General features: G+C 45.3%; 12 protein-coding genes, 6 long non-coding RNA genes, 4 other non-coding genes and 1 pseudogene across 39 annotated transcripts; 14 read left to right on the forward strand and 9 right to left on the reverse strand.

The window, feature by feature from the left end:
* Nucleotides 1-4,940: 4,940 nt before the first annotated feature.
* Nucleotides 4,941-6,786, reverse strand: LOC4332091 (uncharacterized). The gene is made up of 2 exons (XR_001544175.3): nucleotides 6,256-6,786; nucleotides 4,941-6,149 (listed from the first exon to the last, which is right to left on the reverse strand). It is a non-coding gene; the product is annotated as an uncharacterized lncRNA (long non-coding RNA).
* Nucleotides 6,787-10,146: 3,360 nt separating this feature from the next.
* LOC4332093 (uncharacterized) lies at nucleotides 10,147-11,306 on the forward strand. Of its 2 annotated transcripts, none has more exons than XR_001544588.3 (3): nucleotides 10,147-10,518; nucleotides 10,620-11,061; nucleotides 11,179-11,306. It is a non-coding gene; the product is annotated as an uncharacterized protein (transcript). The 2 variants fall into 2 exon arrangements; XR_010740450.1 differs by having other exon boundaries at nucleotides 10,624-11,061.
* Nucleotides 11,307-14,952: 3,646 nt separating this feature from the next.
* LOC136355894 (uncharacterized) lies at nucleotides 14,953-16,791 on the forward strand. Its single transcript, XR_010740451.1, has 2 exons — nucleotides 14,953-15,503; nucleotides 16,306-16,791. It is a non-coding gene; the product is annotated as an uncharacterized lncRNA (long non-coding RNA).
* Nucleotides 16,792-19,778: 2,987 nt separating this feature from the next.
* LOC107276814 (uncharacterized) lies at nucleotides 19,779-36,330 on the forward strand. 7 transcript variants are annotated; one of them, XM_026024215.2, is made up of 17 exons: nucleotides 19,779-20,520; nucleotides 20,623-20,732; nucleotides 21,254-21,327; nucleotides 22,424-22,578; nucleotides 25,978-26,164; nucleotides 27,619-27,894; nucleotides 28,288-28,431; nucleotides 28,554-28,708; nucleotides 28,936-29,211; nucleotides 29,297-29,421; nucleotides 29,574-29,691; nucleotides 29,783-29,875; nucleotides 30,003-30,080; nucleotides 34,312-34,399; nucleotides 34,581-34,637; nucleotides 35,171-35,542; nucleotides 35,793-36,330. In XM_026024215.2, exons 6-12 carry the CDS (start codon nucleotides 27,858-27,860, stop codon nucleotides 29,849-29,851), a joined length of 924 nt encoding a protein of 307 aa, XP_025880000.2. In that variant the 5' UTR covers nucleotides 19,779-20,520; nucleotides 20,623-20,732; nucleotides 21,254-21,327; nucleotides 22,424-22,578; nucleotides 25,978-26,164; nucleotides 27,619-27,857; the 3' UTR covers nucleotides 29,852-29,875; nucleotides 30,003-30,080; nucleotides 34,312-34,399; nucleotides 34,581-34,637; nucleotides 35,171-35,542; nucleotides 35,793-36,330. The 7 variants fall into 7 exon arrangements, with proteins under 7 accessions (XP_025880000.2, XP_066165194.1, XP_066165191.1 ...); XM_066309097.1 differs by lacking the exon at nucleotides 22,424-22,578; XM_066309094.1 differs by lacking the exons at nucleotides 19,779-20,520; nucleotides 20,623-20,732; nucleotides 21,254-21,327; nucleotides 22,424-22,578 and adding exons at nucleotides 25,152-25,456; nucleotides 31,665-31,765.
* Nucleotides 22,720-23,285, reverse strand: LOC136355895 (uncharacterized). Its single transcript, XR_010740452.1, has 2 exons — nucleotides 23,150-23,285; nucleotides 22,720-22,919 (listed from the first exon to the last, which is right to left on the reverse strand). It is a non-coding gene; the product is annotated as an uncharacterized lncRNA (long non-coding RNA).
* A 1,362-nt stretch (nucleotides 36,331-37,692) lies between the features above and the next one.
* Nucleotides 37,693-40,628, forward strand: LOC4332095 (homocysteine S-methyltransferase 1). The gene is made up of 7 exons (XM_015776595.3): nucleotides 37,693-37,994; nucleotides 38,880-38,936; nucleotides 39,042-39,247; nucleotides 39,368-39,497; nucleotides 39,625-39,828; nucleotides 39,939-40,010; nucleotides 40,184-40,628. The coding sequence occupies exons 1-7, from the start codon at nucleotides 37,839-37,841 to the stop codon at nucleotides 40,346-40,348; spliced, it is 990 nt and encodes a 329-aa protein (XP_015632081.1). The 5' UTR covers nucleotides 37,693-37,838; the 3' UTR covers nucleotides 40,349-40,628.
* Nucleotides 40,629-40,915: 287 nt separating this feature from the next.
* LOC4332096 (uncharacterized) lies at nucleotides 40,916-48,568 on the reverse strand. Its single transcript, XM_015776593.3, has 17 exons — nucleotides 48,296-48,568; nucleotides 48,155-48,212; nucleotides 47,424-47,601; nucleotides 47,003-47,334; nucleotides 46,210-46,300; nucleotides 45,859-46,132; nucleotides 45,484-45,532; nucleotides 45,099-45,204; nucleotides 44,768-44,983; nucleotides 44,277-44,616; nucleotides 44,099-44,194; nucleotides 43,975-44,023; nucleotides 43,746-43,868; nucleotides 42,773-42,874; nucleotides 42,585-42,676; nucleotides 42,336-42,489; nucleotides 40,916-41,513 (listed from the first exon to the last, which is right to left on the reverse strand). Exons 1-17 carry the CDS (start codon nucleotides 48,427-48,429, stop codon nucleotides 41,247-41,249), a joined length of 2,661 nt encoding a protein of 886 aa, XP_015632079.1. The 5' UTR covers nucleotides 48,430-48,568; the 3' UTR covers nucleotides 40,916-41,246.
* A 3,881-nt stretch (nucleotides 48,569-52,449) lies between these two features.
* LOC4332097 (glucan endo-1,3-beta-glucosidase 3) lies at nucleotides 52,450-56,531 on the forward strand. 3 transcript variants are annotated; one of them, XM_015773172.3, is made up of 4 exons: nucleotides 52,450-52,618; nucleotides 54,601-55,857; nucleotides 55,939-55,966; nucleotides 56,075-56,531. In XM_015773172.3, exons 1-4 carry the CDS (start codon nucleotides 52,552-52,554, stop codon nucleotides 56,235-56,237), a joined length of 1,515 nt encoding a protein of 504 aa, XP_015628658.1. In that variant the 5' UTR covers nucleotides 52,450-52,551; the 3' UTR covers nucleotides 56,238-56,531. The 3 variants fall into 3 exon arrangements, with proteins under 3 accessions (XP_015628658.1, XP_015628659.1, XP_066164373.1); XM_015773173.3 differs by lacking the exon at nucleotides 52,450-52,618 and adding an exon at nucleotides 54,173-54,389; XM_066308276.1 differs by lacking the exon at nucleotides 52,450-52,618 and adding an exon at nucleotides 54,333-54,527.
* Nucleotides 56,532-60,291: 3,760 nt separating this feature from the next.
* On the forward strand, nucleotides 60,292-63,009 carry LOC4332099 (G-type lectin S-receptor-like serine/threonine-protein kinase At2g19130). The gene has a single exon (XM_015775926.3). It carries the CDS (start codon nucleotides 60,292-60,294, stop codon nucleotides 62,821-62,823), a length of 2,532 nt encoding a protein of 843 aa, XP_015631412.1. The 3' UTR covers nucleotides 62,824-63,009.
* Nucleotides 63,010-63,111: 102 nt separating this feature from the next.
* Nucleotides 63,112-71,657, reverse strand: LOC4332100 (uncharacterized). 3 transcript variants are annotated; one of them, XR_010739848.1, is made up of 11 exons: nucleotides 70,894-71,657; nucleotides 69,349-69,606; nucleotides 69,004-69,246; nucleotides 68,731-68,880; nucleotides 66,524-67,971; nucleotides 65,397-65,470; nucleotides 65,149-65,230; nucleotides 64,948-65,073; nucleotides 64,551-64,815; nucleotides 64,164-64,318; nucleotides 63,112-63,565 (listed from the first exon to the last, which is right to left on the reverse strand). XR_010739848.1 is itself a non-coding variant. In XM_015775924.3 (11 exons), the coding sequence occupies exons 1-11, from the start codon at nucleotides 71,353-71,355 to the stop codon at nucleotides 63,320-63,322; spliced, it is 3,351 nt and encodes a 1,116-aa protein (XP_015631410.1). In that variant the 5' UTR covers nucleotides 71,356-71,657; the 3' UTR covers nucleotides 63,112-63,319. The 3 variants fall into 3 exon arrangements, 2 of the variants coding, with proteins under 2 accessions (XP_015631410.1, XP_015631411.1); XM_015775924.3 differs by having other exon boundaries at nucleotides 64,709-64,815; XM_015775925.3 differs by having other exon boundaries at nucleotides 64,709-64,815; nucleotides 70,820-71,502.
* A 4,091-nt stretch (nucleotides 71,658-75,748) lies between these two features.
* On the reverse strand, nucleotides 75,749-78,459 carry LOC4332101 (MA3 DOMAIN-CONTAINING TRANSLATION REGULATORY FACTOR 2). Its single transcript, XM_015773829.3, has 2 exons — nucleotides 77,939-78,459; nucleotides 75,749-77,857 (listed from the first exon to the last, which is right to left on the reverse strand). Exons 1-2 carry the CDS (start codon nucleotides 78,017-78,019, stop codon nucleotides 76,022-76,024), a joined length of 1,917 nt encoding a protein of 638 aa, XP_015629315.1. The 5' UTR covers nucleotides 78,020-78,459; the 3' UTR covers nucleotides 75,749-76,021.
* Nucleotides 78,460-78,798: 339 nt separating this feature from the next.
* On the forward strand, nucleotides 78,799-80,106 carry LOC136355604 (F-box/LRR-repeat protein At3g03360-like). Its single transcript, XM_066308399.1, has 3 exons — nucleotides 78,799-79,274; nucleotides 79,360-79,657; nucleotides 79,792-80,106. Exons 1-3 carry the CDS (start codon nucleotides 78,799-78,801, stop codon nucleotides 80,104-80,106), a joined length of 1,089 nt encoding a protein of 362 aa, XP_066164496.1.
* A 1,299-nt stretch (nucleotides 80,107-81,405) lies between these two features.
* LOC136355867 (putative F-box/FBD/LRR-repeat protein At5g56810) lies at nucleotides 81,406-84,279 on the forward strand. The gene is made up of 3 exons (XM_066309040.1): nucleotides 81,406-82,632; nucleotides 82,869-83,093; nucleotides 83,762-84,279. Exons 1-3 carry the CDS (start codon nucleotides 81,406-81,408, stop codon nucleotides 84,137-84,139), a joined length of 1,830 nt encoding a protein of 609 aa, XP_066165137.1. The 3' UTR covers nucleotides 84,140-84,279.
* A 431-nt stretch (nucleotides 84,280-84,710) lies between these two features.
* Nucleotides 84,711-85,367, forward strand: LOC136355879 (uncharacterized). Its single transcript, XR_010740419.1, has 2 exons — nucleotides 84,711-84,844; nucleotides 84,950-85,367. It is a non-coding gene; the product is annotated as an uncharacterized lncRNA (long non-coding RNA).
* A 524-nt stretch (nucleotides 85,368-85,891) lies between these two features.
* LOC136355880 (uncharacterized) lies at nucleotides 85,892-87,833 on the forward strand. Its single transcript, XR_010740420.1, has 2 exons — nucleotides 85,892-86,731; nucleotides 86,856-87,833. It is a non-coding gene; the product is annotated as an uncharacterized lncRNA (long non-coding RNA).
* Nucleotides 86,658-94,331, reverse strand: LOC112938370 (uncharacterized). The gene is made up of 2 exons (XR_010740418.1): nucleotides 94,114-94,331; nucleotides 86,658-87,186 (listed from the first exon to the last, which is right to left on the reverse strand). It is a non-coding gene; the product is annotated as an uncharacterized lncRNA (long non-coding RNA).
* Nucleotides 86,671-86,764, reverse strand: LOC112938482 (small nucleolar RNA Z223). Its single transcript, XR_003241681.1, has one exon. It is a non-coding gene; the product is annotated as a small nucleolar RNA Z223 (small nucleolar RNA).
* On the reverse strand, nucleotides 86,831-86,980 carry LOC112938448 (small nucleolar RNA snoR134). Its single transcript, XR_003241648.1, has one exon. It is a non-coding gene; the product is annotated as a small nucleolar RNA snoR134 (small nucleolar RNA).
* On the reverse strand, nucleotides 87,065-87,193 carry LOC112938428 (small nucleolar RNA snoR111). The gene has a single exon (XR_003241628.1). It is a non-coding gene; the product is annotated as a small nucleolar RNA snoR111 (small nucleolar RNA).
* Nucleotides 88,022-89,112, forward strand: LOC136355860 (uncharacterized; annotated as a pseudogene).
* A 6,403-nt stretch (nucleotides 94,332-100,734) lies between the features above and the next one.
* LOC4332103 (peroxygenase) lies at nucleotides 100,735-103,417 on the forward strand. Of its 2 annotated transcripts, XM_015773566.3 has the most exons (7): nucleotides 100,735-100,886; nucleotides 101,051-101,205; nucleotides 101,745-101,894; nucleotides 102,192-102,277; nucleotides 102,675-102,769; nucleotides 102,876-103,001; nucleotides 103,096-103,417. In XM_015773566.3, the coding sequence occupies exons 1-7, from the start codon at nucleotides 100,822-100,824 to the stop codon at nucleotides 103,232-103,234; spliced, it is 816 nt and encodes a 271-aa protein (XP_015629052.1). In that variant the 5' UTR covers nucleotides 100,735-100,821; the 3' UTR covers nucleotides 103,235-103,417. The 2 variants fall into 2 exon arrangements, with proteins under 2 accessions (XP_015629052.1, XP_066165132.1); XM_066309035.1 differs by lacking the exon at nucleotides 101,745-101,894.
* Nucleotides 103,418-104,567: 1,150 nt separating this feature from the next.
* LOC9272246 (uncharacterized) lies at nucleotides 104,568-109,756 on the forward strand. 5 transcript variants are annotated; one of them, XM_026023668.2, is made up of 11 exons: nucleotides 104,568-104,949; nucleotides 105,334-105,826; nucleotides 106,002-106,097; nucleotides 106,460-106,584; nucleotides 106,671-106,866; nucleotides 107,731-107,906; nucleotides 108,203-108,332; nucleotides 108,462-108,622; nucleotides 108,803-108,876; nucleotides 108,949-109,042; nucleotides 109,209-109,756. In XM_026023668.2, the coding sequence occupies exons 2-11, from the start codon at nucleotides 105,770-105,772 to the stop codon at nucleotides 109,426-109,428; spliced, it is 1,329 nt and encodes a 442-aa protein (XP_025879453.1). In that variant the 5' UTR covers nucleotides 104,568-104,949; nucleotides 105,334-105,769; the 3' UTR covers nucleotides 109,429-109,756. The 5 variants fall into 5 exon arrangements, with proteins under 5 accessions (XP_025879453.1, XP_015631178.1, XP_025879451.1 ...); XM_015775692.3 differs by having other exon boundaries at nucleotides 105,758-105,826; XM_026023666.2 differs by having other exon boundaries at nucleotides 105,758-105,826; nucleotides 108,803-108,870.
* A 1,305-nt stretch (nucleotides 109,757-111,061) lies between these two features.
* LOC107280448 (uncharacterized) lies at nucleotides 111,062-114,502 on the forward strand. 2 transcript variants are annotated; one of them, XR_010740414.1, is made up of 6 exons: nucleotides 111,062-111,327; nucleotides 111,412-111,461; nucleotides 111,574-111,679; nucleotides 111,788-111,846; nucleotides 113,165-113,282; nucleotides 113,604-114,502. XR_010740414.1 is itself a non-coding variant. In XM_015775696.3 (5 exons), the coding sequence occupies exons 1-5, from the start codon at nucleotides 111,190-111,192 to the stop codon at nucleotides 113,217-113,219; spliced, it is 408 nt and encodes a 135-aa protein (XP_015631182.1). In that variant the 5' UTR covers nucleotides 111,062-111,189; the 3' UTR covers nucleotides 113,220-113,372. The 2 variants fall into 2 exon arrangements, 1 of the variants encoding a protein (XP_015631182.1); XM_015775696.3 differs by lacking the exon at nucleotides 113,604-114,502 and having other exon boundaries at nucleotides 113,165-113,372.
* Nucleotides 114,503-116,201: the final 1,699 nt, after the last annotated feature.

The raw sequence follows: 116,201 nt of genomic DNA on the forward strand, positions 1-116,201 counted from the left end.
TAAATCTTTTCGACAAGATGTCATATGACTATATTCTACTTAAAGAAAAATATATCTTTCAACAGTTAAAATTTAATGTTGCATGCGTGATAATGTGGCTACTCCCTCTCTCTCATATTACATGCATGTAGTAATTTTTAAAATAAATTTTCTTCTAAACTATTTATCCAATCTACGGTATGATCGCACCATTATGTTTGTTGTAATTAAATCTTTACAACAATATATAACATGATTATATTTTGATGAAAGTAATACATATGTTTTAACATATGTTTTCATTTCATAAACTTTTTAAATAATTCATTTGCTATTTTTTTCAGCATGTATAACTTAATGTTTCACCCATGATCCATTAAAAATTTAATCAACCATTTATTTCAAGGACAACTGTGTTATTGCCCCTATTTTATGTTGCAATTATGATTTTACCCTTCTTTTTTAGATTGGTGTTTTTACCTTTACTTTTTGCTAAGAAAGCTTCAGTTTGCCCCAATTCTAAATGGTTGTTAGGTGGCCCAGATTTGTGAGATAAAATAAAAGAGAAAAATATTAACGAAGTGCAAAAGGACTATTGTACCCCCAACACAGTATTCGTTCAGCCGTTCCCATTCAAATATTCCTATCCAAGTCCTGTGTAGAACTCGAGCAGTTAGCGGCTGAGGCTGGGGGTAGGCGGGTAGCTGGCGGCGGCTCTGGCACAGCGCCACGGGAAGACAACAGCGGGCTACGGCGAGCCAGCAACAGCTACGGCGCAACACACGGGAAGGCGGCAGATCTTGCGCATCACCACGGGAAGGCTGCGGCGAGCGGCCGGCGGCAGCGCTCCGGCGCAGCATTACAGGCAGTTGAGCAGTGAGCAGCATGGCGTGGCACGACGGCAACAACGACACATATACGGCGGGCAGTTCGTCCACAAAGACGAACGATGCCGTTGCTGCTTGATTTTCCTTTTGTTTTTTCCCATCTCATAGTATTTGTGACTTGCGAGGAATTTATGTAAATATTAGTGCTGAAGTTTCGCAACCATTCGAATTATGTGAAAATGCTATCAAAATTCTATGAAATTTTGGGATACAAATTCTAAAATACATGTCTTTTTACAGTTGAATTCACACACCGGGCAAATTGAATTTTCGTTTGAAAAAAGTAGGGATGAAAACACAAATCCTAAAAAAAAAGGTAAAATCATAATTGAAATACAGAATAAAGGTAAGAACCCGTTTGTTTCAGAATTCATGCAACCTGCTGTAAACTTGTGTGTCGGGGGCCTTGCAGGCTTGCAGCTACGGTAGATGGAATGATGAGTTCGGTCAATATTTTTTTCTTTCACAAAGCTAACATGTCAGGGTAATCAGATGTTACCGTGTAACACGTCTAATTAATAATCTAAAAAAGAATATAGATAATACACCTGATCGTGAGTGATGTTCACCCTTGCGGCCTTACCTAGTTACCTTCATTAATGCCTAAAATGATTCCGAAACAAGTTATTCTCCATGCCATCCGTAGGCTACAGGTTCCCTTTATAGTCGACTAGATTCATTGCAGAACGAACATATAAATTCCTTCCATTGTATATATGTTGTACATCTAAAATAAACTCACGGCTTTTATGTACATATTTGAGGGCACAATTTCATGTGCTGGTAGCCTGGTAACGTGGTAGCATAGTACGTACCATGTGAAATTGAGTACGAGGACGTGAAATTGAGCAAGTTCACTTTAGGTACCTCAATTTATCTCTCAGTCTGAAATTCATCCCTAAACTAAAATGACAGGTATAGCAGGTCTTTCAATTTACAAAACCGGATCAACCGAGATCCTAGGTAGTATTATCACCAATTTTAACTGATTGACAAGCTGGGCTCACATGTCAGTGGATAACATTTCCCGGCGCCATCCTCCGTGTTCATCGTCGCGTCGATCTCGTCGGCCAGATGACGACGCACGCAGCAGCTGTGGCTCTGTGGTCGGTCACCGTTAGGGAAGGAGGAGGTGGTGGTCACGGCAGCGGCCATGCCGGAGCCGGCCACGGCCACGGCGGCGGACATGGCAGCAGCCACGGCAGGCCGGACCCATCAGAGCACCACCCGGGCAAGCGCAGCGCGGCGCCCGGTGTCGGGCAGCCTCCTGCGCCGCTGTCGCTCTGCTTCCCCTCTGAATGAATCCTGACCCGAACCGCACCGCACCCAATTTCAAATCTTGAATTTAAATCGATTGATCTTGTTGTGTACATAGAATGAAATGAATCCAAAGGAATTTTTTGCGAACGCAGAATCCAAAGGAATCATAGAGAATCCGCCCGATTCGGGATTTCCGGTGAGATTTTCCCGCATCTTCAATCTGCAATCTATGTGTTCTTTCCAAGAAATCAAGGTTTTTTCTTGGATACGTTCATAGAATCGAATAATGCATTGCTAAACCTAAAAGGGTTCAAAAAAAACGTAGTCAGCTTTCAAGTCGCATTTAAATACGTAGCTACGGCCAACCTGCGAAACCGAGACAAATTCAAGAGAAAATTCCTGTGTACCCTTAAAAATTCACCTAATCCCTTATACGTCCTTGAATTTTACTTATTTTCTTATATACCCATGAATTTTAGTTTGGATCTCTTCCATGCCTTTTTCCGCTAGTTGACTATTAGTTAACCGTTAAATTTTTAATGAAAAAAACCCATTTTACCCTCTGCTATGAAAAAACATATAAAATAATAGAGTAGAAATTTGTTAGATGGGACTATTATATTTATGAGTTAGTTATGCACCATATTATTTGCGATAAATATACTTTTAGATATAACATAAAAAATAGTACTTACTTATTAGTTATTAAAAGTTTTCTATGTAGCACATTAGTATATTTTTCTTATACGACAAATTTGTTGTATTACTGTCAAAACACATATGCTACATAAAAAAAAGTTTTAATAACTAATAAATAAGTACTACTCCGTTTCACAATGTAAGTCATAAAACTTACATTGTGAAACGGAGGGAGTATTAATTTTTTATATGATATCTAAAAGTAAATTTGTCATAAATAATATTGTGCATAACAAACTCATAAATATAATAGTTTCATCAAATAAATTTCTACACTCCAACAATCTACTCCATTAGTTTATTATGTTTCTTAATAGTAAAGGATAAAATAGATATTTTCATAAGAATTTAATGATCAACTAGGAAAAATGGCATAAAAAGGATCCATGTAAGTAAATGAGCAAAGAATGGATTAGGTGAACTTTTATGGATACATAGGGAGTTTTCTCCAAATTCAATGATCACGAAACCATGGCTCCTGCTCCTCATCTTCTTCCTCCTAGCCGTGTTCTTGCAACGGGTGATTCTTCTATTAACGGGCAAGCGATTCATTTCATCCTCTCCGTTGACTCTCTCTGCTCGTGATTAGATTGATCTGATCTTAGTGGTGTTCTTATCCTCTCTTCCTACAAAGTTATAATCCATTAATTACTAAAGCTTAACATGTAAAGATGACACATCATCGTTCACTAACAATCATTAAATTTAAACATCATGCAAACATGCTATATTAACTATAATTTTATAATTTATTAAATTTTAGATCTTTTAAAATGCAAGCATGTTAAATTATTATCCCACATAATTCACATAATATTTTTATATATATCTTGATTGTTTTTTTATATTATACTATGTACATATATAGTTCATCATCACTTAGTTCTCTCTTCTCTCATTAAGTCATATCACATCAATTGTTTTTAGTGCTTAAATAAAATCTATGGTCCAAATTAGATTCGTCTCATGAATTAGTCCAAGATTATGTATGGGTTTTATTAATAGTCTACGTTTAATATTTATAATTAGAACATCCGATGTGATAGAGACTTAAAAGTAAGTTTCAGTCCCATCTAAACAGGGTCAACCAGCCCGGCACCACCCTTCTTGTGACCCCTCTGTCACGAATCTCCAAGCAGTCAGACGGTAAGGATGGTGGGTACTTATGTACCCGAGCTCAAATCTATGTTATATATATATATATATATATATATATAGATTAATCATCTAAAGGCTAAAAATTATCGAGATGATATGGATTAATAAGAGAAGAAAAAGAGAGATAATTTGGACCATAGATTTTATTTAAGCACTAAAAACAATTGATGTGATATGACTTAATGAGAGAAGAGAGAACTAAGTGATGATGAACTATATATGTACATAGTATAATATAAAAAAACAATCAAGATATATATAAAAATATTATGTGAATTATGTGGGATAATAATTTAACATGCTTGCATTTTAAAAGATCTAAAATTTAATAAATTATAAAATTATAGTTAATATAGCATGTTTGCATGATGTTTAAATTTAATGATTGTTAGTGAACGACTATTGAGCCTAATTAATCCATGATTAGCCTATGTGATGCTACAGTAAACATTATCTAATTATGGATTAATTAGGCTTAAAAATATGTCTCGCAAATTAGTTTTTATTTATGTAATTAGTTTTATAAGTATAGTATTCTGGCAGGGAGGGTTAAATGTAGAGCATGGAGTAACCCGTACTATTGCTACACAGGGACCGAGAGCAAGAATCCCGGATTTGGCCTTTTGCTGTGTGAGGAAGCGTCTTACTTATTAAAACCACTCTTGGCGCAGGCTCTTCTCATTCACCAAATTAAAATGACATTTACAAAATAAAATATCGATCTATTATATATACACACGCTGAATTTTTTTTTTGTTGAAATGATATATCTCTATTCACCAAAAATGATATTTACAAAATGAAGTATCAATCTATTATATATTTTGACTTTGTTTTTACAGGCATGATGAGAACAGATGGGTGGATGGCAACCCAAATTTAAAGGGCAAAACTAGATAATAAGGATTTCAGTAAAAGTACTAATTGATCCATGGCAAAAGATTACAAGAACTCGTGTGAAATCAAAATAACCGGAAGATATATTATAGAACGGAACATAAGGAAGGCAATAACCTTCTCGAGAAACATGAGAAGAAGGTAGCAGTAGCACCCAGCAACAGGCCAACAGCTAGCCTTCGAGAACTGGAACTGGAAAGAAAAAAAACAGTAAATTGCATCTTGGGCTATTTTTTCTTACCTGTACTGTAACTTAGACCAGTGAAAAAGTAAACTTTTCACTTTGAACCGGGTATGTTTACACAATGTTTCAATTTAGACTCTCTTCTTCTTCCTCCAACTCCCTTTCTTCCTCTCTTTTCTCCGTACAGCTCAAGGTCTCTTTCTCGATCAGGTGCAGTGCATGAAAAGGCAAGAAGCAAAACCTTTCACAGGGTAGCCACCCGCCGAAGTTGATTTCGAGCTCAAATGCAGGCGGCACTACGAAGGCGGAGCTTGAGCGCTGCAAAACTTGTTGAAGCTCGAGCGACACATGTGGAAATTTAGCGCAGGCGTGCAGCATAACATGTAGCACTAGCTGAGGTCGAGCATGAGCTTGAGAGCGTGGCTATCTGCTACTTGACTTAGTTCTTATCGTCAGTTCAGAAAGTAGCAGCAACTGTCTGCCATTGCCGGCCAGCTTCTTCGTATGCTAGTTGCTACCAGTAGGAATACTTGTTGTGCACCTTCCGCTGTCCTTGAAATTAAGCCACAAGCACTAGGTAGTCGAGATTGAAAATGCAAACTACCCTTTGAATTCTTTGGAAGATTTTACAGATTGAAGGGGAGATTGGGGGAAGAGAGTTGGAGGAAGAAGAAGGGAGTCCAAATTGAAACATCATGTAAAGATACTTTGCCCAAATTGAAAAATTTAGCTTTAGCCTAGTCCAAATTGTAACAATGGTAATCAAAGGTGGCTCAAAGTTCAATTCACTAAAAAAAATGCAGCAAGCGAAATACAAAGAGCATGCACATGAACTGGGATTTTTTTTTCTCAAGATCAACCAAATAATTTTTCACATCAAGGCAGGACCTTCCATGACTGTTTCCTCGCCAGAGAGAGGGGAGAGAGAGATCGGGAGGAACATGCAGTGGCGAAGGATGAGGTAGCTGCAGAAATCCTCCATGTCGGCCTACTCTCATGGGGGATGCGATTCCGAAATTATGTGCGCACCGCTGGTTCCGCAACAGCTTTATCTGCCGGATGCCCAGATCATCAGCTTCAGCGCTCTTCGCACACATCATAAAAAAACAAATCAAATAATGGAAATAAAATTAAGGAAAAAACCAAATCGACCAAGAACACCCGATTCCCAAAAATCCAAAGAAAACTCACTACTTGGGGGCAGCGGAAGCAGCCACCGCCGGGCTGCGCTGTCCTCGGTCCTCGTCAACCCAGTGCCTCCTCCCTACCTCGCTGAGACATGGATCGAGACTAGCAGCTACGCTGCGCTGGCGACATCACATCGCCATGGACATCCACACGAATTATCCAGCGCTAGGAGGAACAGGGCCGTCCGATCTATCGCCTAGGAGGCGGAGGGCTGCCGGATTTGGTGGCCGTGGACCCTTCCCGCGCTGACCCACGCACCATGTCGCTGCTCACCTTCCTACTCCCACTCCTCTCACTCCTTCTCGACGCCGACGCGCGCCATAGCTTCAAGATCCGGCGCGGGGTGGACCAAGGAGTCTCGAGCCAGTCCTTGTGGTGGAGTCAAGCTCGAGTGGTCAGGCGGAAGCTTGCCGCCCCTCACCGGACAAGCTCGCCGCCGGTCCATCGTCCACGAGCGAGGGCACAGCCCGAGTAGTACTAGAAGGGCATTTCGGGTAAAACTACAGTACCATTGTGTACCCACCGTCCAATCCCACCAGCTCCTATTAGGTGAAAGAGCTACTTTTGATAGAGCAGATACACTTCACTAGGGGTAAATGTACCATGCTTTAAGATTCGTGTGCACACGTGTAGGGTGCAGATCGTGGGTGCATATGAACCCAGGTGCAGATTATCCAACTCCTATAAATAATTACTGCCTCATGTTATAAGTTAAATTTTAACTGCATGCTATGTACCTGGTGGGGAGCAAGGTGAGTGGGTTAGAGGCTGTATCAGGTGTTATTTAATACGTAGCACCTTATAACTTATAAGATGAGGCAGTAATTATTTTACTCAGCCTTCACTAGGAGTGGTGTACAGGCAAATTAGAGGAGAGATGATCCAGTGATTTTTTTACTTGCCGTACAATTTTTTTACTCATTAAGCGTTCACATCACCAGACGAGTAACTTTTTAACTCGGGACAAATGGGATGGGAAAAGCCTTTGCAGGCGGTGGTAGTAGTAAAAGCGGTCCATGAGGATGCGGCACATGAGAAAGGCGAGAAATCCGAAGTTGGACCCAGAAAAAACTAAAAGCCAGGAAGGCGAGCGCTGAGAGGCGCGCTACTTCCTTCGTAGCGCCACCATGTGCGCGCGCATATATATATATATATATATATATATATATATATATATATATATATATATATATATATATATATATATATATATATATATATATATATATATATATATATATATATATATATATATATATATATATATATATATATATATATATATATATATAAAATATTTACAAATAGGGAGAGAAATAGAATTTACAAAGTTATTACATCACCGTGTATATCCATGATTTCCAAATAAGTCTTTCTACTTTCAAATAGGCCCAAACTATCTCAATATTTTTCTTCTTTCATAAAATCATATCACCTTACTTTTACATTTAATCATCATTCTATATACTATTAAAATTAAATTATCATAAACCACGTTAACTTACGTAATCTTATGTTATGTACCTATGTTACACATTGTTTTTACTTATTGTTATCATACTAAGCTCCCGCAACAATGCGCGGAGTTTCATCTAGTTGTCTTGATGCGTATGTACCAGCAGGAGCTAAGGAGACGACGACGAAAACGTTGGTTGGCGGGCAGCCGACGTCCAGAACGATTGGGAAGAGGGAGAAGGGGAGAGAGAGAGGAGAATGAAAGTGCTACCCACTGACATGTGGGGCCCACGTGGGTCCCATGCTAAGTCAGCTTGTCACGTCAGTTAAAACCTTACACAATACTACCTAGATCTCAGGTGATCCAGTTTTATAAATTGAGAGATCGGTTATATCTGATAATTTGGTTTAGCAATGAATTTCTGACTCGGTGACAAATTAAGGGATCTAATGTGAACCGACTCCATTTTAAATCGAGTGACCAATCGTAGAGTCCCTCCGTTCCGTTGTTTCGTGAGGCGTGCACTCGTACTCGGTGCCGAAAGCGTCCGCTCGGCCACATTTAACCCACCACAGCACCACGGCCTAAAGAAACTATTTTGACTTCCGTCGGCCCAGCACTCAAGTTAATTAACGATTTACCGCTCGCTGCGCGGAAAGGAATAAAGTCCATCAGAGGTCCCTCAACTTGTCAATGAATCTGATTTTCATCCCTCAAACGGAAAACCAGACACAACGAGTCCCTCAACTATCAAAACCGGCGCAGATTAGGTCCCTTAGCGGTTTTAAGGGTGGTTTTGGCAGACGTGGCGTCTACGTGGCCAATTGGACTCGGTCTTCGTCTGACGTGGCATTGACGTGGCGCTTACGTGACAATTCGATCGGAAAAAATAATAAAACCCGTGGGACCCACATGTCAGTTTCACATTAAAAAAAGGTGGGACCCATGTGGGGCCCACATGTCATACTCACAGCCTTCCTCTTCTTCCTCCTCTCTCCATCTCTCTCCCCTCTCCTCCCTCCTCTCGCAGTCTCGCCAGCCGGCGGAGATAACGACGGCCTGGAGAGGCGTGACCTCCTCCGCTTCCGCCCCCTCGAGCCTATCGCCGGCGGCCGCTGGGAAATAAGCAGCACACGAGCGTCAGCCGGAGGGAGGAGAGGAGCGGTGCGCAGGCGCGGGCGTGGGCACCGGCCGGAGGAAGGAGAGGAGCGGCGCGTGTGCTCGGCCGGCGGAAGTATAGGAGCCACGGGCGGAGGCCAAGGGGAGCGGGAGAAATCCGCGACGCGCTCCGCGTCCACATGCTCTGTCACGGCGCCCCGCGCCCCCACCGATTCACCACCTACCTCGTCACGCGCGTCAACCACTGCCTCCCCCACTCGCCACCAACGCCTCCTCATCCTCGAGGGCGATGGCGGGCTCGAGAGGCTCCTCGACCTCCTCGACGCGGCTGACGCCGGCGTCGATGCGCGGGCGGCGCTTGAGCGCGACGACGGCCCGGTCTTCGAGGCCGTAGAGACGGACGCGGAGCACGGCGGTGGCGGCGCAGAGGGGGGGCGCGGCGGTGGTGCGGCGGAGGCGGGGCGCGAGGAAGGAGGAGAGGCGGCGGTGCGCGGTGGAGGCGGGGCACGAGGAATGAGGAGAGGCGACGGTGCGCAGCGGCGTCGGGGAGACGGAGCTTGATCTCGACCTCCATCACGGGAGGCATGGAGGAGAGGGAAGGCTAGGGTTTGGGGTTGCGATTGGGATTGGTAGGGAGGCTGATGCGGTTGGACTTGGAGGGCGCGGCGCCGGGCAGCGGGTGGAGGAGGAGGTTGGAGTTGGAGGACGGCGGGGTCGTGGTCGGAGTGGATGAGGCAGTGGGTGTGCTGGCTGCCGCGGCGGCGGCGGCAACGTAGAGGTGGTCTTCGAGCTCGTCGCAGTTGGAGGTGGTCTTCGCGCGCCGCCGCTCCGGCCGCCGTCGCCCCACTTCGCCCGCTGCCCTAGTGCACATCGTCAAGAAGAGAGAGAGGATAACGGGAAGAAGATGAGGGGTAGGAGGATGACATGTGGGGCCCACGTGGGTCCCACCATTTTTATTATTTTGTATGTGAAACAGACATGTGGGTCCCACATGGTTTATTATTTTTTCGGATCAAATTGCCACGTAAGCGCCACGTCAGATGAAGACCAAGTCGAATTTGCGACGTAGGCGCCACGTCAGCCAAAACCACCATCTAAACCGTCGAGAGATCTTATCTACATCAGTTTTAATAGTTGAGGGACCTGTTGCATCTGGTTTTTTTGGTTGAAGGACCGCGCGGAAACGTCGCCGGTAGAGGCGTAGAGCCGGTAGATTTGTGACGACGTCTTCCGCGCCGCCAGATCGGCCCACTTCTCATCTTCTTTATTGTGAGGCCGGCTCCATATATATCATATTTATGGCCGGCTATTACATCTTCGATTCCTCCTCCCCAAACGCAAGGCACTTTCCTTCTCCTCTCTCTCTCTCGACGCATCCTCCAACTTGTGCACGTCTTCCTCCTCGATCTCCATGGCCGAGTTCCTTCGCCGGCCGGAGTTTTGTCTGCCCATGCACATATACACATCACGCGGATCGAAGATGGGATGAACGTACGTGGAGCGGTGGAGGTGCAACCGGCAGGCACGGTGGCATCTCGATCGATCTATCGATCGATGAGGAGGCCACGGTGGCGTCTCGATCGATTCGCGACATGTTCGCCGAGATCTATCGATGAAGAGGCCGGATCCCGACCGTGATGCGCGTGCGGGCGTGCGGCGTCCTCGGCGGCGCCGATATGCTTTGTGGTCGGGTATGGATGTTCCGTCTCAACGTCAACATATCGAGCTAATTAGTATTTCTTTGGACAATAATGGCGATGGAGATCTGTGCTGAAGCTTTCCCTCTCTCAAGGTAGGTTATCAAGTTTGTTTGCATATCTCGGAGCTGATCCCTATCAACGGAATGGATTTTTGTGTACAACGACGAGGGAGAAGAGAATCAGATATCCAGTTCCGGTGGCGTTCATGGCCGCGAGATCCGGATCCGGACTCCCCATTCCACAGTAGCCCTAACTAGTTGTTCAATACTCTAGATCTGAATCTTATTATCACCCTTAGCATGTTTCCATTAAATTTTAGCATCTCCATGAGTCCATGACCATGCCGGTACGTGCATGCAGTAGAGTGCCGCCGCCGGTGTACTGCATGCGCAGTCGTGTTCCCAATTTGCTCCACATGTGCCTTGCTGCCATTGATGACCTCGACCACCACTGTGAGCTAGTAATTCAAAAGGCATCAGCAGTGCCGTGGTGGTGGGTGGTGTGAGCTTGAAAAGGCAAATCTCTTCGTTAGAGGTGGGCAGCATGCGTGGTGGGGGATGGGACAGGGGTTCAGCAATCTTTGTCCTCTTCATTTAATTTCTTACTCCTAGCTGTTAGTAGAAATTTTCTTTACCAAATTTGTTTTTGCAGATTCCCAACGCTGGAGAAATCTTACTGCGCAGACTCGAGAGACACCGAACGCTCGCACAACACTAATTGGATCACTGAAGTGCATTTTTCAAACCGAGGAAGCAATAAACTTTGGATCTCTGAAGTGGCAAAAATTAAAAAAAGAATTCGTTCTCTCAATCTCAGAAAGAGTCTTGGGCAAGCAAGGTTCTCTAGCTCAACCGGATGTATACATGAACAACTACTCAAGGTTAGAAACCTACTTTTTTTTCCTCGAAAACACATTAGAGAATTGTTCCTCATTTAATTAAGAAGAAAGATAAAGAAAACAAATACAAAAGAGAGAATATAAACTGTCCTCCCCATAAATCACAACCACCCATCCATACACCAACTAAAAGGCGCGACGCACAAGACCAGCTCTAGCTGTCCAGATTAAGCGACCTACATATAGAAGCTTATGGAGGACTTGGGCTCCAGCTAAGCACCACAAATTACTCTCATTTTTTACTGCTCTAATGCTTGTGCTAATTTTGGTGCTAACTGCTACAGTTTTATTCGCTCAACTATATCCATGCTGGACTTTCTGCAGAATCAGTTAAGTTTCCTTTAGTTTTTCTTCTGTATGTATGTACTCCTTAAGATTTTCAGAAAAGGCTACATTAGTTAGACCTGTTGTCAATTAACCGTGTGCTTTTTGATTCTTCATGTAGTTGCCGTTCCCATGTTTGTTGAAGAAACTATCGGGACTATGTTTCGCCATACTCCTATACACACGTTTTGCTGGATATATAAGAAAAGGGACATGTCAGTTATCACTTTGCAAAGGATTCAGATGGTCTTCGGCCTAGGAAGGTACGTTCTACGGCCTTTTTCTATATATTTATTCTATTTTTTTTTCAATTACAAAGGCTAGAACTCCCAAACCCAATGACGAACCTTGCCTGCCTGCCCTTCAGAGGGAAGCATAAGTTCAGAAAATGCCACTCTCAAAGACATGATCTTTGGGATAAGACAGTTGACCTCCCATGAAACACTGAACTGTGCAAAGCGAAAAAAACGACTTAATGAAACATTATTGTTGACTCAGAGTACAACTTTTTTTTATATCAAGGGACTTGAAACACAGCCAAATTCTAATTGAAGCATTTTTATATCAGACGTGAAACATATAGCTCTAACTATTGAAACATTACAAAAAGTATTTGTTGAATACATCCAGAAAATATGTTGTGCAACATTTGATTTAACTGAAAATTACCACCTCCACTAACCTCTTCCTCAAACACCGCCCGCGGCTATGCCATCATCACCAATTCTCCTTCAGGCTTTGTTCCGTTTAGAGGGGATTGAGGGGGAATAATTTCACACCACAATAGGTGTGGAATAAATCCCCTCCAATCCCTTTCTTATGGGGGTTAACCGAACAAGGCCTCATAGAGCATGGCCCCTTACATCACCCCACACCCCCTTTTTCCTAGCTCGGATCTATGCCATTATGGCACTGAGCTCCCTGTCCCCTAGGCCACCATCGTCAGTTGCTTCCCCTTGGTTCCTCCCTTCGCCTAGGTCGCTGTCACATACTATACCCTGAGCCCTCCCCCCCTCTCCCGTTCTGCCTATGCCTATCTTGAGCTTCCGCACTCCGGTAGTGAGCAACGGTGTATCAAGGAGGATCATCATGATGAGATGTTGTTGCATTCCTATGTTTGAGGAGGGAGCAAGAAAGGAATGGTGAGATCTGGAGGTAGCAAGGAAGGAGATAGAGTAAAGCTGAGAGTGGGGGGGTGTGAGGGTGCCCAGTCTGAGTGGTTATCGGTGTGCTCAGTGGCGAACCCAGAACAAAAGTTACCGGGGGTCCAATACATACTAATTATCTAATTATTGACTAATATATTAATTAATATAGTGTAATTTATATAGGATTTGAATAATCTACCCGGTATCTTGTGACACCGGATAGTATAACCTAGGCACGCCCCTGGGTGTGCTACGGGAAACATTTTCTGAATCTTTGAAATGCCCACTAGCTCTCTCTGTGACATGCATGCTTGGACCCATATTCAACGAGACTTGGATCATTGTTTCGCTTGGACCCATATACTTGTCTAGTAAATGCTATAAAATAAACAACGATGAAAAACCAAAAAATCAACTTCAAAATTAAATTTTAGCTATAAAATAATCCACGATGAAAAAACACAAAAACATATTTAAAATTAAATTTTAGCTTATAAGCATAAGTATAAATGAAACGAAATAGTGGGGATTGCCTACAGTGTTGCTGGTACAGTAGCAGACATTGATATTCAACAGTATTGTAGAGGATCTACATCCGAGTGCAAATCTCTTTACTTGTGGCATTTCCTTTCATCTCCCCTCCATGTGCCTTGCAGCCGTGCTTCAGCTCCAAAGTAGCGAGATTACTAAGTAGTGCATGTGCGCTAGAAACATATCTCGCGCGCACGTGGAAACGCGGAGACTGGGGTGGAGACGACGTCCTTACCGTACGGGATGTGTACGTTGTACGTTGATCATTTTCCTTAAAAAATGTAATTTTTCTTTCTTTTTTTTTCAAAAAGAGTGTCAACTCCTTTTTTTTAAAAAAAATGACAACATTCTATTGAAATATTTACAACTTTATTTAAATTGAAAAGTAAAAATAAAATTAATTAAATTATAAAAACTTTCGACTCAAATTTCAAAAACTTTTGACTTAAATTTTGAAAACTGTCAACTTAAGATTTTAAAGTTTTTTTACTCATATTTGAAAACTTTCAACTTAGGATTTTAAAGTTTTTTACTCACTTATTGATTTGATGAAACTAATTTAGTATTATAAATATTACTATATTTGTTTATAAACTTAGTCAAACTTAAAACTGTTTGACTTTAACCAAAATAAAAACGTCTTATGACCTGAAACAGAGATGTCACACTAGCACGACTTGGCAATAGGCAATAGAAGCACGAGGGTGGCGACAAGCAAGGACGACTTGTCTCAACCAAAGGCTGGACCAACAGCACACATCGGTCTCAATCATCCACTTGTGCGTGATGCTCTAAAATGATGCAACTAAAAACAACTTCACACCAGGCCACCAGGGGCAGAATATTATTAGAAAAAATGGCTTTGCCACGTATTAGAATAATCGATTTTGCAACTCAAGGAGGACCTACAGTTTTTTTTTTCAGTCGAACACCCTACTAGTAGTATGCTACATAACTCCTTTTCGAGGTAAAATCCCCTAGCACTGCTGATCGTATGATGCGACAGCTTGTGTAGTTTCCTTTAGGAGGATCAATTTTGCAACAAGTGAATGGCATTTATTCTTTCGCCACGTATATGCGCATGACATGTGGTCCCTGGACCTGATTGTCATGTACTCGGGCCGTGGCCACAAATAAGCAAATGCGACTCAACTATATAAAGGGTACAAGAGCACATTTCCTTTTCGAAAATGGCACGATACGTAATGTAGAATGATTTCCTGAAACCAAAGGAAGGTATTTGTGCCAACACTCAATTGCCCTGAGTATTTAGGGCAGTCCTAGTGGTGGTGGAGCTAGAAAATTTTTCATGGTTATTTATGTAGATTTGGATGGATTTATATGAAAATTTAAGAGTCTAAGGATGAATGCGAAAAGGCTATGGAGTCAGCTCACACATGGCAGCGCCACCAATACATATATTACTAATCAAATGTGCTAATTTAATATCACATCTCTTACATCATGTTTTCGATACTCCAGGTCTCATGCCAAACATAATTCCATCATTTTTTTCTCATTTAGTATGGAGCCTTCGATGTGCATACTCCATGTAGTTGGGTTCCCAAACGGGGAAAAATTCTCCACGCGTGCATCACTTCTCTTTGCCATGGTGCTCACTTGTCATATTGTGTTTTGTGACACGCTGAGGTGCTGATAAACCTTCTTTTGTGACGCTGAATTATCATACACCCAACCATTCATTTCATTTTACGCGATGCGAGAGTTGGTTTTCGGCCGCCGGGATGCCGGCCCGTCCCACAGTGTGCAGCCTGGCCTGAGTTGGATGAGAGGCCTGGAGGGCAAATTCCCGGTGCACATCAGACTACCCATCGTCTCGTCCTCTTGCTGTCTAGCATAAATAAACCACCAACCACCAGAGCCCTAGCCCGTAGGCGCCGTCACACGAGAACCCTCGGAGCCTCAGCCGCCTCTGCGAAGTCGAGCCAAGGAGCTGCGCCGGCACCGCCTCCACGCCCTTCCACCGCCGGCTCCGTCTCGTTGGTGCCCTTTCGTCCTCCGGCTCTTGTGCAGGTCGCTGCCGCCTCCTCTCCACGCAGATCGAGATTTGGCTGGTAATATACTGCTCACGCGAATCTTGCCCTTCCGTGTTTAGATTAGATTGAAGAGTGGGAGACCATACAATTCAATTCTTAGACGTAGGATTTCCTACGGAATCAAACCTAGCTAGGAACTAGGACCAATACATAAATGGAACATATTATTTTAGCCTGCAATATCTCATAAGCTTTGTCAATCGTCTTGGTCTCCTGACTCTCCATGTTTCGGGTTGGAAGTTGCCTTGCAGTCACCTTGCAGCGCAACAGGGTATTTACCTCCACCCGTAATTGATTGATGAAATTGTTCTTCGTATGGACCTGTCCAATAACAAAGAAAAACATATGCATGGTTGTCTACAAGTGCCCATGTTGTTGCAGCTACCCTTGAGTATAAATTGCACTCCCATCGGGTAGACACTTCTTTCCAATACTGTGAATACATTAGTGGGTCTGTCAGTTGGCACAGAATAACCACCCACTATGTGCGCCCAGTCTTTTTGTAACAGATCAATAAAAAAAAAAGATGTGGACCTGATTCAGCTTAGTCACAAAAATAGCATGTGGAATCTTTCTGACATTTCCTTCTAATCACAGTCTTTATTCCTTTTAATGATGTCTTTAGTTAATGATAAATGATAAATTGCCAACTGTAAATTTTCATTGGTCACATGCTCTCCAATATGCTGTGCTGGAATTGCTTCTACCTAGTCAGACTTGTAACTGTAAATTTCAATGCGCCACATGGCTGAATTGCTTATGTTCATAGTTCTCTGGTTTGTCTGATTAAGGTTTAATTATCTGTATACTATTTCAATAGATGGCACCACCAGACAATTTCTCCAATGCATTAGAGAGATGGGTATACCGCAACTGTGTCAGCTCTATCGTTTGTGTGGAGCTCCGACCAGAACCTAATCTTCTTTTAGACTGGCAGAATCATTTGTTTCCTATTCCTGATGATCCAGAAGCGGATGATCAGCTTGCTCAGAGGGTGGCGGACTGCCTAGTCCCCGTGCATTGCCCTGGTTTCGTGATAGAACCATTACTACAGGATCCCTTGCATATTCATGTGTTGACATGTGCACATGCACTAGGCCCAGTGTTCAATGCCGAGCAGCCAATAGATGTAGACGATATTAATATTCTGTATCAACCTCATATTATCTGTGACCATATGTAGCAAGCGTACCTGAATGAGCTCCAGCATAACAATCAGATTGCGAGGGAGTATGTAATAGGAACAGTGCTTGCCATTGACTGTGCTAGCGATTTACTTCTTATTCAGAGCACAAGAGTCCACTTTATGTTGCGCTGTGGGATGCCTCACCCCCCATTACCTATTGCTTCTCAGTTTCCCAAACCTCTCAGTAAGGTTGTCATGGTCTCTTGGCCACATCCTACGAGGAATCGGACTGCAGTCACTGGAGAGATCTCACACCCGGGTCGACAGTTTGATGAGTTAAGCCCAGTGAATCCTTTGGGTTTTACAACGATGCTGTCTGAGGTTCAAATTCGATCAGAACAAGGAAGCTCCGGGGGGCCTTTGCTGAATGGTCAGGTTCAAGTTACGGGCCTCTTGCATGGTGGCAATGGCAGTTTTTCATTCTTCATTTCTCTTCCGAATGGGGTAAGGCACAAGAACGACCTACCTTCTAATGTTCACATATGTTTCCTAATTTAAATTAATGCCTATTATATAAGTTTCTAATTTCGATTGTTTGTATTTGTAGGATTCCTTGTATGATTTGCTGGCCCTGATTCAACATTGCTCCGCCCCCTTTACCTCTTTCTGGATGCTGTGTGTATGGGTGAACATGCTGCGACTTTTTTGAGATAGTTGCAACTTGCTCTACGTTTGCGATGATCTATGAATTTTTGGTAGAACCTACTTTACCTGTCTGTTCCTGGTAAAGATGAGAATTTTGTACCTAAGATATTTTCCTTAAGCTCAAAGATTCCTGGTCCTGTTTGAAAATGATCGGATACGGTTATATCTTAAAGATGAGAATTTTGTATCTAAGATATTTTCCTTAAGCTCAAAGATTCCTTTTCCTGTTTGAAAATGAAGATACGGTTATATTTGCCAAGTCCAATAATGGACTTCGTTATGAAGTTGTGCACGTGTATGTGAGGCTGGATGTCAGCATGTGTGGTTAGTCGTTGAATTTCCCTTGCAACTTCCTCTGCGTTTTATCCGATGTTCTTGATTTCTTATTCCTCTGCATTTTATCCGATGTTCTTGATTTCTTATTAATATTTTCACTTTGCAAAATGACAAAAACCATTCTAGCAATAACTGAACAAAAAGAAACATGAATCTGCATAAGATTGATTGGTTCCACAGCTGTGGGAAAAGTAGAAGCCGGTTTGGTTAGAGCAGCTGTGAAACTGTAGATGTAGAAGAAATACATGTTATGAAGAAATTTTAAGCATAAATAATTTTAAGCATTCGTGATAGTACTTGACAAACTGAAATTGTTCACTATTTGGCAACTTAGAAGTATAAAGCATAAACATGTATAAGAGCAATCAGATTGTGACCTCACCAAAGCTGCTATATGTTGTCAGAAACCAAAGATATATAGAAAATAGTACTGATTGATAAAGCATAACTTTAGCACCATAGGTTTCAATTTTATGCACAGTAGAATTAAAGTTTGAATGTAAAAAAAAATGTATTGCACTCTATATTTCTATATAAATTATAGAAAATCATAGAACTGCTTGGCGTTGGCCCGGCAGTATTATCAATTGATTGATTCTGATTATCTAGAAACTGTAATATAGTGAGTGTAAATTTCATAGTAATTGATATAGTCTAATATTTTATCAGAAGTTGAAGCAGCCTAAGTATCAGTCTACAAAACAATGCAATCTATTTTTGTGTTTTTCAACAGTCATAAGCCGAAATTAAAAAAAAACAGCTGCATTGAAAATGAACTTGTCATATATATCTATAGTCATAAGCTACTCTAAGGCTCAGTTCGTTTGTGATGGTTCCCAACCTCTCATTCTCGATTTCCGCGCGCACGTTTTTCAAACTACTATTTTGATGTGTTTTTTGTAAAAAAGTTTTTATACGAAAGTTGTTTAAAAAAAATCATATTGTTTCATTTTTGAAAAAAAAAATTAGCTAATACTTAATTAATCACGCGCTAATGGATCGTTCCGTTTTTCGTGCCAGAGCCAAACATTCCCAACCTGCTCTTTCGAACAGAGCCTAAGTTATTACAAAACATCCTAAGTATCAGTCTACAGAACATTGCATTCCAGCCTATGTTTTCCAATTCTCAAAGAAACACATGAGGTGCTTCAGGCTGAATGTTTTGGTTCAAGATCACAAAACACATGAGGTGCTTCAGTCTGAATGTTTTGGTTCAAGATACCTTTCGGCGGCGGAGGAACGACGGCGTGGCTCCATATCGGCAGCGGTTGAGGCGGAGGCCGAGGAGGAGGTCGCCGAAGCAGTTTGTCGGAGGAGACCGGCGATGCGTGACGATTTTGGTAGCGGAGGGACAGCGGCGGCGGCAGTGATGCCGGTTGAGATGGAGTCCGAGGAGACTTCAGCGGCCGAGGGACAGCAACGGGAGACCGGATCGGCGATGTTGGTTGAGGCGGCGGTGGCAGGTAGTCGTCGGAGAGGCGGCGAAGAAAAAAATTCCAGATCTAGAAGAGAAGCTATGGTTAACGCAAGAAAATTCAAGAAAAAATGGGTGGGAGATAGAGGGATGATGGTCATTTCATATTAGCTTGTACATTCAAACTAATTTTATTCTGTTCACTTATAAAATCATATCAAGAGATTTTTATGAAATGACCATCAGACTTCATAATTGTAACGCCCCGATTTTCGTTCGGAATTAAAAATTATTAAATAATGCATTTTCTAGAAATTAAATAAAAGTTAAATCAATTTAATCAAGTGAAATAATGGGAGTATTTGAAATTTCCTTTAAAAATCATTGGCCGAGAATATTTTGTAATATTTTTTGTGCCCTAATATACTCTCCGGAATTTTCCGTAAATTTTCGGAGCTCAAGAAGTAATTTTAATAGCACAAAGTTCATTTAACCAATTTAATAAAAAAAACAATTAAATCTCCCCTCCTTCACTTTGGGCCACTTCCGGCCCAAGAATCCTTCCCCTCCCCCGTGGCCCGCGCGCCCCTCCCCCTCTCGGGCCTCTCTCTCTCTCCCCCTCGGCCTGCTCGCCCTTGAAGTCTAAATAACCCCCTGCTCCCTCTCTCCCTCAGGCCGACAAGTGGGACCGCGGGATCCACTTGTCAGGTCCATCCCCAACCTTCCTCCATCCCGGCCAGCAACCGCCCGAAGCCGCCATGCCGCCCGTTGCCGCCCACGTCGCCGCCGATTCCGGGTCCTCCCGCTCACGCCCTCGCGCCCAAACCAAGTAAAATCGGTTCCCCACCACCTCCTCCACCTTTTCCCCTACTTTTCCCCAATTTTTGGCGCCAAATTGAGCTCCACTTCGCCCACGTCGGCGTCCCACGTCGCCGGCCGGTTGCCGCCCGATCCCGCCTCTCCCGGCCACGATCTCCATCCCCGAGCCCTATATAAAGCACCCCCGTGCTCCCCTCTTCCGTTTCCCCTCCTCGCCCGAGCTCCCCGTGCCCTTTCCCGCTCTCCCCGCGTCGCTACCTCTCTCCACTGTCGCCGGCGAGCTCCAGCCGCCTCTAGCCGCCGCTCCCGCCGTCCCCGCGCCGCGCCGCTTGTGCCGCCGGCATCGCCGCTCCACACCGCACCCCGGCCCCCACCTTTCTTCCCCTAACCGTCGCCGAAACCCCACCGCCACCGCCGACCCGAGCTACATCACCGCCAGCCACCTCCAGCCGCACGCCGTCGCCGCCTGAGCCGCTCCAGCACCGTGCCACCACCGCAGCCAGTTGCGCCGCCGCGAGAGCAGGCCTGTCCGCCACTCTTCTCCACCAAAACGGCTCCGCAAGGACGAGGATGTCCTCGGCCGCCGCCCCTCTTCACCGGAAATCCGCCGGAGTTCCCCTTCCCTTCGCGCGCCGGTGAGCTCCCCTAATTCCTTCGCCTTCGGCCGGTTTTTCCCGCTGCTTCACGCCTTCTCCCATCCTCCTAACCATACCACTGCATTCCCCATGTCCTTGCAGCCGCCGTCCGCCGGTTCCCGCTCGCGGAACGCCGCCGGACCGCCGTCACCGTTGTCTCCCCGAGGAGCGCCGCCGCCTTCCCGTCCTCACCTTGTCGTCCTGTTCGCTCGGTGAGCATCCCTCCCTCTCCCTCTATCTCCCCTTCGCCGGTCGCCCGCGTTGCGCCGCCGCCGCCGGTGGCCATCCGGCTAGGCCGTCGTCGCCGCCGTTCGCCGCCGCTCGGCCGGCCGGTCTCGGCCGCGCCCGCCCTTCCCTGTGGCCGTCCGTGGACCGGCGTGGTCCTGGTCCACGGCGCACCCGAGGTCGCGGTGGACCGTGTCCACCGTGGGCCGCCCCCTTGAGCCGCTGATGCCTGGGGCCCACCTGTCGGCGCTGGTTCCCCTTTGATGACGTCAGCAGCAGGCCTTTCCTTTGAGAAATTATTTAATAATTGCGTCATAAATCAATAATAATTCTAGAAATTCATATAAATGGCTCAAAACTTCTAAAATTCATATCTAATTCATTCGAACTCCAAATTGCGCCATTCAACTTGCAAAATTCATCTAAAATTGAGTTCTACATGTAAGTTTACTTTTTATGTAATGTTTCCTTGGTTTTTATTAGAGTTTTTCCTCATTTTGCGTGCCAGCGTGTAGAATCCGTCGTTTTGGAAGTCCGCGGTCGTGAGGAAAAGAGTTCGGAAGATCGAAGTGAAGAAGCAAGGCAAGTCACACATTCCCCTTGAGCATTTTGATCCTAATTTATAAACGTTTTACCGTTTGTAAATAAACATGCATGTCTTGCTAATTACATGGGATCCGGGTATTACCTATCTGCTTGCTTATGCCATGTTTACTTGATATCTGTCCCTTGTCAATATTGGGTAATAAATCGACTAGCTCATGTTACTTATGTGACCTAGCTAGAACTATATGCTTAGCCATGCTTAATTACAACTAGCTCAGTTGATATGATAATTACAGTATTAGACCTTTTTAGTATCAGAATGAGCTGCGTGCTCGAGACATCTGGCCATGCTTCATGGTCGTAATTATCCAACTAAAATGCGACTGTATGGTGGGCTGTGGGTGCATGGCTTTGCTAATCACACCCATGGCAGTTAAGGACCGGTTCGCGGGAAACCCTGGAAGAATTCAGCGTACTTACCCCAAGTCAGCGTGGGCAACGGCTGGGCTTGTAGTGTAGCTTTCCTCTAGCTAACGCATCCAGGCAAGGGTAGGCGTGATGGAGTTTGGATGGGCCCTGCGACGGCCTATGCAGCTTCCGGATTCACCTAGGCACGAGAGGGGACTGCCCGCTGCCTTGCGAGGAGTGGGGTTGAAACCTAAGGTGTGGTGTGCTTGGTTAGAGGGGGTTATGCGAAAGGTCCTGTCATGGCCTCTTTCCGGTATGTCGTGGTGGCATGTCAGCGCACGGTAACATGTCGTGGGGCTGTGTCTTGTGGGCAGTTGTACACCTCTGATCAGAGTAAAACTATTCGAATAGCCGTGCCCGCGGTTATGGGCGGTCGACCAGATTCACCGTGATTAGTCCCACCTTAATAAATCGACTCAATGCACTGTAGTTCAGGTGTTTTGGTTGGGCCTGTTCAACGTGGTGTAGCGTTGATCAGTGGAGATTTAATGCTACTTTAATTACTCAACAGTGTTACTGTTTTGCTCAATAAAACGTTTTACAACCGCCTTTTATGCAAATAGCCTCAAACCATCCTTGTATTCCCCTTGCACGTCTGCATCGTTGGTGTGGCTTGCTGAGTACGGTGGTTGTACTCAGCCTTGCTATTATTCCCCCTTTTCAGAAGTGTAGTGCTTCTGAGCTGAAGACGGAGTTAGAAGACCAAGGCTCAGACCCCAGTTGAGTTTTGCCTGTGGAGTGGAGCTGAAGCCCCGCTAGGATCGCCTTTTTTCCACTGTTGCTGCTTTTGTTTCGGTGTGAGGACTAAGTGCCTCTTCTGTAAGTATTTTACGCTTTATTTATGTTTGGAACTGTTTATTACTTGTCGTTTTGTGTACCCTAGCTGATCCTGTACAGGGATTTAATGCACAAAATAGTCTGAAAATTTGGGCTAAATTTTTGGGCGTGACAATAATGCTGGATCATATAATTATGATGGTGTTTCCCATTCAACAGGTTTCTGACAAACAATGCACATATACATTACAAGAGAATTGTCTGTGACGTCGCAGATCAAAATGGGGACATGTGATCAACCTAACAAACTGGGTATTTCTTAAATGAACCCACCCCAACAGAAGAAAAGAAAGAAAAACAACAACTGTCCGGTATTCCTCTGTCTGCAATGTAGGGAAAAATCATTACCAACGGAAATCATTTGTATAATCACCCCCCCCCCCCCCAATGCATCAGCTATCAATGTAGACCAAAAGATTCAGCAATATGAAAGTTGAATTAGGGAAACCATTATTAATCTACCTATAACAGGAAAAGATAATCTTTAGCATATCATTTTGTACCCACAGCTTTTTCACATAAGCATTTTAACAAACACAAATTGTGCACACACCTGATGAAGACAAGGAAGCAGCAGTCCTCCACACTCACACTGCCACAGGAGTAGGCGTCAACGGCGGTGGCGTTGTCGGCGGGGGATTCAGTGTCGGCGTCGGCGAGGAGGAGTCACTGCCTGGGGTGGCGGCGTCGGTGGCAGGTGGGCGGAAGGAGGAAAGGCGGGGGGGGGGGGGGACAACGTCGGCGCTAGTCGTCGGCGGTGGGGAGGAGGAGGAGAGGCGGGGGAGGGGGGATCCTGAGCGGCAGGGGTTAGGGTTGGGAGGGCGCACGGCGGCGAGGGGGCGCAGTGGAGAGCGATGGGCGGCAGTGACGATGGTGGGCGCCGGCGCGGCGATGTTGGGGAGGTGCGACGATGGAGGGGAGGCGCGCGGCGCGATGGTGGTGCGGACTGCGGAGGAGGAGCGCCTCGATTCTATGAAAAATCCGCCGCATGGCGGCGAGGGGGCGAGAGAGTGCGAGGAGAAGATGCGGGAGAGAGAGGAGGGATGAGGGTGGATGCGGGGCGTGAGGAGATGGGTGCGGGAGGGGAGGAGGGGGGACGTGGGGGATTATCTGAGGTGTTGGTAGAGGTGGCCAAACGGGCCGGGCCAAAACGGGCGGCCTGAGGCACGGCGGAACCTGTAGCCGGCACGGCCCGGCACGGCCTGCTACAGTAACGGGCCGTGCCGGCACGGCACGAGTAGCCGTGCCGTGCTTGGGCCGCCGGCCGAGCCCGCGGGCCGGCACGGCACGGCACGGCTACTGTAGTAAGTCCGCATCTCATCCTTCCGCAAGTCCGTATCTCATCCCTCCCAACTGACGGCCCAGCCCGCTAGCCGCCTCCGCAAGTCCGTTGAGCACCCCTCCTAGCTGATGGCCCAGCCCGCCAGCCACCTCCGCAAGTCCGCATCGCATCCTTCCGCGCCATTTCGGTTCCTGGGCCAACCGTGCCCCGTCCACGGCCCATTTTTCATTCACGGGCCCGTACTGACACGGCGGGCCACACGCATGCCGTGCCGGCACGGGCACGGCCCGGCCATCCACGGGCCGTGCTTGGGCCGGCGGCTCGGCACGTGGGTCGGGACGGCACGGCCCGTTTCATGAGCCGTGCCTAACGGGCCGTGCCGAAACGGGCCGTGCCGGACCCGTGCCCGTGCCGTGCCGGGCCGGGCCGCCCGTTTGGCCACCTCTAGGTGTTGGATTGGATGATTTTGAACCATTAGAACAAGGTCAATAGTGCCGCCCGCTAAGGGCTGCAAAAATGACCACATCAGCCTCTTAGAGATATTGCTAAGAGCTAATGTATACAATAAGCATGTTCACATCGACTATTATCTATTTGTTTAGGCCCTCTTTGTTTAGGCTTATAAGCCAACTTATAAGTTGAAAAGTCCAAGCCAAAACAAACAAGCAGCTTTTTCATTTGGCTTTTTTGAAGCCATAAGTCACTCTAACACTATTAAGCCAAAAGCTAGGTTAGAGAAGTTTTTTTTGGCTTATATGAAATAGATGTATGACTCCACCACTAAACTTGGGACATTAAATCCACTGGCTTATAAATCATATAAGCCAATAAGCTGACTTAAAAGTCTAGACCAATAAGCCTGAGCCTAAACAAAGAGCCCTCTTTAGCTAGCTTCCCCATCCAATTTTTTAATCTTGTTGCTGTTGTTTCATCCTGCATCGAGTCAGCTCACGTGGGCCCACAATCGCTTGTCCCAATCAAAGCTAGCCTGGTGCTGCTGCACTTGCGTTGGGTTGTGTGTGTAGCCAGCGACAATTTAGTCGCCCACTCGTCCTCTCTCTCTTGTGCAACTCATGGACAAATCTGATATGACAGTTTTATCGCCGGCTAAACTAGTTTATTGTACCTGCTCTTAGATGTGTAATAAAAGCATTTGTTGAGCTGTATGGTTGATTTACATCCTACCGATCTAGTGGCTCGGATTCATCTATCCTATAATCCAACGGTGTTACTGTGCGCACACCCCCCTGCCCCCTCCCTCCCCCTCCGCTTCGGCCCCCACCTCCGCAACCGCGGCGCACACTCCCTCCGTATCGTATCGCCCCCCACAGTCCCACATCACCGTCGCCGCAGCGCCGCCGGTTCTCCCCTCCGCTCGCCACCCCGGCCCACTCCCCGCTGCATGCGGCCAGTACGCCGCGACCTGCGCTCCCACACCCCCGCCGCCGACACGTCCCTTCCCCTCGCCGCCCCCGATCTCCACCTCGAACTCCGTCGCCGGAATATCGTCCCGCCGTTGCGCCCGCCTCGTCGGTTTTCTCCGCGCCCCTGATCTCGGTCTCCTCCGCGCGCCCACCGGTAAGTTTATGCCTAATGTTAACGCTGTGAGCCTGTGACTGAGATCTGAAGGGTTGTGGTTTCCATTATACAAGAGCCATTAATAGGTCTTGGTTTTTTGGGGATAACTGGTGGGAAACGAACAATCTTTCTGTACAGAAACTATCTTGATTTATACCGTTTCCACAATTCCAATTGCTGTGTCGTTTGTTCAGTACATACAATGTTTCCACGAAGATCAGGTTGTGGAATGGGGTGAACTAATACATTTGGATTGGTGAGATCAAGGTGAATGGTTTTTTTTTTCAGTTTTTTTCCTATGATAAATTTGGGATGTTTCTCATTTAGGTGAGATGGTTATGTTGAACTATATTGTAGGCAACACTGACCCTTTTATCCTTCTCAAAATAAATATTATGGAAGCTAGGTTGTATCATTGATTTATTCTGGTGTGTACCATTGCTGCTGTGGGCAGCAGTTTGCTGGTTACTGGCAGAAGAAACCTCATAACCTTGTTTGCCTATGTGCTCAATGATGTATAGTTGACACCATCCTCCCTGCCGTCTCCACGCGTCCCACCGCGCCGCCCCCAGTCTCCGCATAGCCAACTGCTTCCTCTCCTCTGCGCGTCATCAATTGCCTCCACTCCACCTCGTCAACAGCCTCCGCACGCCCACTGGTCCCGGCCTCTTCAACAACGTCTCCTGCATCAACCTGATTCACCGGAAGGTACAAATATCATCCTCCTTCCCCCTCCCCCCCTCTCTCTCTCTTTATTCCCATCTGAAAGAATCAACCAAAATAAAACAACGAGATGCATCATTCATGTATTTGATCATTTTACGTTTTCATTTTTAAGTGCGACTATCCACCCTTTTTGTTTCTAAAGATAAGCGAGGGCATCTATGCACACTTTTTATTTTACAAAATAAAAAAAACAATGACAAATATCATAGTACATTGAGTTGTACTTCACTGGTTCTTTGACGAATAAGTGTATGATATGCTTCTCCATAAGAATGGTGCTGGTCTGCACTATACTTCTTATTAAAGTCGATTGCCCATGCAACAAAGTTGCCTGTATGGGTTATCTAACTCTTAAATCAGACAACACCTATTAGCTTGTTGCACATGTCAGTTGTTCATGGTTATTTAATTCAAGGTTACTTAAATCTTCTCCTATGGCCTTTAGTACTGTCATCCATATTCTGCTGCAGCTTAACTTTTTTTCTTAATATACATGTATTATTTACAATATATTTAGAAATTTAGTGCCATGGGACTGACTGCACTGTAGAACGTGTTCCTTCGTGCCTGGTAGTGCTACTTTATTTCTCTTAACTCTCTACTTTGTGTGAATGAAAATTGTGGTGGAATATTCTTTTTTTAGATGAATGGAAAGCTATGTATATATATTTGCTTGTACAACGACTGTCGTATGAAATGATATTTATGTTGTTGGAGGTAGAGGTAAAATGTGTAATAATTGCTGCGTATTTTGTTGTTTATTATGTACTCTGAAAGAGTGGATAATGCAATTCGGGAGATGAATTGAGAAATGAATTTCCAAATTTGATTGCATGACGTATCCAATTTGGGAAATGAATTGAGATATTACTCCTTTGTTCTTATGTCTGAAACCATATTTGTACATGTCGGTGAAAATAGTTAGTGTCATGCATATATCATCAGTTTCCATGGGTCAGTTTAGGTTTTCTAAGTAATCATCAATTACATCATCCACATTGATTTGGTTTTTAATGAATTTTGCTACCATTTATGTTGATGTGATCATATCCTTCTTACACTTAGATATTTGGTCTTTGAAGTTCTGAACATAAAGGTTCTAAAACAAACATGTTGCTGCTTGAATAAGTGGACAGGAACAATTAGCTCTTTTAATGCATAGAAATACCCTTGAACATGTGAACCTTATTGATGATATGGAAATTGGTTATTCCCTTATTGATGTACACATTATTGTAATATGATACACAATATCATATTATTGTACTTGGCGTGAAATACATCTTATGTACGACATGAATTGAGTTAAAGCTCAATTGTTTAGATCATAGAAAAATATTTTTTCTATCATGAAAATTTAATAGTTATTAAAGATAATAGAATTACACCGTAGTGTTTAGCATGTGCATATTACTAGTCTCCTTTGACAACTGCAGGATATGGCACCGACGACCATGGAGAAGGTTGGAGAGGTGTCGGGATCCCGGTCAAGGGCGTAGCGGCGGCGGCGGCAACGACAACGACAACGGCAACGGCGACGGCACAGCCCGACCAACCGGGCAGGGGTAGCTCAATCGGAAGCTATGGCATCATCGCAACAAGGCGAGAGGAAAATTCCTCTGGAGAGAGGCACGAGCGAGCCGGTGGAGGCGGCGGCGGCGACTTCACTTGGTGCATGGCATGCCTCCTCCTCCACGGAGGCCTCGTCTGTGGTCAGCTCTCCCATGCGTTGGCCCTCTGTCCCAGTTATCACCAAAAGACCGCGAGACGAATAAAAAAAACTAATTTCATAACTCGCCTGGAAACCGCAAGACGAATCTTTTGAGCCTAATTAATCCGTCATAAGCACATGTGGGATACTGTAGCACTTTATGGCTAATCATGGCCTAATTAGGCTCAAAAGATTCATCTCGCGATTTACATGCAAACTGTGCAATTAGTTTTTCTTTTTATTTATATTTAATGCTTCATATATGTGTCCAAAGATTCGATGTGATGTTTTTGGGAAAAGTTTTTGGGGAACTAAACATGGCCATAGTTTTATCGTGTTTTTATTTTTGGAACTTGTCTCACCGTGCACTTTTGTAACTTGTCTCACTGTGCAGAACGTCAATTGAAGCTTGTAACACTTGACCCTCATGTTCCTCGCTCGTGTATGGGAAATCAAAATCTTCTTCCTGTTCGTGATTCTTCGACCAAAACAATTCTAGAAGGAGCTAAAGTTGTTATTAGCCTTTCATCTTATGTTGGTATGTAATACACTGCCTTTATTTTGTGTATATTCTGTTATTTATTTTTGCTAACTAATCATTGCTTTTATTGCGTGTTTATTTTATGATTTATTTTTCCTAACCAATCATTGCATCTACAGATGGCACATTAATGGCACGGTCATCTGGTTTTTTCATCAATTGGGATGAGGAGAGTAAAGTGTGCACTGTCCTTACATCTGCACGTCTAATCTGCTCAAAGTACTCATCGATGGACCAGTGGTTAGGTTCAGATGAGTATTCACCTGATGCTACGGTGAGTTCACATACAAACTTAACTGTAGTCTCTTTGTTAGTTGACATACAAAGTAATAATGGTCTTTTGAGCTTAGGTTTTTGCCACACACAAATAAATACATGTCTAGCACACACATAGAGCACAACACTTTAATTAGAAAGTAAAGGAAATAATACACTTTTGTTAAATAATGTGATTTATTCTTAAAATAATGTAACACATGTCTTTTGCATTTGTATTTTTAGGTTTACGCTCACTTGCTAGATAAAGATGAGACAACTGTACCAGCAGCCTTGCTACATTATGACAGGCACTTTAACATTGCTCTGTTTAAGGTTGATGTAGACTCATGTGCTAAGATTCCTAGTTTCAGCAGTGAAGTGACTTGTGGTCAGGACATATTTGCCCTTGGTAGAGATGATGATTTAAATTTGACTATCAATCATGGGCGTGTCCAATTTAAGGGTCCAAGTATGTTTGAGCGCCACTACTATATGTATACTGGTTTCACGACTGGTCAGGTATAAATATCACTACGATTATCTTATAAATTAGTATTAACTTTTGTTGCTTTTGGTTCTGATATCGATAATTTAAATATTTTAGTCTGGCATTGGAGGGCCAATTATTAACTTCAATGGGCAAGTTTTGGGGATGACTAATGTTCTAGGAATGGGATTTATTCCTTCATCTGTTATACTTCATTGCTTGGATATGTGGAAAAAGTTTGGGTAAGTTTCTTTTGCTGCATTATATAATACTACCTTCGTCCCAAAAAGAGTTTAATTTGTCTATCTCACTCATACTAATAATATAGAACAACCTTTACCTTTTCAAACTCAAATGCATTTCACACATACTAATAAATGATAATTATGTGTAGTTATATCCCTCGCTTGCATATTGGGATGAAACTTTCAGCCATGAAGTTTCTAGATCCAATTCATGTGGAGAAGATCTCTCGCAAATGTAATATTGATTCGGGTCTAATAGTTAAAGAGGTATATATTGACTGTTGTTTCTTACTTTCTTAAACAATCCTTACCTCTTTTATCACATATTGTTGGCTGTACATGACAAATTGCACTATAGGTGTCCTATGGATCAAATGCTGAGAATAGAGGAGTTAGAGCTGGTGATATCATTCAATCCATGAATTGAAAGTGTATTGCAACAACAGTGGAGGTATTTATTATTAACAGTAATAGCAGTAAAGGTGATTTATTATTTTGTGAGTGAAGTGGATAGAAAAATTACACTTTATGATCTCCTCATTAACTCACACATTTATTACTCTTGTTGCTGCTGTCAGTTGGAGATTGAACTTATGCAAATATGCGAGGATCATCTTGACAAAGGAAGAGGCATTGGTTCCAGCGTAGACATACAAGTAAGTTTACTTTATATCTGCTATAAATGTCATTATGTTGGTCCATAGTTACAAGACATTTTTAGCGGGCAGACCACTAAGAGAGGCAAAAAATATAATTATAAGATAGCATTTATTTACTACATATAAAAGACAGGAGCTTTTGTGACTTCTATTTTTTGTTTTGATGAGTGTTTAGTGTTGCTATTTTTGAATCTAAGATGTCCATATTTCCATTATAGATGAATGGGAAATGAAATATTATATCAATAGCAGATGAAAATATAGTTCAGAAGCCAGATAGAATGTAAGGCAAGCGGAATCTACTAACTACAGTACCAAAGGCTAGTCTAGAAGAGATACCTGAACAAACCGGAGAGAAGAGATACCTGGACACCAAAAGCACATCCTTTTCGCCACAATTCTCTGTCTTCCAGGCATATCGCATCCTGTAGCTGTCCCTTGTAGGCATATCATTAGGAGCATGAAGTACATTAGCAGAAACATGTTGACTAGCAGTCTTGTAGGCATATCATTGGGAGCATGAAGTACATTAGCAGAGACATGTTGACTAGCAGTATCACATCCCATCATACTACATGCCAACATGCCTTCCGATTATTGTAGGAGTTCTTATTTGCTCACCCTGTTCAGCAGCTCTACTTTATGGCAATACAATCATGGAGAATTATGAGATTGAATTGTCTTTCCAAAGCAGCCTCTATTTCCTGCCTTCCATTTTGCCCAACACAACTGCCTAGCCCAGTGACATGTCTCTCTTAACCTTTGGGTAAGAATTTCTCAACCCATGAGGAAAAACTTGTAGCTGATCTGGGAATAGCATCAGCATGAATGAACATAGCAATTTCTCTTCAAACAACAGGTGTAGCACATTCAAATAAGAAATGTTGGACAGTTTCAGGATGATTACAGTTAAAGTATTTGGGATCACCCAGCCATTTCTTTTCAATATTTTACCTTTGTTTAACAGCATACCTTTTTGTAACAACCACAAAAATGTTTGAACTTTGACAGGTATTTAGCTTTCCATACGTGTGTAAAAGAACTATCACCATAATTTCTCATCATCTATATGAATTTCACTAAAAAACCTGCCTTCGTTCCCCCAAGATCCTGTGGTAACATGAGGAGCAACAGACAGACTAACATGTTGCGCTTGTGACAGTACATATCTCATTTATCTTTTGGGAAACCTGTTAACCATCTCCTAAAACTTTGCTGCCATTGGTATAGCACTGACTCACTAATTTATCCTTGTCACAGATATCATAAATAGCAGATATTATTGAGCAAGGTTTATCACCAATCTATTTAGCCTCTCATTATCTGCTATTATCACCATTACAATTTACAAATGATGACTTTCCTGCCTTTCAAATGAATGTTTTGATGAACCTTAAGTAGGTCAGCGCAACAAGATGAGTCATCTACCTTCCTCTTTTTCTAGTTTCCACCAACATTTATTAAGGACACTTACATTCATTGCCTCAGATTTTTAATACCAAGACCCCCTTTCTTTTTTTGAGTGACAAAATATTATCCTGTTTGACCTGTTGATACTATCTTTGTCCACCACTTTGCCAGACAGTGTTCAGGAATAAGGACATGGACATACAGTAAAGTAGGGATGTTGGATAACTGGCATTAATCAAAGTGGCCCTGTCATCAATTTACAGATCTCCCTGGTAGATATCAAGCCTTTTTATTATTTTTCTCATCTACTTTATCCTAGTCACATGTGTTCTAGATGCACTAACAGATGCACTCCAGGTATGATTGGAAAGTTTCCTAATCAACAATTGAACATGTTTGCATAAGATCTTCCCCCCATAACACCTCACCTTTAGCTAAATTTATTTTGAAACCTGTACTCATATATACAACAGAATCACCATTTTCTGGAATCTATATTTTTCCCAAGTTATTTTTAAGACTGAGAATTGTCCTTGGTATATTGCAACATTGCTATGTCATCATCAAATAATGAGGAATCAACCCATTATTTTACATTTCCTGTACCATCTTATCTATACGATCAGCACTGCTTTGCACCTTTCTAACTCTGGACATGTGTGCCTATCTGGTTTGTTATTTGGCACTAAGTGTCGCATTACACATGCCGTTTCAACCACCCCTGCCTATTTGGGCTAAAACATCATTTTTCCAAACACTAGATTACTAGACAGGGAATGTTCATTTGCTTTCTTCTTTTGGTTTCATGTAGAGTCTCATGTTGGGGCATGGTCTCATCTGTTTTATTCCTGTTAATAGAGGCATTTTAGGTTTGTCTTATCAATTTCATGTAACTATGTAAGGCTCTAATCTCAATGTCAATTACAAGTTCATACAAATAATTTAGCAGATGGGTCCGCCTTGTTGCATTCAGCTATTTGCTCAACATGACCAACTTTTGGAAGAAGTCTAGAAGGGTAACTATCCCATAATCTAGGCCACTAACATCAAATTTATTGTCGTAAAACTCTTTGGAGCGTTTTTTTTTTTGTTTATTTCTTCTTCACTAAAAGGCTTACCCAATTCAACATTGTGAATGTTTGATAGTCTCTGCCCTGCTAAATATATTGGGATCAAATTGCCTGCGCTAGCCTTAACAATCCTTACAGAAGTCATTAGTCAGTAGCATTTCTATCTGAGTTTCTGCCCCAGTAATAATTTCTCCCCATTTTTAGATTTGGTATTGTTTTCCTTTCTACTACCATTAACTATCCTACAAAAATACTCTGTGTAGTTATCGCCTTTCCTCAACAGCCAAGTCAAATGTGTTCTTTTTGATCAGATTTATAGCTAAAGGTAGCCATATTTTGGGACAGAGGGAGTAGTGCTTATTTTTGCAGCTAAAACCTCAACCCAATCTTTGAAAGCATTCTTTCTTTTTCCTCTTATATTCGTATTTTGTCAATAATATCTTAACCTGATTGGTTTGTGCCAAGTTCTATTAATTAGTCTTGAAAATCAGGGTGTTGGAGCCAATACAGCTCAGATTTGAGTTTGAGTGAGCTGTTATAACTGAGATCTGCTGTTCCTTTTTTTACATGCATGCTTACAATCCCATAAAGAACCTGTCAATTTACAATTTCATTTTTCTATTTTTATTTTTACTCTTTACGCTGTAATTTAGGGGGTATTAGAATTTAAAAGGCCCTGAATCCTCTTCCTAACTTTCTGCAACTTTAAAATTAGATTTATTTTCCTAGAGCACTATTTTTGTGAACTCACAGGAATAAACTTCTCTGCACCAGAGCTCGAGTGTTTTAAAAAACTTCAATAACTTGATGAAATCTCACCAGAGTTCTCTCTTATCTGCTAACCCATACATCTAGCTTTTCTCATGCATGTATCTCTATCTGATATAGTTTGAAAGGAATTTGAGGAATGTTTAGGAGTACGTTCCAAATTTCTCCTCCTTATCAGTCTTTCAGCTTTATCTTGTCCTTTGACTGGGAAGGCCCCCTGGCTCTAGGTCCTCCTAGGTTGCCCAAACATTGACTTGTTTTTTCTTTCCTTTTGTATTCCACAACCTTGTATACATCATTTAAAGCTCCAGCATTTACTTCAGGCTTACCTCAGGCTTCTTAAGATCACCTTTCTATGTTATGACCATACCTTCTTCATTCAACTTCTTGTCTTGCATATTGTCTGCATATGGGTTCACATTTTTGCTTGACTCAGCAGTTCCAATCATCACCAACTTCATTCTTTTCATCATATATCTTGGTTTGAATGTAATCAACAAAATCAAACAATTTTTTTCTACAGTGGCAGAATAATGTTTATATTTTTTATATCTGATCAATCATACTTGTTTACTTCTAGATGAAGAGGCTTCATTCCTTCTTTGAGAAAGGATCCGTTTAGCATATCGCCCATGCCATCTTGACCATATGAATCGTTAGGAATTTGTCCAACTTTCTTGGTTTTGTCCCTGTTGTTTGCTTCATCTATCACACACCTTTTTGACCTGATGATGCGCATAACTCTTCTGGGCATTTGTAATGAACTTTTTCACAATTGTGGCTACCAGAATTGTTATGATCAACAAGATATGTCTCCCACTCTGACCTTAGCAGGAGCTGATTTGAATTTGGTCAGAGTAGGTTTTGGGTTATAGCAAGTCTTTTCACCACGTATAAATTTTTTAGGCTTTCTTCTCTTGTTCGATATTTTTCTCCCTTTTAACCACCATCTTTATCATTTGAATTGTTTCAATTTACAGGTTGGTATATTCCGCATGTGCAAAGGTTCCACGTGCACTATAAGTCTGAGATTAAATATATCAAATGATGTAGAGGTGTTTGCAAGAGGTATGCATAAATCCTTTCAACTACTACAAAGCTTTTATATTATAGTAAATGCATATGGATATGGGCCTTGGTTCTGATACTGTTATATGATTTTTTTTATGTCTGGATATTTACATGTGTATTTCCCTCTGTTCGTTTCTATATGAGGGACATAACTTGACAATGACATTATGCTGTCCAGGCAAATACATTTTCTCTGCAAGAGATTGTACCTGGGTGTTTGATGATGTGGGCACAGGTATTTTTAACTTTGTTTTCTCTTTAGTTGCTAAATATTAATTTATGAAACAAAGATTGATACAATAATCTGCTATTCTTCTTTTTTGTTGCACTTTTAGGTCTTTAATTTAGATGATGAATTTAGGCCCTAATATTGCAAGATGTGCAAATAACTTCATTTGATAATGTATTAGTACATTTTATATATTTTGTGAAGATGACTATCCCTTTAGGAAGTATTAAGTTGAGTTGTCATTCCCATGTTTCTAAAAATTTTGACTTTTTTGTTTCTGGAATTTCTCTTATTGGCCAGAATGATCTTTAATCTTGTGGGGTAGAAAAGGCAGGAGAGTACAACATTTCACTCTCAGCCACATATTCCTTATGGCTTTCTCAATCTAGCTAGTTGATTGTTGCATTTAACTGGAAAAAGGAATCAATCTTGTACATGATCATTTGATAAAGAAATTATAAAACAGTGCTTGCTTAGTTTACCAAAGGACACTTGATCTAGATTGCTTGTTGTCATTCTCAGCCGTTTGTAATTTGCAGATCTTCAATCTTGAAGGAAAGTGATGTGACCATGGCTACCACGGATGCAACCATTGCTCACATCATGGATGAACAAGAAGATATCAAGGTCAAGGCATCCAAGTGCTGGAATCCGATTCGGCCACCTGCTACACTGCTGATTTCAAACGGCCGCCAAATCTCCATACAAGCTCCGTTTTCGGCCCGTGAGTACTTGATGGAAAGCTCTCGGAGTCCTCTTTCCAACGGATCCAACCTCATCACCAAATTCCATCCCAGTCAACCGCAGATGAAGAAACAAGGTGCAACATCACCTGTCATGGGCCTTTGGGCTTGTAACTTCGTTTGGGACCCCGGCCCAAGTGGGGCCCATGTGAGGTGCGCCCCAACCAGGTGGAGCACAACCCTAGGACCCTCTTGGTCGTTCTCCCACCCTTATAAGTAGCTAGGTACCCTTTCAGGGTTTCTCGGGTTTTGATAGATTAAAGTTTAGCCATTGCTACTTACTTGCAGCGCGCGTGTCGGCTAGACCGTCCGTCTTCTTGTTCTTCAGAACCCCAACTTATTATTTGTATTAAATTCCTATTTGCAATATCAGATTGCTTTTATGTTGTTCTTACTTGTTTCTTCGATTTGCTTGCAGGAATAGGGTTGATCTGCACCGGCAAGATCAACAACCCACGGAGAGGTGTATCGATCGCTAAGGCGCAACACAACGTCTCGTACAGTTGTAGTCGGATCGTCAACGTTTCTCCCAAATCGTAGTTATCACAACTCACCGAAAGATCGAGCCAACAACAGCCTTGAGTGTCGAGAGGAACTCAGGGTTCATCAGAAAGCAACAAAGTGATGGAGTCCTCGTACGCAAGACTACTGATAGTTCCTAGGTAGTTTATATATGTACTACGGAGACCAGGGTACTGCTATTACACTGGCTGTGGCCTGGGCTAGTGGTTTCAGGGCTGTTGGTCGAAGTTAATTTATGTAAACTTTGTTTTGGCTGACCCATTTGCTGCTGATATGGGCACTCGATGAAGGTTTCAGAGGCTGTTGCTTAGGTAATTAAGGTAAGCTTATTTTGGATGAACTGGTAGTTGCTGACATGAACAGTTGAACATTTCCGCCGGGCATGCTTTATTGAATTATTGACGGTCAAAATAGCTGTTGCTAGTCCGTTTGTCTTTCCCTTGGTCAAAATTTGATTGTCCAGATTTGCTGTATTTTTTAAATTGCTGGCAAAGATGCTTATATTGATAAGTGTCCATCTTGTGGGTGGAATTAAACATGGTGGTATTACTTAGTATAAACACGAGTTAGCAAATACTCCCTCCATCTCGATTTGTATGATGCCACAAGCCAATGGAGTGAACAATCTAAAATGAGTCAAAATGTATGATGCCACATGGAGTGAACAATGTTCCACCATCTTTCCCTTCTCCTTAAACCATGGCCTGATGGCGTGATGCGGAGCCGTTTGCATTTGCATGTCGCTGCCGTGATTCCTGAGGCCACCTCGAACCGCCTTATGCTCATGGCTCCTCGCCACCGTGGTGGCAGTGGTTGACGGCCTCATTGGTATCATGTGATGTAGCCGCCGTCCTCGTTGTACACGATAGAGTTAAGCTGGTGCTATGTTTGAGAGAGGCCATGCTACTGTTGCACTTGCATCGCTTGTGCCGCCGTCGAGAAAAAATCGTGCGCGTTGGCGGCGGCTCCCCAATGTTGTGTTGGGACTTGGGACAGTGGGCTTTTGAAGGGAAAAAAAGTACGAGGATCGTGACAATTAGGATAGTTTATACTCCCTCCGTCCCACAATATAAGGGATTTTCAGTTTTTGCTTGCAACGTTTGACCACTCGTCTTATTCAAATTTTTTTTGTAAATATAAAAAATAAAAAGTTGTGCTTAAAATACTGTAGATAATAAAATAAGTCACAAATAAAATAATTAATAATTTCAAAAATTTTTGAATAAGACGAATGGTCAAATATTACAAGCAAAAACTCAAAATCCCTTATATTATGGGACGGAGGGAGTACAATTTTGAATGTACTCCAATTACTATATTAAAAGTTGAGGAATCAAGCCAAGCAGAAGTGTCCATATTGAGTCATTTGTCCATTTGCCCAGGCAGCCCAGCCAAGGCAAACCAACCAGCTGCCGCTGCTGTAAATACTCCTGCAACAGTATTTGTTGCATCACGTACGGATAAATCAAACGTCTTTTTTTTTTCATATCTCTCTCTGCTTACCCATGCGTACTCATGCCGTTGTCTTCTCGCAGTTGCGCTGGTCCAACCGTGGAAACGAACACAGTGAATTCGAATTCACGGTTCGTTCCGTCCTCCTCCCTGGACGCCAACCCGGTTTGCGACCGCACCTACCCCAGGAACAAGTCCGCGTACGTCCGCACCCGCCCGCTGCATGCCACCTATGTCTGCGTTATTGCTTCTCCGCCAAATTTAAGTCTTCCTTTACCTACCTTCTCCTTGCTCCAATCGATCTCGCCGGTATATATACTGCTCCATCTCGTCGCTCGTCTCTCGCGTTAACCCCTCGTGGCCTCAGCTCGTCGATCGATCGATCTCTTAGTCCGATCTACTTGCGCGCGGCTAGCTGCTGCTGCTGCTGCGTGTTGGGGGTGGTGGTGCGAGGAGTGATTGGTTGGTTGATAGATTGATCGATCGAGCGATGGCCGTGGCGGTGGAGGAGATCGTCAGGAGGGCCGGCGGGTGCGCCGTGATCGACGGCGGATTCGCCACGCAGCTGGAGGCGCTCGGCGCCGACATCAACGACCCGCTCTGGAGCGCCGCCTGCCTCATCACCAAGCCGCACCTCATCAAGGAGGTAACTAATCTTCTTTTCTTCTCTCCCCGTAGTTCACCGACCGGGCCGTCGCGCGTGTGCCTGCATGCGTAGTGCTCGTCAGCTCATGCCACGCTTGCGCCACATGCTGCATGATGCATCTTGCTGTCTCGTCGTTGTCATGGCGCCATGGATTGCTCACGTTGTTGCACCGCCGCGATGGAATGTGTATGTGCCAGCTGAGCTGCGTCTCTGTTTGTTGTTCGGTTGACCATGTGAAAAGCTATATATTAGCTGTTGCCGTGTTGGTGTTGCGTTAGAGATCGATGCGATTATTCCACAGGTGTATGTGTGTTCTTCGTCCCTTTGGTCTTGGAATACAACGTTCGGTTGGTAACTGTGTTATCAGTCAACTCTCGTTTCCTTTTCCTCCACAAAAAAAAAAAGTAAACAAATCTTAAGATGTGATACAAACTGTAAGTCTTGCTGTCTTGGTCTTGACCTGGACAAGAACACTGTACCTTTTCCCTTTCTCACCTATGGACCTACTACCGACCAACCAAGTTTTTTTTCAGATGTGTCTAGATTGCTTTTTGGAAAAAAAAAAGAAACAATAAAAGATTACCTACTCTGTTGAGTGCGAGAGGAAAAGGTAGGTAAGCACCTCTGAATTCTCTGAATGTCGAACATTCTCAGAGCATTCAGTTTCATCCATCCTTTTCCCTGAAGTAATGCCATCGTTTGACTCAATTTAATCCATTGTCAGGATGACTATTCTAGTGTGTACTGTGTACACTTGAATTGTGTTTGTTGCACCAACTTCTGATAGGCAGGACCATTCAATTGTGTCAAATTTACTTCGGACGTGAATATCACGATTCTTTTCGAAAGATCAAATGTCACAATTGTTTCAACTTCTTTATGCAGGTTCACATGCAATATCTTGAAGCAGGTGCCGATGTCATCATTTCCTCATCATACCAGGTATCATCGGTCTGGCGATCTTCATTCCCCAGCTGACATAAAGAGTAATCTTTCAGTTTCAGCATCAGAGAAATTGATGCCTTCCTTTCTTGTATCTCTCTGAAGGCAACTATCCCAGGATTCTTAGCCAGAGGAATGCTTCTTGAGGAGGCAGAAGGGTTACTGCGAAGGAGCATTGAATTGGCACTGGAAGCACGAGATGAATTCTGGAAGTCGACGCTGAGGAAGTCCAAGCCTGTTTACAACCGTGCTCTGGTCGCCGCATCCATTGGGAGCTATGGAGCTTACCTTGCCGATGGCTCAGAGTACAGGTAACTTCTAAGATTCAGCACTGCAAAGCCATGGATTAGCCATGGATCGGCACGCATTGTAACCTTAACCTCGTATATAATATTTTGCTTGTGTCATTGATGCAACATTGTATCTGACAGTGGATCGTATGGAGAAGACATCACGGCAGAGAAACTGAAGGACTTCCACAGGCGCCGGCTGCAGGTTCTTGCGAGCGCTGGCCCTGACTTGATCGCGTTTGAGGCCATCCCGAACAAAATGGAGGCACAGGTGAGGCTAGTGAATCTGAATCTCTGAAAGAAAAACACAGATTGTGCAATGTGTTCCAGACATTCAATAGCACTGAAATGCTGCCACCTTTGATGTTTCTTGCTGAAATTGGTGATCATGCATGCAGGCTTTAGTTGAGCTTCTGGAGGAAGAGAACATCCAGGTCCCCTCCTGGATCTGCTTCAGCTCAGTGGACGGCAAGAACCTGTGCTCAGGAGAGAGCTTTGCAGAGTGCCTCCAATTCCTCAACGCCAGCGACAAGGTGACCATCGTGGGTGTCAACTGCACGCCGCCTCAGTTCATCGAGGGCATCATACGCGAGCTCAAGAAGGTTTGCACCAACTTCCTTCAGCACCATCGACTCCATCTTGCACACACCCCAACATTTTCTTTCTGCACCGGTTCTGCAATCGTCTGAAACTCTGAATGTGTTTCTGACAGCAAACCAAGAAGGCGATCGCGGTGTACCCGAACAGCGGCGAGATTTGGGACGGCAGAGCGAAGAGATGGCTGGTGAGCACGACCTGTTACACTTAATCTGTTCTCATCACTGGCACGCCAAGAAAGATTAGCACAGATCTGTTCTCATCACTGGCACGCCAAGAAAGATTAGCACATTTCCGTGCGAATTCTTGGTCGTCTTGATCATCAAACTGACTGGTTTTTTTGATGCGTCGCATGCACAGCCGGCACAGTGCTTTGGGCACAAGAGCTTCGACGCGCTCGCGAAGAGGTGGCAGGAGGCCGGCGCGAGCTTAGTCGGCGGATGCTGCCGGACGACGCCGTCGACGATCCGGGCCGTCTCCAAGGTCCTCAAGGGCAAGACGTCCTATTCAGCAACTCAGATTTGAGACCGACTACTTGGTAGTGCAACTTTTAATTAATAGCGAGAATTATACCGATTCAGTATTAGTTTATGCTAAATTTTGCAGCGGAAATTACCGTCTAACGATTTGTAATGCTGATGTGCAACCATCGAATTTTATACGAGCATTAGCATGGAGAGTGTTGCAGAGGCCTGGGGATGTGATTTATCTTCTTTATCCTTGTAATATAAGGAAAGTAGCAGCCATGTATCGAATTTATGAGTTATCTATATATCCAAATTGCACTGATAATGCAAAAGAACAAGTTGCGTGTCCTATTGTTTTTGTGAATAGTTGTTGTATTGGCAATACTTAATTCCAAAATCCAGAACATCTACAGTCTAGAGAGAAGACATGTAGTATGAAACTACAATATGCCAACAATTTCAATACCTAATGCGGACCATGAACCAAGTCAGCCTAGTGCTAGTAGATGCGCTCTGACTTGCCAACTTTCCAAGTGAACAGAACCTGAATTGATGACACCTTCAAAATGACTGCTTTATCTGATGTTAGATCTGCAGTGATCCGGCCAACAATCAAGCATTTGGATGACTCAACTGGTGAATCCATATATGAATACCCACCATTTGCCAGATGATCTAATGTTTATCAACAGCTAGCAAAAAAAAATGCTAGTTCACCTGTCTATCCATCCACAACACTTATTACAGTGTTACCCCACCATGATTTCCTACGTACAGGTGCAGATAGGCTACACATGGCACCCCTGTGTTCATTCTTTGTAAGCCTTCTGAATTATAATGATGACTACAACAACTCTACAAGCCCACATGAAGAAGGGGGGTGGCATTAGCCATTTTACTGCTAAAGGTTATAACTTTGCAGGATTACCAAGCGCATATACAAGACAGGGGATAACTCAGAGAGGATCCTCCTGTTTGATTTCGGTGTCATCTTCTATTTTCCCAACTTTAGTTGGAAAGTGAGATAGGACCAAATGCCCCTCGGAATACCCATTCATCAGGAGCTTTCCTATCTTTGTCTTCCAATCTGTGCCAGATCTCTCGTTCCACCTGTCATGAACTACCCGGTCACGGTAATTGAGCATTGTGCCAAGCCCAGAATTTGGTACCCAACCATATTCTTCCAAAACCCGCGCCTCTCCTTCCGTCAAATCTTCACCAATCTGTAAAAAATAGATTAGTTCAATGTCCTACAAACTCCTTTTACTCATGAAAGAACTCATGAGTAAAAGGTACTGAGGTAGCACAAAATTATAAACTCCTTTCACTACGGAAGGTACATATGAGATTGGACCGTTGAAGCTAATGTCCTATGTGAACATATATCTGGTGCTAAAATTTTCTAAAACGAGAAATATATTCTTCGGAGGTATATTATGAACGATATCACAAACTTAGTTACATCAGAAAGAAATATAGAAAAAGAGTCGAGTGCATGAATGTATGATTGTATCCAGCTTCAAAACTAGTAACTGCGTATTCTGATAGAGGATCCTAGAAACAATTGTCAACTGGAAAAGAAACTAAGAAAGGCTATAACACAGTTTATTAATGGTTAATGGGTAGTTGTGTACTTGTGTTCATAAGCAAGGATAGAAGACATTATGAAAAGCTATGCTGGTAACAGGTAAACTGACCAGTTACTGTAATGTTTCAAGTCTATTCCAGTTTACCTTTTAAAAAAAAAATCTTACAATATATTTTTCCTCAAATGTAACCTTTTACAATCACCAGCTTCAAGATTACATACAACACATCAAACTTCGTATAATTTTACCCTTGTACTGGCTTTATCATATCTATTGGTCACAGACGATATACCAGTAACCAGCATCAATAGAGCTGATTTTTTTTCCTCCTCTGATCATAAGTCGATAATAGGGCCTTTTACTTTGACCACATTTCTACGTACGTTGACAGTCAAAAAGTGCAGCACAACACTGGGAAAATGCAGGGGAAAAAAATACCAAAGCAAGAAATCTTACCAATAATGGCCTATTTTCAATCAGAGCTGTCCTGCCACAACCACTAAGCTTCATTGCAGTAACCATCCTTTGGATCTGCCATTGTATTGGCAGTGATTTCACAATCTCAAAGAAGTATGTCGCATACCCATATTCCGGTCGCTCAAGAACAATCCTGTGAAACAAAAAAAGGAAGGCATAAAGGAAAGAAGCATATCAACCATTTTAACCGGCAGTACCTGAATAATAGTATTGGCTAAGAAAGATTACCTGTTATGGCTTTTAAAAATAAAAATAAATGATTGCAGGTCTCTACACCATCCCCATTCAACAGGACAATCACGAAACTGAAGATAGCGGGACTACAAGAGATAAAGGTGTATAAAACACTAAAATTGAAAGCCTCGTACAAGTGAGAAAATAAAAATAGCAAATGTTGTCTAGATGTGGATAAATACCTGCTCGATGAGAGAAATTAAACAGGTCAAGCAGTATATAGCCTTTTCCCCCTTCTCATGCCTAAGTGCAGATTTCAACAGGGATGTTCTTTGCGGAAACAACTGTGTATTGAACAAATAAAACATGTCAGTAAACTATAACATACATAACCACCCCATGCCATTTGCTCTTCACAATTAGCCCATAATACTAAAGATGCAGATGTAGTCCCTCAACCTTGGGGAAATTAGGCCAATAACCTCTAAGTCATCTGTATTTACAGACATAACACAATTCACACTGAACTTCCTGGTGACATGACCAACAAATGAAATCATGTAAACCAAATCATAGCTGCTGTATTGCTGGGGGGGAGGGTGATTATATTTTTCAGTTGGGAAGGGGAAGGAAAACGCAAGGTAACTAACAAACATGCAAATGTTTCCTCTTCTGTTGTTGCTGAGTATGGAAAATTCAACATTCTAACTACTCGGAGAGTTAGGAACAGTAACAAGGAGAAGCAAGAACGAGTCCACTAATACAACATGGTCCCAGTGGCAGTGGAATGCTTCTGAAAAGATGATACATTATCCTTTTCCTTTTCTTCGGCGTTGCTTGTCACATATGAAGCTGGAGCACTTAAGGTGTCTTTGTGAAAGTTTTGCAGTGGTGTTCGCTACATCATGACAATGGGGAACCACCCGTAGGGGTTTACTGCACAAGGATCACAAGGGCCCTGCAGAGGAAAGGCTTGACCCAGGCTAGTAGAATAACCTCTACCCGCTAAAAATAGCGGGAGTGGTATGATACCATCCGAAAAAGGTAAGCAAGTGAGGCATATCAGATGTTATGCAGATTCTCAACAAACCATTTTCAACATGTCAAGTGGTGGGGTTGTTGAGATATTTCAATGATATACTGTACAATGTATTTTCTTTCTCAAAGACAAAAATACCCATTCTTATAAGACTAAGTACCATTTTAAAATCTTACTTTTGTAATAACATTTTCAAGATCTTGAAAGTCACTTTCTGTGCAGTCTGGGACCATATCATCTTCTTCTTCAACACCGTAGAGTTTAATCTCTTTAACCAGTATTCCTTTGTCCAGAAGAATCTGCAGGCACGAAAGATACGGAAACACAGAATCAGAAGTTGGAATGAATGCTTACTGAATACCGTTATTGAATTAAAATAGAACTATGAACACGACAAATGGGTACCTGCAGTAGTCCTGGGGCATCTTCTTCAAGTGCCGTTTCAATTGAATCCCTGCGTACATCACGTTTGTTATCAGATTCTCAAAAATAGTTGTCAACATTGACAGAAGTTACTCATGTAGCATACGTTGCTGTTTTTCTCCTTCGCCTTTGACGAGAAAAGTAAGCAGTACCCTCATCATTTCTGAGGGAATCTTCTTCAAGCGTCTTTTCACTTGGATCCCTGCATACATGATTTTTATAAGCATAATCTAGCCAAAAAGAGAATCAGTGTGAACATTAAAAATGTTGCCTGTGCAGCATACCTCAGAGTCTTCCTCCTTTTCCTTTTTCGAGAACAGTAAGCAAGGACCCCGTCATGGTTTAGAGTATTGGTTTTTTTGGCAGTGAGCTCTGCGATACTGATAGAAGTGAGACCACACACAACTAGAGGTAACTCACTCCCGGTAACTTCGCTTTTTATTCGTGATGATGGCAGTAGGCCTTCAACATGAGAATTCTCTGGGTTAGATCTTGCTGCTTCTGATATTCTTTTGGAGATCGCTGAAGAAACAGAGTTTATAGACCCAACTAGATTAGAGCCCTCAGTGCCATGATTTGGATCTGTTCTCTGTACAGAAGATGTAATTTTCTCTGTGAAATCCCCTGTGACATGCAAGAGTTCAAAATCAATATTGATGTCTTTTGGGTTTTGACAAACATATGCTGGTGCTAAATCAATCTTCCAGACCACTGTTGTTTAAGGAATAGTGGTGAGATTTTGCTCAAACAAAATTCAGATGGTAAATATCATAACCTTCCAATGCAGGTTCCAATTTTATGTCAACCAAAAGGGTCCTATCATCTGTCCCTTCCAACTGAATGTTTTTATCCCCAAAAGTTGGTGTTGAACTTGAAGAAGGGTCGCGACTATAAATAAGAGTCTTGCCGTTTACCAATAGATCATGAGAGCACACAACTTGACATTGTGGTGGAGCAGCAGAAGATGATGTACTCAAGAAACCTGATTCACCTGCAGTAAGTTGTTTATCATCACTTGTTTCAGAGTATAGTAATCAATGCTTTCTTCACCATTGACATGTGGAAGTAAGGACTCGAATTAAAAAAGAAAAGGAGAAGAGATTTACATCCAGCCTCATGACTTTGCTGGTTGTTTGAAAGACCTTCAGTTAGCAACCTCCTGTTGTTATCATTGTCGATACTACCTATAATGGCCGGTGCAGAAGAAATTTCCTGCATATAATTGCAAACAATTGAACAGACCCGTTTCTCGTTTCCCTCCCTCCCACAGACAATGTGCAACCTTGAATCACTAAATTCAGTTGGCACAATGAAAAATAAATTTATATGTTCTTGATAGAAAAGCTATTGTTATGCGCATGCTTATTGACCAAGAATGGAAGTTGTGATAAGTCCTAATGAGGCATCAGGGATAACAAAGGACATTTCAAACATGATATTAGAACATAAATTTAATGCATAACCAAAACAGTTGAGAAAGTGTGCTTGTACCTGCAACATGCTATACATACCATCCCTGAAGGCAGTCCCTTCATGAATTCTACATGCAAAATTACAATATGAACTTCATATCAGTACAAACCTTATATAGAGCATCTTTCTTGAATTACACTTGTCAATGTTCACATCAATTCCCAAAATAATTGGAGATATGTTACTTTTTTTTTCTCTTGCGAATGCAATCAACTTTGACTTTAAAGTTTTACTATAGAGCATCCTTCTCTATATCTCCATATTTAGGTAGGATTATTAAGAACTTAGTACACAGGAAAGTGGATGTACCATAAGGACGGGTGTACAGGGATTTTTTTTTCTCAGAAATTATAGCTACCTACATTAAATGTATACATTTTCTCACCCCCTCACCTTTTAGGAATCATCCCATTAGTTCCAGGCTTGCATGAATTCTCCAAACCATCAATTGCACATTGTTCAGAAGATACTACAGCAGAGGAAGAATGATTTTCTGCCATAAGAATTCTGTAGCGCTCTTGCAGAGACATATGATCAAGCTCCTCGATTTCATCATGATCATTAATTTGGTTCCCAATATGCATGTTGCTTACCACATTGAAATAACTTAGTTTGTCCAGATTAGGACATGTCCCTGTTTGCGTCTGCTTTTGCTTGTTTTCATTGCCTGAAGAGAATTCAGTGTCATGGTCTATGTTACAAAAAATGCATTTAAAATAAATGGATGTGAATGAGGACACGAACCTTGAACAGAACTATTTTCAGTAATCATATTAAAAGAATGATTGTCCAACTGTAATTCCTCTTTGGAATCATCATCGATTGCAGAAGCACCCTGCATAGAATTTCAGAAACAAACATCTAGCATGTGTTACTTAAAATTAATTGTTATAAAGCCCCAGGAAATTGAGTGCCTGTTAACTTCAGAAAGTTAGCAGAAATCAACTACAATGAATGAAAACTTTACAATGAGTACAAGACTAGACTTAAAAATTAAGCAATAAATAAGATAAAGAAATGCAAAACAGCTACAGCCGAATATATTCAACTAAGGAAACAAGAAACAGATTGATACCAAAGAACAGGTAAATGACGCAAAACTAAAAGAATCCTTGTGATCAAGCATACCAGAATCACAGTACCTACTCTGAGTAGAGTCAAGGTAACATTAATTGCAAAAGCAGTTTTTACTTAACTAGTAGGATAGCATCCATGTTCAAGTAAACTAAATGTGAATTAGTATGAAAATCCTGCAAAAGAACTGAACAGTGTTCATTGGCCAATGGATCAAACAAAAGTCAATTTTTAAAATCATGACAGAGCCTCTCGCAATTTGGTTCCAACACGTTTAATATAACAAATTGCTAATACTAATCCAACAAATGTAGCTTAAATATTTGCCTTGCAGTGTTTTTTTACAATGATCAGTTAACTTACTTTCAGAATTATTTTTAAAACAAAAAAAAAGAGTCAAGGGTGACAGGGTTATCTCATACCATATTAAACTACAAGAAAAATACAAGGATAAGTAATACACCTGTGCTGACTGAGCGTGAGATTTCTCAGCCCATTTAAATTGATTTTTTTCTAACTCGTAGAATATCTTTGACACCACCAATTCTCCCTCATCTTTCTCTGTGCTTTCGATATGATATTGATGTAATCTCCAGTCAGTGATCTGAGGATTGTTACCATCTGTCTCGTAGGCATACAATACAAATACTTCCTTGCAACCTTGAAGATTCCCATCCAAAGTTATTGATATAGGATTTCCACTTTTTTGCCATCTGATACATTTACTGTTCTCATTGGCGCACTCCTTGAAGTTTTTGTGAAAGAAATATGATGCACATCCATCCTGCCTAATACCTAAAATATCAATCAAAATGTAGCATGTGACAGTAAATCATAAAAGGAACAGACATGAGAGATATTTACATTGAATAATAGTGAACTACCTGGTATATCTTGAGGGTGAGTATAACCAAATCCTATGGTTTCATCAACAGATTTAATAAACTCGTTGATAAAAGGATGACGACGAGCCTGACCATTTCCAACTTCTGCAGCCAGATGCCAGAGTAGATCGCTATCGGTAGGATTAAACTCTACACCTCTGGGAAGACCTGGCCAACCCTGCAGCAATACAATAAGCACAACATTTAAGTAAAGAAGCAATTTAACATGATGCAAGCATTTGTACGGAAGATCTTGGAATTGCTCTTGGCGCATTTGGAGATTTTTTAGGAGCGCAGTTTTAAAAGAAACACATGGAAGAGGTTTCCATACAAACATTAACAGAAACAGTTGATACCAGCAAGATGGCAATCCACATAAGACTCCCTCCTAAAGAATTAATTTTACTCGTTTCAAAGGAAAAAGAAATGTCCTTTGTAGCTGCTATTAGATGTAGATAAAAGTAATGTTCAACAATGGTGGAGGGTGAGAAAAATTGAGGAGCGGTGATGACTGATTACAAATTTACAATAGCTGTTCAATTATTTCTCATAAAGGTATATTCCGTCATGTTCAGCTCTGACCAAAACCGCACGTCCACAAAAGCAAAAGAACGGTAACACAAGAAATGCGGTTTTCATTCGAATGCCGGACGACAAGAGCAGGAAAAGATTTACAACTTTACACCGTCTAACCGTCTAATAACCACACGCAAAAATCAAAAGAAACCCACCTGCTGCGCCGCTCCGCCGGAATCCTCCGCCGCCGCCGCCGCGGCGCTAGCCTCCCGCCTGCGCCGGAACAACACAAAGATGAGGACTCCAAAAAAGAAACATCTGCAGGACAGAACAAGGAGAAAAGGGAGGCGCGGCACCTCTCCGGAGCGGGAGGCTTTGACTCCGCCGGCGGGCGGAGCAGCCGCCGCCGTCGCTCGGCGAGCGGGAGGTCCTCGTGGTCGGAGTCGACGCAGGGGGGAGGAGGCGGGCCGACCTCCTTGTCCTTGGCCATCACCGCATTAGGGTTTGAGCGGGAGGAAGCGGGGGTACGGAGGATTAAGGTGAGATTTAGGCGAGATGACGGCGGATTTGATCGCCGGTGAGAACGTGGGTTTGGGGATGGTTCACGGTGAGAAAGTGAGGCTAATGCCGATCAGGTTCTCGGGCGAGCTCGCAATTTTGGCCCAGAGCGCGAACGTCCAAAATGTAGCGATCTGGCCCATGTATCATTGAAAATCTGCTCGGTTTCGATGGCGGATCTCGGCCTTTACCCAACAGTTCTATGGGCCTTGGGATGCTCGAGTAGGTCCGAGTCGTGTTAATTGACGGCCTTTTTGCACACTTGGGCAGATCATGTTCGAATACATGACACTGCGCGCGTTGTTGTGGAAACTGATGACTACAATAGGATAATGAATGTTGAGTTATCTGGAAATTAAATATAGATAGTAGCTACATATAGTTAATATGTATTGGATGGTTACGATTAAGTATGTGAATTATCTAATGGCTCTTACTTTGTATGAGTGGTATGGCTTAATGTATATTTAGCTCTTAGTTCTAGCTATATATAATTTTTGTAGATAGCGACTACAACATCAGAAGTTGCAACCTATTATCACCATCAGATCAATGGAGCCAATGGCCAAAATTGACACTGCAGGTCTGCAGCACTGTCCCACTTCGTATGCTACAGTACCCATACCGGGATCCGCTACAGTAGTCCCCTGAACAGCATCTGCTGGCGATATAAGCTGTTGATCCGGTGGCAAAAGATTGCTGATGTTGCTGTAGCACCACGGTTGCTCTGGAGTATTGGATCTTGTTTATAGACTTGCTTGGAACTCATTCGGATTACCTGTTTGGAAACTCGAGATGCATCAGTCTCTACCTTGGATATGCTCGTTCAAGGTTCGAGGTTATTTCGAGGTTATGTCTTGATCAAACATGAGGTACGTCGTCTGGTCTCTGCTACAAATTAAAACATATGCTATAAATATTTATGGCTAGGAACTATTGTTCTACTAATAACAAAGCAAATATTTACTTGCACCGTCTCAAGAAAAAAACAATTCCCGACTAGTACGAACTAAGACATAACTATATCCAAATTCACACCTACGAAGTAGTTCCTTATAGAATGGTGGGTTCTATGTTATACAATTGAAGTTACCAAATAATTGGTACCGACAAGTTGACCTCAATACAAACAAGCCATCAATCTTTTTTAAACAACTTAGAAGTGCATATTTTAGAAATGCATGTTGACGTGCGAAACACTATATGCAGTGATGTTGATTGTGTTCGGATGTTTGCTAAACTTAACCATATCAAAATTTTGGCACTGACAAAGTTTAGTCATTTGTGAGAAAATTAATAAAGTTGCTCATTTGGTTTGTTGGCAAATCTCTTGAAATGTGTGTGTTGCTGGTTTTCGGTTACCAAAATTTTAGCAATAAACCAAATGAGGTATCATCTCCTCGCCACAAGCTAGGCATTTTTTATTACAAAACCCTACTCTATGTGGTATGTTGTATCATATCATTCATATTTTGCTCCTCTCCTTCCCTTCATTGTCTCCGTCCATATTCATGCGATTCCTTGATCCTGTTTGCTAAGCGTGAATTATTGGTGCGAACTTGGCCCACCTCCGCTCTATCTACTGTCGACAACAAACAAGCCATTGCACCTCAATGTAGAGGCAAGTGGCCTATCTCGACAACACAAACATTCATGTCAACCTAAGCCAGTTCAACGGTGAAGCGCACCGGACCGGAGAGAATACCGTTATCATTGTGGAAACGGTTGAAAGTCCTTCTGAAAACGCCAAACATGAGTTGAAAGGTCAAATGGGAGGAGAGAAATGTGAACATGGGTGAGATGATACAAACATGCTCCAAAAGAGCAGGGTTTTGGGATAAATGTTTTTATCACATGGATCTGTGATAGATGTGTTCTAAAATATGGGGTTTCGTGATATCTACTCTTATTTGTTTGGTATGGTTAGATCAGTTAGAGCAAGTTTAATAACTACTGGCTCCAAATCATTTATAGTCAATCTAATAACTCATTCATACAATAATTACTTATAAACATATACTACATCATTAACATATGGTCCACCTCTTATACACATATAACATTTTGGAATTCGTATTGCAGCTGGATATAAATTTATAGCCCGATTTTCTTCTCTCTTCTCTCCTCTCTCTTTTACATGTGCTTATAGCTGACTTGTAGCCTGCTATTGTACTCGCTCTTAGGCCCTATTTAGTTCCCAAATAAAAACTTTTCACCCCGTCACATCGAACGTTTGGACATATGCATGGAATATTAATAAAAAAAACTAATTAAACAGATTGCGTGCAAATTGCGAGACGAATCTTTTAAGCCTAATTGCGCCATGATTTGACAATGTGGTGCTACAGTAAATGTTTGCTAATGATGAATTAATTAGGCTTAATGAATTCCTCTAGTAGTTTACAAACGGAATCTGTAACTTGTTTTATTATTAGATTACGTTTAATACTTCAAATGTATGTCCGTATATTCGATCGTGACATGCAAAAACTTCTAAACATGGCCTTAGGTCTTGTTCGTTTCTCCAACAAGTCGGAGATGAAATTTTGGATACTCGTGGCACGCTTTTCAAACTACTAAATGGTGTATTTCGTGCGAAAACTTTATATATGAAAGTTGCTCTAAAATATCATATTAATCCATTTTTCAAGTTTATAATAATTAAAACTCAATTAATTTTTATATTCATCTTAATCTTCAGGAGATTCAAACACCACCTCGGTGATTCAGTGAATCAAACGAGTCCGTTGTGTTGGTAAATAAAAAGCGTTGGTCGCTTCGTTGGACAGTAAAACGAAGTCATGCGCAGCCAGCCAGTCCAGGCCGATCAAATATCATCGTTGGAGTACCAATCAAGTGCTGTCGCCCAGGCAGAAAGCAGAGCAAAAAAAAGCGCTGCATCCCATCCCAGTAGTCGTTTGTACTCGCCGAGGCCGGCCTGCGAAGACGACCGTTGGGGCTGATGCCGAAAGCCGCGCGAAGCCATCGTGCCGTGCGTGCGGGCGGCGTGCCCAGTTTTTGCCACGAGCGCCGCGCCCGCGCACGGCGCACCACACCCAATCCACCCCGAGCCACGCCCTACTCTCCTCTCCACAACACGACCAAACCATTCTCTCGCCTGCTCGCCGCTGCTTCCGCCGGTCGCCTCTGGTCGTGGTGCCCGCGAAATTTGACCGTTGCTGCGCCACGTCACGCTCCGGGCCCCGCATCCCCCTCCTCGTTTCGCGTGCCCACTGTCCACCAGTCTGAGAGCCACTGTCCCCATCATCCCATGGTCCCACGCCCGACGCTGTAGCTGACAGGTGGGTCCACACCATATCGGCCCCACATGTCGGTGGGAGGAGGGCTCGCTTTATTGGAGTTTGTTCGTTTCTTTCCCGTTGTCCTATGCCCACTGCCAGCCGCGGCCCACCAGAGACGCTGACATGCGGGCCCGGATTTCCCCGAGGTCCACGAAGCGATCCACGTAGTACTACTCGAAACAGCACGGCCTCGTCGCCGCTCCGCGAGATCGCCTCGCAGCCGTTGGATGCCTGACATGCGCCACGTGATGCGTGCCACTAAACCATCGGCTGGCCAGAGCGCGGCGTACGAAGAGAGCTTTTACACCGACATGTGGGTCGCACCAACGCGTTGGGCCCAGCTGCAGTGGGAGTAGGGGGCTTGGGAGGAGTACTCGGGCGCGTAGCTGATGCGGTTTTGACACCGTGATGGGCACCTCCCTACCATTGGGCCCTTGCCCCTTACTTTTGTACAAAAGCCCCTCCTTTTCTGTATTCTCATATTTATATCCCATCAACTTGCAACTCTTCATTCCAGTTCGCTTCCTCCCTCCCACCTCTTCTCCACTTCTTCTTCCTCCTCCCCTTTCACACTCCACTTCTTTGGTCTGCTCTTCTTGGTATCCTTCTCCTACGCATAGTTAAGCTCCGAGCTCAGGAGGTAGGTTGGTAGGTTTCTATTGCTTCTTCTCAGCTGGGAGAGTGAAAATACCGAGGAGAAAAGGCACATCAAGATTGTTTCTTTCGGTTTCTTGGGCTTCTCTTGCGGCAACATGAAGAAGCTCTTCTTCTTCCTCTTCCTGCTGATACTGGCCGCCTCGGTTGTTCACGGCGAGGACGGTGAGATTTCCCTTCTTTCTTTTTCTCTTGTGTTGCTTGATCTCATATTGACCCTTTTGACACTGACTCTGCTATCCCATTCTTGGATGTGGTTGCATGGCTCGATCTCGCCATCTTTGCTATTACATCATCGATAATATCTTTGTTTATTAGGCTAGTTTTCTTGCTGCAATCCTGGAGACCTTGAATGATAGCGACTGTGATTGGGACTGGTCGAGTGAGCGATGTCCCTTTCTACCCGGATTTCTGCTTGTCGTATTGTGGTCTCTGGTGTTATTGGAGTTGTCCTGTACCCCTTGATGGTTAAAGTTCACCGTTGGTAGTAGCTTTCTCTTGACAATAGATTAACACAAATCACAAAACATGGCTAATCTTAGTTAATGAGTTATTACTCCTAGCTAGAGTGGTCTGTAATGGAGTACTTGTAGTAGCTACCCAGTCAGTAGTAGCTTTTGGGGTTTGGATTTGACTACTCATCCTGCTCACCCTTATTCTCTGCTTGTCTTCTTGGTCTGCCTGGGATTCCCTTCTCTGAACTTCTCCCCATGCCTGCATGGCTGCATCCTCAGTTGCCCCCTTCACGTGCACTAGTTTCTTTATCAGTTAAGCACGTTCTGTAGGAACATCTGGTGTCATTATCATATCATAATACTAATCATAAACTAATATGTTTGGAATAAGATTTTACTTGTAGCGAGGGGAACGAATACTACAAGCCACTAGTAGTAGTAGAATACTAGCATCAGACGGTCGCCATCACTAATCTATCCACTAAAATGCAGCATCACGCCCAGCTTTCCACAGTACTAGAAGTTCGCAACACAACAGCTAGCTTATGGGTCTTTATGATGGCTTTGTGCATAAGTTTAAGCCGAAAGGAGATCGCTCCCAGGTTATACACATCTTTAGCCATTGGCACCAGCCTTTGTGGGGCCTCCTTGTCTGCCTCTTTTCTCCTCAAACTATGATCACTCCCTACTCCATGTATGCATCAGCAACTGGTTGGTGCCAATGGCTTAGGTCATGAACTTTTGACCGTTGCAGTGGGGGTTCGGTGTTAATCATGAGGCTAACCCCACGGTAATAACTCGGTAATTATAGTCACGGATGACTGGGTGATTGTCCTGTGCCCTTGTCAGCACTCAGCACCCTGTGCCGAGTGTGCGAGAGAGTCCGGTCAGTCTCTCCTTTGACTGGTTGGTGACGGTTGTTTTCCCGGGACCACCTGGCAGTGTCACTGCTAGTATTAATGGAGTCACGTCTCCTAGCTTGTGCGGCCCAGCTGGTTGTCGCATTGGAGGTTTTGCCTTGCCTGCGCAGAGGCAGCAGCAGAGGGCGGTGCAGCGTGCAGGACTGGACTGAACTGTGCTTCGCTCGCTGTGGCCATCCGCATGAAAAGCCCGGGATTTTGCGCTGCGTCGTGGTGGTGGTGGCTCCTGTTTCCAACGTATTTCCCCCGTACCAAGTTGCCTTGTGCTTTACAGCTAGCTTGGTGTACTCCCAACATCCCCCATGCCCATTTTTCTGTAGGGAAATCGATGTGCTGCTGTATTTGTCCAACTGTTCTTTTTCTTGTTGCTACTAGTAGTTGTACGAGTTAGGGGGTGTTTGGGAGAGAGAGGGTAAACTTTAGCCCCTCTCTCAACAACTTACTTCCTCCGTTCCAAAAATTCCTCCGTTCTTAAAAAAAAACCCTGTGTCCAGATTCAAATTCAGGAGTGGTTTTTTTCGGAGGAATAAGTCTCTCGGGGAGGGACTGTTTTTGAGAGAGGTAACCCCTCTCTCCCAAACACCCCCTTAGTGATCAGTTACTAATCCTCCATTTACATTTGCATGTGATCCTTGTTTGTCCTCAATGATTTGTCGGAGTTTTGAACTGTGCCGTATTTCTCTTTATTCGTCATGTTCGGTACGGAGTAAATGAAAAATAAACTTGACATGAGCTACGTTAACGTTGTTTATCTTACATTTTTGGCGTGCAGGGGCGTACATCGGCGTCAACATTGGCACGGCCATGACGTCGGTACCGGCGCCGACACAGATCACGACGCTGCTCCGCTCGCAGAACATCCGCCACGTGCGGCTGTACGACGCCGACCCGGCGATGCTCGCGGCGCTCGCCAACACCGGCATCCGCGTCATCGTCTCCGTGCCGAACGAGCAGCTCCTCGCCATCGGCAACTCCAACGCCACGGCGGCCAACTGGGTGGCGCGCAACGTGGCCGCGCACTACCCTTCCGTGAACATCACGGCCATCGCGGTCGGCTCCGAGGTGCTCTCCACGCTGCCCAACGCGGCGCCGCTCCTCATGCCGGCCATCCGCTACCTCCAGAACGCGCTGGTGGCCGCGGCGCTCGACCGGTACATCAAGATCTCGACGCCGCACTCCTCGTCCATCATCCTCGACTCGTTCCCGCCGTCGCAGGCCTTCTTCAACCGCTCCCTGGACCCGGTGCTGGTGCCGCTGCTCAAGTTCTTGCAGTCCACGGGCTCGCCGCTGATGCTCAACGTGTACCCGTACTACGACTACATGCGCTCCAACGGCGTCATCCCGCTGGACTACGCGCTGTTCCGGCCGCTGCCGCCGAACAAGGAGGCGGTGGACGCCAACACCCTGCTGCACTACACCAACGTGTTCGACGCGGTCGTGGACGCTGCCTACTTCGCCATGGCGTACCTCAACGTCACCAACGTGCCGGTGATGGTGACGGAGACCGGGTGGCCGCACAAGGGCGACCCGTCCAACGAGCCCGACGCCACCTCCGACAACGCCGACACCTACAACAGTAACCTCATCCGGCACGTGATGAACACCACCGGCACGCCGAAGCACCCCGGCGTCGCCGTGCCGACGTACATCTACGAGCTCTACGACGAGGACACCCGCCCCGGCTCGACGTCGGAGAAGTACTGGGGCCTGTTCGACATGAACGGCATCCCGGCGTACACCCTGCACCTGACAGGCTCCGGCGTGCTGCTCGCCAACGACACGACGAACCAGACCTACTGCGTGGCGCGGGAGGGCGCTGACGAGAAGATGCTGCAGGCGGCGCTCGACTGGGCTTGCGGCCCGGGCAAGGTGGACTGCTCCGCGCTGATGCAGGGGCAGCCGTGCTACGACCCGGACAACGTCGAGGCGCACGCCACCTACGCCTTCAACGCCTACTACCATGGCATGGGCATGGGCTCCGGGACGTGCTACTTCAGCGGTGTCGCCGTGATCACCACCACCGATCCCAGTAAGTTCACAAAACCATAAGAGATTCCTGCTTTCCAAACATTTGGATTTGAGCTTATTTCGTTCTCTCTGTTTTCTTCAGGCCACGGGTCTTGCGTTTACGCTGGAAGGTACGCTCTTTTTTTCCCCTCCCCATAACGTCTTTACATTCTCGCGATGTTTGAAACAGAATTCAAGTGCGTTTCGCTCAAATCTGTCATTTATTTTTGGACGTGCAGTGGTGGGAAGAACGGGACGTCGTTGCTGAACGGCACATCGCTGGCGCCGTCGTCGAACTCCACGGCGGGGGACTCCGGCGCGCACCGGGCGATCGGGGACGTCTCGTCGTTCGTCCGCGCCGTCGTCGCGGCGCTGCTGTTGAGCGTCGTCCTCCTGTTGTAGGCAGTGAGACGAGAGTGGTTAGTTTAGTAGGCAAGGCAGCAGAGTCCGTAGGAATTCATGGGGGGATTCTTTTTTTGGTGTCGAGTGGGATTGGCCTCGGTGTTATGGGTGGGTGGTGATCATTGAGAACGAACAAGATGATGTGCCTGTGTTCATCTGTTGCTCTAAGATGTTGTCTGGGAACTTGGTATTGGGTGGTACGTTGCCTGGAAAAGGAAATTGGTACTAGGTTGTATTTGCAGAAGGTGTCAGTGTTTGTGCGCTGACCACAATCAAAATCTTCTTCTGAGCCAACTGCTTCACTCGTTTCCTTTGTTCTGAATCGTTGATCGATTCATGGATTTTTGCGGCTTTCCGCTTCCTTCGATCGCGACGAACGCGCGGACTTGCATTGGTTGGGCCGAAAGGGATAGCCACTTACAAGAGGCCCATATAGTTTGGGCCGGAACGGTGTAATGCCACAGCTATGTGCGGCCCATAGATACCGGCCTCCACCCTAATCGTGGTAATCGAGGCCTATAAAACCCAGCGCCTCTGCGTCTCCTCCATATCCTCGCGCGCCGCCGGATCCCGCAGCCTTGGCTCCCTCCCTGTTCCTTCCCTTCCATCAAAGATCCAATCTGAATCTGTTTCTTTTCTCGTTTGCGCTTCGAAGAACAGATCTGTTTTCTCGTCTTCTGATTGCGTTTCGATGTGATTTGCTCTTTTTTTCGAAGCACTCTTCTCGTTTACAACTCGATCGCTGCTGATTCGAAGCTTGCGTTTCTGAAGGGCTGCCAAATCATACTCGAGGATCTATGGACATGCAGCTTCTGGTAATAGATTCCCGCATTTTCTCGTAGGTCCAACATATTTTTTTTTCAATGAAATCTATATCTATACCTAATAAAAAAATACGTAAGGATTCCGATATTTCTTCGTCCGTCATCCCACGCGCCACTAAAATCTGTTTTAATCCGAGTCGGGTCGGTCGGTTTTCATTGTATTGCAAAACCGCAGTTGATATAGTATATGTATCTTCCATGTAATCACATAACACAAGTGGTAATTTGCTTGCTTGGTTAATGTGGAAAATCTTCACTCCGGCCTCTCCTGTAATAAGTCTACTTTCGCTCCCTCGTGTAATGTGTCTATAGGACCTCCTTGCCTAACGGGTCGGGCCGGCGCACGTTGTTTTGGCCCTTATTTTTTCGCCCAAAAATCATTAAATGTTTACATAAAAAAATTAATCACTTTGAACCATCATTTTAAGATATAAAATTGCTGTAAATTTTACATGTGCGTTTTAATTTATTTCTAACTAAATAGAACCCACGTGAAGAACAAAAAAAAAAGTAAGTCTTCGGGTAAAGTTTTTTTTTCATCGTCCATCACACGCGGAATCACCTTCGTATATTTCGGCAATAATTTGTTTTTTTATAACGAGGGTTTGTTTAGATTGTAGTCAAAATAAACCTTATCAAATTTTGGCAGGATTTTTTATGTATTTATTAGAGTTTGATAAAAAAACTAAATGGATGCACATATTTGGTAACTTTACTAAAATTTGATAAGCTTTATTTAAGCTACAATCTGAACAGGCCCTGACATCAGTTTCCTAATCTGCAAAAGCGATATAAAATTTCAAGATTTGGAAGACATGTACAAATTTGAAATTTTGTACACATGTATCATACAAGTACACATGCAATATTAGCAATCCATATTTGTTTGATATTCACCCGTTACAACGCACGGGCATATTTGCTAGTCCTATATATAAATTGGTTGTGTGATCTCCATGAAACAAAATCATCCTCTTTGGATTTTTTTGTTTGTTCGTTTCTGTTTTGTTTCATCTGTTTGCGATCTGGTCAACCGGTTTATGGCTCGATGATGACTACTCTTGCTTTAACCACACCGAATACGAAGGCTTGACGAAGCGTGCTTTGCCCCCACCGCTACGTTGTGCTCTTCTGTCTCGTCGATTCCTCGTGAAATCTCCTCGTGTCGAAGAATTAGACTGATTTTTTCTTCTTTGATGAGAGATTGAGATGGATGGATTCGGCGAGATTGGTGAGCATGGTAGTATGGACGCCAATGCCTCTTTCGATGGCTCTTCACATGTGGAAAAACTTTGGCCTTTACTGAGAGCCTAACAATCATCAGTTTATTCACAAGTCTTTGGTGATTCTTTTTCCAGTTTTGAAACTGCTCGAGGACTTTACCGAGCTAGAATTCGTATATAATTAGGATGAAAATAATTTGTACGACAACATAGCAGATGCAACAGCAGCCGCAATATGTTTTCCAAACGAAAACTGCAGAAATCTGAATAGAACAGCAAATGAGACGTTTGTCGGCATTGTCATTGCAATCTGATTACGACAACAGCAAATTAGAAGTTGTTGACTTGATAAGCATTTACGTCATCCGTCTTACCAAACCTGACTTGCTACAACTAAAATTATCCAGTTACACGCACAGGGACCGGACAGGAAGGGTATGAACACCTTCGTCGTCATTTTTTTCAACGGATGCTACTGCTAGTTGAACGAGTTAAGAAGTGGTCTTTTGCAGTAGATAGTATAGCAGATAAATAGATAAATATCATTATCCCAGTATCAATCAAGTGATCAACGAATCCTGCGACCATTTCTGACGAAATGATTTCTGGTAGGATTTCTGACTAAATGATTTTTGCTAGGATCAGCGTTGCTCCCAGTCGTCAACTGGTGCAATGCGCTGTGCGCATCACCGCAGAAATATCCCGGTGAGATACAAAAGAAATCAACGACTTGCTCAAAGTAAAACCAAAGCGAATGACAGGACAAACAAATTGACAGCGCTCACCATTGTCAAGTGCCAACGACGCGCAGCTGCCAACAAACCTTCATTAACTAGGGGGTGGCCACTCCCTCTGCTTTCCTACGTACTCCAGCGACGAGTTCTGTTCAGGCCGCCGGTTGCTTTCATCCGAGGACACTAGGGCCGAGCAGCAGAGTAACTGGAGTACTGGACAATCTATGCGATGACACTTCAGTAGTTCACAGCATCCAAAATCTGGCAAACTGCCCTACTAATTATGGTCCCATAAACCTCCAATACCAGCGAAATTGCAATAACGATCATGGTCCAAGAACTAGCGGCTACCGGTCGGAGATGGGACCTTAGCTAGTTATTGCCCGTAAAGATATAAATTTATTTAAAACATTTAAAACTTAGATTTAAATTTAGAAATTTATGATATAATCTTTTGATTCCATTCTGAACCGTGCGAGCAATTAAAAAAATGTTCGATTTTGACCCGGACCCATGGTGCGGTGCAATACAACATCGCTCTTGCAGTTTGATTGCTGCTCTCGTTGGTTAATTAACGTGGGGGCATATCCATCCATTTCTAAGGGATAAAGCCTCGATGCGTAACCAAGAAATTACTAACTTTCATAAATGCGGGCTATGCATATGCCTATATATCGGGGGTGCTGCATCGCTACTGAACGGGCTTCACAGCGACATGAGACCAACTAGTGATAGACCTAAAGCTAAAGCGATGATAAAGACGGATGGCTTCCTGCTGAAGCAGGCAGATCAAAGAAAATTTCAGACCTGATTCACATCAACACGCGAGAGAGAAAGGATGGAAATGAGCATCAGGTCTTTATATAGAGATAAAAGTTCGTCTTCTTTAAAATCTGAGAAATCTTGTTGACTAGCACTTCCGAAAAACTTGAAACAGACATTATTGTCACGCTGAAACTTACTGCCACCAAAAACTTATTGTCACACTGATTGGATACAAGTCGCGGTTTGTATATCGTCTAAAATCCAAATAAACTGTAAAAAAGTAGTCCATTGGCACGTAAACATCGTTGAAGAAGCCAATGCTGCATCATGCCATGACCGGCTGACGGCTAATACATAACTTGTGGATTCATGATGGCCAAACAAAGCTTGGCCCTTCAATCAATGCCATGACAGATACCTATGAGTACTATATAGGAGGCCAACAAACAAGTTAATCACTCTTCGCTAAGTAAGTAAGAATTGTGGTTGCCACTCGGCACTCGCCACCATGCTCCTCGTCGGCGTCCTCCTGCTGCTCTTCTTCAACCTACATCTCCCCACGGCCGCCATTGACACCCTCACGCTAGGCCAGTCTCTGCTGTGGAACCAGACGCTGGTCTCCAATGGCGGCAACTTCGAGCTCGGCCTCTTCTCGCCGGGAAAGTCCAACAAGCACTACCTTGGCATCTGGTACAAGAAGATCTCCAAGAAGACGGTTGTTTGGGTTGCCAACCGTGAGCGCCCGATTCTTGAGCCGTCGAGCTGCCACCTCGAGCTGAGCGTCCACGGCGATCTGCGGCTGTTCTCGACGGCGCCGTCGAACACCTTGCTGTGGTCGTCGAACGCGTCCGCGTCTTCCTCGCCGTCGCCCCCGCGCACCACCGTCGCCACGCTCCAGGACGACGGCAACCTCGTGGTGAACAGCAACGCGACGCGGTCGCGGTCGCGATCGCCGTCGTCGACTACGACGACGCACGTGGCGTGGCAGAGCTTTGATCACCCGACCGACACATGGCTCCCCGGAGCCAGGCTCGGCTACGACAGGGGCCGCGGCGTCCACAGCTTCCTCACGTCGTGGACGGACTCCGAGAACCCGGCGCCCGGCGCGTTCTCCATGGTGATCGACGCGCGCGGGCTGGCCAAGTTCGACCTCCTCGCCGGCGGCGAGCACCGGTACTGGACGACCGGCCTCTGGGACGGCGAGATCTTCGCGAACGTGCCGGAGATGCGGTCCGGCTACTTCACCGGCGTCCCCTACGCGCCGAACGCCAGCGTCAACTTCTTCAGCTACCGCGACCGGCTGCCGGGCGCCGTCGGCAACTTCATGCTGGACGTGAACGGGCAGATGCGGCGGCGGCAGTGGAGCGAGACGGCGGGGAAGTGGATCCTCTTCTGCTCGTTGCCCCACGACGCGTGCGACGTGTACGGCTCGTGCGGGCCCTTTGGAGTCTGCAGCAACGCCACCAACCCGGAGTGCCGGTGCCCCGCCGGCTTCGAGCCGCGGTCGTCGGAGGAGTGGAGGCTGGAGAACGCCGCCGGAGGCTGCGTGAGGCGGCACCCTCTCGAGTGTCACGGAGACGGGTTCCTGGCGCTGCCGTACACCGTGCGGCTCCCGAATGGCTCCGTGGAGGCGCCGGCCGGAGCTGGGAACGACAAGGCGTGCGCGCACACCTGCCTGGTCGACTGCTCCTGCACGGCCTACGTTCACGACGGAGCGAAGTGCCTCGTGTGGAACGGCGAGCTCGTCAACATGAAAGCCTACGCGGCTAATGAGAATGGCCAAGGCGATCCTGGCCTCGCCGGAGCGGTGCTTCACCTCCGTGTCGCCCACTCGGAGGTTCCGGCGTCGTCGACGGAGCACTCGTGGAAGAAATCGATGGTAATCCTTGGAAGCGTCGTTGCGGCGGTGGTGCTGCTCTTGGCGAGCCTCGTCACCGTGGTGGCGGTGGCGGCGGTGTTGCGGATGCGGCGTAGGAGGGGCAAGGTGACGGCGGTGCAGGGGTCGCTGCTGCTGCTCGACTACCATGCCGTGAAGACCGCGACGAGGGACTTCTCGGAGAAGCTCGGGAGCGGGAGCTTCGGCACGGTGTTCAAAGGCGCGCTGCCGGACGGGACGCCCGTGGCCGTCAAGAAGCTCGACGGTCTCCGGCAAGGCGAGAAGCAATTCAGAACGGAGGTGGTGACGCTCGGCATGATCCAGCACGTCAACCTCGTCCGACTCCGTGGCTTCTGCTGCGAGGGAAACAAGAGGGCGCTCGTGTACGACTACATGGCCAATGGCTCGCTGGACTCGCACCTGTTCGTCATGAGCGGCTCCAGCTCCGGCCCCGACTCCAAGCAGGTGACCCTGACTTGGAGCCAACGGTACAACGTCGCGGTTGGTGTGGCACGGGGCTTGGCTTACCTGCACGAGAAGTGCAGGGAGTGCATCATACACTGCGACGTCAAGCCGGAGAACATCCTCCTCGATCAGGAGATGGCGGCGAGGCTCGCGGACTTCGGCATGGCCAAGCTCGTCGGCCGCGACTTCAGCAGCGTCCTGACCACCATGCGGGGCACGGTGGGATACCTCGCGCCGGAGTGGCTAGCCGGCACGCCGGTCACCGCAAAAGCCGACGTGTACAGCTTCGGGCTCCTGCTCTTCGAGCTCGTCTCGGGCCGGCGGAACAGCACCGCGCCGTCGTCGTCGTCGGAGGGCGGCCCTGGGATTTACTTCCCGGTTCATGCCGTGGTCAAGCTAAACGAAGGCGACGTGGCCGGGCTGGTCGACGAGAGGGTGGCCAAGGATGCCGACCCGAAGGAGGTTGAGAGACTCTGCAAGGTCGCGGGCTGGTGCATTCAAGACGAGGAAGGCGACCGGCCGACCATGGGGCTCGTCGTGCAGCAGCTCGAAGGCATCGCCAACGTAATGTTGCCGCCGATCCCTTCTCGGCTTCATATCCTGGCGATTGAGAACGAATGGGTCAGAGGTGTTCCAGAGGATGAGCGCTGCTCAAAGAGCGGTAGTAAACCAGAAACAGAAGCAATAGAAGAAATGTAGAACTGAAAAGAATCTGGGAGCACCCTACAGCTGAAGTGAAGATGCAGCGTCAGATATGAAAATGTAGTTGTAATGTCAGCATAGTTGATATTTCCCGTGTGGATGTATAGCCAGTACTGTACTGCAACTGTTCTGTAAATTCCTTAAATTCCGGAAACAGGATCAGACAAGTACCTTCTCTCGTTTTGTTCCCATCTAATTCTGGTCCATCCTTGCTGACAGCTGCACCTTTATTGAAGAAATCCATTAGTGCTACCCAGAAGTCCTTAACTAATTGTTGAAAACAACTTGTTGACAAAATTGCAGATCCACTCCTCCACACTCACTATAATTCTGTTATGTACAATTTTTAGATGGGAAAATTTTCTGATAACTACAAAGGGCATAAGAAGCATATATCTACACGGGCAACTAGTAACAACCTATACAGATTAAGAACTAAATACAACCCCAAAGAATGAACGAATATCACTATGTAACTACAAGAACCAACATATCAAGATGTACACTTTACAGGTAAAGATGAAGATGATGATACAGAGTAAAGAGCTTTAAGTAAAGAAATGAACTTCACAACTGTTTCTTCAGAGAACCACTTGAGTTTCCATGTATGCACTGTGTAAATTTCATCTGGTTGCTTGCTCTGTGAATTTGTAATGCTACCGTTACTGCAAAATCTTCCTTCATGTGCATGGTTGTCCAAAACTAATGTCAAACATCTCTTGTCACAGTGATCCACAACCTGAATACATGAAGAGAGAATATTGAATGAGTGATATCAACTTTCAATCTGACAGAACAGCTAAGCTTACTTACAATGATATCACAGCTTATTTTGGTAGGACACAACTTCACTAGCTAAAGGAATAAAGTCAGATGCAATCATGATTCATATACTTGATCGATTGATATTAAATTAAAGATGGCTGTTCGTGTTCAACAATAGGCAAGCAGCGCTTTGTTTGGATTGTGGAATAGGAGGGGTAGGATACGGATTGAGTTAAGATACAGGAATAGGGGAAAAATGGATGGTCAAGCAAGGGGCTATTGCTCTAAGCTCTGTATGTATGCTATTCCTTTCAGACATGGCATTACCTAACATCTTAAAATGCAACCAAAATCTAAAATGGGTACGTATGCTTACTGCTCCCTGTTTTTCTGTTTTTCTGTTTTTCATTTACATCACAAATATTTACAGCCAAGGAAGAAACAGAGTACTAAGGGTGAGTGTTAGTGACCTACTTAACATCAAGGTGGGAAGGAATTATCTTTTGGAGCTGTTGGAGCAAATCATGACAAATAACTAGCAAGGGAAATGTCAAAAGTAAACCATGGCTTACCACTTCTTGAATATCGTTGATAAAACAACAAGCATCCAGAGAAAAATATGGAGTATCCGGATCATCAGGGAGGGAACCAAACTGATGTATGTTCTCGATACACACAAATAATGACCCTTCAGTAACAGCGAGGGATCTAATAACAAAGGATCCTTCTGCAAAATAGAATGGACACTATTTCAGCAAGTTCCAGTTGACAGCAGACAAATAATGAATTAAGGTAACTGGAACAATCCTCATAGTTTTCATATGCCAAAATTGGAATATGACGTCAGTGGTAAAAATGCAGATAAAAAATCTGTGGTAAACTATTATAGTTTTCATAATGACCTCCCTCCCTACTTAGCTTATACAATAGTCATGCATACTCCTACCTCCTTTACCCACCTTTTTCCAAAGAATCCCACTCTATAAGGCTTCAAGGAAAATCTCAGACACACCCAAACATAATTTAGAACCATCAAACATAAGATAACGCAGGGACCGATCTGTTCTTAGTCCAGCCACAGAATAGTGTGCTGTTTCATCAACCAAATAATGCTTACCTTCAGTATCATTCTTCCAAAACATCAACAACGAGTAGAGAAATATTCCCATTTCCAAACTTGGATGGATACAATTCTCAAGCAATTTAAGTTGGACCTTCTCCCAGCTGCCATTTAAATACAGAACTAAGTATAATCAACAACATAAACCGAAAGTCGCAATAAAAAAAAGTTTCCTTTTAAGCAAAAAAGAACAGTGTTTTGCTCACAGGGAAAGTAAAAGGCTAAACAAACCAAACCTTTGCAAAGATATACTACTAGTTAATTGTGGAAAATTAGACGCGGTTAAGAGCCAAAGTATATCTTCTGCTTCCTTGGAAGTCCTTGTCAAGAATAGGTGAGTTGTATTATCTGCCATGTGTACCCTATGATATTGCAAAACAAAAGTAAGCCTCATATAATTCAAATGAAAGTTGCTAAATATCAATATGCTAATATACCTCAATGCTTGTAGACCCAGTCCGATCAAAATATTCTCCAGATCTTCCATCCAATAGCTGCCCAAAACTCTTAGCATAGTGTCTACAAATTAATCAATACATAAGAATAGCTGTCACAATATTACAATAGAATAACAGTAAGAACTCACGTAAAACAACCATCTAGGTAAATTCCAGTTGCAACAGTCTAACAAAGATATTAGGACAATAAGCTTTTTAGATGATTCAATGGTTTGTAGAAAGCAAACCTTGTCCATCTTGAGCCATATCAACTAGCACAACATGTAGTTTATTTTGAGAACATCGCAGCAAGGCTACCTCTCTACACAAAGAGATAAAACAGTACACTTAAAAAAAGGAGATAAAACAGTTGTCTGGTGTACGACATAAAATGACATGGAACATGCAGACAGATTTTAAATAGCTAAAGCTTGATCTGTATATAACCTCACATCTATGCAAATTTCGGTTTCAGATCAAGAGAACCTAAAAGTGATAGTTACTGAATATCGTATAGAATTAAATGCTCAAGGAAACAAGTGGAATTGTAAAACGGAGCCATTTAACACATTTAAGGATATATTATTGATAACTGCACATAACACATTGAAGACATGGAAGTAACTTGAATCATGGAAAATGTTACTGGAAACAGATGCATGTGAATTTCTAGGTAAATATGCAAGACGATGAGCCAAAAGATTTTTTTGTTCATGAATAATGCCTGATTTTTCTGTTCACTTTTTTTTAAGAAGAAATACTTTGGTCACCAGACATCCCCTGCTGTTCATTTTTCAGAGTACAGACAATTTCTTTATGTAGAAACTTCGCTGCGTTAAATTCATGATCTCCTAAAGTTCCTCCCACGACTGTCTGAAATGCCATTTTGCTGCTTGACTAAAGAAATGAATATTATGACGATCAAAGACATGGCCTACAACCCCTGGCATGTGTTATGTCACAGATTGTTTAGATACTTTGCCTAAATCCTGCCATTATTCACCTGGACAGTACAACTAAGTTCTTCAATTCTCATTTGCAAGAATGTGAACATACAAAAACATATTATACAGAGTTATGAGTTTGAAACTTTTGAATATGACAACATGCACTAATGCAAAGATGAAGACCAGTTTTCACTCTAAACAACAGTTGGAATCATATTGATTCTGGCAATTTACAGGACGCAATAAATTTTTTTGAAGTGGTGCGCAGATGAAGCCCCCCATCCCCACCCCTCAAAAAATAAATAACGGCAGCAGGCAAATAATTTAAAGACATTCAGGTCCTTAATTGCTATTCATCAATCAGCCAATACACATGTAATTGCGTAATACTTAATCAGGGTTGACAACATGGGGAACACAACTCTCACCTTTGAACCAAATCACTTCCAGTGCCATTTTGAAATATGTATCCACAAAAGGCTGTCTTTTCACAAATTTCAGATGCGTCGCTTGCAATTTCTAAATTGAAGAAATCCTCAATAAGCTTGTACTTTTCAGTGTTACAAGAAACTGTATTGGCACTGGCACATAAGTTATCCTTGTGCAAGATACTTGAATTATGGTTTTCTAAGCTGTGTTCCCTGCAAAGAGTACAGTTGTTCAGGTTGCATCCCAGATGGCCGTTCCCTGCAACTGAAACCCCATTATCCATTTCATCTCCATTGACCTTCGGAAATACAAGTTTAGTGCCATTATGATTCTTAAAAAGAGGAGGTATCCTCATCTTAAACTTCTGGTTACTCTGTTGTCTGACCAAATGATCTGAACCTTCTCCTAAATGCCCATTGCTCTTGTACCTATCATGTAACTGCTTAATACCAAACTCAACGGAATCTGTAAAATTTGGGACATCCTCTGCTGAATAATCAGGCAAACCTTTCTTCCCAGAAAAATATTCCATTCCATCCTTTTCCTCATAATCACCTACAGAAGAAAACCTAGCTATTTGACCATTGGGGGACAACTCCATTTTTGTTCGAATTGCAACACAATCATCTTCGGAATTGCATGAACATAAATCACCTGAAGAGTCATCACTGCAACTGCTACCACTACCAAGCGAACCAGCACAATTAAAGTCTCCCGAAGTCTGCAAAACCTCTTCCTCCATACAAAGTCTTCGATGCAGAATGTCCTCCTTGTATTGTGGGGGTGACTGCGGACTAGAATTTGTGAAGGATAGACTCGGTTCTACCAGCTTGTTCATCAAATTTGATGAAACTCCATTTGTATGTAAGTTTCCAGTGCCATCTTCCATCTCACAAAAAGAATCAGCATGCGAAATGGCTACAAAATTTAGTGGAGGAAGTTGCTGGGAAGAATTCAAGTGCAACTTTAAAGGAGCCTGGTATATATTCCCTTCATGTGAGGATTCTGTGGTAACACCATTAGCACTGTAACATGCACCATCAGTGAAAGATAAGTCAGATTCCAAAATGTTTGAGCTGCTCCCACCTTCTGACGTCTGTACCAAGTCTGAGATGTCCTTTGAGTTCTTTTGAGCTTTCTGCATTTTCTTTTGTTCCTCATACCTTCCATTGCTACTGTTGAACTCTATGTAAAGGTTGTCAGGTTCTGTATTCTCCATGTTTTCATCCATCCACTCCTTAAATTCACGCAGCCAATCAGTTGATTTCTCTTTCTTCAATAATTCAGCTGTATTGATCAACGAAGTAATTTTTATGTCATTATCAGCACCTGCAACTTCATCCTTCTTAGAACTGTCACTTTCGTGGGGGGTGGTCTGCTGGTCCACACCTTCATCACAAAGACTTCTCTCTTCCTCCACAATTAAGGCAAGTCGAGAAATCTTTTTCTACAGCAAATAGAAGGGCAAACAGACTATCGTTAAAGAGATATCAGCAAATTTTGCAGAGTACAAATGCAGGATGCCCTACTTTTGCAGAGTTGTTTCAATTTAGTAGCGTTTAATAGATGGTGTTATATCTTGCATTTCTCGAAACAAGATTACCATAATATGTCAATGGGAAATCTCTGTTAAAACTAGTGAATACCCCGGGTGTTGTAGCGGGAAATTTAAAAATACTTTAAAGAAAACACAAGGAAAATAATTTGTAAATTATATACTTGTAATGCCTGAAAAACAATATTTTGAGCTCATAGTAATTGATTTAGAATTGCAATTGTACATGACACATGGATTTATCAAGCATGAGAGGATCCAATGGCTATTACTTTTCTAAGTGACATGGTTCAATGCACATTGAGTTTTATATCAATAACTACAATAAGTGGGTTGTAAATGTACATGACACATGATTGAGATCAAAACATGCAAGAGATCCATAGGCTACTATTTTCTAAATGATGTGGCCCAATGCATGTCAAGCTTTTGGTTCCAACTATATAGGATATATAGATATGCCCCCCCCCCCAAAAAAAACTGAGGCTATAAGAAACCAGCTTCTGCATGTGAAATAAACAAATCGTAAGCATGAGAAGAGATCACTATGCAATATTTCTATTGGTAATGAGATAAACCGCTCTAACTAACAGTTCTTGAATATTTTCTGTCGCATACAATAGATGAATTTTGTGGCAGATGTTAACTTACCATCTTTGAATTTGATGTGTCTTCATCCTCATGGTCATCTTTTGCAGGAAAATAAAATCCATAGCCAGCAGGTTGCTTTTGCCTGCTTGAAAACAGTACTTGTTTTTCCCAGTACTCCTGTGTGTTCATACCTTTATCATCTAACTTCAACTGAGGCAGAAAAAGGTACAGAACAGAGCTGTCATATCACTCTAATACTGTGGAAGAGACTATTATGATGGAGAACATAAAGAAAAAAACATGAGAAAATAATGCAATTTGATGACTACTCACACTTTCTGAGTTGTGGAGAAAACTGAAAACACGTGCTCGATACCAACGAGCACAGCAGATTGGGTTGCCTTCCAACCATAGGTTCTGTAGCAAAAAAAGGCTACCAAGTATTTCCAGCTCCGAGAAATTTGAGATGATGTTGTAAGACAGATCAAGGTCCATAAGCGACTTTAGATTTTTGATCCCATGTAGTGTAGTTAAAGCATTATTTCTCAGTACAAGTTGCACAATTCGACCGCAAGCCTGCACGGAAGTAACATGCCATCAAACAAAAACAACAGTACGGGAAACAAGCTCGCCGGTTTAGCAATATTCCAAAGGTATTCAAAAGAAAAGACATTTTACCTCACTCAAGGATGATATAGAGCGCAAATGATTAAATCCAAGATCTAGATTTCGTAGCTTTGTGCATTTCCGCAGATTATCCACCTTTGCAAACTGGTTCCGACTAAGATCAAGGGTTTCAACTGCAGGTAACAACTGCAATGACTCATCCATGAGCACCAGACCATTTGAAGCACATGATACATACAACAGCCGACCCCATACGGGTGAGTCCTTGATATCCATGATCCTGCTCGTGAAGATATGCCTAAGAGCATCCTGAAGTAGTGCAAAACTGAACTGTTACATGGCCATGGACAGTATTGTTGCATTGTGTGGAAATGAACAAAAAGGAAGCCTAATCAGAAGAATTGTTTGACCAATGCAACTAACTGTGCAACTTCTTCCTCTATTAACTTTTTTGCTGCTACTGAGCTTTTGTTTGTGTACCAATAAAAGATCCAAGCAATGGCACTGCCCAGTAAATTGCAGCCTCTAAAGCCACAACCAAATATTGAGGTTCTCAGGCTATATGCTCTAAACAGTCAATTATATGTCTCTACTAGTAATTACACGGTCCATCCACACACACAAACACTTTGTTTGTTTCCAATCAACAGTGTTTTAGTTGTTTATAATGGGTACCCTGTGATAATTACCTAGACAAGATGACTTATTACAGCATTATTACCTTAAATGACCACTGCGGACTCCACTGAAACCTCTAACTCAGATAAATGACAAATTGCCTAAGTTTTCCTCAGTAAATTTGCAAAGGAGTATGTCAAGAAGCATAACCCTATTTTCAGCTGCATGAAAGCATACACAAGACAAACGTACAAAGATATTAAATGGCTACAGTGCCACACAACTTCTGCATTCAGAGATTAACTAAGCACGTCAGGAGGGTAATTGCAGCGAGCACAAAAGGGACAGACGCTACAATTGCAATACTGTGGAGTGCACCATGTGCCACAAACCCACAACACAAGCCTGAATGTGATCAGAACTTAGTATTGCAAAGATGCTCACAATTCTCTAGTCCAGAGAAACAGCATGTGGATTAGATTGCTATCAAATTCATATTCACCAGAGGGGTGCTTGATGATAACCTAAAGACCTAGCAGCATCCCGTTAAATCCCATGGGTTACAATGGAAACATTAGTAACCATCAAATGCTTGTGGCGTCATGTCATATGTCATACTAGTATCTTAGAACTCGGAAAATGGGCAAATTCACCCATAGAAAAGCCAGTAACATGCTGAGTAACTATAGTACAATACTTGTAATATATGTGCCAGCCACCAGGATGGGTCAGATCCTAGGAACATAGTATTGATTGTGGCTTTGTGGTCTGTGGGGCATAGGTGGGATAACACTTAAAACCAGTTCGTTGGATGTAGAAGAACCAGACTGCAAACAATAAGCACAATTCACACTTAATATAGTTCATAGTTTAGTATGAGATCAAAACTAGCGCCTCTGCTCACCATGTGAATTGCCGGAAACAACGAATTAAGTAGCTGCAGGATCAGAATTACTGGGGAACATGTCGTAATCGCACCGTGGAATTGTAACAGATGAGCTTCTCGAGGGTGTGGCGGAGGTCGAGCAGGCCCCTGGCGGCGGAGGAGGTGGAGAGGTCGCACCCACGCAGCTCGAGCACGCGCAGGCGCGCGAACGGCACGAGTGATAGCGGCGCCGGGTCCCGCCCCGGCCCGGGGGCCACGACCTTGAGCGACGTGAGCAGGCGCAGGATCCGGCGGAGCTGCTCGAGCGCGCGGTGGTCGCCGAGGTCGGCGACGTAGGCGCGGAGGTAGTCGACGGGCGCGCCGGCGCCGACCGCCTCCAGCTCCCGCAGCGCCTCGAGGCGGGAGGCGACGTAGTGGAGCCCCACGGGGTGGAGTCGCAGGGTGACGGAGCCGTCGAGCAGCGCCCCGGCGTTGCGGCCCACGAAGCGGACCAGCAAGTCGAGGTAGCGGTCGCCGGTGACCGGCGGCGCGCCCCCCGCACGGCCAGCCGCCATCGCCGCCGTCGGGATCGGGCTAGGGTTTGGGGACCCGCCGCATCGGCGAATGGGGGCGGAGCGGACGCCGGGGAGGGAAGAGGTGGTGGTGGTGGTGGTGGCGACGGAGGAGGAAACGGACACGGCCGCGCTAGTATGATTGGGGACACGCGGGCTCGTGGGGGAGGGAACGGAAGGCGACGGGGTGCGGCCGTGCAGCCAGGCCGCGCGGTTGCCAGTGGGTAACTGGCAAGTTTCGGCTGGCACCTCGCGGATCGCTGTGCTGTGATCTCCTTCGGAGAAGCTCCCGGTTTGTGGAGGCCAAAACGGACGGAATCGCGAGAGTTTCCCGTGTAAACTTTGGGTCGGTTCGAGCCGGACGGACTGCCGGAGCGACGGGTTGTGGCACTGGTCTGTGCTCCCGTGCGCTGTGTGCGGCAGTTTCCGGCGCTAAAGCTTTGCGTTGTGAGATGTGCCGCCCTCGCTGGCTTGGCGTGTCCACTCCAGGAGAAGGCCTCTTTTGGTGTTACCTACAGAAGCGTTTGTCCTGGTCTTAGCTGCCGCGTGAGGCGGGGGATCGCTTTCCCCGGACCGCGCCCCGTCTTCTCGTGATCGCGTCAGGTGATGCTTCATCAGTTCAGCGTTGTTTCAGGCTCCTACGCGCGCATGTTGGTTCACCAGATCAGAGTTGTTCTCGTCCGAGAATTATATTACTTTTTTTCTTGTACTTTAGATCAGATATGATCAGAATTAGATCCGATGAGCTATTGTTTCTTCGGCGGCTGGATGACCACCTGCCTGAGTGTTATTGCTGTATTCCTTCTCGTAGAACATGGTATGTTTCCTCGTAATTTCACTAGGATAACATATGGCATATTTTGGCAGTGTGGGCAGTGCTATTATCAGCGACTCTATCTTGCAGGATCACGATTCAATCCTTACTCGCTCTCGCGTTGCCCACATGTCCCCTTCCAGAATTTAATGAGCCACATGTCGACCGCATGCGCCGTTTAGCATGCCACGCTAGACGCTACAATGAACTAATAATGAAGTCAAATTTGTTTATTCCCTGCCTTGCCAGATTCAAATCAAGGTGTGGCTGCATCCACGGTATCCTAGGAGAAACTAGCTGTATTTTTTGGCATGTTCACACGAATGTTAGTTCTACAAACGAAAAGCATGAATAATAGTATCGGGCTGATCCTGTGTAGCAGTACTGCAGTAGCACTGGGGAGGAAACGTATCCTGAAGGCCTTGTTTGCCAAGGCTGAAAATTCTCAGGACCTTAGGGATATGGGCTTTGGCGAAGATGGCCGAAGAGTTTGAGCGTCATGTTGTAACGGGAGAAAGTCTACAAGACGTCCTTCACATACAAGCCTAGTCTAATTTTTTTCTCAACCCCAAAACAAGGTACAGCATTACAGCACCCATATTAAGAATTAAAACCGGTTCAATTTACCTCTTTCAGTGTTTTGTTTCCTGGGTTTATCCCATGTGATATGTTGATCGGTTAACCAATGTTAACGTATTGTCCACATAAGCACCAATGCGAGTGTAAGTAAAGAAAAAAAGAAAAAAGAAAAGCAACGGGCTTACATGTCATGTCATTCCCTCACTCTCCCTCCTCCCCACCCCCAAACTCGAGGAAGGCATGCCGAGGGTGGGTGCGGAGCTCCGAGAGGATAAGCTCGTGTTCATCATCGGTGACATGGGAACAACAGGGCTTACGGATCGCACGGGTGGAGCTTGAGCTCGCCAACAACTGTGCCCAAATGAAGAAGCTCATGCTCATATGTCATCAGCGACGGTGGCACCATTGAAGGTGGCAGTGCCCCACGATGGAGTTTGAGCTCTGCGACAATATCAACTTCTTGAGAAGGTCCTAACCCTACGGTAGCTTACCTTTCTGAGGGAGAGAGAAAAGGGGGAGAAGAGCAGAGGAGAGAGAGGATTTTATTTCGTGTGCATCCCATTTTTTTTTATTTTTGATAAGAGACCTCCCTACGGCTACACCTATTTTTTTTGAGAAAAGTATGAATTACCCCTCTGAACTATCACGGTCGACCGAATTACACCCCTTAACACGAAAACCAGATATTGTTCACCCTGAACTTTCAATACCGGACGAATTACCCCCCTCGATCTAATTCAGAGCGGTTTTGTCCTATGTGGCGTACCCGTGGCAACCCAGTCAGCATTTTCTATTTTTAAAAAATGTAGGACCCACATGTCGTTCCCTTCTTCCTCTCTCTTCACTCTCTCTCTCGATCACGGGGCGGTGCAGGGGAGGATGTGGGCGGCGGCGCGAGCGGCAGCGGCGGACGCAGCTGGCGGCAAGCGGCGGCAGAGGGCGGCGGTGCCCAGGGGCGGTGGGCGGCGGTGCACGGGGGCGGACAGGACGGAGGCGCGAGGCGAGGCGGCATCGCCGGAGGTGGAGGCCTGTGGCTCGCGGTCTGCCCGTGGCCCGTGGCTCGTGCCGGCAGTCGACTACACGCAGAGCCCCGAGGAGGAGGACGCGGAGGAGACCGACGACGACGAGGAGGCGGCGGCGGAGCAGGAGCTCACGCTCGCCGTGGGCACCGCCGCCAGTGTCAAGTAGAGGTACAACCGCAACGAGCACCACTCCCCCGGGCAGAGCTTCTTGTCGTCGTCGTCGACGGAGTCCGATGTGCTCGTCACCGGCATCTGGGATTAGCAGGTGCCTCACGGCGACGCAACCGCGGAAGAGCCGCTTGCCTCGCCCACCGCCCGTCGGCGTCCGCTCCTCGCCCGCCCACCGCTCGCAGCCATCCCCGTTGCCGTCCTCGGCTCCTCGTCCGCCGCCCTCACCCGTCTCCGCCCCACCCGGCTGCCGTCGTTGGTCCCTCACCCGCCGCCTGCAGCCGCCTCCGCGCCTGCCTGCTGCTGGCCTCGGCTCCTCGCCCGCCGCCCGAGCCCGCCTCCGCACCCATCCCCGGCGCCGACCTCGGCTCATCGCGTGCCGCCAGCAGCCCGCGCCCGCTACCGCCTCGCCTCCTTTGCCCTCGCCGCCGCCTCCGCTGGCGGCAACGGCTGCAGGTAGAACCTCTCCTTCACTGGAGGGCAGTGGTAGGAGGCCAAGCTTGATGGGCTTGGCGGCCTTGGTGAGCGCTGCCTGCGCGAGGGCGCCGCCGGTGATCCCAGTGGCGACGAGGCCGAGCATGGCGCAGCGGCTGGTCTGGACGTTAGCGGCGGTGTCGGCCGTGACAGGCGTGGCCTCTGATGGAACGCTGATGGAGAAGAGAGAGAGAGAGAGATTGGGAGAGAGAGAGACTGACAGGTGGGGCCCACCTATATTTTTATAAATGAATTGTTGACTGGACTGCCACGTAGGATCAAAACCACCGTGGATTAAGCCAGAGGGGTTATTTGTCCGGTTTGCAAAGTTGGGGGTGAAGAATGTCCGGTTTTGTGATTAAGGGGGGTATTTTGGTCGACCGCGATAGTTCCGCGGGGGGAGGGGGTAATTCGTACTTTTTCCTTTTTTTATGATTAATTATAATACCACGTAAACGTAACGTTAGATGAAGATTAGGTCACGTGCCACGCATGCACTTGTAGGATGAAATCATAGTCTCAACCCCTTGTGAGACCAAGACGGGTCGGTTTTAATAATTGATGGAGCTTCTATGTCATGTTTTGTGGTTGAAGGACGATAATCATACTGAGATGATAGAGAGAGCCATCTTTTTTTTTCTATTTTGCAATTTGTTGGACTGGAAGTCCATCTTTTATGCGGTGCAGCCGTGCAGGTTCTGCCATCTGCCGTTCAGGGAGAGAGAGAGAGCCTTAGGGTCCATAGAGCGTTAAGTTACAAACAAAGTTCGTAGAAGTAACTAAGTATATGTCAGATCATGGATTCGACAAATCTTGGCTATACGAACTGAATTAAACATGGCAAAGTGTCCCTCACAAAAAATGACAGTGAAAGTTTATCAAACAGATGCATTATCAACCGAAATTCGCCCCAAAAACTGTTCGGTGCCTTACTATAAAGAGGTGGTGGTTTGATACAAGTTGATGCGAAACATAAAAACTAGATAGGTATCCCGCGTATTGCTGCGGGAGAATTACGTGATAATATAGAGATATGAGTTCTAAAATTTTCTTTCTTACCTATTATACGATTTATTTTCATGTGTTTATATATTTTTTGTACCTTTATCAATTATCCTAAGGATGGTTGTATGGTGTTTCTTTTGGAGGGAAGAGATGGAATTTACACCCCTGATGAATCATCCAAAGGCTAAAAACAATTGAGATGATGTGGCTTCATGAGAGAAGAGAGAATTAGCATTAACTACATTTAGTGGAGATAAACTTTATAGATATATAGGATGTGATAAGATAACAAGGTGTAGCATGGTAATTCTCTCAGCAGCCAATTCACAAAACAAAAACAACAGAAACTCTCACATCATATTAAAAACAACACAAACTCTTCAATGCACAAATCCTCCGGGCTAAACGCCGCGCAACTGCTAAAATGGAAGATCAAAGCTTCCTAATCCTATGACAACAATTTTCTTTCTTGTGCTAGTCATATTCCCTTTGCTGATACATACATGGAACGGAATGCAAAGTAGTATATAGCTGTGTAAAGTTGCAAATGAAATCCCCTGGAATGCCAGTGCTGCATCTGCATGTATATAAATTAACCGGGTGTTCTTCACGAGCGCACACCGTTGGGGAAGGACGCGTCCAGCCATCCACCCTTCTTGGCGCGCTCGACGTAGCAGCATAACTGCTTGCCGGCGTCCGGCACGTCGAGCGCGAGGTCGTCGACGCAGCCGGCCACCCGCTCGAAGCCCTTGGTCATCTGGTTCGGCGTGATGAGGCCGCGGCCGTAGCACTCGGCGAGGAGGCCCCACAGCCGCTCGTCCTTGCCACGCTTCTCCATGATCGCCACCAGCGCCTTCTTCACCACCTCGTGGTGGAAGAATGGCATCCCGAGCTCCTTGATGCACTGGCACGCCTCCCGGATGTCGCCGCCGCAGTCGTACTCCTGCAGCAGCCTGCCGATCTTGTCCTTCACGTCGTCCAGCTCCCACCCGGCCTTGCCGGTGGCGCCGCCGCCCCAGCAACGCAGTATCCGCTCCGCAGAGAGCTTCGCGCCGAGCAGGGCACGGGCGTTCCGGAGCGCCAATAAGCCGGTGGAGGATCCCCCTGGCTTGCCGCGGCCGGCCTCCTCCTCCATTTTCTCTAGGTTCGATGGCGCGATCACCTCGTCGACCACTGACCTGGCGAAGAACATGGTCAGGTCCTCGACGATGGCGGGGTTGTCCAGCGCGGCGTCCTCGGCGGACTCGATCAGGAGGTGGAACCCCGACACGACGTCCTCCGGCGGCATTCCGAGCGAGGACAGCAGCACGGACGCCATCTCCTTCTCGCGGCTCTTCCGGTCCATCGCGGAGGTGATCAGCTTCTTGACGAAGATGGCGTTGTAGGAGGAGGAACACGCGTAGTTCTCGGCCTCCAGGCTGCTCATCACCTCGATGATGTCCCCTGTCAAGAAGTACTCCTTTATGATCGACAATGTCTTCGCCTTGAACTGCCGCACCGCAGCGTCGTCCTCGACGACGGCCTTCTTCGGCTCGGGGCCCAGCGGCTTCAGCGACGACGCGCAGAGCCATCCCTCCGACGAGGCCTTCAGGATCATCGATTTCAGGAGGCGCCTCGCGTTTGGCACGTCGAGCGTCAGATCGTCGACGGAATCGATGAGGCGGTTGAACCCTTTGGTGATCTGGCTCTCGTTGATGATGCCTTCGTCGGACGCCGACTTGAGGAGATCCAGGATGTGCCCCTCGGCGCCGCCGCCGCGCTCCATGGCGAGGGTGAGGGCGCGCTTGACGATGTCGTGGTGGAAGAAAGAGATCTTGAGGCCCCTGATGCACCGGCAAGCCTCTCCGATGTCGCCGGCGGCGAGGTACTCCTCGAGGATGTCAGCGATCTTGGCCTTGGCCTCCTCCACCGTGATGCTCTTGCTCCCGCCCCACCTCTGCAGGATGATCTCGCCGTGGTGCGGCACGGACAGGTAGCTTTTCTCCGCCCTGTGAAGAACCTCGGCGCCCTTGCATCCCTCCGGCAGGCACGTCAGCTGCTTGGCCAGGAACGCCGGCGGGAGTATGTCGTCGATGATGGCGCGGGCGACGAACACGGCGAGGATGTCGACGGCGTCGGGCGTGTCGACGGACAGGTCGTCGCAGGACTCGGCGAGCTTGCCGAACCCCTTGTACACCTGCGGCCGGTCGATGACGTCGCCGTACAGCGAGGACAGCAGCACGGCCGCCATCTCCTTCTCCCTGTCGTGGCGGTCCATGGCCACCGAGACCAGCTTCTTGACGAAGTAGTAGTGGTAGCACGGCACGCGCAGCTCCCTCAGCTCGTTCGCCGTCGCCGCGACGTCGTCCGTGGAGAAGTACTCCTCCAAGATCGTCGTGGCTTTCCTCTTGAACTGCATGAACTCCTCCGACGACACCGTCGGGCTTCGCAGCAGGCTCGCGTCCTGATGACAAATTAACCACCTCGCCATGATAGTTAAAAGAAAAAAAACGCAGAGGCAAAATCAACGCAAATACGGATCTACCTCGGCGGCGGCGCATTGGATCGCCGGCTTGTGCATCGCGGGAGGAACAAGATCATCAGGACGGGACTCCATGGGGGACATGCTGCAACTCGTTCAAACTCAAACCATCCGAGTTCCGCAAGCTGCAGATGCCCCCTGCTGCATGCAGGGGGAGACACCTGTAACCTCGGTTATTCTTGACGTGGCGTCCACCAAATGCATGCAGGCGCCACGATCCTCAACTTGTTACATGTACAGAAACGATCGGTGATGAGAAGAACACCAGAATTATTCCGCCCCGAGTTGTCGAGATCGAGAGGCTGCCGTGTTCATCTGGTATTATTTGCCTTTGGCAGGGACAGCTCTAGCTCAGGGAGCGATTGAGAGAGAGCTGTGAGGAGCGAGGGCAGCAGAGGCCATGGCTTTTATGTGTTCGGTTCGAGCCTCCCGAGCAAGCAGGAGGAAGAATGGCCACACCATGCAAATCTCTGGACCGAGTCACTGGGAAGTGGGCCCGGGCGTTCCAGGTACAGGATGCAGGCGTGGACACGGTGCATGCCGATTACCGAGATGGGAATTTAGGCAGTTGGATCCGATGAACCGGGTCGTGGCCCCCGCGGGAAACGGCCGAGCGGTTGAATCGGTCTCTGCATCCGTGCATATCAACCAGATTTGGAGTTGCCTATTAGCCGCATACGGCGGATGCGCGTGAATTTTCGTGATGCCGGTGTCATGCTGGATTCCAACTCGATCATATCCTAAGTTCGAACCGAGTTCTAATTGAAACCAGTGTGCCACCCTATATACGAAATTTTTATACTCACGCTCTGAATACTAGAAAACTCTCTGCACTCGTTCAATCGATCAAGCAATTCGCTTCCATGGCTGTTTTCACACGATCGTACCCCATGGACGTCGACGACGAGTTAGCCGATGATCTCGACCGGATCAGTGCCCTCCCCGACGACTTGCTGCACGTCATCCTCTCCATCCTGGGCGACGCGACCATGGTCACGAGGACGGCCGTGCTCTCGCGGCGATGGCGACGCGTGTGGACCCATGCCCAGAAGCTCTCCTTTGTCGACACGGATCCGAAAATACGAGCCAAGCCAGGCCAGTTCGGTGGTTTCGTGGACTGGGCACTCGCCCAACGCGGCGATGCTAACATACAATCTCTCAGTATCTCCATGCCCACCAGCGACAGCGCCACGCCAGAGCAGATCAATGACTGGCTCCGCTACGCCATGCAACACACCATCAAGACATTCAAACTTTGTTCGCCTTATCATTCAAGCTATGAGACGGATGATGATCACCCGCTGCCAATTCTCGAGTTGCCCAGCAATGCGAGGACGACGTCCATCGAGCTAAGACTGTCCTCTTTTCGGCTCCGACTCCCTGTATATGCATATACACGATCGAACAAGCGTTCGCCATCTCAGGAACCTTGGCCTACGCATGCGCGGACAGTACTCGTGCAATACTGACTACGGTTTATGGCTCCTCAAGAACTGTCCTAACATCGAGCATTTAGACATATATCTTCGACACATGTTCTCCATGAATGGGCTCATTGACCTGATGGACAAGGGCGCACCTCGTCTTCACAAAGTTAGGAGCATGGTAGTGAAAACATCTTACTTGTGGCCGGAACATCGTTTTGTGACATGTGTACGGCCGTTGCTCCTGATGTGTCCTGGCCTAAGATCGTTTTGCGTCAAGATTAGTGGTAGGGATAAGGTGAGTTGATTTCCTGAAATATATATCTAGTACTATGTTGTTCTCTATATAATTAGCTACTATATATATGCAATATCGCATCCTCAAAATACAGGCGGCTTACATTAATGCTTTTCTGTTTTCTTTATCCACAGATACCACTATTTGAGGACCCAAATACATTGGCGAGCCAACCCAACATTACCATGGATTTCCTACATGAGGCAAGTATAATTGGCTTCACAGGAACAGATCAAGAGATGCACCTCGTGAGTTTCTTGTTTGGGTGCTCAACTTCAATCACGTGCATGACTATTCTGCCAGAATGTGATGACAACGACGATCCAAACCGTAGCCAACTACTAGAAATTCCATTTACTGGGCACGGTTGTTGGCATTTTCAAAGAGATAAATATACGTGGAAGCGAACGCAATATGAAGGTGCACAAGGGAAGAGTTGTGCATATTGAGATTTAACCATCCCTGTCCCTCCAACCGAGAGAACTGGTAGACACGAGGGCTCGTTTGTTTTGCGATGATGCATCAAACATTTGGGGGAAATCCAAATGTTGTCCATGAAGACCTATGAACTACCATATCATAAAGAAATAGACGTCTGAAATTTATCCACATCACTATGATTAAAACTTTTATTCACAAATTTAATGATGAGTAAAAGTTTTACAAAGAGTAAAAGTTTAACTCATGGAGATATGGATAAATCTCAAATGTTTACGGTAGTTTATATGTTTGCACTATATATGTGGTTTGCATCATGTATTTGCTTCATTTGTATCATATGCATCAAGCGGCCCTCGTGTTGTGTTTCTAGTATAGTTTGTTTTCGACATAAAAAATATGTAAATATACTCTTGTCTTGGGAGTTCAGCGGACCTTTGACTTTTTTTTTCTTAGCAAACGAAATACACATAGTTCAATTGGTTAGGTCTCTATTGGTTAGGTTTCTAGTGATGAAACTCGTCCACTAGAGTCTCTGATATTTATCTGCCGCATTGTTCGACTAGTATAAATGGCCAAATGAGCCACCCAGCCCGGCCCAATCTGAGATCAATTAGGCTGGCACGACCTAACCTACACGTCGGGTCAGGTTGGGTCCGCCCATGGGCTACACCAATGACCCAGACATGACCCAAAACATTTGGGCCGGGCCGTCCTAAAGGCACAAAAACTCGTGAAAACCCATTGTGCTTCTCCTTGCAATAAGTCTATTGTTTCTCCCTCATCTCTTTGGGCCGTGTCTTATATGACTAGAATAAGTCTATTTGCATCCCTCTTCTCTCTGGGCTAGACCTTATATGGCTGAAATAAGTCTATTTTGTCTCCCTTATCAATTTTGACTCCGTGATCATTGGACCATGCCAGGCTAGCCCACTGTTCCAAGGCAGAGACCCGGACACGATCCAACTTTTGGGCCAGGCCAGACACTAGTCGTGTCGTGCCGTGTCGTGCCTAAGCCAAGCCTAGGGCTAGGCCGTCGGTACTCGGGTCTTATAGCTATCTATACCGACTGCTTTTACTACGCCGTGGCCCGTGGATGCGTGAGGGGGTGAGATGGGATGCGGAGACCGGACGGCTGTGTCCTGTTCAATTCCGATCTGCATGCCCGATTGGATGCTCTAGTTGGGAACTCATCCGATTCCCCAGTTGTCTCTCTACAGTATAAACTCGTTAATCGATCGATCAAATCTTGATTACGTAAACTGTGCAGGAATTTCGCTCTCATGGCAACTTTCGCACGTGCTGATACCATGGATGACCACGACGATCCAGCCGATGATCTCGACCGGATCAGCGCCCTCCCCGACGACTTGCTACACATCATCCTCTCCAATCTGAACAACGCGACTACGGTGACGAGGACGGCCGTGCTCTCGCGACGATGGCGGCGCGTGTGGACCAATGCCCAGGCGCTCTACTTTGCCGATATGAATCCCAAACGACGACGGGCCATCAAGCCAGGCCAGTTCGGTAGTTTCGTGGACTGGGCGTTCGCTGAACGCGGCGACGCTGACATACAATCTCTCACTATCCACATGTCCTACCGCAAGAGCGCCACGCAGGATCAGATCAACGACTGGCTCCGCTACGCCATGCGACGCGCCGTCAAAGCTTTCAGGTTTTATTACTTTTCGAACGCACGTGATGGTCAGGACCTGCAGCTGCTGCCAATCGTCGAGTTGCCCAGCCATGCGAGGACGGCGTCCATCGTTCTATTTCTGGGTTCTTCCCGTCTCCGGCTCCCTGCGTCCCCGGCGGCATGTTACGAAGCGCTGACAGAGCTGAACCTTCGCTGGGCGTCGTTCGACGAGGAAGAGGGCGCCAGCGCCGGCGGCCGCACCCTCGGCGACTTCTTGTCGACATGCTGCCCTCGCTTGCGTAAGCTGGAGATGTCGAGCCTGAAGCTGTTGTCTCGGCTAGTTCTGCGCACCGAGTCACTCGAAGAGCTTCGCATTTCCTACGCAAACGATCTACAATCGCTGGACGTGACGGCGCCCAACCTGCGCGTCTTCACCCACACATTCTGCTGGTACGGTTTAACTCTCGATGACATCAACGCGCGGTCGGTGATCAAAATCGTGGCACCGAGGCTGGAGGAGATCGCCATGGACAACCAAGTGTTCATGAACACTCCGGATTTACATATACATGGCTTGAAAAGCGTTCGCCGTCTTTGTGACCTTAACCTAACGGTGCATGGACAATACTGCAGCAACCGTGGCTACGGTTTATGGCTCCTCAAGAACTGCCCTAATGTCAAACACGTAGACCTTCTTCTTAAATCCAGCGTGTTCACCACGGACGAGGAGCTTGCTGATCTGACGGACGAGAGCGCACCCCGGCTTCACAAAGTTAGGAGCATGGTCTTGAAAACATCTAAGTTGCCGCACCACCATTTTACGGCAAGTGTACGGTCGTTTCTTCTGATGTGCCCTGGCCTAAGATCACTCTGCATCAACATTACTGAAAGGGGACAGGTGAGTTAATTTTCCAGAAAATATTTAGCACCGTACTACTATTCTCTATGAGATTTGCTACCGTCCAGCAGAGGGAGGCGGTACCAAATCCTAGCCGTCCGTTGGGACAGATCAAACGGTTGAGATTGCTCGGTACCGTGCGGTACCATTAGCTCTTATAGTGGTACCGTTTCTTTAAGAGAAGTGGAAGGGTAGTATAGACTTTTCGCATGTAAGGGCGAGACGCCGGCCTCCAGGGTGCGTGGTGGGGTGTTGATGGCGGCACCAGACTGTGGGTTCCAGACCCGATGTCGATTGCGGCGGTAGGTAGCGAGGTGCGCTGCGGGGCCAGCATCGATGGACGGCGAGGTCTGGGGCCAGCGTTGATGGCGGCGGCGGCGAGCTGCGGGGTTCAAGGGTTCAAGGTGGCGTGCAGCCTGCGAGATCCAGCCCCAGCTTCGACGGCGGTGGCGAGCATCAGGGTGTGTCACAAGGCTAGCATCGGCGACGACGTGCTGCGAGATCCGATCCCGGCGTCGATGGCAGGGCTGCGAGATCCGCGGCCGTGTGCGGCATGTGTGGCCTGCGACTCTGCGAGATCCAGTCTCGGCGTCGATGGCCATGGCGGGCGGCTGCGGTGGCGGTAGGGGCGCTGCCGGCCGCGACAGCGAGGTGGCCGTGGAGAGGTCAGACTAGGTGCCACGGCAGCGGCGGGGGTGTTGGCGGCCGAGGCAGCGAATTGGTCGTGGAGTTGTCGGATTAAGCATCACGCCAGCAGCGGCGAGTCGTCGGACCAGGCGGCGGCACTGGCGGCAAGGAAGAACTGCAAAGACGCGCATATGAGGGAGGAAATAATGGACGCAAGCATGCAGCGGGGTCCAAGAATGAGAATTTTTCTTTTTTGACGAAGAACTCAGGAACGAGATTAATTGACTCAATATTGGGAGAGATTTTTACTCATTCCCAATCCTACCCCTAAACATTGGATAGCCAGATTTGTTTCAGTACCTAGTGGTACTGGTACCTTGGGTACCAAGTGCTGGACAGTAGCAAATCTCATTCTCTATACGTAGTACTAGCTGTGCACAAAATTCTCTCTCTTAAACTGCCTACGTGTTTTTACGTTTTTCCTACTTTTCTTTATGAACAGATATCACTATTTAAGGACCGAGATACATTGGCGAATCATCCGAAGTTAACGTTGGAATTGCTTCAGGAGGTAACTATAACTGGCTTCACAAGGACGGATGAAGAGATAGACCTCGTGAGTTTGCTGTTTGGGAGCTCAAGTTCAATCATGAGCGTCACCATACATGCCACTGAAAAGGAGGATACAGAGAAAGTCTCGTTGAAAAATATTATGGCAGAAGATGATGACAACGACGATGATACAACAACTCATCAGCAACTACTGGAAATTCCATTTACTGATCACGGCTGTTGGCGTTTTCAAGGAGATGTATATAGCTGGAAGCGATACACAACAGAGGACGCACTGAGTGACTCAGTGACAAGTGGTGCCTGCTGAAATTTAACCAACTCTCTGTCTCAGATAGAGAGAATTAAACATCAGAGCTATAGCCCACTGTTAACTCTAATTTATCTATAGTCAATCTAATAGCAAATTCATACAATAATTGCTTGCTATACTATTCATATATGGTCCCACTTATCATACACACACCACGTCTTGAAGTCCGTGCTGTAGTTGGCTACAAATATGTAGCCCGCTGCTCTTCTATCTTATCTTTTATCTCATTAAAATATGTTTATAGTTAGCTAATAGTCTGCTATTGTATCTGCTCTCAAAGGCTAGCTAGCTATTCGGTTGTGTTGCGAAGTCGAATCCAACATTTGTACTATGCTGTTGGGGCACCATTGCGTTCGATTTCTAGTATAGATCGATATTCTTTTTGGCTTAAAGATTATGTACAAATCTTCTCATATTCTGATCTTTGAATCTTGAAATTTTCTGTAGCAAAACTGAATAAAAACCTTAAACTGGCGTGGTGGTGTTGTGTTGATCACTCGCTCGGCCGTGTGCGCTTTATCCGTGCTGCCCAGGAAAACTCTTTTAATCACCGGGGTTTATACATGGCCTGACAAGCGTTCGCCATCTCCGCGACCAAACTCCATTGATTCATGGACAATACTGCTGCAACACTGACCACGTCTTATGGCTAATAAAGAACTGTCAAGAGCATCTTTCCTAGGTACCACGAGGTATTATGAGGTACGAGGTACCCTGAGATACCAATCTAATCTAACCATTGGTTTAGCATGGATATGATCGGCCTAACAAAAATAAGGTCTCCTCTCTTCCATCTGCTCGTATCAGGTTGTCCGTGCCGGCTGTCTGCGCCGCGCCGCCGTCGCATCGAGCCCACCGCCGCCTGCTGCCGTCGCGCGAATATGAGGTTGCTGTCGTGCATCGAGCCCGCCGTCGCGTGAAGATGCTTGAGCAGTAGGAATTCTGAAGGAAGATGAAGGTTGTCCAATCGAAGATGCTTGAGCAGTAGGAATTCTGCAAGAGATGGAAGTTTCTTCCAATTTATACAACTTCCCAATTCCCAAATCTAAGCTAATAAGATTTTTCACATAGGCTTTTGCAATCCAGTATGGGATTTTAGCACCAGCATAACCTGAAATCTTTAGGTTCTTCATATTAGAATTTGGCTCAAGGTTACCAAGAATGATTGAACAATCTTCTCTGCTGTTGGTGCCATCATCCTCTGACCATTCTAGAGATAATGAGCCGAGATGTCGTTTTTCCTTCAGCTTCACATTCTTGGCTTCGCATTCGAAGGTGCTTTAACTTTGCCAGTTTGCCCATAAAATCAGATGTGTGGAACAATACCGTTTTAAACAGACGCAAAGATCGTGCCCTTGGCCATATCTGACACCCTCGACCACGGGGGCGGCCGGATCTGGTAACGAGGTGACAGGAGTGGAGGCGCTAGGGAAGGGGAGGAGGAGGGCTCCATAGGATGAGGAGGAGCGGAGGAGACGGCAGCCGACGACATCGGCGTCCATGCTCGAACGCGAACGGAGGAGATGGAAGCCGGCAACCGGCGGCATCTGTTCACCGTCGGTGGGAGAGAGAAGGGGAAAGCGACGTACCGTACGGGAGAGGCGGGGGAGATCGCTGGGTTGGGTGTTATTGCGAAATTACCATCTTACCGGCTAGGCTGGTCCTAGCTGATCCAGCAGCGTCTTCGGTCGCTGGGCCTGGAAACATGGGCCGGACCACAACGGGTAAAGGAGGAGGAAAAAGTACATGGAAGGTCCCTCAACTTGTCATCGAGTTATAAAATCGTCCCCAACCATAAAAACAGATATATGACATCTCTTAACTAATGAAAACCGGTCACAATAGGTCCTTCGGTGGTTTTGACCCCGGTTTATTCTAGGTGACGGCTGAATCAGCGTGTGATCCATGTGAGCCCTACATATAAGGATGCCATATCGGCCCACACTCTCTCTTTCCCCTCTTCTCTCCCTTCCTCTCATTTTTCCCCTGGGCGTCGCTGGATGCCGCCGCCGCTCCGCTCCACTCTACCGGCCGCTCGACTCGCGATCGTACGTCTGGCCGTTTGCCACGACAACGGGGTCGCGCATTAGATCGAGAGAGATTGGGCACCGGAAGTCCGACGGCGGTGCCGGGGCTCGATTTCTTGTATCAGCGACAGCACGCTCGCCTTCAGCGCCTGCTCCGCCTCCGGTGCCGGCGAGCACCGCCGGCACTGGCGCGACGCGAGGGCGAGGACGTCGAGCACGTCGTCGGCGAGGCCCAGGCGCCCAGCTCGACGACCGGCAAGAGGTCGAGCAGCGTGGCCAGGTCGTGGTTGAGCTCCCGTAGCTCCGCCTCCATCTCGTCTGACTCCAGCAGCAGCCGCATCCGGCTTCGCACCGAGCAATCGGCGACGATCGCCTTGAACCAGGAGCACCTCCCGCAGGCACAGCGACGCCAACCGCGGCAACTCCCCGGCGGCGCCGCACAGCCTCGATATCTATATCAGCTCCCCGGCGGCGCCACACACTCATAATGCAAATGAAAACATTCAGTTCAGATCTATATCAGCTTTATCTGTCATGAATTCTCAGAAGCAGAACTGGCATGGTAAGCTGAAAGTTTGTTTCATCATTGCCAAACCGCCAAATCTAACAAAGTAAATCTAATGAACGAAAACACGAATATTTTAGAGGAAATATGATAACTGAATGTATCCATTACGCTGACACAGACCAATCACGAGCTCGAAGCATCATGACCTGCAACACTGAATGGCATGGTGGATCTAGCACAGTCATTGGGGATTCATTCTTCAAAGGATTCCAGTCCGACAAGCCCGGGGTTAGCACTGTGCATGAACAGAACAGATATAAACAGAGAAGAGTGAGATTTTTCTAAAACAGGGTACAAGAAAAGAAACTAGTCTGCATCAAGAAAAAATTGTACGCAAGCAACAATCGTATTGCCTACTGGAGCCATGGCAACAGAAATGATTTCTTGACGCGTCGATCTATCCCCTTCTTGCAAAGATGGTGACACCACAGAGATATTGGTTCCCCAACCTTAACAGGAGCAAGAGAGGACGATTCAAAACACACAGGAAAAAAACCATATACCATCGATCCATGAAAAAAAAAATCAAATTGAACATGTAGAAGGCAACATGAAAACACAGACCAGAAAGAAAAGATAAACCGCGGCGCCCCGCAGGTCATCCAACGCGGCCGCCAGTAGCTTAGACCGCCTCGAGATGGACGCGAACGAGGCGCGCAGGAATGGCGCGGGTGTGTCGACGGCGGACAGGTCGCGTGCCAGGCGGTGCAGCGACCGGAGCAGCTCCCTGTAGGACGGCCGCTCGCACGCCTGCCGCCGCCGCCCGCCCGCTCGCTGCAGAGCTCGTCCGCTGCGCGCTCGCGGCCGCTGCCGCTCTGCTCGCTAGCCCGCCGCTGCCGCTCCGCTCGCTCGCCCGCCACTGCCGCTCTGCTCAGCCCGCCGCGCACTCGCTCGCTGCCGCTCCCCTCCCCTCCGTCGGCCGCCGCGTGCTCATCCGCCTCCTCGGGTCGTCTCCATCGACCTCCTACGTCATGTCCCGGCGCAGGCGGAGGCAGCGCCGCCATCACCGCCGCCGCGTCGCCCGTCGCCGGCCGCCGACGCCCTCCTCTCCCGCCGGCGTCCTCCCCACCCGCTGACCAGCTTGCGCAGAGTGGTGAGAGAGAGAAGGAAGGGAGAGAAGAGGGGTGCTGACGTGGACACCCTGACATGCGGGGCCATATGAGTTCCACGCTGACTAAATAACCACGTCGGATAAAACCAGTGTTAAAACCACCTAAAATGTAAAATAAACGGTTTTGTAAGCTGAGAGATGTTGGTTTTGTGGGTTGAGGGATGATTTTATAACTCTCGCGGCGATGGCGGCGCGTCTGGATTCATGCCCAGAAACTCTGCTTCGACGACGATCGGCAATCGAGATGGAGGAGGTTAGCCAACTTCGGTGGTTTCGTGGACTGGGCGTTCGCACAACGCGGCGATGCCGACATACAATCCGTCATCATCTTCATGTCCCGCCTCGACAGCGCGAGGCCGGAGCAGGTCAACGAGTGGCTCCGCTACGCCGTGCGGCGCGTCGTCAAAACTTTCTGGTTCAATGCCTGCGATTCGACGCCGATCGGTGCGTGGTGGGCACCGCCACCGCGTGACCATGGCCACCAGCTGCCAACCGTCGAGTTGCCCAGCTATGGGAGGACGGCGTCCATCAACCTCAACCTGTCGTCCTACCCCTTCCGGCTCAAACTCCCGGCGTCCCCAGCGGCAAGGTACGAAGCGCTGACAGATCTGAGCCTCAGCTCGGCGTGGTTCGGCGAGGACGAGGCCGTCGCCGGCCGCCGCACCCTCGGCGACTTCATCTCGTCCTGCTGCCCTCGCCTGCGTAAGCTGGAGATCATCGATCCGATGCGGTTGCCCCAGCTGGTGCTTCGTGCCGAGGCGCTCGAGGAGCTTATCGTTGCATCCACGCGAGATACGCAGACGATGGACGTGACGGCGCCCAACCTGCGCATCTTCGAACTCCACTACTTCAACAGCATGACATCAGTGACGAGCTATGGGGAAAGCATCGACTTGGTGGTCAGAATCACGGCACCGAGACTGGAGGAAATCGCCATAAACAACTCCACCCTGGAGATCGAGGACAACCTGGACCTGCGGATACATGGCCTGGCAAGCGTTCGCCGTCTCAAAAACCTCACTCTAGCGATGCATGGGCATAACTGCTGCAACACCGACTACGGTTGAGACTTCGATACGAGATGCTCGCCACTCATGAGGTCGATGATCTGACGGACAATGGAGCACCTCGACTTTACAAAGCTAGGAGCATGGTCATCGACGCATGTGGATTGGATCAATATTTGGTCACAAGTGTGTGGTCGTTGCTACTGATGTGCCCTGATCTAATATCACTTCGCATCTGTTTGAGAGGGTGGGGGTGAGCTCATTTCACTTCTAGTAATTTATTTAATTAGCACAATATAACAGCTCTATATATGCAAACTGCACCCCTCAAACACACCGGTAAGGCGTCGATCTGTTCTGACGTTTTCTTTACTTGTATTTACTCTCCATCTACAGAGATCGATCATCCAAGGACCAAGATACACGGACGGACAATCGTAATATATCGTTGGAATTTCTGGAAGAGGTAAGATTAACTAGCTTCACAGGAACAGATGAGGAAATGGACCTCGTGAGATTGTTGTTCGGAAGCTCGAGTTCAATCAAGAGCATGACTATAAGTACCCCTGAAAAGGAGGTAGCTGATAACTGTTCGGGAGACTTTTTGCTAGATTCTGACGACGACTATCCTTATTATCACCGACTGCTGAAAATTGCTCCACTAAGTCACCTCAGTCGTTGGCATTACAAGAGATTTGAATATACTTGGACGCGATATGCAACAGAGGACGCACGAGCGGTGGACGCTGAAGCCAATTCTCCCAGTCCAAGAACAGTGAGGGCTGTGAATATTGGAAAAGGAAAGAAAAATCAAAGCTAGCTAGGGTCATTCTTCTGATTTTGATTGTTTAAGTTTGAATCCAAAATGAATATTTAGGACATTCAAAATATTAAATAAAATTTGAGTTTTCAAATTGTCAGGGTTACGGATAAGGTATACCCTCTACCCTTAGATGTATGCTATACGGCAATACGGTATATCGGTGCATATACGGACGTTCTCTGAACACGCTAAGGAAATCCATCACGAAGTCTACCAATGGAAAGGTTCCTACCCGTATAGGACTGGGTCGTTACTATATCGTGCAGGCTCCAATGTCTCCGAGTCCTACTTGGGGACCGCCTGACCTGCGATATAAAAGGGACCCCCCGGGAGACCTAAGGCATCGAATCTCATAGCCGACACAACGACCACAGCCTACGAAGCCGGAGACTACAGGAGCCAAGTCGCCGAGTGATCTAGTCGAATCAACTCGACTACGATCTCGTCGGTACTACCGAGTTCTACTTTTCCCTTTGTAATATATGGTTCTTTCCATATAATCCCATATCAACTGGATTAGGGCTATTACCTGCTAAGAGGTCTGAACCAGTATAATCTTTGTCTCTTGTTTCCTTAATGTCGTATTACGTAGATCCTCGTACCAGCGTACCCCAATACCCTCTATATCCGGTCTACGGGTACCCACCGTCGACACAAATATTCCTTATGTCTTCACGGTGTATTTCTTTAGTGCTATAGATGTTGGTTCATTTTTTTCTAGGAATTTGGTTAAAGTTAAAAAAAGTTTGATTTAGCATAAAACTAAAATGACTTGTACAATATGAAACGAGAGTATCCAACAAAGAATGAAATAAAACACACCATATGACCGCAAAATACCCAGTAAACAAAAAAAGTTCACTGCTTGGCTATTAGCTGAGATTTCAAATTCTCCCTACTTAATTATCTAGTTGATATTCAGGAAATTCCTTTTTTTAAGTGGAAGTGTGGAGTATGCATTTCATGTGAGATAGCAGTCCACGGAAATAAATGGGTCTTCCAATGCGAAGTACTAGGTACTAGGTTTTGTTTGGTGGATTGGCCCATGAAACTCTCCTCCCTCGCATTTCGCCATTTCTCGCATCAACAATCTGAGGGTCACGCCGTCGCCCTGCCCGCCTCATTATCCTGTCTTTTCCCAAAACCCTCGCATCCGTCGGTCTAGCAAACCTTAGCTAGAATGAAGCTCGTTGCTTGTTACCCACAAGAGGAGCCAATAGAAGATGGGTGCCGAAAACACTAGTTCACGAATGTGCGTGAACTAGACATCTCGCGATCAGTTTTCCAACCATGTAGTGACGAGAGCTGGGGTAGGGTTAGGTTTTCGGGGATGGGGAGGGGGAGGGGGGAGGTGGTGCTGGGGGAGGGTAAAGTAGGGGATCGGATTTAAAGGGATCGCCTGAGAGGTGGTGCACTGGTGGTGGGTTGTCACACCCCAATCTGGCACCGCCGTACAACGGCAACTGACAGGAGCGTATCGTAGGAATAACGGCGCGAACCGCTTCCTACGAAACCGCAATCTCAGTACTAGTCCCAGGACATAGTGCTGGTACCCATGGTGACAAATATGAATCATTGCAAATCCTTAAAATAAATAGAGGATTTATTTACCTTAACTTAGGTTGCAGCTCAGAAAAGCCCGAGAATGCAACCGACGACACGGACGAGGAAACACCAACAACAGCAGCAGCAGCGGAACCAACGGACTAACACCCATCTCCACAGGCGACGGCTGGGAGCCAGGACGAAACCCTAATCTTCACTTCACTTCATCTTCTCTTCAGGGCGGAGGAACTATATATATTTATTTATATAGAGCAAGGGTGAGTACTTTCGTACTCAGCAAGTCACGGGAATTTAGGTGTTTAATGCAAGCTTGGAAGAGAGGCGAGGTTGTTTTACAATTCCTTTGTTTGAAATCATTTTTGAAATCACTAAGTGCTTTATTTCTTTTTAACTTTGGGTCGAAAGGAGACTTGCGTCTCGATTCGACTTAAGAGATGCTTTTCAACAACTCAAATGGTAATGTACCGACCTCCCGGGTCAGATCATTACTTCTCAACTCCCGGAGCCATTTCACTTGATTAACCGGCTCCCATAGCCTTTTTCATTTTCTCGGACTCCCAGAGTCTAGTTGCCCAGCAGCACAACAATCCGCTTCCACTCGGGAAGCCTAGTCTATGATGTCCGCAGACATCCCGAATCACACATATTCGTTTCTGACCACTCAGGTCATCCATCTGCCACATAGGCTGATTCTGGTTACGATTCCCACACCACAACAACTTTTCACAAAGCACAGGCAAACAAATCTACGCAACGGGAACCACCTCACATCCGCCCATGACCGTGGGCGCGGCTGTTCGACCAGTTAGTTAACCTCTACAGAGGGGTACATTTTACCCACAAGATACGAACTTATTCCGAACACCCGTCGGTATCGGAGGTTCGCAACAAAGCCTTTCCCAAGCCGACCCATGGATACCTCATGCCACATAGAAGGATCAAATCCTCACATAAGTATAGGCCATTTTAGTTTTCACAAATCAAATTCCAACCACCTCGATCGGTAATTCAGCAAGCTTCTCTTCCTTGCTTACCAGGAACCTGGTTTGGCTCCAACCGACCCTGTTCCCAACTATTGGCATGCGAGGTTTCCCTGAACCGACTAGTTACTTAGCCAGGGTGTCCCATTCCACCTTGTGGTTGCACTTTGATTATGCTCGATAAGTTTCCCACAGGAATCGGTCCTTATATGCGAATACGGGACAGCGCCACGTAGGCACAACCCCCGCATCGCGAGTTTTCACAATTCATTTTATTTTCAAACACACCGACACCACATGTCGGGTTTTCAAGGCTTCTCAAACTCATTTCCCAAATTATCGACAATCGATGGTGTCTGTGGAGTAGTTGGTATACGTGCTCAGAGAGCACGGATACCGAAGTACCACAAGGGTGGAGCGACAAGGAATAAGGGTAGTACAACCTACAGGAATTAGTGTGACTAATGGGTAGGTCCGTCGGTTTGGCACGCAAACCGAGGCCAAGCAAGTTAAGTGTGTGATTCTAATGCTGCAGGTTGCACACAAAATAATAATGATTTTCCAATTATAGGAGCAATTGGTCAAAGGGTGACTTGCCTTGCTCAAGGTGAAGATGAAGCTTCACGATTCTTCGAGAAAACCCGTGATCGACGAAAATCCGGTAACCGCGACTATACGTAAACAATCGAAAACCTAAACAAAAGACCAAAAGAAACACCCTATTTAGACTAATTAATAGTGCCATTAGATAGATCTCAATTTTACGGAATTATTGGAAGTGGAACGGAGTCAATCGGAGTTACGGATCGAGAGATATGAATTTTGGAAGTTTAATTGGAATATCTGGAATAGGAGAAATGGTTTATGGATTTTATAGAAATAATATTCTCAATAATATTATTGGTAGTCATTGATATGTGGGACCAAAGGAAATGATTCATGGAATAAAGAATTGATTTATGGAACGAGGGAAAAGGATTTAATAATCCCTTTGGAAAAGAAAAGGAAGGAGGGATGATAATCAGACTTCCTTGGGCGGCTCGCGGCGCGGCCCGAGGGGCTTGCGCAGCTCGGCCGAGCCTAATGGGCCGGCACGGCCGCGAGGAGGGCGGCCCAATGGGGCGCGGGAGGGGGAGGAGACCGACCGGGTGGACCGCGGTCCACCACGCGGGGTCCCGGGATGGGGCCCACATGTCGGCGGCTTGGCTCACGGTGGGGGAGGCGCATGCGGGTAGCGGCGCTAGGGTTCGGTGGGGTTGGTTTGGGGTTGGTGCACCGGGTGGACGGAGAGGAGGTGGGCCCACGTGCTGCCGCACGCCTTGTCGTGGACCGCGAGCACGGAAGGGAAAACGGAGGGAGGGGCCGACCGGATCGGCGTGACCGGGTCAAGCCGACGTGGCTGCCACGTTGGCAAGCGGGAGGAAGACGAAGGCTGTGCCCGAGATGGACGGCGGCGGCATTCACCGGAGCAAGGCGCGACCTCAACGGAAAAAGGAAGCACACCGGGAGGAGGGATGGGACGAGAGGAAGCGATTCAACGGCTCGGATGCGACGGAGGAGGTCCGACGGCGGCGGATTGCGGCGGCGACCGTCGGCGGCGGAAAAAGAGGGGAATCGCCGGTGGTCAACGAGGGTTCGATTAGAGGCGGCGGGAGCATCTCCGGGGCTCGGGGAGCTCATTCCTGGGGTCGGATGGGACGGAGGAGTCCCGAGTGAGGCCGGCGACGAGCGGCGGCTCCCCGGAACGGGCGGCAATCGCGACGAGACCATGCCGGGCGGCGGCGGGGCTTGGGGCTTCGTCTACGCGCGTTCGGGAGGGCTACCGAGCTACCGCGCGAGCCAAAAGAGGGAGAGGGCGAGCGAGAAGGGAGAACGGAGAGAGACACTACCGAGTCGAGACGGGCGCTGTGATGGGCGACCGACGGCGCGGGGCGAGCTCTCCGGACTCGGGCCGGGGAAGGGGAAGGAGAGGGTGCCCGTAGTCCCGCGTCACGTGTCGTCGCACACACCAGCTTCACCAGCACGTGCGACGGCGGAGGGAGGCGAGGTCGGCGAGCGGCAGAGATGGTCCGGCGGCAATGGCGCGGTGGAGGTTGGGCAAGGAAACGAGGAGGAAAGGGAGGGGCTCGAGTTGGGTTTTATAGGCGGTGGTGATGTCGGTTTGGGGAGGAAACCGACCTAGGCGGTCAAGGAGAGGAGCTGGCGGTCACGGGCGGTGTCGGGCAAAGTGGAAAAAGGAGGGGGAAAAGGGAGCGCGGTTCCTTCCCGATTTGAGCGAGCAGAGGGAGGAGGAAAACGCGCGTGAGGGAGAGAGAGGCGCTGCCTCCGCGTCTTGGACGCGAGCGCACGGAGGTGGGGCGAGCGGCAGGGCGGCATGGGCGGCTGCGCGGCGCAGGCGGCCAGGGTTGACGCGGCGGCGACCGGGCGGTCGGCCACGCGCGAGCGCGCGCGTGCGAACGCGAGGGCGCGGCCGGATTTCGAACGGCGGCGGCGGCAAAGCGGCCCCGGGGAGAGAGAGAGAGAGAGAGAGAGAGAGAGAGAGAGAGAGAGAATCGAGCGAGAGAGGAAGGAGACGGCGACGCTCTCTCCTGCTCCTGAACACGCGCGACACACGTGCGAGAGAGAGACGGACCGAGAGGGAGAGATGGACCGGAAAGAGAAAAACGGCCCAGTTGACCAAGAGGGAGGCAAAATAGACTTTTACCGAGAGAACTGATTTGGAGGGTTTGGAGCTTGGGGTTTGAATTTCAAATGGGGATTTGGTTATTTTTGGAGTCGGGGCAAATATTTGGCAAGGATTCAAAGGTAGTTAGATAGATCAATAGATAAATAGACAGTTGGATACGTAGATCGATAGGTAGAGGGATAGATGGATAGATAGGTTAGATAAGTGGATAGATCGATCAATGGATAGGGAGGGATTCAAGGTGAGGGTTCAATATTTTCTTGGAATCGGTAAAGTTTTTGGCGAGGGTTCAGGGGAATAGATTGGATGTTTGAGTTTGATTTTGGGAACTTAAATTTGGAAGAGGAATTCTGAGGAGGCGATTTTTTTGACGGCGACGAGAGGGATCAAGGACGGATTTGAATTAAGATCCACGGCACGACTTAGACTCTCACACAGAGAATGGAATTTTCGCATATAGGATTTTTGCCGAATTAGTTTTTAACGCCTCACAAAAAGCGGAGCGTTACATGGGTGGCGAACAAGGGTGGACGAGAGGCGACAGCGAAGCCATGGGACGGTGGGCCAGTATTGGTAACGGGGGTAAAGCGAGGGAAAGAGGATAGTGAGGAGGCCGGGTGGCGGCACCGTAAGTGGAAAGAAATAGCAGCGTGCGCAGGAAGAATCAAATCTTCAACTTGCAATACACATGTGCGCGAGCTATCACCTCATTTCATTTTCTTATATATACAATTTTACATACCGGTTATAGTGTTACGTGTAGTTCAAACTAGCTGGGTGGCCCGCGCAATTGTGCGGCTAGCACCCAAACAAAATTATATATTTTTTATGATTTTACTAAAAAAATTATTAAATAGCTATCTCATTGTCTTAAGAGTTTGAAAGACCAAACCTTATCATCCCCATGTTTCTAATTATATAGTTTTTTAAAAGTCACACCAGATACTACCCCTTATGTCATCTCCTTCTTTATTTGCTTGCTCGATCTACCACTATTTCTATTCATTCTCCTTAGAACCTTTAAACATTGGATCTTATAGGTTTTAGAGTTTATTTTCACGTTGAGTTTCGTTTTTATAATTTCTAGATGTCCCGTCAAACGTTGCCATTATACTCCTCTATGACCCGTTTACTGTCTCTTCTCTTTATTGTCATTGAGATTTTAGAAATCGAACATAATTATCGTTTGGGTTCATTTTTACTTTCTAGAAGTCCCGCTAAACCGTCATTGACTTTGCCATTGTACTTCTCTATGGCTCGCCCGCTGCCTCCCTTCTTTATTGTCATTGAGATTTTAAAATCGAATATGACTATCATTGTTTTTTTTTACTTTTTAGAAGTTCCGAACCTTCAAAAATTGAACCTTGTAGTTTTTAGAGTTTATTGTCTTGTTGGGTTTCGTTTTTTTATAATTTTTAGAAGTCTTGTCAAACGATGCTACTATGCTCCTCTACGGCCCGTCCGCCGCCTACTCTTTATTGTCATTGGGATTCTAAAAATCGAACATAACTATCGTTGGAATTCATTTTTTATTTTCTAGAAGTCCCGTCAACCATCGGCAGCTCTGCAACTATACTCCTATACACCCCGCTCGCTGCTTCTCCTTTTTATTGTCATTGAGATTTTAAAAATCGAATATGATTATCAATGGGGTTTATTTTTTTTACTTTCTAGAAGTCCCGGCAATCGCCTTGATCGTTTGCTTTACGGCCTCCCTATCGCCCCTCCTTTTAATCGTCATTAGGATTCTATTTGGTGTTTCATTAACAATTTTTTTTATGTCGTATCAACCACCACCACTACTCCTTTATATGCCTGTTACTTAATTTATCTCGTCATGTGTTTTAGATGGTCTTTTCTATCAATAGTCTTTATTTTTATCACAAATTTTAGTTATTTATAAATTGTATTCCTAATTGGAACCTTATTTTTCTTTTTTCTAATTTCAGATTTTTTTAAAAAAAATTAATTAATATCGAATTGTGTTCTTTTAATATTTTTATTTTTTATTTTCAATTTCAGTTGTTTCAAAATTGTATTCCTACTTGAAATCTCTTTTACTTTATCTAATTTTGGATATTATTTTATTTTTATTCTGAATTTTAATTAATCTCGTATCGGGTTCTTATATGGATTCTTCTTTCAATATTGCTTATTTTTAATTCTGAATTTCAGCTAATTTTAAATTGTATTCCTACTTGAGCTCTTCTTTTATTATTTTTTTTGCTAATTTCGGATTTTATTTTTATTTTTATTCCCAATTTTAGTTAATCTCGTATTAGGTTCTTATACGGACTCTTCTTTTAATATTCCTTATTTTTAATTCTGAATTTCAACTATTTTAAAATTGTATTCCTACTTGGACTATCCTTTTTTTTTTCTAATTTTGGATTTTATTTTATTTTTATTTCGAATTTTGATTAATCTCGTATTGGGTTCTTATATGAAAACTTTTTTCAATATTCCTTATTTTTAATTCCGAATTTCAGCTATTTTTAAATTGTATTTCTACTTGGACTCTCTTTTTTTTTCTAATTTTGGATTTTATTTTATTTTTATTTCGAATATTAATTAATCTCGTATTGGGTTCTTATATGGAAACTTCCTTCAATATTGCTTATTTTTAATTCTGAATTTCAGCTATTTTTAGATTGTATTTCTACTTGGACTCTTCTTTTCTTTTTTTCTTTTTCTCTGATTAATGTGGGAATTTCTAGCCCCCACATCGAACGTGGTGCCTCCTTTCAAAGCTGTTTTAATAATATAATAGATACAAATACACCATAATTACATTTAGAAGTTTTTAACTCAGAGCAATTGTTTAATTTGATGTCAAAATTAACCTTACCAAAATTTGGTATTGTCAAAAGTTGGCGCATTTTTATAGTACCAAATGTTGATAGCGTTAGAAGCGTTTAGTTTGTAGCCTTATCAAAATTTAGTAATGCTAGTATGAGAGAACGTTTATGGAAATACCAAATTTTAGTAAGGTGTCAATAACAATAGAATGTTCGGTTTGTTCCTTAATTTTAATAATTTGACCCTTTGAGAAAACTTATCAAAATTTTAGTAAGGTGTCAAAAACCAATTTTAAAAATAGGCCGGCAAACTTGAACCTTTGCTTAGAGGCTTACTGGCACTTGCTCCAAGCAACGATGGGCCATCCGTGCCGAGCCCAACGAGCTGGACCACAAAGCCCATTGTCGTACGGTCTTTTCTCCTTTTCGGTAAGGCCGGCCGGGCTGCGACCCATCGCTACCAGCCACCCGTGGGCACCACTGGACAGTTGGGGTAAATGTTCTTATTCTTCCCTTTTTTTCTGAACCAAAGGAGCAAAAAAAATGTTTCCTGTAATCCCGTGTACTGCAGCATGGCACACTCCGTTTGCATCGCTGCATGCGGGGGCAGAAACAGCCAAGGGCGATTGGATCTTCACTTGACGCGCTGCATGATTTGCGTCGTCGTTTGCTTCCTGGCCATTGCGATCAATGCCTATCTGTATCTGACCATCTGCCATTCCGCGTAGCTTTCCGACTTCAGAGCACCCGCTCTTCCATATATCGTGGATACTCTCTTCAACAGAGCCATGATGTTGGTGCGTGCGAGTGGTACGTGGAAAAACGGGCGAAAGAAACGGAGTATCAGCTGAGGCGGAGTACTACGTGGATCTCAAAATCTCCACATTTCGGTGGCTTCAGAATCCATATGATGGTATTAAAATATTTTCGATTTGTTTAGATCGAATTACAGGTGCGAGCGTCACGCGCGCCTAGCCTTTCCACTGGCCAGCACGTGTGTACCATTGCAAAGCACGCCAAGACGCAAGACGCAAGACGCGTGCCATGCTGGCGGCTGGCTTGCTCTATCTCCCATGCCAGTATCCTGCAAGAGACGTTGACATGTACGCAGACACAGTGCACACTCACCCTCTCGAGAAAGCTTGTAAAAATACAGGCAGTCGCTCTGCTTGTTCGGATCGCGTATTCTGGATTTACGGTTGAAATTGTGTGCGAAGAGTGCTAAACGAGTAATGGGAGCCGGGGAGAAGTTTCTCTGATTCGCACCGGCTTGGGAGGATTTGGGGACTGTTTGGTTGGTTGTCCAACACTACCTAAGCCAGCCAAATATTTGTGGTTAAGTTGTTAAAGCTGTGATCAAGAAGCCACACCTTAACCTTTTTACCATATATTATTATGTCTATGATCCAAATGTGGGATCAAGTTCAAGGAAAGTTTGATATGACTAACTCGTAGTTAGAACCAAACACTGCACTAAACTCAGTAAAACATCCTTATCATACTTGTGGTAAATTGAGGCAAACTTTGGTAAGCAACCAAACACCCTCTTCATGCTGGATTTTCCACAATTTGAACTTTTTGAAAAACTTATTTCGCAAATAGACCCTTGAAAAAACTTATCCCGAAAATGGTCATTTTGGGGCGTCAAAGTAGCTGGCGCAGTCCTCCTACCACCGTGGCGGGGCGGCGCTGAGGTGGCAGGGGGAGCGCGCCAATGTAGCTGGCGCCCCCCTTTTTTATTTATTATATATTTTTTTCACACTTAGGAGCACATAAGAACCAACCATAAAAAAAATAAACTCAAATAGACGAAGTATGTGACCTATAGAATTTTTCAAAGCTCTACCGAAAAGCTTCTCGCCTCGAAAACATAATCTTGCAAGTGGAATTTGGAGGTTTTAATTTCCTCGAACCCAGCAAAGCGGGGGAGAATCGGATGTAACTTTTTTTTTAAGATATCCGTGGATATATTATTTGCCTGATTCCAAGTCCGTATGAGAAAGTTACGACTGTTTCAAGAAATGACACCCGAATGTAACAAAAAGAAACACGAACCCTAACTTTTTTTATTGTTTATAGGATGTGAAAAATGTAAAAAAGTCTAAGAGTGTTCGAAATTTAATCTACTTTCTTTGGGGACTACAGGAAAAACCAAAACAACGAAAAGCAGGGAGAACGCGGGGGAGGGGGGGTCTTTTCGGTATAGCTTTAGAAAATTTTATAAGTCACATATTTCATCTATTTGAGTTTAATTTTTGTATGGTTGGTTATTGTGTGCTTCTAAGTGTGAAAATAATAATAATAATAAGTTGTACATATCTCTCCTCTACACTAGAGAGAGGAAAAAATGGGGGGAGGGAGGGGCGCCAACCACATTGGCGCGCTCCCCCCACCTCAGCGCTGCCCCGCCACGGTGGCAGGAGGACTGGCGCCGTCGTATTCTGGCGTCTTAAAAAGGATTATTTTTCGGATAAGTTTTTTCATGGGTTTATTTATGAAATAAGATTTTTTAAAAGGACTAAATTGTGAAAAATCCAGCTCTTCATGCGTCGCACGCGCCAGATCCGTTAGCAGGGCAATGTGAGCATTCAATCCATCGTGCACACGCCAGTAGTGCAAAAAATAAGCAGTCCTAGTACAAGAGAAGATCGCGTCTAGCACTCTCCGATCACGATGTCACGCGAGGTCACGTTGCTGTGTGGCCCGTGGCATGTTGCAAATTGTCAAAACTCAAAACCTAACCACCAGGAGATAGCTAGCACTCTCTCGCTGGCTTCAGGGATCACACTCTAATCACGGTCATTAATCCCACTCATTTCCATGGTCATAAGATACGTGCAGTACTCTGTTGTTGTTGTTCCTACCAACTGCAGCACTGAAAGTAGCTTTTCAGACCCTTGCAGCACACAGTTTTACAGCCGCGCCGATTTTGTTCGTTCCGTTTCTAGGAGTAGCATGACTCAGCGAGCAATCCGTTGCCTTCCACGTGTTAACCTATATTTCGGACTCTGTCCAGAACTCCAGATGCGAAGGCGAAGGCGGAGGATTTCGGCTAGCTTGGTGATGCTGCCGTTCGCGAGCATTTTAAATACGGTGTGGGGGCGTTCCTCCTAATGGCGACCCTACTACTTATTGCTTGCCTCCCCACCCGGCGCCCCCATCTCTCTTTGCGCCAAAGGTAATCCATCCATCGAATCCTGCATCTTTTTTGCTTGTGCCTTGTGTTGCAAAGCAGTCTTGGATTCCTTCTGTTCGCATTGCCCTGAGAGTTCTAGTTCGATCCCCAACTAAGAGCGTTTTGTTTTCGTTTTTCTTCTGTTCGTTCGTTCTTTCGATCTGCAGATCCTACAAACTCGCCCCCCGAATAACCATGGCGTCGTCTTCGTCGTCGTCGCCGCCGTCGTCTGACCCGTCCTTGGAGACGGTAGCGCCGCACGCGGCTGTTACGGGGGAGCGGAAGCTCAACCCCAACCTGCAGGAGCAGCTTCCCAAGCCATGTAAGCGATTCTATTTCTACCATGCAGGGATCGAAAAAAAAACTGTTCTTTCTTTCTATCTTTCTTTTTCTTTCTCGATCGTCTTTGATGTCTTTGGTCAGTGGTCACTGAACACTGATAACCTGATAAGAGAGTGAGAGGCCGGAGTTGGCTGCAAAGCACGCGGTTGTGCGTGACGGCAGCTCGACGTACATCAGTTGAGACTTGAGAGATCATATGGTTTAAGTACCAACAGAAAGAATGTGTAATTTTACCATTTAATTTCTCTAGATACTACGTATTTCGATGTACTAAAATTTTTAAGTATTATAAAATCTTGATATCTCAATGTACTTTGTCAAGTAACGTAAAATTTCTGAAATTTCTCAGAAAGTATACATGAGAGCAGTAGCACCGCTAGTGCTTTACTGGTACTGCATCATCTGTTACAGTGCAGAAAAATTACTACCGCTCCAGTAACTGATCCTAAACCTGATGTCGTAACCGTAGCCAGCTAACTGCTGCTGTTTTTTTTTCTTTCTGGGTTCGCGTGCGCGCAGATCTCGCGAGGGCTCTCGCGGCGGTGGACCCGAGCCACCCGCAGGGGACCCGTGGGCGCGACGCCCGCGGCATGAGCGTGCTCCAGCAGCACGCCGCGTTCTTCGACCGCAACGGCGACGGCATCATCTACCCCTGGGAGACCTTCCAAGGTGAGTGAGTGAGCGAGCGAGTGAGTGATCCGCCCGTGTGTCTTGCTGTGGATGAACTCTCCACGTCGCGATCAGTCCATCTCTCTCTGCTGCTGCTATATCTGTGTCCCGTTTCGGACAGGCAAACAGTTTGCCTTCTAAGGTTGTAATTAAGCTTGACGCAACAGAAGAGATTAAGAGATTTTAGGGTCGCGTGTTAAGTCAGAATTATGCTTCCAAATCAACGATTGCTTGTGCAGTGCAGATGTAGTATGAGACTTTGAGTATATGGTATGTTTTGTTTTTTGTTTTTCACAGGGCTGAGAGCGATAGGTTGCGGGTATCCCGTGTCGATTGCTGGTGCCATACTCATCAACCTCGTCCTCAGCTATCCTACTCAACCGGTAAAGTTTGCCCTCTGTACTCCACGTGCTCCTTATTTTCAATACTTTTTACCAACATATATGCCGTGCCTTTTGCTGTATTGCCAAACTGTGTGATCATATCTGGACTAATCTTACGTCAAAAAAAAAATCTGGACTAATCTTCTCGATTATGATGTAAAGAAATTGTATAATGTTTTTTAGGGCGTTCTGAATTTTATATGTTGGTCTGAATGTTACACCACCTTCTTTTGTAAATGTGAAGAGGTGTCACTAGGCTAGTGAAAATTGAATTGTAGTGACTTTTGTAAGTGGGAAGACATATCTATCTTCACTTCAGGCTTTGGATTTGATGTGTTTTTTTATGGAGGGGCCAACATGTACAGATGAACTTATGTTTACTTTCTTTCAAATGCAGGGGTGGATGCCTTCTCCTCTGTTTTCCATCCATATAAAGAACATTCACAAGGGTAAGCATGGGAGTGACTCTGAAGCATATGATACTGAAGGGAGGTATGTAACTTTGTATACATAATTGTTAAGTTCCTCTCTTTGCCTAGAAACGATTACAATTTCTATCTCGTTTCAAATTTCTCACTAATTTATATGCTTTTACTAGGTTTGATCCATCGAAATTTGATGCTATATTCAGCAAGTATGGCAGAACTCATCCAAATGCTTTGACAAAAGATGAGCTGAACTCGATGATTAAAGCAAACCGCAATATGTATGATTTCATTGGCTGGTAAGCGGATGGTTGAATTAGCAGTACCGTTCGCCATCATTTTTTTTTTTCAGTTACAACTTTGCTAATTGGTTCTTCCTGCAAACCATCACAGGATTACTAGCGCTGGTGAATGGATGCTACTGTACAGCGTGGCCAAGGATAAAGAAGGGCTGTTGCAACGAGAAACTGTTAGAGGCGCCTTCGATGGCAGCCTGTTTGAGCGACTTCAGGACAGCAAGAAATCTGCTTGAATATAGCAATGAGCTGTGCTGCTCGAAGAAAGCGTTGACAGTAAAGAATCTAATAAGATTAGAAAAAAAAAGGGTCTTTGCTTTGTGTAATTCAAATGAAAAATGTTAATTACCCCATGACAGTATTTATGATGTTTGCAATGATCACCACCTCATGATATAGTCTTGTTCTTTCTTTTTGTATGTGCATGTTCCAAATTTACCCTCATTTATTTTTAAAATCAAGGTGAAGTTACGCTTGTTGATTCGTGTTGCGCTTATTTAAGCGTCATATTAACGTATTTGTTCCGGAAGTTTAAACATATAATTCTCCCCCCAAAAAATTGAGCTATATCTGATAAACTGAGAAGGGACCATAAAAAATAATTTATAGGTTAAATTTAAAATAACTCCAAAATAATTTTAAAATTTTTAGTGTTATTAGAGGTTTAAAAGCCAATGTTAAAAAATAAACTACAATAAAATAATTATAAAACAAGCTGTATAACTAAAATTTAAATTTAAATTTTGGTTGTAGTTAATAAATCAATAAGGAGACTATAGATGATGATGGGAGGCATGCACAATTGTTTCAAAATAGTAAACTCCAAATTATGTATTGTAATGCACATAAGCACTCCTCCCATCCCAAGTCTCAACTATATAGATTTTGCTAAATTGAGTTCGAATTTGATGCGTCCAAAATGTGTTATCCGGCAACTCATATTTGAGATTTCTTTTGCTGTATAATATTTTTTTATTAAGAAGGAAAATCCATCGAAGGACTTGTTCAATTTGTTGCCCAAATAAAGTATACCAAATTTTGGTAATGCTAAATGACACATTTTAGCATTATTAAATTTGGTAAATTTTAAGAGAGAGCTTCTGAAAATACCTAAATTCGATTATGGAGGGCATGCTGTGTGTTGTCGTTAAATGAACAGTTATTTTTTTAGTTTTTGTTTTGGTGTATCGGAGCTTTCCAGAATTCTAGTCACGTGACATCTCTATATTAATGAAAAATGGAGGGGCGTCGCCCTTTTGATTAAAGAAATTCTAAAATTTGATACTCCCAGTCAAACTATGTTAAATTTAATTAAGTTTTAAAAAATACGGTAATTTTCAACCCAAAATAGCATTTATGTGATAAATATTGATAAATTTGTCTTTAAACTTAGTAAATCTAAATAAGTTTGACTTAGAAAAAAAATCAAAACAACTTGTAACGTGAGACGGAGAAAGTACTAGGTAGTAATGGCTAAAGTAAGTTTAGTTTATTATCTAATTTTGATAATATTAAAATTCGGTAAAGTCGAAAGTGATAACAAAAGTTGCCGATCATCCGAGCCGTTGCGAGCTTCAACTGAACGGTCAAGCGTGTTCGGTTCGTCTGGTTTAGCTCCCCTCACTGGAACACCTCTCCGTCGTGAAAACCAACTGCCGGCGGCGTGGAAGTCGCCGGCGAGTTCATGGCCGCCGCGCTCATCGTCCCCGCAAACCCAAACCCTACTCCAAACCCCACCTCCTCCCTCCGTCCCCCATCGCGTGCCGCCTCCAGTGTGCTCCGCTTCCCCCGCCGCGACCGCGCTCGAACCCATCTCACTGCCGCGTTTGGGAGGGGATCACCCGCGGCGGCGGCCGAGCGCGGCGGGAAGGACTACTACGCTACGCTGAACCTCCGCCGCGACGCCACCCTGCAGGAGGTCAAGACGGCCTACCGTACCCTAGCGCGCAAGGTGCTGCACCTGCACTCCCCCCCCTTCACTCTCCGATGTCATGTCCCCTCGAAGTGTTAGATTGTGTGATACTGCTAGTTTTAGTGTATGCGCAGTTCAATTTATCTGGAATTGAACCGGTAGCGTGATATAGTTGCGATTGAGTTGGGCCACTTGCATTATCTGCTTGTTCCAACCTGGGTAATTATCGTCTTCTGCATCCCCTGCACAATCCTGGTTACAGTATATGTTAAAATGAGTAAAATGACTATGTAATTCTTGGTAATGTGGATCATGGAAATCGCACGGTATCATTGCAATTTTGAGCATTTTCACTGAGATGATCTACAAATTGTGTACTCTGTCTGACTTGGCTATACTACGTGTTTACTGTATGCAAAAAAGATGAAGAAGTTTTGGCGACTACCTGGACTGTATTCCACAGCAAAGCTCCATGAATCCACGATATGTTCTGCTTCCCCATTTATTTTTTTGCTGTTGTACCATATTTTAATTCCTCCATTTTTTAAAAAATAAAGAAAAGGCTGAAGATAGATAATGATTTTTAGCTCCATCACTGAGTTTGCGTATTTGGGCCTCTGCGCGTTGGAAGATTATTCTTCAAATAAGCAATACATGATTACACGGGACCCTTCTGTTTATGGAGTAAACCACAAATGTATCAGTTTTGGATGTTCAGTGATATCCAACTTATACTTTATCATGTGCTGTATTACTTTGTTAATATGCTTCTTAAATTCCACCGATGTTTGCTTCAAGATGGAGCTACAAATCTTGAACATACTTCATTGGTTTTCTTTCAATTCAGTACCATCCTGATATGAACAAGGACCCTGGGGCAGAAGAAAAGTTTAAGGAGATAAGTGCCGCATACGAGGTATTTACTGATATAGACTGGTTGATTTTCGACGCATCTTCCTTGTATAACGTGCGGTTGACCTAAGTTCTGGTTCTGCTTTATGTACCTTTATCTGCAATAGTTGAAATTCCATGAAAATAGGGAATATGCTACATTTGATGTTTTACAATGTTTACAATGTAATTTCTCATAGATTCTATCAGATGAAGAAAAAAGATCTCTGTATGACCGCTTTGGAGAAGCAGGGCTCACTGGAGATTATGGAGGTGGAGATATTGGCTCCAATGGGGTAGTCATTCTGTTCAATACCTAAGTTACATTTTTTTGCTTCTGATCTGTCCAAATTTAGGAACTGAAATTTCTTGTCTACCTGATATTTTTCTAGTTAATTATATTATCCAACCTTTGACAATTGGTGTCTAAATTTCATATCGTGTTTACCAATTTTTCTTGTTTCCCATTTCACCCTCAGCAAATGGGTTCATCTCATTTTCCCAACTCCTGACTAAGCCTGTGATTTCCATTGAGTTCTGAGAAACCTGCAGATAACTAGAAAACATGCTGCATTATATTGGTATGCCAATTGCCAAATATTAGAATCCAGAGAGAAAATTTAATCTGATAAAGTTATTTAAATTTGTTCTTCAACAGATTGATCCATATGAACTCTTCAATGCATTCTTTGGTGGCCCTGATAAGCTTTTTAGAGACAGCATGGGTGCTGGGAGATTCCATTATGGTACAAAAGTCACAGACAACAGGGGACTTGATATTCGGTAAACAATTTTAACCTGACACTGAAGCAAGGAACTGATACTTGGATGTTTGTTTACTATTTTAATCTCTCTTTTGTATATAACAGATATGATCTTCTCCTTTCTTTTGAAGAATCAATAATTGGAGGCAAACGAGAAGTCAGCATTTTTCGTTATGAAACCTGTGGCACTTGCCATGGAACTGGTGCTAAATCTAGCAATGACATAACAGAATGTACTCAATGCAGAGGTCAAGGCAGGTTAATGAAAACACAGAGGACACCTTTTGGTATAGTATCTCAGGTGAACTATTTATTGTACCGTATGTATTCATTCTCAGTATTTGTTCACCACTACAAATAATCTGATAATATCTTGTGGTTTCTTTCTTCTTCCCTGGATCTACTACAAACCAGTTAGTAGATTAAGTAAAAGAAAAATTTGCTGATGAATGATGTTGTGCAATTATAATTTTCTTCTTCTGCTGAGTAAATAGAGTATAAGACGGCTTGTGGAGTTTTCATATTCATTGGGACAGGGGATGAAGATTCATTATGCAGGAAGCCATTGTATATGAAATATTACTAGCTAAATACTCATGTTTTGCTATGGATAAATATGAGTTATACGCATAAATATGAATTAATTGTGAGGTTTTTAGAACAACTCATCCATGTAGATGTCTTTGCATAATAAACTTGTAATTTAGAGATGAAATAACAGGCTTGTTCGGCTGAGATTTATGCTGCAGCAACAGCACCACCACACAAGAGAAAGCATGACCGCTGCAGCGGCTGCGCTGTACAGCTATGCGGAACAAGGCCAACATAGATACAATATGTACCAGGACTATTTTGTAATGTGAAAGTACACCAAGAAGTAGTAGGTAAAAAAAGGAGTAGGTTGGGTATCGGATTCACTGCCAACACCATTGTCTTCTTTCAGGAGAGTAAAGTATATATATATTCTAAATGTTCTCACCCTTGACGTGCAAAAGTTCAGCTGTAGTATATTCAGTGGAATTTCAATGTCATCATTAGCTGCATATACCTCATAAAGTAATCTGTTCTTCAATGTTTACTATTTGCTCAGGGTCTCCTACTCTTTGTTTCATGAACCACAACATAAACACGCTTTAGGTAATATCTGTGTTGATATATTCTGCAGATATCTACTTGCTTAAATTGTGATGGCAAAGGGAAGGTAATTACTGAAAATTGCACTAGCTGCTGTGGGTCAGGCAAAATCCAAGTTGAACGCAATATCAGGGTAGACATACCTGGAGGTATTCATGATGGTTCTGCCATTCGAATTACCAGAGGAGGTAGCGTTGATAATCAAAGGCAAGCACTGGGAAAATAATACATAACCATGTAATTCATGCAATCTTTGTTGAATTTTGTATGTTTGATTTAATCATACAGCATTCAAAACTATCCTACATTTTTCTTTTTGTTTATTGTCGGAGTGCTCAGAATAAAAATGAGTAAAACTGCATGTGTAGAAGGTACTTCCATCCCAGTCAGTTAATTCATCATAGAACACTAAATCTCTTATAAACATTCCTCTCAGGAACTTATATATTTATGATGTATTAAAATATATTATTTGATGTTATCCATTTCATCTTATTGTGCAGGCGCGCAACTGGTGACCTATACATATTTGTTCATGTTAATAAAAAAGAAGGCATCCACAGAGAAGGCCTCGATCTGTTCTCAGATGTCACAATAGATTATACTGATGCAATTTTAGGAACCACAGTGAAGGTGAGCTGTTAAATGTGGCTCCGTTCATATTATGCATTACATAGCAATGACATATATTTATGTAATGCTAGCAGGTAGCAGCAGAACTCTGGCTCCAGCTTTACCTAGAAAGAGTGTTTCTTATTTCAGGTTGAAACAATAGAGGGATTCAAGGATCTTTATATTCCTCCTGGCACTCAGCCTGGGGAGCGGCTGAAATTTGCTCAACTGGGAGCTCCAGACATTAAGAATCCTACCATTAGAGGAGATCATAATTTTGTGATAAATGTGAAGATCCCGAAGAGTATCAGGTTTGAGTTGCGAGTATTGTTGTACTTTGTGATGGGTTAATGCTAGCCGTAGTATTGCTTTGTAGTTTTTATGCGGTAAACATCCTTGGTTACAGATTATACTGTTACAAGGCGCATCAAATTATGTTATATTACTCTTAGCTTTTGGTGCTTTGCCTTATCAATGCTTATATTCATCAGCAACCAAGAACGAACATTAGTACAAGAAATTGCAGCACTGAAGGAAACTGGGTGTATTTCTGTTCCAGGTGAAGGTACCTATTTTCCTTTCTGAGGCATTGTTCCATTGGTACATGACTTTCTTATGTAATCTTTGGCTATTTCAGAGACTAAAAACAGAGAAAATTTGGGAGAGAGAAACTCCCATTCATCCACAGGGAAGAGAAGATCCCTCTGGCGATCTATCAGGAATTTGTTCAGGTATACCACCATTCTTTTGTAGCTTCTCTTACCATGAGCATTAAATGCAACTATACGCCCATCATATTGATATCATCAATATAACTTCTTTTTGTGGGGCTCATTCTATAAAAGTTGGGTGCGCCTTTATTCATACTGTGTAACAGTTTCATTTCTACCATTCTAGGGGCGACGATGGGGATACGAGATTTGCTTCAATCAGCGCACAATCTGTTACTCCATTATGGACTCCGCGACGAGGATCTCATCCAGCTGTTCTGTTGCTAGAAGGATTCCTGATGATCACAGTGCTCTTATTCGTGATAAGCAGAACTCGTATAATCAGGTCGACTCCAAAGCGGTATGATCGTCCTACTGAAGCTAAAGAAGCCGATGGAGAGACTTAAAATTTATTATGGTGATGTTATTTGGACGTTATTGCACACAGATTTTTTCTCTTCTTTTTCCCATAATATTCCTATGGAGTTTATGTGCCTAGCAGTCTGAGCGGGGAAGAAGCGCTCCGGCTTGGTTTGTTATTGTAGGGGAAAATGCAGCCAACATCGGGTACAGTGGAGCCTAATAGTAACAGAAGTGACATAGAACTAACACAATTTTTAGCAGGCAGTCAGAAAAAAGGACTTGTATTCATCAGTTGACCATGCTACTACTGCATACTGTAGTACTATGAGTAACCAAATTTTGAAGCTAGTTATCACCATTTTACATGCGCAAGACACGATGCCCAAAATTGTGAAGAAATCCGAAATCCATGAAACATTGATGCAGGCAAATCCGAATGATGTAAAAGTGTGTTCAGCCGCACAGGCTGCCTGTGGTTTGGGTAAGGTGCAACGTTTTATTTCTGGGAATGCTACGTACCAGGATCCCGTCGGGACAGGATGGGATCCCTTTCGTCCCTCTTGCCTATCCAAAGAGGAGCGAGAGCTAAGTGCCTGAGCCGTGAGGAGGAGGCGGCTGCTGGTGAGACCTCCGGCGAGGGCCGGGGAAGAGGACCCGCTCGGCGAGAGGAGGATGCAGCCACTGGCGACGAGCCCCAACACAGTGAGATCCCGCGACGTCGACGCAGCAGTGCGTCATGGCTGAGCTGGTGGCAAGGAGACATCAATGAAAAGAGGAGGGGCGGCGGTGGCCGAAGCCAGGAGAGGGAGGGACGGCGGTGGCCGGAGCTAGGGGAGGGAGGGGCAGCGGCGGTGGTAGCCGAAGCCGAGAAAGGGAGCGGAGGCAGTGGCCGGAGCTAGGGGAGGGAGGTGGTAGTGGTCGTTGGCGTCGGGTAGGTGTCCGGTTTCTGATACCTAGTAGAAATCACCTGATATTTGATAGGTATCGCATGATACCTCATAAGTATCATTTGATACCTCGCAAGTATCACATTCTAGTGGTAAGAATCGTATGATACCTGACAGGTATCATCTAATACTTCGCAAGTATCACATGATACATGATAGGAATCGCATGATACCTTATAAGTATCACATGATACCGAGTAAGTATTAAGACATGATATGTCAGAGGTATCAGGATCTAATACCTAACCGGTATCATCCCGTTCCAACGGGTTTCCGTTGTATAGCAGTCGGGGAATGCTACGTAGTACTACTACTCCACTATCTTACCACAACAACTTCTGGACTCTGAACAGTTTGCGCGGCCAAAAAAAGAAGTTCTAAACAGTTCCGGTGACACAAACATGTTCACGTATTTGAAGCGTCGATGAGAGCTCGCCGATTCATGTTTGTTAGCTCCTTTTTAAAATCTCTTTCTTCCTTTTTAAATTTTTTTAACTATAATTACTATTAAGTATGGTCAATATTTTAAATTTCAAAAATAGACTTTTTTTAAAGTTGGTTTCAAATGGCTAAAAAGATTCAGATTTGAAAATAATTTTTTGAGAGAGTTTATTTTTAAAATTAAAAAGATTCAGATTTGAAAATATTTTTTTGTGAGAGTTTATTTTTTTAATTAAAAACTAAAAAGGGTAAAACAAAATAAAACTTCTCGTCAAGGCTCAAGCCCCCTGTTCCAACTTCCGCCGGAATCAAATCCATCCGAACGCGCGTCCGCGACGGCACATCTCAGGGTCCGCCCCACCGGCCGCACCAGCAATTCTGCAACCGACCCGACCGAATCCATCCTCCCCGCCAGCCATGGCTCCCCTGCCACCGCCGCGTCCGCCTCACCGGAGCCACCGGCGAGTCCCCGCCGCCTGCTGCCTCTTCCTACTCCTCCTCGCTCTCGTTCTCCTCCCCTCCGCCGCCGCCAAGTCATCCCGCCGCCCCATCACCGTACGTCTCCCTACCTAATCCCTGCCTTTCCTTGGCGGCCCCTGTCCGTCTCACCGTTCTTGTGCTGCGAATCCCGTGGTCCAGGACAACGAGATCCGGGAGAAGAAGAGCGCCTGCTACACCGACGTCGAGAAGTACGTGCGCCGGAATTACGCTTCCCCCCGTCTGTGTTCGGTGGGGGTGGTTTTGATGGGGAAGTTTCTAATTGTTTCTCTCTCTCTCTCTCTCTCTCTCTCGGTGGGACAGTGGATTGTGGGGATGGGCGTGCAAGTCCTCGGCGACGGAGAAGGAGAACTGCGTGCTGCGGTGCCTCTCGCCGGAGTGCTACGATCTCATATACGGCGGCGACCCGGTGAGTGGCGGCGTGAGAGTGAGATGTGATGTTTCAGAGGAGTTTTTTTTCTAAAAAAAAAATCAGGATTCCTTTGAATTTTATTTTGGGTGTTTTGTGTTGTGGCAGCTTGAGGAAGGGGAGCTGGACTACATCCGTGGCCACGAGTACAAGTACTGCATGCACAAGTAAGAAACAGAGATATATTTGCAATCTGTTGTTAAGTTTAGGTTTTTGGATGTTGAATTGGGTCTACCCTGAGTCCAACTTCCATGGGTTTGCCGAGTTAGCACATGTGGGTTACTGTAGCACTTATAGCTAATCATGGACTAATTAGACTCAAAAGATTCGTCTCGCTATTTCCCCCCTAACTGTGCAACTAGTTTTTTTAATCTATATTTAATGCTCCATGCATGTGTCCAAAGATTCGATGTGATGTTTTTGGGAAAAAAAATGGGAACTAAACTAGGCCTGAATATGATTGAACGAACACACCCATCTGCTCAACCTTGTTACAACATGCTTTCTGTGAGCTATAGGAGAAGGGGTCAATAGTTACTGAATAACTGAATATAGCAATCACAGCAACATTCTAACAATACTACTTCTAACAAACAAAATGATTATGTTTGTTCTACCCAAGTGTTCCCCGACATATTCCTCAACCTCCACAAACTCCAATAGAGCAAAGGTTATGTTCTCCACCCAGTTATCGCTTGGATTATGCAGTCTAGATATTGAGGGCCAACCACCAATTTTGGCACATCCAAATGTTCGATAGTCTGACTGATCATCCACCATTATATTTTCAGTCCATTGGAACTTTTTTTTTTGTTATCATATACTGTCATTTATCAGTTCCACCTTGTTACTGAAGAGGGAGAATTTCACTTTAGTTTGCACGTGTAAAACGAATGATATGCTTCAGTCCTCCCATGATTGATTAGCTTGCTAAACATAACCAAAATAGCCTGACTAGGAAGAGCATTTTGTTGTTTTCCTTTTCTGATTCAGATATTTCTACTTGAAAGATCATAAAACATTGAATTATCAGCAAATGTCCTGAGAAAATAAATCTGCTACTCCAGATATTATTGCAGTTAACGTTCCAAGAGTAATTGACTCAAATTTAGATACTGCTATTGTGCCACATTTTGATCACTGTGAATCTGCAATCCTGTTTTATGAAATTTACTTACGACTAGCTGAAGTGTTATCTTCAGGTAAATAAAAATACAGAATACTTAACTAAAGGAAAATCAAGCTGTTGGTGTTATTACAAGAATAATTCTCTAATATGAGGATGTTTTGCAAAAGACATTGACATTAGATTTCATGCATTTCTGTTATGTATATACACGCTCCAATTTTGAATTGCACTTAGAAAATTATACATCTAAATTGGAATTTGTATCACCATTGCATGATTACTGTTAGACCTCTACCCATCAAGTTATTCTGCTGTTTTTCTCCTTAACCGTGATGTCTTTCGTACAACTTGTCCAGGTCTTCCCTTGGTGAAAGCTTGGATGGTGTCAAGGGTTCCTTCAGCTATTCATGAAGTGCAAGGAAGTAGGAAGAGTGTTCTCCGAGCCCCATGAATTATAATACATCTGAACCTACGGTGTGTCTTTCTGTTCCACTAGTCAAACAAGCATACATGTATGAATTCTGTTAGTCATTGTCTCGTTGAATCCAACATATATCTTCGCTATTCAACTGGACTAATAATAAGGCGAGCTTAAGCAATATTTTGAGCATAATAAATTCAGATTTTTTTCACATATGAGACAAATCAGTTTGCAACAATGTTGCAAGGTCTTCTATTGCATATACTAAAGTTTTGCACTACTCATATCAGCACAACTAACCATCGCTGCAATATTGATACAAAAATATAATCAGCAACTTAGCTCAAATTATGTTGATTTTAATGTGCTCTCAGATTATGGGCTGTCAACTTAATGGCCTGCTCGCCACAAGAGGTAAAGTTCTAAACCGTAATTATGTGTGGCAAATATAAGGTCTAGACTAGGTTCCAAACATATCCATTTCAATCAAGCCTTAGGACATATTAGATATGGTCTCAAAGACTAAACTACTGCATTATACTGATCAGTTATTATGATTAACAATCAACCATTACTAAACAACAAGAACGATGAACGAACAATACTGCTAGACAAAACAGGATAATTGTACAATGAAAAGAATAACGGCAGTACATCAAATGTTGATCACATATTAACCTTATGAAAGCATATACTCTAGGTGGATTTGCCATGGGGGCAGTGGGGGCTCGAGCCCCCACTACCGGCGCTGAGACTATGGGGGCCCCCCTTAATATTTTCTGCCATACATATATACATACATGGGAAGGGGGTATGGAGCTTTGTCCAGTTTGTTTAGCCTCCCCTGGTATTTCTTCTTGGATCCACGATATACTCACAGGATTAAAATGAATTATAACCTAGTCCTTATGCTTGCATAAGATTAAAATGTGATCAACTTTTGATTTACTTTTATTGTTCCCTGTTTTGTCTAGCTATTTTAGTTTTTGTTACTTGGTACTGGCACACATAATCATGGATTAGGGCTTGCCTCTTGGGGGTGAGAAGGTCATTAAATTGGCAGCCCATCATCTGAGAGCATGTTAAAATCGACATAATTTGAGCTAAGTTGTTGATTATGTTTTCACATATTTATTGCTGCAACAGTTAGTTGCATTGTGTATGATATGGGTAGTGCAAAACTTTAGTTTGTGCAATAGAAGTACTTGTACTATCATTGTAGCAAATTGATTCGACTTATATGTGAATAAATTTGAATTTACTATGCTTAAAATATTGCTTAATCTCGTGTTTCTTTCAACATTATAAACATCCAACATGATGAAGAAATAAAGTAAATCAATAAGCAAACAAGGTAAACACGTGCGAACTCCATACTGGAGTGATGGCCGAGAGGCACAAAACCATCAGTCCATCACCCACCCCTGCAACGAGGCACGGGCATTCCGCACACAACCATGCCCGCCCATGCACTGGTCAGCAATGTTGGAGGGGTGGAAGACGTTGGCCAGCGACGTTGGCCTGCGGTCTGCGGAGGAGCAGCTGGGGAGTTGGGGCTTCGAGAGGATGGGAGTTGAGGAGCAGCTTGCGGACTTGGGGCTTTGAGAGGATGGGAGTTAAGGAGCAGCTGGGGAGTTGCCACGAGTGATAAAGCTGACACTGCGACCTCTCAAGCCGATTTATTTTGGATTCAACAAGCACATATACATAGAACACCAGATATAAAGGTGAGTTGAAAAAAGTTTGAGTTAGGGAGTACAGAAATGACATATACATATGAACACAAGAGATAAAAGTGAGTTGAAATATTTTGAAATAGGGAGTACAGAAATTAGACTGGGAAAATGGAAGCAGGGAAAGTTAGAGAGGGGGATTACATTTGGGAGGAAGGAGGAGAAGCAGGGAAAAAGGAATTCTCGAGGAAGACGATGACTGGTTCGTTTCGGTCTCCCGTGTAGTGGCAGCAGCCTCTGTCACGCGGACCACCCTCCAGGTCCACTGAAGAATTGGAAATCAGGCCCAGTCTAAAGCATCGACATGATTACATGAAGGCCCATATTCTTGGTAGCATCTACGGCCTGCTGCACAGATTGGGCCCATCCTATCTCTTTCTTTTTTACGACCAAAACAAACTCGTTGGCTCATGCAATGCATCTACGGGAAACAGTACAGCTCGGAAATGGTCACACACAAACACAAAGGGTATAAGGGCATCAACAATCAAAGATACCCATAGGGTGTCCTCACTAGCAGAAAACACTCTTAGAGACACCCATCTCACAATGAAGGCTACACCTAGGTAGGTTCTTCAAAATCTGAAACAATTGGATGAAGGTACTCAAGCTCACAGTGGGTGTCCCAATCTAAAAATCCACACCGGATGTTTTCCTATACTACCCCTCTTCTCCCCCTCCCCTCTCTTTCTCTCCCCCCTCTTTTTTCTTCGTCGCCTCTCATTTTCTTCGCGTCTTCGCCGTCGCCGTCCTCCACTCTCCCATCGCTCGCCTGACTCTCCCTCTCCCTCTCTCTCTCTCTCTCCTGCCATCGCTGTGAGCCTCACTCTCCCTCCCTCCCTCTCTCCCGTCGGCGGCGGCTGCGAAGGCGATGAGGAGGGCCGCCGCCACTGCCGGAGCTTTGTCGGCGGATCTGTTCGTCGCCGTCGCGTCGGCGAGTGGTGCACGGATCCGTCGTCGTCGGGGAGGATGGCGCGTGGATCCGTCGTCGCCCGGGAGGAAGGCGCGTGGATCCGTCGTCCCCGGGGAGGACGGCGCCCGGATCCGTCGTCGCCGGGGAGGATGGTGCGTGGATCCATCGTTGCCGGGGAGGAAGGCGCGTGGATCCGTCGTCACCGGGGAGGATTCCACGTGGATCCATCGTCGCTGCCGCCCCCCGTGCCGTTGCCGTCCTCCCCGCCTCGCACCGTCGCCGATCTCCCCGCCTCACGTCGTCGTCGTCACGACCTCCTCCGCCTC

This window comes from Oryza sativa, chromosome 3, assembly GCF_034140825.1.
Source record: "Oryza sativa Japonica Group chromosome 3, ASM3414082v1".
In the NCBI taxonomy this organism is placed as follows: Eukaryota; Viridiplantae; Streptophyta; class Magnoliopsida; order Poales; family Poaceae; genus Oryza; species Oryza sativa.

Excerpts from the sequence above, each read along its gene's own strand:
- LOC9272246 (XM_015775692.3), top strand. The coding sequence starts at position 104,683 with ATGGCCGCCGCGCTCATCGTCCCCGCAAACCCAAACCCTACTCCAAAC. Across the intron at positions 108,623-108,802 it reads AAGATCCCGAAGAGTATCAG|CAACCAAGAACGAACATTAG; the intron begins GTTTGAGTTGCG and ends TATATTCATCAG. Across the intron at positions 109,043-109,208 it reads TCTATCAGGAATTTGTTCAG|GGGCGACGATGGGGATACGA; the intron begins GTATACCACCAT and ends CTACCATTCTAG.
- LOC107280448 (XM_015775696.3), top strand. The coding sequence starts at position 111,190 with ATGGCTCCCCTGCCACCGCCGCGTCCGCCTCACCGGAGCCACCGGCGA. Across the intron at positions 111,462-111,573 it reads TGCTACACCGACGTCGAGAA|TGGATTGTGGGGATGGGCGT; the intron begins GTACGTGCGCCG and ends TCGGTGGGACAG. Across the intron at positions 111,847-113,164 it reads TACAAGTACTGCATGCACAA|GTCTTCCCTTGGTGAAAGCT; the intron begins GTAAGAAACAGA and ends CAACTTGTCCAG.
- LOC4332096 (XM_015776593.3), bottom strand. The coding sequence starts at position 48,429 with ATGGCCAAGGACAAGGAGGTCGGCCCGCCTCCTCCCCCCTGCGTCGAC. Across the intron at positions 47,335-47,423 it reads TCACCCTCAAGATATACCAG|GTATTAGGCAGGATGGATGT; the intron begins GTAGTTCACTAT and ends TTGATATTTTAG. Across the intron at positions 44,617-44,767 it reads ATTGGAACCTGCATTGGAAG|GGGATTTCACAGAGAAAATT; the intron begins GTTATGATATTT and ends TGCATGTCACAG.
- LOC4332097 (XM_015773172.3), top strand. The coding sequence starts at position 52,552 with ATGAAGAAGCTCTTCTTCTTCCTCTTCCTGCTGATACTGGCCGCCTCG. Across the intron at positions 52,619-54,600 it reads GGTTGTTCACGGCGAGGACG|GGGCGTACATCGGCGTCAAC; the intron begins GTGAGATTTCCC and ends TTTGGCGTGCAG. Across the intron at positions 55,967-56,074 it reads TCTTGCGTTTACGCTGGAAG|TGGTGGGAAGAACGGGACGT; the intron begins GTACGCTCTTTT and ends TTGGACGTGCAG.
- LOC136355867 (XM_066309040.1), top strand. The coding sequence starts at position 81,406 with ATGGATGACCACGACGATCCAGCCGATGATCTCGACCGGATCAGCGCC. Across the intron at positions 82,633-82,868 it reads ACATTACTGAAAGGGGACAG|GGTGCGTGGTGGGGTGTTGA; the intron begins GTGAGTTAATTT and ends GCCGGCCTCCAG. Across the intron at positions 83,094-83,761 it reads CGGCGGTGGCGAGCATCAGG|ATATCACTATTTAAGGACCG; the intron begins GTGTGTCACAAG and ends CTTTATGAACAG.
- LOC4332099 (XM_015775926.3), top strand. The coding sequence starts at position 60,292 with ATGCTCCTCGTCGGCGTCCTCCTGCTGCTCTTCTTCAACCTACATCTC.
- LOC4332095 (XM_015776595.3), top strand. The coding sequence starts at position 37,839 with ATGGCCGTGGCGGTGGAGGAGATCGTCAGGAGGGCCGGCGGGTGCGCC. Across the intron at positions 39,248-39,367 it reads GCCGATGGCTCAGAGTACAG|TGGATCGTATGGAGAAGACA; the intron begins GTAACTTCTAAG and ends TGTATCTGACAG. Across the intron at positions 40,011-40,183 it reads GCAGAGCGAAGAGATGGCTG|CCGGCACAGTGCTTTGGGCA; the intron begins GTGAGCACGACC and ends TCGCATGCACAG.
- LOC4332100 (XM_015775924.3), bottom strand. The coding sequence starts at position 71,355 with ATGGCGGCTGGCCGTGCGGGGGGCGCGCCGCCGGTCACCGGCGACCGC. Across the intron at positions 69,247-69,348 it reads CTATATCATCCTTGAGTGAG|GCTTGCGGTCGAATTGTGCA; the intron begins GTAAAATGTCTT and ends ACTTCCGTGCAG. Across the intron at positions 63,566-64,163 it reads TCAACGATATTCAAGAAGTG|GTTGTGGATCACTGTGACAA; the intron begins GTAAGCCATGGT and ends TCATGTATTCAG.
- LOC4332103 (XM_015773566.3), top strand. The coding sequence starts at position 100,822 with ATGGCGACCCTACTACTTATTGCTTGCCTCCCCACCCGGCGCCCCCAT. Across the intron at positions 102,278-102,674 it reads TCAGCTATCCTACTCAACCG|GGGTGGATGCCTTCTCCTCT; the intron begins GTAAAGTTTGCC and ends TTTCAAATGCAG. Across the intron at positions 102,770-102,875 it reads GCATATGATACTGAAGGGAG|GTTTGATCCATCGAAATTTG; the intron begins GTATGTAACTTT and ends TGCTTTTACTAG.
- LOC136355604 (XM_066308399.1), top strand. The coding sequence starts at position 78,799 with ATGGCTGTTTTCACACGATCGTACCCCATGGACGTCGACGACGAGTTA. Across the intron at positions 79,275-79,359 it reads CCCAGCAATGCGAGGACGAC|GAACCTTGGCCTACGCATGC; the intron begins GTCCATCGAGCT and ends TCGCCATCTCAG. Across the intron at positions 79,658-79,791 it reads AGATTAGTGGTAGGGATAAG|ATACCACTATTTGAGGACCC; the intron begins GTGAGTTGATTT and ends CTTTATCCACAG.
- LOC107276814 (XM_026024215.2), top strand. The coding sequence starts at position 27,858 with ATGGCATGCCTCCTCCTCCACGGAGGCCTCGTCTGTG. Across the intron at positions 29,212-29,296 it reads CTGGTTTCACGACTGGTCAG|TCTGGCATTGGAGGGCCAAT; the intron begins GTATAAATATCA and ends TAAATATTTTAG. Across the intron at positions 29,422-29,573 it reads GATATGTGGAAAAAGTTTGG|TTATATCCCTCGCTTGCATA; the intron begins GTAAGTTTCTTT and ends AATTATGTGTAG.
- LOC4332101 (XM_015773829.3), bottom strand. The coding sequence starts at position 78,019 with ATGTCCCCCATGGAGTCCCGTCCTGATGATCTTGTTCCTCCCGCGATG. Across the intron at positions 77,858-77,938 it reads TCCAATGCGCCGCCGCCGAG|GACGCGAGCCTGCTGCGAAG; the intron begins GTAGATCCGTAT and ends ATTTGTCATCAG.